We start from the raw sequence: 117,129 nt of genomic DNA on the forward strand, positions 1-117,129 counted from the left end.
TTCAACACAGTAATCTGTTACTCAAACTGGACTTTGTGCTTGTATTTGATTGTCTCAGTTGTGCATGCCTCTTGCGTTGTTCAAATACATGGGTGTTTTTAGTCTGAGTCTTGTTAAATGTACTGAAGCATAAATGTGACTTCAATACATTACACATGGCCATATGTTGATTCAAAAGTGGACTGGCATATCACTCGAACAATGTTTCTATTATTGGAGCTGTGCACATCTGAACAACGTTACAAAGGCCTAGCAGGAGGCCACAACTGAAACGGCTCTTTTACAAACCCGTCTTCCTTTGCATATTTAAGAATAGCTCTTTGTGTGCATGCAAGTATGTACTACATGGAAACTATGTGACTGGCCAACTTCCTTTGACAGCCTTGAAGTGTTGGATATAGAGGATATAGTGGCAAAGCCCTGCAGTGAATTCCTCTATAAGCTTGGATTAGATCCCAAACAACAGGTTTATTACCAGCCAGTCACATTAATTCACTGTCAGTCCGCCTAGAGCGCAGAGAGAGCCACATCGAGCGGAGAGGAAAACTGGTCAGCTGCAGGCCGAGATAATGAATAATTATTTCCACCTCTGGCCACGGCTGCCAGCAGCACCACTCCTAGCAACACCAAAAAATCCCTTTCTGTTTACACATGAGGCATAATGATGGGCTTTCTTTTACAGGGAACTGTAAAAGATGCTAAGTATATACCCCAGAATAAACACGAACAATGTTGCACTGTGTTTATGGCTTCCTTCGCAAAATTGCTGAATCTTGATCGGCGACGCTCGGTCGCTGAAACACTAGTTTCCATTTTGAGACGGAGAGCAAAGACACTGGAGCGGTTCAGCTTCCATTAGCTATACTTTTTTTATTCATGAATAAAACATGTGAAGAATGTAAAACAATTTATAACAATGGAACATTATGTCCAAAGGAGATGAAAGAGTTTTGCGGTTGCATGTCCAGGCTGACGTACGTCGTCCTTCTGAGGCTTAGAAAATGACTAGCAGCGATGATGTAAAATACTTGAACTGAAACGTGCTCACAACTTTTTACAGAACGTTGCGTTTCATATGACACACGACACTTTTCAGTAGCTCGTTTGGACGTCACTGAAATAAAAAGTTGAGCCGCCGAGGCAGGAAAATTGCAGCCAGCATGTTTTCAAAGATTACAGCTGTTTTTACAGAACAGCGTAGAATATTATGGGGCATAACCGAGGCCACTAACACTTACACAGTATCAAATTTGAGGCTGACACTAAAAACAGCCAGACTAGTGATTATGGTTTGATAAAGGCATCAGTCCCAGAGCAAGCTGGAGCCAGTTTGCTTGTCTCTCCTGCGCACACACGGATACACATGGACACACACACACACACACACACACACACACACACACACACACACACAGATAGATAGAGAGACAGCGATGCAGAGGAAATGAAAGAGCAGCTGTTGACTGTCGGAACAACAATGTCGTTGGTTTGCTGCCACATTCAGAATATGCAGCTTGTTCGGCCCCCAGCCTACCATTCATAACCCTGCCACCTCCCTTGACCTGGCCTCCAGGCCTGCATTGCCTCCAGAATTACAAAACAGACACTTTCCAAACACTTTGACAGATGGATTTTTAAGAAAAATAGACATGCAATGAAAAATGTGTCTGTGTAACAACTGGCTGAGCAAGAAAAACAAAAAAAACAAGAAAAGAAAACAACAAGAACTCAGATTTCTCTGCTGGCCTTTGACATCTTTGGTCTTAAATGACTGAACTTCATGTGACATCAGATCACACAGGGAGTTCATCATTAGCCTGACACACAAGGAAATTCTTCTTTTAAGTATAACATTAACAGCATGTCGACAGACTGAGGATTGACTACTGACTACTACTGATTGAATTCTCAGGTCAGCAGGTGAAAATGAGCCCAACTCATGAGCCCAACCACATGGAAAACCAAGATATCATTGAAGGTTTCCGTGGTCCTTCAAAAGTCTAAAATCCAATAGTCTGAATTGTAGGCCTTAAAAGTTCCTAAAATGTCTTAAATACAATTTTGACAGGTCTTAAGAATTTATTGGAATATGAAGGAAATGAAAAACGTTGCATTAATCTCCAGAAAGCGTTTTTTTGTTGCTAGGAAGTGAAATAGGTCTTAAATTGCGTTCACAATGGTCTTAAAAAGTCTTAAATGTTAAACCTGCATAAATCCTGATCAGACTGTAAAAACTAAACAAAAGCTACTGCAGATATTATATACAGCTTTACATAAATCACTGCATCTTCACTTCCTATAAGCCCTCACCCTCCAGTCCCCACTGACGTCCAGGCACCAGAACCCTGTTTAACGCCACACATGCTGCGAGTGGAAGCCTCAAAAAGCAGTGTAGGTGCTGCAGGGCTTTTCCGAGGAACCAATTTGGTTTACACATAAACAATTAAGGCCAACTTACAAGACTGCAATCGTAGCCTGTTTCAAAAACTTAACTGTTTCTGGTCAACAATGGACAAAGAGACTGGGAACACTTTTGATGAAGAAAAAATGATTCAGAACATTTCAGAACAGTAATAAACCTCTGAATTATTAATGTGGAAATAATTTGTTAGCAACGATACTTAACTGCTTGAAAATCCTTTCTGGATGTTAAACGTTTGCCCTGGACTGACCTACACATCTTTCACCAATTTGTTATAAATGAGGTGTCAACATATTTGGTACACATCTGCTGAACATTTGCACCAATAAAACAGCCAATCCAATAGTTGCAACTACATGTTGCACCAATAAGAGGGGTTTCTTATACATGTAAAAACTTTTGTCTTTATGATCTTTTTAAATCGACTGTAGTTGTGCATTTTACAAGTCAAGTCTGCAAATAACTCTAAACTGTACGTATTATAAACATCTCTAAACCATCTTAAATTTACATGTATTCATTACCTACCTGTTGTTTTAGTGCAACTGACAGTATGCTACATAGATCAGTGCATCTTTGGCAGTATAACAGGCAATGGTAGTACACTTTTGTGAAACTAACCAAGGTAGTTGCCTTTTCTGAACTTAACCAAAGTGCAACCGTTCAACAACATTAACCACATATGTTTATCACTGTTAACATAGCGGGAATGGTCACTTGACTATGACAATGATGGTCACGTGGCAAAAGTCATCTTACTTCGTCCTTTCCTGCACCTCCAAACCTCAAACATGAAAAGCTAAAAATGAGTAGACACGACACACGAAATATCCTTAAAAGTTGTGTGAGCTATTCATACGAAAACCCATGAGATCGCATTGGACCAGCATACTTACATTATGATCAAAGCATTTCATATTTTATGGGACCCATTGGAAGAAAAGTGCCTCCCAGTGAACAACTTCTCGGAAAAAGAAAGAAAAAGTTTCTTGTCTTCACGATTAAAGACTCATTTGTTTCAGTGCATCGACCCTCCCCGAGGATCTGGCCTAAAATCATGTAAGCTTGTCATCAATTCATTCTAGCAAACGTCTGTGAAGGTCTCATGATGATGCAGAACTAATGGCACAAACAGACTTCTAATGACTGATTCTGTTTTTTACGAAGAAAGAGGGGGGAGCATCGATTTTCTTTCTTTTTGCGCAAGGAAGGGGTCAATCAGTTCGTTCTGAAGCAAGCTATAACAGGAGGATAACCGATGGCAGGGAGAAATATCTGACTATGAAAACAGGCAATATTTCTGCCCTTACTCACCCTGCCTGTTTCTATCTCCCTCTGGCCGATAGCCACCCTCCTGGGAGTCAACCTGCCAATCAGATGCCAAATAAATCCACACTGCCCCTTCCCCTGTGAGCCTGCATGATATACATCCTTCTAGCCTAGCCCCTTTATAAAACAGCCACTCCTATCCTTGTATGCACTGTATAAACACACACACACACACATTCACATACACACACACAGTAATAGACATACTTTTCAGAATTGAGCTTGAACTATCCCACAGACATGAACTAAAAATACAAGCCCTCACTGGTATTCATGACTCCTGAGAACAAGTTGAAGTGAAACATCAAGCAGAAATGTTGGGGCAGGCTGTAAACCACAAGCAATTGTGCAGCCTTGGGAGCATGGCACTCTCAGAAGCCTGCGCATAATGACATAGGAACTGGCATTAATAACATGCCAACAAACAATCTTGTTTCCATTCATGCTTTTCCCACAGTGAAGTGCCGCCATGGGGTGAGAGGATACCACACGCACCGGGCTGTAGGGTGCACATACGCTTCGCGGAGAGAAGATGGGCAGGAAAAGTGTGCATTTAGAGTGAATGTGTCCGATGATGCAGACCAGAGCCATTAGACGCTGTCTCTCTCTTTCCTCCCTCTCATTAAGGTGGAGCCCGGAGGAGTGCGCTGGAGGAGTGTAATCGAGATAATAACACGGTTGCGCACACAGCTGCCGATGGGGACGGCAGAGCTGTGCCAGGTTGGAAGCGAAAAGTCAGAGTGCAGGTTTACTTGACAGCCACATTCTGAGGACAGGACCCAACAGGCCGGGAAGACAGGAGAGAGCAGATGGAAAGGTGAAAGGTGGATGAAGTGCTGCCTCTGGATCAATTTTTGTGCTTGTATGAAGGAATATTCCATGACAAACGCTAAAACACTCGCTGCCTGTTGGCTGACAAGTCTGAAGCTTTCGCCTCCACTGAGGACGGCACCTGTAGTAGACCTGGATTTGCAACAGTTACTGACCAAGAATCACAGGAAAAGCACATGTTAAAACTTCTCAAAGCTGCAGCATAATCCTCTTCTGCACCGTTCATCTATACCTGGTGCATGTTCTAAACACTCTGCATCACACTTTCCCTGCAGTACAACTAATTACAGCCTTGTGTCACGCTATCGCCTCCTCGTAGCACAGAAGTCGTGTACTGCTCATTTTATCGCCAATGCAAAGCCTTATTTGGAACACACAGCAGAGAAGTGGATTATGCTGCAGAGGAGTTTTAAGGGATAGTTCAGACTTTATGGAGTGGGGTTGCATGAGGTACTTATCCATAGTCAGTGTATCACACATGGGAAATGAGGGTCAGCACACGTCCAGTTAAGAGACGCAGCAGGAATACCGAGTTCAAGTTGAGGTTTAAACTATATTTCCACCGCTTTACCTTGCTGTCAGACAGTCCTTCCCTTTGAGTGGTGACCAAAACTGGCTCTATTTCACTGGAAAGCGTACCAATCTACAGACGAGCATAACAGGTATTTTAAGCCGAATCATGATTTTCCTAACCCCGACTAAGTGGTTTTTGGGGCTAAACTGAAGGAGAGCAGAAGCACAGCTCTTGTGACAAGAGAGAAACAGATAATTGAACTGAAACAAATGTAAAGAAATGTGAATGTTGAACTTATCTGTGGTTTTGCAGCAGGGGCGCAACTACCTACTTTCTGAGGGGTATGCAGACATATTATAGCCCCAACCACCACCACCACCCTTTTTTTCTATTTTCTTCAATGTTTCACACACTTTTATTTTTCATATTGCAGCAGGTGATCAGCAATAACAAAAAATAATTTAATAACATGTAGCAGTGGGTCTGTATTGCAAATATGACATTATGGCATCTAAACAACAGTTTTTATATTTTTCAGTGTTACCACTACATTGCTACATGGCGTGCCCTTGCACTCGCCCATTTATCAAGAATGGCATCAAATGAAATAGACCGTGCCACACTGTTTTCAATTGAGATCACTGCTAATTGGGTCAGGCGATCATTGCTCATACTCGAACGAAGGTATGTTTTGATAAGCTTCAGCTTACTCTTTTGAAAGGTAACACTCTGAAGTTTTTCCCCAAACTGAAATAATCACTGTAAGTGCTACTACCATTGAGTAATCTAAGTTGGAACACACTGAAGTAGAATGTTTTTATTCTCGCCTGAATTTTTTTTTTGCAATCAGATGCCTGCTCCTCCTCCTCTTCCTCCTCCTCCTTCCCATCATTATTCATACCTTTCATACATTTCCAAATGTTTTTAAATTAACTCAATAATATCTCATAAGAAACAAATCTCTATCTGTCGCTAAATGAAATCATATTCCTGGCATCTAAATACTAAGTGACGTTTTGAAAGAATAAAGAACGTGTTTCAGTATCAGATCCTTCCTCCTCTCCTGTCTCTGTGCTGCTGTCCTCCTGCTGTGAGCCTGCACGTTAGAGGGAGGGGCTGCTTGTCTCAGTCAGCAGCGGTATACGAGAGTTTGCAAGGTATTAGATTTGTGACAAACTATAGGATTAACGATTAGATGACACACAGACAGCTTTCTTTTTAGCTTGTTTAACGTTAGCTGCTCTGCCCCGTGCTGCGACTGTGAATGCGGAGACGGAGCAGATTAAAATATCGTGCTCTACATGTTCACGTTAATGCATGTTGAACAGGTGTACTGATAAAGTTTTGGTAAAGGTTTTATTACACTTTACTAAATAGGAGCATTGACAGGAGCATCACTACAAACATGTTCCTTTATTTTTCTTGACATGATCTGTAATCAGTACACAGTTGCAACAAGACAACAGTAACCTGTCGTTTTACTAGTAGTAGCTTTAGCTAACCTGAATATTTACAAGCCTCCTCTTGATACACTGACATAACTTACCCACTGTCTTTCAACCACTTAGAAAAACTTTTTTTCATTCCCTCAAAATCTTTATCCTTCTCCCTCTTTCTGTTTTGTGCCCCCGAGAGCTTTCTCTTCTGCCTCTCCATCTCTGCCCCCCGTCTGTCATGTAAACAACACGATTCAAAACGGGAAGAAAAAAAAAACGCGCTCCAGCGCGTGCTCGAGGGGGCGCGCACTGGAATGGCTATAGTGTGTTGTGTGTGGGAGGGGGCGTGAGGAGGGGAGGTGAGGGAGCGGAGGGGCGCCTAATGACATGCCTCTCTGTTACTGATCATATCATTGATTTACACATGCACAAACAGCTGTTAAATACAGAAAATGCCGACTCAAATTTTTTTCCCCCCCATCGCTTTGGCGCCCCCTCTAGCGCGGCGCCCCTATGCGCCGCATATAGTGCATACCCACTTTTTGCGCCACTGTTTTGCAGAAACACACTGGCGACTGGGTTGTTCTGCAAACCACAGATATTCTTTACGTTGCAACTTTCATAACATTTCTTTGGTTCAATTTTCAGTTTCATGATGTAAAAAATGGTCTGGTGAGGTTTAGGCACAAAAACACTTAGCTAGGGTTAGGAAAATATGATATTTTGGTTTAAACGGCCTGTTTTTGGCACCACAAACACGGCTGGAAGTTGTCCCGAGGTCTCTTTAAAAATATCCAGTGGTCCAGCAAGCGACAGCATTTCACGGCCACCTTTCAAACCTTCAGGCTGCCTCATTGATACTCAAAAAATGTACATAGAAATTCAGTTGAGTATTCCTTTAAATGTAAATTGGAAGGAGCGGGCACAGTATGTGACTGCTGCCTGCACACCAGCAACATAATAATTAGAGCAGTCCACACCCACATCAGTCGGTGCACACTGCTTACTTCTCTGCTTCTGAATCACTCGGACGTCCACTTCCTGTTTGCCCCCCCAGCCCAGAAGCTTAAGCCCCATGTAATCGTTCAACACCATTGCACTTCCTTTCCTCTGTCCCCCCCATCCTGCCGTCCCCCTCTGCTGGGAACTGTTGACTCATGGTTGACTAAATCAACAGTTTCGGGTTAGAGGCATCCATCTGGACTGTTGTAACCGCTGTGGCCTGCTGGTCATTTACCTCTTCACCGGAACAAACCCCTGCAGCTATAGTCAACACACACTGACACTTGTGATAACAAGCTGAGCTGCTTTTCATTGGAAAACAAGCACTTTGACACCATCGCACAGTCGGCGGAGCAAAAATTGGTGTCAAAAAGTGAATGAGCAGCTTGTAACTGTGCCAGAACAAGTTTGTCACAAGTTCTGTTTTCAGGACCCGAGGGCTTTTTGGGAAGCAGATATCCTATCATGCGCTGTTCTCAGATAACTTCTTCAGTGTGACCTTACATTCTCCAGACAGAAATAAAAGACAAGCGGGAAATTAATTTGGTCGCGAGCCACCGGCTGCGTGTCAGAGCGCAGGAGCTCTGAAAACTTGCATGTATCAGCATCTAGGGTTGATCTTCACTCCGTGAATTCACACCTTTCAGGCTGGCAGCTAAAGGACTTAATGATTTACTCCTGCCTGTGAGGAGCCGGAGCAAGAGCCGACATGCACGGGGCAAATCTTATCTTTTTGAGCACAGTCAACCCGTATCAAAGCACCCTCTTACCGTAAGATATCACTTCCTTCAGGGGCAGCTGAGAATTTTATGACTGTCATTCCAAATGTGGAGCTACTGAGTTCACGAACCGCTTGTTATTAACGTGTCTGTAGCACGGCGAGGTCAGACGGAGTGAGATGATATATTTTTCGGGGACATCCTGTGCAGAGACTCATCTTCAAGGCTCAAATTTGAAGCTCGGAGATTTACGAAATCTACAATTATGAAACCTCCGGGGGTTTAAAATCTCCGTAGACGCAGCACCGCGTGACGAGCCAAAAGAAATCCACCCTGACGATCTTTGCTTTTTCACAACCGTTATTTTTTGATAGAGGCTTCCCTTAAGCACACTGAATACATCATCACCTGAGCGTTCAGGGAGTGTAGTAAGTGCCTGCATGAGTATGTGTGCGTGTGCAACCATACTGTATGTGCGCTGCATTGCATTTGTCAGCTCTCCCGTGACAGGGGAATGCAAAAACATGACTCCCTCGGTGTGGAAACCATCTGCCTCACTTGTAATCAGCTTGTGCAGTGTCAGGGTGTTTACACTGAGGCTGCATGCTTGGAAGAAAACAAACGGGCAGGGCTTCATAAATCAGTTTCCTGTTCGAGCCCCCGGAGTTTATGCAGCCACCGCGTAGTGAGATGCTTATCACCTGATGAAGCCATCCGAAATATTTTGCCCGCATGCGAATGCTGCTCAGTTTATTGGGTCTTTTTATTTGCAGTTGTTTCTTCCAGATGTTTGTGGACAGAAATGAGGTGTTTAATGCTCCACGGCAGCTCATCCACATTCGCTCCGTGGACATCTCGTTTTTCGCTCCACTGGTTGAAAACCTAACAAACATCTCCGCCGAGAGAATGAAATTCCAGCGCTGCAGCTGCGGCGTCCGACTACAAAGCGAGCGGGGCAAGGCTGCGTGATTCCTCCCCAGACGGTCCACCTCTCTCACAGCACGAGGCCTCGACCCCGGCTCGCTTCCAGACCTCTCCTGGATCCAATCTGAGGAGCTGCGGCATTAGCTGTAACATGAGGATGAAGCCGGGGGTATAAACGGGAAATTAAACGGACTGGGTGAAATGTGCCTTCAGCGTCCAAGAATAATGACTATACCTTGAGCGTTCCTCTATATGAACTCCAAACCAAACAGCTTCCTCTGATTGGGTTTCTGCATCGAATGTTAATTTGCAAAGACCTCTCAATTTTCTTCACATTCTAGCTTCCAAATGTTCTCCTTATGGGCTCAACCATTTCCTACACAAACTTGAAAATCAAAACTCGCTCTTGGTCAGTACCGATGTGTATTTACAGCATTCTTAGCTCGAGCTGACTCATCGCTGAGTCATTTTCGGGCGTCCAGAAATAGAATCGACCTCTCTGTTCGGTTGGACAGTACAGTATAGGGGGTAGTGTTTAGCCCGGAGGCTCAGCGAGGCCAGACCTGCAATCTGGAGAGCTCCACTGCCGAGTTCACCCCAGGACATATGAGTGGGGAAAATAAACTATTACAGGCTCAAAAAGTATTCACTCGAAGCAAGAGGGCAGTTTCTGTGTGTGTGTGTGAGAGAGAGAGAGAGAGAGAGAGAGAGGGAGAGAGACGATGCATGAAAGTGTGTAGTGGGAACAATAAACACAGCTTGAAGCCTTGAACTCTAAACCGCAGGCTGTTATACATATTGGAGTATAAACACAGCTGACACCTTGTCATAGTTGAGAGATGTCTTACTAATTTGATGCTGATTGAGGGAGGCACAAGTTAAGAGGATAAGATACAATATTTACGCCTAAATGTGTACACCAGAAGAGAAACTGTTCATTCGATCTTCACGGAGAGGTTTGGGATCTTGCTGGTTCTGTAACTGAACCTCCACGACTCTCCCGGGACATAATCTCCCGTGTTCCCGTCTGCTGTCTGAAGCCCCGCTGCTCGTCCTGATGGTCCAGCCAGGTGTTTGGAATAAAGGCCTCTCTCAACCTGCAGCCGAGGTGGCGAGTGCGCAGACGATGGAGGGGAGCGATCGGCTGAAGCCTAATAAATAACAGTCAGGCCCTCTTGAAGCCTTATTTTACAGTACAGGAGGATCATTTACAACCAGAGAACTGCAGCAAAAATGTTATCCGGGCTTTGGTGCAAAGCTTTTTTACAGATGGAAGAGAAGTTACTGTTGCAGTCAAAACGGGGGTCCAGGTTTCATTATGACTGTGTGGAGAGACTTCAGAGATTTTCTGTTACTGTTTCATTTCTGCCTTCTAATTCTTCACCAAGGCCTTCGCCTTTGAATGCCTCATTACACCGAGGTTTTCAAAGTGCTTTATGTAAGACATAAAAAAGGCATTAAGGCAAGATATAAAAGAAACACAAGGCGGTAAAAAAGACGTACATTTGAAAAGAGCAAACTAGAATAAAAGATAGATTTAAGCTGGAACTGACTGCAACTGATTAAAGGTGTCTTTTTTTTTTTAGAAAGGGCCAGTATTCGAAGGTAGCACCAAAACTATACTAACTGTTGCTCACTGTAGTGGAATTGCTAGTCTTTGCTGTTGATATCTTTGGCTGTAGCGACTAGCTGACGTTAGCAAGTAGCTCAGTAAGCCGTGGAGCTAAGTGGGAGCCTGCCTGCGCCGCAACCTCAAGTGACGGGAGAGAATGGGGCTCATTCAATGGGCCTCCCAGGTGATTAACATCGACTCTGACCAGAACTATTACTCGAAAAAACTGCGTGTAAAGCTGCAATTTTTTCACACCTTACGCTGTGTCGCTGAAACTACGGACCGGTACTAAGTATTAGGAGACGGGATGGGCCAGGGCTAGCTGGTTAGCATGCTAGCTTCTATAAACATCCCTAAAACACAGTACACAGATGTCTTCGGCATAATGTAAACACGTTCATACCTTTGCACTCTTTTGATAATGTTAGTTCCTGTTGTATTGTTGTTGTCTACTGAATATAGCAATGCTAACCAGCTAGCCCTGTCTAGGTTCACGGTTTCTCCTGTGCTAGCGGCGTAAACATTAACACTCCCCCACTGCTCCGAGCTCCCAGTCCAGACTGCTAGCTGCACGGCTAACTGAGCTAACTGGCAAATATAGCAAGCAGCAATTAGAGGTAACTGGTGAATTGCTGCCCCCTATTGGTTTGGTGTATACGCTTACAAGGTGGCCAATTCTTACATGTTGACCTTTTAAGGTTTTAAGAAAATAGAAATTACACTGCGAACAGAAACATTTCTGCCCTAAAGTTTTCTGGGAGTTTGTTTCAGATGTGTTAATAGAAACTGAATGCTTTTCTACACCACACTACATCTGACCATACATTTGTTTTGGCCCTAAGCTATCCAGTGCTTTATAACACAACAGTGGTATTAAAACAGCCATTATATGACACAGAGAAAGCCAGTGTGAGGTTCATGAGCTTGACTGATGTGGTCCTCTTTCTTTCTTTCATAGCAAAGACTTCCTGAGTCCTTTAATTCTCTGCATATTCTTAAGATGATAGTAGACCTATTTTTTAATTGTCTTAATGTGTAGGTTTAGGTCTGACTACACCTACATTTCTAGCTTGTAAACAAAGTGAAGTGGAGCGCTGACTTTCTTATTTTGGTGTGTTTTCTGTTTAACTTGAGGACATTCTGGATATTCCTGATTTGTTTAATGCATTTATTCAGTAAAATTAAAGAGCCAGTAGTAACTTGGGTATTATCGGATTCAACATAAAACTGTTTGTGTGTAAATCAAACCCATAACAATGGGCACTGCGGAGTTTCAAGTGTTCCCAGTCAAACTGGCTCTTTTGGTATCTGAATTCAATTAACACAGGAAGAGATGTTATCTGTGTAATATTCAGGCCTCTGAAACGGGCTCCTTTATCCATGTTTTTTCAGTGTACTTCACACAGAACACTGTGCGTCACTTCCATAAAAAAATAAAATGATATAGCTCGGCTGCAGCAATTTTCAAATACATTGAGTTTCTCAGGGGAAATGATAGCCTGTCAGGGGTTTCAGCCACTGCTGCCTTTAAAGAGAGTGGTGTGCGAGAGGCAGAACCCATTCTTAAAACAGCATGAAAGAGCAGCGCCTCATTTTCTAAATCTAAACAGTGCCAATGTATACACACCCTGCGTGTGCTGCAATTCATGCTGTAATCTATTCCTGTCAAAATGTTAAATGGTTTTCAAACATTAGAAACAGTTGGCGCTTCTTATGAATGATACATGCGACGCAGCTTGATGCATGTAAGAGACGTGTTAACATAACTTTGATGTTAGCGAAGTTTGACAGGAAACACGTTTTATCACATCTTTAGATAGAGCAGCTGCAGAACACAAACAGAGCATAAACACCAGCAGTGGAAAGGAACTAAGTACATTTACTCAAGTACTGTACTTGAAACAGACGACTTTCCCAGTGGTATTATTTTTGGTGTCTCTGTCACAAAGATGACCGGATCGCTTTCTGTTTTTCTTCAAAGTAGCGACTACCACCAACAAAGTTTATTTACTCCTTTAGCCTGTAATAGGGACGTGGAAGCAGACAGAAATAGTGTCTGGCATTATTGTAGAGCTATTACATTCAACATTTACTTCATAATGATAAGTTCAAGCAAAAAAAAAACCTGTCTATCACCAGTTTGAGTATACGTTTGTGGTAGTTGGACTTCAATGAGGATTTCTATTTTCTGCTACTTTACAGCTCTACTTCACCAGCTGGAAATAATGTACTTCTTATGCTACAACATGTCGCTACTTTTATTTTTCTGATTCACATTTCACATAAAACATATATGATACGTTTATAAAGTACGACTTACTGTTAAGGATTAACAATCCAGTGTATGTCTCTGCAAATCACAGCTGTGTTGAAAATGTACGTAACTTTATATTGCAACTTTACGTTTCTTTAGGTTTAATTCGATATTTTATGTTATGTTGTGTTATGTTCAAAAACTGGTTGGTTAGGGTTAGGAAGAGACAATCTTTTGGCTTAAAAATACCTGTTTTGGTTGCTTTGTCAAGACTCTGTGGCGCAATGGTAGCGCGTCTGACTCCAGATCAGAAGGTTGCGTGTTCAAATCACGTCAGGGTCAACACCCAATATTTGCTTTCAAAGGCAATTAAGAAAATATATCAACCTATCTATGTGGCTTATTTCAATTTATCACCTAGAGTGGTGCGAGATACTGAACCCCAAACTGCTCCTGATGGGTACCTTGCATGGCAGCCACCGCCATCAGTGTATGAATGTATGTGTGAATTACTGCAAGTCGCTTTGGACAAAAGTGTCTGCTAAATGTCCTGAGGTTGCGTCAAAAACACCTGATTTTGTCACCACAAACATGGCTAGAAACTGTCCTGAGGTCTCCTTAAAAATTACCAATAGTGTTATGCTAACAAAGGTAGAAATGTAGTCCATGGTCAAAAAAATCCAGTGGTTTCACTCATAAATGTTAAAACACAAGCTCGGACTATCATCAATCTATACCGCAGATTGGCTGGACCTTGCTACCTGACTATATGTAACGTAGTCAAAACTAGCTCCACTTTGACCTGCTACAGCAGCAAAATGCTGCTTAAACATTGATGAATCTGTAATATGCCAGTCAGGGGTCTTTGTGCTAATGATGCTTTTGTACTTTTACTTATCTAAGATTTCAAATGCTGGAATTTAGTGCTATTTTTGATACTTTTACTTCAGTAAAGGATCTGAATACTTATTTCACCGTGATGAAAACACTGCTAACCGTTCGGAGCCTCAATGACCTGCCGTGATGGAGTCCAGACTGATCCTCAACTAACCAAACCTCCAAAATGGCTGCCAACAACCACACGACCAAAACCCCAAACAGTCTGCTGAGTAAGAACCACCAGGTAGCAGACAGTGCACCTCCAAACATAATCTGTGCTGACGACAGACCTCTGGAGACTTCAGTCCCGTTTCCTACATCCTACTGGTACTGCCCCACACAAGAAATATGGAAGTGATCCCAAACCAAACCCCTGAAGAATTCACATCTGGGCCACTATGAAACCAAAGTTTGGTCCAGACGTGTTTCTTCTCAGTGGGTGCCTGGCACCACTCGTGAAAACCTGGTTTGGTTTTGGTGAGTGGCACTCCACCCATGACACGGCCGCAGGAATTACACCCTATATGAATGTTTGTCACCCAGTGTCTACTATAAGAACCACTGTAGCACCCGCTGCACCCTGATGGAGCGAGAATAGACCTGAGCAGTCAGTCAAGCGTTGCACTGGGAAGCCTGTAATGACTACCTCCGACTCTATTTGGCTTTCTGTGGGAAGAGTGATGGCTCATAGAGAAACTGAAACAGCAGTGGGTAACAGAAAAGATCTTCAGGACTATCGTAGGTGGGGTTTTTGTTTTCCATTCTTGATTTTCACTTCTTTTTTTCTCTCGAGCAACCAAGTGAAAGAATGTGCGGTGCGGTTGTCAGCGCACATGGTCATCCGACAGCTGGAAATAAAAGTATGCATACCCAACAAAGGAGATGTATGACCTAAATCAAAGACTGACACACTTGCAAAGGTTGAATTGAAAGACTACAGTTTTATCTTCTTACAAACAGTTGTTATTTACACTTCCAGTTAATGACAATTCATGCCGTAGAGTTTAAAATGTTTGCATGCATTCATTTTTGTGTGATCATCGGGGAAATGCACTGCAGTGAAGTCAATCGTCGACAGTGTATATATACTGCATGTATTTTTGATATTTTGAATGGAAATGTAGTTGCAATTGCAGATTGCTTTCAAACACTTCAGGGCTGAAACGTTGAAAATCAAGTCATGACTCAAGAACTTTTCTCTGAACAGAGGCCGGTGTGGTCCCACATGGTAATTTCAAGATAATTTTCTGGATCCAGTTGCTTCAGGCAACCCGATGACCCACAAAAAGTAATGATGTAGTGGTAAAAAAGATTAAAAAAAAACCAACCTACTGAATTTACTTAACGTTTATTATGTTGTATTACTTATGATTTTAGCTTCTCATCGTAGGAGCAACAAACTGTTATTTCACCCTTTAAAAGTCACAGTCTAGCTTCAAGGTGTTATGGACATGTGGAGTTATTTTATGTAATATGGTGCAATCTTTGCTCATCTTTGAATTGCAGCAATTAAATCATAAAGTCCTTCTTTGTACAAACACGACTCTAAGTGGAAGAGACGCGCACGAACCCTCTCTCGCTTAACCCATCTGCCTCATCCTGTGCTTTGATGTGTGTCTCAGAGATTAGACCGAGCTCTGAAGTTCGACTCTTTGATTGGAGAAAATATTTACAGCACGCACACAGAGAAAGAGACGTGTCTCAGCCGCCCACACCAAAGCTCGCTTTTGAAGGGGGCAGCGAGAGGAAATCCAAGGGCTGTTTGCCACCGACAGATACAGGATGAAGGGGTGGAAGACTCTCGAGCAGAGGAGGAGGAGGAGGATGTGAGAGTCAGAATTTATTCAACATTTTGGTAAATCTTGTATCTTTACTGGCACGGTGATGTGCATAAAGCTCTGTGGTTTCTCAGCACAGTGCTGGTGGGCTTTATTTTCCTCCACATTCTCATTTGTCACGTAAAAATCGCTTGATTTCTGTAAATGATTCAGCTGTTGAACGCCCACACGACTGACGCCAAAACTCATGAGCCTCCTTCCGAATGTGTTTAGCTGACTAAACGTTGTGATACTGAAGTGAAAAGAGCAGTTCCTCACTTTTTTAAGGTGCTGAAATCAGTGGAGAAAAGTCAAAGTAGAAACTCTTGGGCAAAAGCGGACCTACTTTATTTCAGAGTAAAGGCTCCTCTGTGTTCTGGTCAACAGATGTCTGTGTCTAAATATGCCATTAATGTGAAAAAAAAGTGCAGTCAGCTGTTTTAAGACAAATTTTATTGTTCGCAGGAAAGGCCCCTAGAGATGTCTTTACTGGAAGGTCCCGACATGAAATTTCACAATTTATTCTGCGAGGCAGATGGTTCATGAACAAAGGGCATAATAAGGAACACATTATAATAACAAAATGATCGTGGCACTAAGATGTAGATATACCAAGACCAGCTGGGAGGCTGTACTGGCACAGAGCGGCTTTAAGCTAAATGCTGATGTCAGCAGAACTCTGAGAAGTACTCAGATCTTGTACTTACTTTTACTTTGGTAGAAATACTACTTAACAAAAAGCACAAACGTTTTAGGATCAAACGTCACCCAAAAGTACCAAAAGTAAAAGTACTCATTATGAAGAAAGGCCCGTTTAGAATAATGTATTATTTGATTTTAATTATTGATGCATTAATGTCACTTTAATGATGCAGCTGGTAAAGTACTTTATATTATTTATCTGCTGGAGAGCTTGTGACTTCCATCCTGGAGATCCATAAAGTTTTGCCTTCATCTATAATCAGTGCTGTAAAAAAGTCCCCAAAAGTCGCACTTGAGTAAAAGTAAAGAAAATATGAATTTGGCAAAAGTGAAAGTCACCCAGTAAAAAGTATCTGATATTAAATGAACTCAAGTATCAAAAGTAAAAGTAAAAGTCAATTATACATGTATTTACATCCTCTGCCTGCCTGATTATCAGATCCAATATTCAGCATTTTTCATAATTATCAGGAACAGAGTTTTTTTTTGTTTTTTTAAGTCAAAAATACATTTAAAATGTGCTACTTTGGCTTTGATGCATCCTGCAATCTTTAAAGTATCCAGTAACTAAAGTTATTTAATACATTTAGTGGAGTGAAAGGTACAATATTTGCCTCCAAAATGCGGTGAAGTGGAAGTAAATACAGTAGTAACAGAAAATGGAAAAACTCAAATAAAGTACAAGTACCTCGAAATTGTACTTAAGTTCATTACTTGAGTAAATGTACTTAGTTACATACCATCAATGTATGACATGACATGAAAATTTGAGGAATCGCAAAAGAAGCGTTATTACAATATATCAAAAAAGCAACATGGCTGTATATGTTATGTGTGTATAGTTCAGTCTGGACCAAAGTGTTGGACAAACCAACTGCAGGACTTCATTTCCATCACAAGAGCCACGCCAAAAAGTTAACACAAGCTGCGAGACAAACTTAATTTCAATGTGAAGAAAAAATGTAGAATAAGTGAGGTTATGGATTTTACATCTAACAGTAAATTATTCCAGTGAAACTAAACCTATATTTTTTCAATACGTTCTTCATGTCCATCCAAACCAAATAGAAACATCACTCTCAAACTTTTCTACACTTGCAGCAGCAGCAGCAGCTGCCATGTGCAGAGTACAGTGTCTGATTTAATAACGTGTCTCAAGTGTTTATGTCTCCGTGTCTGAGAGAGAATGTGATGTGGGCCCAAACATCATTAGACACACGGAGGTGCAGACAGTCTCGCCGAGTTTTTCCACAGCGCAGATTAGCAGAACTCCTGCAGCTTTCTCTCTGCTGACTGTGCTGAGTGGGCACAGCTGCGAGAGTCGTAATCACCACCGATGGACAAGCAGCTCGTTTCCCAAGCTACCCGCAACTGGTCAGTGTGGGATTGGCGTGACTGTTGCTGTATTTGGGGGTTGAGCGATTTTCTGCTCAGTATTTTTCATTTCAACAGAGATATCACGCTCTATGGCACAATCGAATTTTCCCACACGAAAGGCCTCAGAAGTCCGGACCTGATTCTGTCATTATTCATATTTGTAATGTGGATAAAACCAAACAGCTCCATCATTCACTCCATGAAAGACTTCATCTGTTATTCTCACTTGACTTGCATCGACTGAGTCTTGTTGTTTTTAATGTAAAAGAATACATTATCTCATCAGCCTAAATCAGAGGAGGCATATCCATTTCACGTGATGATGAGCCAGAGTTGTACTAATCACATTATGCTCTCTGGCAGCTTGCATTACAGGGAGTGACGTATCCAAGATTTTTAAACCATTATAACAGCAGCGAAACTGCTTGAGCAAATATTGTCTTTACAACCTCCACGTCTAATAGTTACAAAGAGAGGAAACTGAAGTGTGACACAAGGTTTATATTTGAATCGATGAAGCTCTTAAGAATTCAAACAAACTTTTGTCTGATGGGATTAATCCAACTGTACAAAAAGCTTTCAGGCAGACGTCAGTTCACATGTAGCAGGGGTGTGCTGTCACTACTCTGCCAGCCAAATAGGTGTTCAAGTGACAAAGGACCAAATGTGAAACACCAACTCAGCAACACTAGCTGACTAACCGCAAGGATCCTCAACATGTACCAATGCAGGGCCTTCTTCAGGCTGATTCAACAGACAACGGTTCACACACAGGTGGCAGCAATAAATGAGCTCTGAATTCATTAGCCAACGAGATGCATCTGGTGCAATGACGAACAACAAAATCGGGAGTCAGTGGGAACAAAGGAGCGTGATTGCATCCTCACATGCAGGAGAGAATCCGTACAGATCAGAATCACATGTAATTCTACATCTGAGCTTGTTTACGAGCGGTGAAAACACAAATGTGTGTGGCGAAAATGTGTTTTTCACACTAATGAGAGTTGAAGAAACTTCAACATGGAATATGTAGTTTCAAATTCATGGCTGCAGGTCGTCAGTGTGACCAGACGAACAGGAAACAGAGATAAGCCATTGCTTCAGGGAGAGGTCTGTGGCTTGATTGGGACTGCACTTAAATGATAAGGGGGCAGGAGACAGTCAGGAAAAAAGGGAGGGAACTGTCATTTTAATTTTGCCTGAGAGAAGCGTCTGTCTTTTTTGGGAGAGCAGAGGAAGTTCAATTTTTTTTTTTTTAATGTGTCTTATTTTATTACAGAGATAAATAAAGCAACAGGACAAGTTTGGTTCTTTCTCTGTATTGGGGATGTGTTATTGCATGGTGGCTCACATTAGAGTTTCCATCAGTATGGCCAGATGTGCAATAATTATTGTATTTGTGCAATAATTGATCAGTGATGCCAAAAAAAGGAATAATGTATGATAATTAAATGTATTTTTTTTTTACACTACACTCTTTTACACTTCAGTTTATTTCCTGACATGATCAGAATAGCAAAATAAGGATCTTACGTCTCATCTGACCTTTCCAGCCAATAAAGTGAAGTAAGTAGTTAGCATAGGAACAGGTATCCAGATGTGCTGTCTTAATTTTGTGTTAGTGGGCTGTTGTAAAAATGGTAAAACAGCCTCCCGTGCATCATAGCTGCCTTAGCCTGCTTTAAATAAACCAGATGTGGGTAGATCTGCAAAATTGTTTCACTATGCGTTCTGTAAAATTACTCGTTATGACTCGGGTTCCATCATTTTCCCCCAAATACGCTCGTCTTACTCCTCTGGTGCGATAGCTTAACGTTTTGAGGCTCCATTAAGATGACGAGCTTTAAATTAGGGCACTCGATAAAACATTTTCATACTATTTTGAAATGTTGGGGAGTTTTTTTATGTCAACAAGAGGGCTTAAAGAAACATTAATAACCAGTGGGAGAGCCTTGCTTGAGTGGATGGCTTTTTATTCAGAATACTTTATACACATGAAGTGTTTTGCTTATTTCTGATGATCAATTGTGAAATCTTTCTCTGTATGTCCTGACTTTAATGTTGGCTCCTGCAGCAGATGTTTTAACTGATTCAGTGCCCTTTTAATGCTGCCTCCTGTGTGTGGTCTGACATCAAGCATGCTGAGGAAGGGCTTGGTCTGAGACATCAGCGTACATTCGATCATTTGGGTCTGTTTTAGACCATCGTATCACACCTAAAAAGGAAAGACGAGAGCATCTATAAAAAAAAACAAATTTAGCTGCTGTATTTGAGGTCGGACTGAAGAAAATTCAAATTACAGTAGCTCCTTCCACAGCTCTGTGAGTCGTAACGGTGCCTGTTAAACGTCATTCCAGTAGGAACACTGTCGGTCCACACACGCACGTTTAAAACGCACAGATGCCTCCTTGTTCACCTTGTGGCCGGCTGTTCTCGTGGTGTTGACGGGAAGGACAAGGGCTCCCATTGACGGGGTCGCACTCCTCCCCGTAGGACCAGATGTTCAGAGTTAGCGGGCAGTTTGAAAATGACACACTCATTCTTGCGACATTTTGGATTTCCCTCTTTGCTCCTGATGGACGGGTTGAAGAGGTAGACGGAGAAAAGGGAATACAGTCCGATGTAAGTTTGCTCAGAATGTAGCAGAAGATGAAATAGTGTAAGATGGACATGGGAAAAACTCGCAAATGTTAATTTCTTTCTAATACTTGACCATCAGCTGGCCTGGATCTTCTCAGCGTCTTCCTCTTCAGATTTATGCAGAAGCATGCTATTTCTCAACACCAAATAAAGGCATGTGTAGGCAAAATATGCCTGGACGGAGCATTGCAACCCTCCTGCATCGCATCAAATGCAAACACGCCGAAGACTTATGACAGGATTCCTGAATGTCCCGAGATGTCACCTGAGAGAGACACGAAACAGAGGTGTTTCATTCTCTCCCAGAAACAGGACGAGGTCACTGAGAAACAGAGCAGCTGTAAACAATCTCCTGCTACACACTGATGGGTTTCAGATGATTATGAGTAAGAGGGGTTATTCCCCTGGTCTGCATGAGGCTGCAGTAAGAATACCTTCTGGAAAGGTTCATACCCACGTTATATATCAGACAGTTGATAATGAAAAGAGAATCATTTTCAGTCTGTACTCAGGAGCAGAGCAACAATGAAAAGTGCAATACATTTCAGGAAGTGAATAATTATGGAGTGTGTCACGTCAGCCTCTGAGCGGTGATTCCAAGTCGGAGAGATTGAGATATGGGAATTTCTGGCTCTCACTCGGTGAAAAGAGCTACAGAGGTGGCGGCAAACTGGTGGCAAAATTGTTGTAATTAGTAAAAAAATAAAAATTAGGGCTAAGTTCTGAGAGAAATAGCCAGTTAATTGCAGAAAAACAATTATTTATCTGTAGTCTATTAGATCCATTTTGTCCTGCGCAGTTTCTCTGATCGCATTGCTGGAGGCCTCGCCATGTGTGCAGCGCCACAACAAAGTCATTGCTTCTGCTGGCACCAGTTGTACAACCACATTCAAAGTCACTGTCTGATACCGAGTCAGGCTGCGCTCTTTAATGTGGGGACAATATGAGAAGCGGTGGTTTTGTTACCTCGTTTGTTTTATCCTCGTAAATGAAGGTATCCTGTTAGGTTTGCTGGTAAAGTGGAACATGAGCGCCGATTTCAAAGTCGCACAGTGTTAGTCAAAGAACACGACACCATGTGACTGTAATCAACTGAGCCGGGGAGTAAATAAAAACAAGGATAAAAGAAGGGTATCGGGACACTTCAGATGATTTATGTTTTAATGGTCGAACTAAGTGTTCAGTGTGTGGTTTATGACATTTTCAGATCTTCTGTTTTATCATCTGTTCTAAAATCACTCAAATATGAGAAGCAAGACCAAAGACGAAGTAACTTTCAATAAGTGAAAGACCTTTTAACAGATGTTTTCCCCCCATGCTGCTCACACGGGGACCATGTGCACCGTTCTGTTTTGAGGCCTGTTTTGTGGCCATGACGGCTTGCCAACAAAAATGAATGTAGTTCAGTGCAAATCATAATGCTGCTAATCTCATCTTTCCTTTTCCAGTCCAACACTCCACAGCAGGATATGTTGACAACCACTGGCAAGATTGAAAATGTCAGCGTAAAAAATGTATTCTGAGTATTCATGGTGCCCACGGGATAAATCTCAACATTTTTGCTGACACCCAAAACTTTTTCTGAAAGGCAGAAATGTCAAAATCTAAAGGATAGGTAGCTAATCGCTGTGTACATTCATGCTCCTCTGAGGTTGAACCCTTTCTTCTTTGAAAAACAGTTTCCCTCAAGAATTTTTCTCAGGCCAAAATGACAACTTTGCATTTATAGTAGACGTGTTTTTAGAATCAAACAGGGTTGCTGTCATGAAATTTGTGGAGGAAGTTCATGCTCTCTAGAGGACAAACTGTTTTCACATAGTGACTATTATAAAACATTAGCTGCATGTTTGGTAACGCTCTATAAAAAAGCAAATTTTGACTACCTTGTTTGGCACATCCAGCAGGATAATGATCAGGGGGTTGTTCAGTACTCCAAAGGTATGTTGACAACCACTGGCCAGGTTGACACAGAATTCATTCTGAATATTCATGGTCCCCACAGGATAAATCTGTACAATTTTGATGATGCACAAATATTTTCTGTGGCATCTCCATCAGGCCAAACTTCAAACTTTAAACAGAAGAAACATCAAATGCTATAGAATATATGGCTTTTCCCTTTGTCTATTAATGCTCCTCTGAGGTTGAACCCTTTCTGCTTTGAGAAACCGCTTTCCCTCGAGCACTTTCTTCAGGCAAAAATGTATGCTTTGTATTTTTGATGATGATGATTTGGACTGTGATCTGTGGATTGACCCACATGTTGTCTGTCTTATATGTACGCTGGCACTCAGTTTCCCCTATGGAGATTAAAAAAGGTATATCGTATTGTTTCTTTTTGTATCGTATTGTATTGTATCATATCATATAACTGTCATGAAATTTGTTGTGGGAATTTATGCTCTCTAGGGGACAAACTCTGGAGTATAAGACCTATTATAAAAACATTAGCTGCATGTTTGGTAAGGCTCTAGAAAAAAGCTAATTATCACTACTTTGTTTGGCACATCCAGCACTTTAATTTTGCAGAGTTTAATATTCACTGCAACCCCTCAGGGCATTTCCAAATAAAATTCTTTGGTCATTAACAACCGGCATTCCTCTTGCTTTTGCTTTTTTTTCCTAAAGCAACAATATGCAATGTTTTGGAAAGTTTGGGAAGAGAAAGATAGCTGATTGTTGAGTCTCATCCCCAGGTCATCAAATATGATGGTGTAAAAGTAGATATTGCTAATGGATAGGCACTGTATGATCATTATCCAGTGGAGGCTCATGGCCAGAGGGTGGACTTACAACAGATACTAACCACTCAACCGCATACAATCTGATGTTTAACCCTTTGAGGCTTAGATCATATGATTTCATGTGGCCTCATGGCCTTTTGTGGATGTGAGAACACAGTATCCGTCAGTCAGTGTTGTAAACAGTCACATGTTTTTTTGTCTTTTTTGTCCAATACAGTGTAAATTAGGTCTTGTGTCTTTGCTGGAGTATCTAGTCAGAAGTGGCCATAAAGCCTCGGCATGCTGGACACAGCTGGAGAAACACTCACAGGCTCTGACAGACATAAACACATAGAGTAATAATAACTACAAAGCAGAAGCAGCTGTGCACTTATATCAATTATATCCGATACATTTTGAACAATTAAATACACTGCTACCAGTAAAGTACACACACATAAAGCTATGACAATACCGCTACGTACACACATCTGGAAATGTGGATCTCTGTTGTTTATCCTTTGTCATCCATATCCAGCTGGATAAAGCCTGCTCTTCTCTGGTGAAACTGAATATGTAATGCTCTCCAAGGTAATTAAGCAAGAACATTGCAGATGTCTGACGTAGTCTTTAAGTGAACAATCGTTTGTTTGAGACATACATGAATCCAGGATGGACCTCCTCGAGGCCAGCTGGTTGCAGTTAATGGGGACAAAGCATCTGTGGAACTTTGACCCCTGAGACTTTTCCACCCAGCTTGACATGTTGGGAGAGGGGTGTAATGATCCAGAGGAGAGACCCGGTTGAGACAAAGTCTGCTGTAAGGAACCTCAGCAGGGTGGGGAAGGTTACTCTGAACTCTGTTCTTCTTTTTTAAAGTGAGTCAGCACAGCATTTTCCCCTTTGGTAACTACGTATTGACTGAAACTGATCTATAATGAGTAGGTCACAGGTCTGATCCCCTTATTTGTCTTTCGATACCACGCTGATTGTGGGCTTAAAGGATAAGTTCACCATCATTATCTGCTCACCCCAATGCTGATGGAAAGTCAGGTGAAGTCTTGTAGTCCACAAAACCTTTTTGGAGCTTCACAAAATAGCATTGTAGCATTTCCCCCAAAAAACTAAAGTAGAACAAGATAGCTTGTTCTGCTTAATACAAGTGTCCAGAGGCTCAGATGCATTTTAAAAGGCGTTATTTACACCCTTTTTAAAGCCAAAATATTCACTGAAGCTGCTAAGCTAAAAGCGTTAGCACACACCCCATCTGAAGTGAGTGCACAAGTTTAACCACACGTTGAGGGTGTAACTATGTTTAAAAGTCATTTTTGAATCTCTCTGGAGACTTAGATGACTCTGCATGGAACTAAAATGGCTCCATACAGCCCGTCTAGCGTATCGTTAAAGTCTCTTGAAGTCCCGAAATCCCAAATTGATGTGAAAATCAATTTTGGATTTCAGAGCTTCCAGGGATTTGGATTAGATGAGCTGTATGGAGCCATTTATTTTTGTTTCGGTTGAGCTTCTTCTTACATTTTAAAATAAGTCCCCATCTACTTCAGTTGTTTCGGAGAATGCTGTAACGCTATTTTGCTGTGAAGGTCAAGAAATGTTTCTTTGGCTTTCACCCAACTTTCCATCTGCATGAAGGTGAGTAGATAATGACTGAATTTTAATTTTTGGGTGAACTTATCCTTCAAGACTTAATTCCCTTCAGTGGGAGCCACTTTTGTGCTCTAAAAGTCATCAGTGAGGAATAAAAAAGGACCAAAAAGGTGTTCAGTGACTGTTCACGCAACATTTGCACATGCCATTATCACAGATTTAGTCCAGAGTGTCTCTCCGGGGTACATTATGATGAGATTTCCATGTGTATCTGTGTGTATTGTTTGGCAGGCATTACATGATTTCTAATGGATTTGTTCATGAGGGTGTGTGTGCTCAAAGTCCTGAGTTGAGGTGGGGGGGATTGGCAGAGCAGCCCAGAGGGTCCAGCGGTGCTGTCAGTCGACAGGAGGCTTCCTGTTTGAGCACGTCTACCTCGCTCTGGTCCAAAACCCCGACTTACCGCAAGACTGAGGTGGTGTAGAGGCACAGAGACTCAATTATTCTATGTTCTGTTCATTCTTCATACAGGTTTCACCCTCTGAGGTCTGAGACCACATCACGTAAAAGCACATACAGACAGCTGGCACTGTACGGCTGAACAGTTTCTGTAGATGGCATTGTCCACATCTGGTAGAGAAATATGTGGACGCCGAACAAAGAAGAACATTGAGTGTAATGTGCCAGCATTAAATCTACGGCTCCTGCTGCACGCTAGAGCTTCATTTTTTAAGAAAGTGCTCCACCTGCTGGCTGTAAAAGGGAATACAAAGACATGACAAAGTTGAATGTTTCCATATCAAAGTTTATTGCTGACATGCATGTAGAGATCTGATGAAGTAGAAAAATATGTTTTTTTATACAAACGTGTTTTTCATCTGTACAAGTACGCAGTTTTCTGTATCTAGATGCCCATGACCGACCAAGCAGCTTACAACACATTGTCCCATTGGGTTTAACCTACACCACGTTTCATATCCTACACCAAGTTTCCAGTTGAAACAGTCAGCAATATATTGGTCATATACTGAAGACTTCGGACTTTAGAAGCAGGGGGAAAAAAAATCCATTATAAAAATCAAACTGGGGAAAATAAATAAAATTTGTCTTCTCGTCTAATCAAGGGGTATTTCTATTTTGGTTAGTAGTTTCCTGTAGGACCCAAAGGAGTACATTATCTTCAAATTCTCTATCAGTTGGCACACTTTTCAAGTTTAAAATCATGCAACACTCACATGTTTTACACAGAGTTTAACCTCACACTATTTCCATGCTTTTCAGTCCACATCGCAGTCTACCAATACAACTCTGTCAAACAAACATTGAACGTGGTACAATCCACTAGCTAGAGAGTGAAACACTTTTTGATTATGGGGTGGGGTGGGGGGGGGACGAAAAAACATCTGGAATGTTGTGGAAGATGGCTTAAGACACTTCCCACAGACGATCATTTAATGTCAGCATTCAGCAATGGCTACGGTGTTCATGAAACACCCCGTTCTGATGGAACGATCTAGACTACTACAATACTGCTGTATACCCATGGAATTCACATTGAGGTGGGAGAAAGCAGACAGCTCTCAAGACATTAATTTCGCCTCCGGATGTGGTGGTTGATGGCCAACGTGGCCCATAATGCACGTCAATCGGCATGTGTTGAAACGGGGTTGGTATCTCGCTGAGTGGAACTACATACATTATGACTGGCGCAGTCACGATGGTACATATTTACATACTGACCAGAGAGTGCAGCCTTGTGTGGGGATTTCTGGGGGTTAATGATGGGAGAAAAAAAAACAAAACAACACTACAAAATCCCCTCCTGTAAATCAAGATAATGTGCGAGTATCATTTTCTGTAAAAAATAGAACTATGCAAAAGTCAGTCTCGTTATTAGTGTAGCTTAAGTTGACCACAGACTCTGTGGCAAAATGGCAAGAAAATGATTCAGGAAAAAAAAAGACACAAAAACAGATGCTACACTTTCATGAATGTGGCAGAAAAGGATCCAATGAGAATCACTGTGAGCTCACACTTCTTAAAGCTGAGAGAGCAGAGATTTGGGACCTGTGCACCTATTAGAAGATATCTCCATTTAAAATAACAGTTTAGACAGGCTATGATCAATGTCCGTGATGCAAGCCCCAGTGGTTTGGGGGGTGAAGGGGGGCCACACAAGTGAATAAATAAATCAACATGAAATTACAAGAAAAGAAAAAAAAAGAAGAAGTAAAGACAATTGAAAATATTCCAGAGCCTATGTTCATGCAATCAGTTTGAATATAAATAGGAAGAAGTCTAGAGAGCCTAAAGCAGGTACCAATACGCAAAGGCAAGTTGCAGTGTACAGATGCCTAACAGTCACTGGTTAGTAGCTTTGCCATGGTTTGATAAAAGAGAAGAATGCATTAATAGCCAAGAAGACCCAGCAACTAAGCTTAAAACCTGCGAGTCTGTATTTTCATTTCTCTACGAAATATTACAGTATCGATTACCAGCCACCAGCGAGCCTCTGTATAAAGAGCCGACGTGGTGAGATAATACAAGCATGTACAAGTTGAGCTAGAGAGAGGGCTTGAGAATGGCAATAGATATGTGAGATTTTCCAACCTTAAGAAAGCATTCACGGCAATCATGACAGTCGCAATAACATTCAGTCAAGCCCCGTCTTAGCAAAGCCCGCTCTGGTTTTCACAGTGTCTGCCACTGAGGCAGGCCAGATAACAGAACACAAATGATTGGAGGATAGCTTAAAGGGTCTGTGACTGTCAGAGGTTAACAGCTCGACAGCTCTGCAGACCCTCGTTTTGCCTGGCCCGAGAAACACACGCGTACACACTCATGGATAACTGCAGACGTATCAAAGCGTAGATGACAGTTCACATTCACACTGAAAAAAATCTTGTCCCATGATCTGTCTTGATAAAAGAGAAACAGGGAAGTTGGAATACCTGGAAGCCATTTGATTCTGAATGAGGCTGTGGGTACCAGTTTCCTTGGCTGTAGAGTAATTTTAAGACATGATTTTTGGCAATAGAAACATGACAGTGCCTGATCTTCACTATAATGGCACTGAGAAAGCGTTACCATCAATATGCCTTGGCAGGGAGGATCCAACAGTTTTTCCCATTCAGTTCTTGGCATTGTGACTTCCAGGTACCTCACACTAGCTGCCTAGATGCTAAAAATAGATTTCCACAGGGATGAGCAAAAGCAGGAGACAATGTATGCTGCAAATATCAAAGGATGCACGTACACATACTTTGATATTTACCATCTTCAATCAAAAGGTAGGGATAAAATGCTACTTATTAAGGTAAATATGATAAAAAGCTTATTCAGATTTTTCGAAACCACTGAAAAGGTTTCAAAGCATCATCACTCTGACAGAAAACATTAATGCTTTATGTCACTGGTGGCATCAAGACTCCATTGTTACAATCCCTTGTCTCAGAACAGTGAGCATGGTTTACCAACAGAGAAGAGAGACAGAGAGGTAGATTGATTTGAAGTCAACAGACAGGACCAGTCTGGATCATTATCGGTACAGGAAAACAGAGGAAGAGGAAGGAGTGGGAGGAGGGTGGAATGGAGGTATAGAGAAGTGACATCTGTGATCAGTTGATCTGACTTGAGGCAATACCATTAACCACTAGGGAAGAGAAGGGGTTGCTACATGATTCTGGTCCTGTATTGCTCAGGGGATCCAGAGTTGATGAGGAAAGTGTTACAGTAGGGAGATCTCTGAGGAGGAGGAGGAAGGGGTTAATCGTCTCTTCAACACTCCAGGCAGAGCCTTGTGTTAGCCCCCTGTGTGACTGTGCCATCAGCTTGGGTGCACAGTGAGATCTGACTGTGGGGGACCTGAGGGCTAGGAACCTTTGGTTCAGATCTTCCTCCGGGGCTTTCCGTGTTTCACTAGAGGATCCAGACATGAGGAGTGAAGTTCTAAATCGGCAGTTTGTTCTGGTGCCCTCCTCAAGCAGGCTCCACATAGCTTGCCCAAAGCCCACCTACGAATGGGTCTGTCTGTACCCTGGTTCAGGCTGGGCCTCCTATATGCGAGTTCAGTTTTAGGGCTTGTCCTCCTCAGTCCTTTCTGGACTCCGCAGGACTGTACACCCTGGAGAGGTCAGACAGGCTGAGATTGGTAGTTGGGGACTACTTCCGGAGGAAACGTTGTGCCAGGATGGCGGCATCTAGCGGGCTGACAGGCTGGGCGTCGTGGCCCAGACGCCTCACAGGTGGGATGCTGCCAAACTGACGCTTGGTGAGAAAGCTCTTGGCCTCGTGGATAGTGTTCTTCTCTTCAGCCAGCAGCAGCTGCTGGCGCATGTAGTTCTCAAACTCGTACTGTGAAGACTCTTCTATCACCTTGGCCTGAGGGAAGAAAATGTATTCTGTTCAATGTGCTGCGACATCTGAGGCGATTGAAATAAACATGTTCTCTGAGTGTATCTGAGAAGTAATAAAAAAAGTGGCAAAAAACACAGGAGAAAGATGAATTTGCATCACATGATTACATCTAGGTAACTCTCCATGTTAAATAGCTCTATTTTAGCTTCTCTGGATATATCCAACTGGCTCCATATTCAGATCTGTGATGTCATGCTTCTCTAATAATTTACCTCTTGCAGATTATCTGGGTGATTGACCTGATCGTCAATATCCGGGACCACCTGCAGGGGGCCACTCAACGATGAAACAGACTGCCTGTGATAACGGTAACAACAACAATGACGATTAATAACAGTGAGTATGCCAGTTTGAAATAACCTGTGTAGAATCACTTATGTAATTTTTCAAACATCCAGCAGGGGGGAGGCAGTTACCATGAGGCGATGATGACACCGAGAGACTCCAGCACCTCTCCTGCAGTAAGCCTCTGCTGAGGGTCCAGCACCAGCAGCTTTCGGATCAGGCACACTGTGTTCTCTGACACGCGACCGTCCCTGTGAGGAGGTGGACGAGAACAGAAGGGCCAGTTTAATTTGAAAGTCCACAGAGCAACTACTGAAAGACTATACTGCCAGTTCCTGGGTTCAAACTGAGTATGAACATGTGGTCATTTCTCAGGAAATGTTCTGCTTAAAAAAAACAAACATCTTTAATCCAGCTGAAGTATGCAAAAACATTTGGTCGAAATATATAAACAATGACTCATTTTGAGGGAGACATTTCTGTCACTTTAAAAACTGTAAATTGTATTCTGTATAGCAGAAAAATGAAATAATGACAGAATACAGAGTACAAGCGCTGTGCTTTTAATATGCTGTCACTGTTGTCAGCAGTTAGATACCATTGCTTTGAATCTCCACCAAATGTCACATGCACAGGACAAGTACTCACTCTGGGATGGAGTACTCAGCAGCCTTGATCTTGCGGAAGAGCTCTTGAGGTATGCTGTCATAAAAGGGGAACTGGCCATAGAGCATGGTGAAGAGGACCACGCCAAGAGCCCACATGTCACTGGGTTTACCACGGTACGGTCGACCTAGAGACAGGAAGGAGAGACCAAGATCAGTGAGATTGACAAATGTGGCGTTTGAAATGGTGACAGCAAAGTGCTTCAGCGTTTGTTTAGCGCAATGACAGTTTATGCCCTGAGTGACTCAGGGGTGATCAACCTTTTAACAAGTTCAATTCCTGTAGCATCGCCAGGTCTAATGATTAACGAGATGTGCAAACACAAACACATGCAATGACTCCTGATCCATTACATTTCCTAGAAATTTCCAGCACACTATGAAAATGGGAGAGCAGTTTTTTATAATTAACCCCCAGTCATTAAATCAGTCATGGATCTGTGATGAATAAACTGGAGCTGGTGAGGGTGGAGGATCACGACTGTGCACGACCATAGGCAGTGTTGTTACAGCCAGGCAGGCAGGAGCAACAGCAGCAGGCAATTATGTTAAAGCTTGTGACACACATACACACACACACAGGCGGGGGATGGGAGGGGAAGGGGGTAGATGGGAGTAGTTTCCCTCTAGTGAGTCATCAGTGTGTGAGTCACTGAAGCTCTGTTTAATTGTGTGCCTGTCACGTTATGCTGATATACACGCCCGGGTTATAGCTACAGTTTGAGTGGTTGGAGGTGAAAGATTTCTGTTTGAAATGATCCTTCTTAATCTTGTACACTGTCCAGGACGATGTTCTGGAAATCAGTGTATTAAATGGATGCAAGTGCATGATAAAGCTTCAACCTGATAGGTGTGTGGCACTCTGGTCTGCACATTTACTTTGAGAAATGAGCATTGTGAAGCCACACAATACAAAGAAATGGATTTCTGCTTTTGTCAGACAAAGGAAGTGTTTCACACGAAGAGGAAAGTAACTTCCTCTGCAGACACATACCATGAGAAAATGCAACATCACCGTGATTACAAAAACAACGACAGAAAAAAGAAGCTATTCCGAGCTTTTGTCAGTCCGAGATTGCAACATAACCTCTTCCTCGTTGCTTAATAACCGGAAAACCCAACACAAGAATGATTAATGTTGTGCAATGCTCTTTTAAAAGAATCCCAGGATCTTATCTGGACCCTGCTCAACAAAGGTCACTTTTCTAACCAGAATGATCTGGTACGGCATTTTGGGAAGTACATTAACAATTGTTTCATTTCCAGTTAAAGCACTTTAACCCTATTTCACATCTTACAGTGGACAGTGCTGAATCCAGGGCAGTGAGGAAGGTTTTTACACCTCTACACATGTCATCACACACTGCAAAAACAGGTGCCACTTTTGGCAGGTGAACATCATCCAGTTTTTCTCACTTTCAAAAATGGACATTCCCTGACCGACCGTCTCAAAAGTACCTTTTGATTGTCCTTTAAAATGAGCATGCATGTAACATATAGGTTTTTCACTCACTGCTTAATACATCAGGGCTAATGTAAGCCGGACTTCCTCTCTGGTCTTTCAGCAGGTCGTCCTCGCTCACCAGGTGCTTTCCCAGGCAGAAGTTGGTAATGGTAATTCGGTGAGTCCTGTAAGAAATAAAAACACATTTGATAAGTACCTTTTAAATTTAAATCAGAAATGAAACAAATATTCTCACTGCTTATGAACACACACCCCCACCCCCGAAGTCTCTTTAACTTGATCAAACCGTGGCGAACACTTAGCCAAACAGTGTTACTCATCCTGACAAAATGCAAGTTTAGAATGTGCAACACTGAACACTCACAGCATGAAGTAAACACAGGCTGATGGAGACACGGAGAACTTGTGAGCGTGTCTTGTTGTTTTAATATCTCAAGGTTCGCTGAGCCTAAAAAATATATCAGGATCTGAAGCCTGCCAGATGCAAAACAGAGTGTGCACACCCTTATTAGAAGAAAGTGTCCCGTCTAATGTTACACTTGCAGTTAAGACATATATTTTTGTCATTAAAAAAGGGCCCTGAAACTCTTGACCACCCTACATTAGGGTTTATTTTAGATAATTCTCATTTATCTATGTTCTTATCGCACCCGTGTGTTCTTGTTTTTGTACTTTCCCATTTATATAAACTCTAATGCTCTACACAAAGTAAGTTTATGACGTCGCTGTTTAGCCGATGGCCATCTTCCTACATCAGGCCCGAGACATTTCGAGAACAAGACCAGTCCAGACACAGTGGCGCTTCAAAGTCTGAGACGACCCACTGCTGTTACAAGCAATGTTTGATTAATTTGGTTTCTGTGGAAACAATGTGGCACTATAGGATTTTTCTCTGAGTCATCAAGGTAAATTTAGTTTGCTTGTGGTGGAGTGAAACCTAACATTATTAAAGCCGAGGGACTACGGACTGTTCTATATCTCTGTTCTTTCAGCAGAGAAAGAGAGAATGAAAAAAGCCGCACTTTGACAAACATATGAGTCAACCTGTGGCTTGGGATAATTGTCTCGATGACTAAGCCTGCATGGTGATGGGCTGGCAACGAATATATAAAGCTCGCGAAGATTTAAAATATGTACACAAACACGCAACTTCAAGGGCACCCACGCAATCACTCCCATGGTGAACACGCACACGTGAAAATGTACGCAAAAACACATGAGCATGCACAAAAGCTATGGTCTAGAGCCCGGGTCCTCTCAGGATCACGCTCTTCGCCCACATCCGCTTTCTAAAAAGCCTGAGGTCAACAACAGCTTCCCCTATTCTCTCTCACTTTCACACTCTGCTACATCACACACACACACACACACATACACTCATTGCTCCCATTACAGCATCTGGAGCCAATTTCTGTCAAACACTCAATTTTCAACCAAATGCTCCTATCCCAATCTTCCCCTCAGAACATTCAAATCACGTTATTTCCAGTGACTTATGTGATTCAACCCTTCAACAGCTTTGGTGATCCAAGTCTTTATAACCATACAGTGGCCTTGTGATCTGCACAAGGATGGACCAGAGGAACAGAGCGCAGTGCTTCAAGGACCCTCGACATAAAAGCTTCCTTTATGGAGGAGTCTGTCCTTTTGTCTGTGTGCATCACGACTCAGGGTTCTATTCTTGCACCGGAGATTGGGTAAATGAAATTGCATGTTTGCCTCGTGAGGCAAGGGTCCCTGAGGACTGAAGAGAGACCACACCGTCTCACGCTTCCTGGTCATGTGACCCCGGCTAAGTCAGGAAACCAGAAACCTAAACAGCCCTGACTTCTCTTTCCCCCCCGCAACATTTTGCTGAAAATACACCAGCTGACGAGAAAGGAGGTTAAGCGCAGGGCAACTTTTGCAGACAGCAGCAAATTTCATTTCTCAGAAATGTTAGCGCAAATGACTTGGAGGGTTATACTAGGAAGACCCAAGCTTTACTGAAACAAATATTTTACCCTAATTTCTAAAATGGATGGCATTATTGAATTATGGCTACCACTAGTCCAATATTGTTTTAAGCTTCAAAAACAGCAATTTCAAAGATAATTCAGCAAAGAACAAACAAAAGAATACAATCTAAAAACTCGCCATCCCTGAGATAATAAAATATTTACGTAATTTACGATATAAACTAACAGGAACTCTCTGGGAGAAATAAAAACAAAACATGAATGTCCCTTTCGAAATATAACAAAAATTTAGGAAGTCAAAACAGCTTAGACACGAATCGTCAATGTCCCTGCAGATTGATTTATGACATCCTGCTTTCATAACAGCTGGCTCTGCAAGAGGAAATCACATCATTCTTGCATAAACTGCTGAGCTTGTTGATGGCGGCTGTGCATTTCCCAGAGTGACGACAAGTGGCTGGAGAGGAGAGGGGATTTTGGGATCGGTCTGCATCTTAAATTGCCCGTGTCCTTCCCATACTGACTGTACATTCATACACATCCAGGGTGGAGTGACGGCGGAAATGTGCAAGCAGGCAAAGTGTGGTGCATAACGGAGACGGGAAAAGTGAAATGAAAAAAAAAAAAGGGATGTGACAAAGAGGATAAAACCGAAAGACAATGAAAGGAAAGGGGTTGGGGTGTATTAGAAAATAGAGAAAAAGCAGAGTAGAGGGTGATAAATGATGACTATGTGTGTGCATGTGTATGTGTGTGTGACATGCATTGCTGTGTGAGTCAGCTCTGAGCTATGGGGCCTTTGGCAGGCCTCTCCTTTGTCTCCAGCTGGGACGGAGTGTTCCGCTCGTCTGCTCTTCGCCCTGCCACCCTCCTCCCCTGGCCAAAATACTCTCCTGTTTCATCACCACCACCACTACCGCTGCTGCTGCTGCCGCCGATGGAGGTCTGAGATGCAGAGTGTATCTGGTAAAAAGATAAGCCGGCAGCCCAACATCTCAATGCACCTACTCAGACATGCATATTCATGCATGAGAAGTGACTGAGCAGAGTGTGAGACAACTCTGGGATTACACTCACTTGTGCGTGATGCAGGCGCACTCGATGTTTGGATGTGAAGGTGTGTTTAAGCAAGCGTAGGAACAGAGAGTGTGTGTGTGTGTGTTAGTCATGTCTTTCCAAATGAAAAGACTGACTCTGTGGGATGATTATCAGTCTCCAAGAATTTGCGTGCAGGCCTCTGCAACCTTCCATAGGTTCAATGCAAAATCTAGCTGAATCAACTCAACTTAAAAAAGCAGGTAGTAGCTAAAATACATACAGTGAGAGGGTGGCTTTTCACCACACACACCCACACACACACACACAGTATGTATGGTGTTGGGAGAAGACTTTACAGATGAGTAGTTTTCCATTCTGCAGGGCCTATCTGAACTGCAGCACACTGTGACCCGAGGTGCACTCACCAGGGTCCTGTGTGCTAGCCATCCCCAAATTCTCTCCCACGGAGAACAAAGCAGTGGCATATTCTCTACTCTGTTTTGCACCAGAGTCCAGTCCCCCCCGCGCTTCCCAAAAATCTGACGATGGGGAATGAATCAGCCTTTACTCAACACACAGACACGGACCGAGAGTCAGGCACAAGAGAGCAAAGCTTTAGGTCCCTACGACTGATCTCACTCCTAGTCTGAGAATGTGACCCCTGCTTGGGTTTACAGCCAAATGCACACTAGATACAGGCTGCTGGGGCCTCTCTCACACACGTGAGCTGAGGCAGAATGACTTACTGGCAGGCTAAAATGACTGACCCGGTATAATGAGAGAGGTTACTGGCCAGCAAACTGAGTGATGAGGTCGTATGAGTGAATGCATTTCTCTTACCGTTTGTTCAGCACCATGTTTCCCAGCTTGAGGTCTCTGTGCACAATGTTTTTCTGCACACAGGAAAGAAAGAGGAGAAAGGAAAAGAAATGTTTGGTCAAATCAAGATGAGGGAATCACTGGTATCAAAACAATCAGTGTTTTTGAGAGTGGCATGCACGCATGGGAGATGAGTAATCAGAAGAGAATGTAGAACTAGCTAACAATAACAAAGCAACTGCTCCTACAGTGGACAAAAACAATGTAGTATCCAAGATTTCTGCATTGATGAAAATAGAAAAAGGCGTGCCCATATTTTCTTTCCAGCACTCTGTTAGGTAGCAGGGCTGTAAGTAACGGTGATTTTCGTTGTTGATTAACTGAGAAAATAAAACAGATTAATCTTTGGGAGTGCATGTGTCAAAATTCAGGCAGCCTGTTGCTCCTGCTCATTCGCCTTCTTCTTTTACCATACTTGTCTAATCTACCAATTTCCCCTCTGGGATCAGAAGTCTATAAAATGTCAGAACATGGACAAAAATGTCTATCAGTGTTTCCCAAAGCCCAAGATGATGTCCTCAAATAACTTGTTTTGTCCATAAGCCAAAAGATATTCAGTTTACAGTCTAAGAGGAGTAATCAAACAAGAAATGATTCACTTTTAAAAAGCAAGATTCACTCTTTTTTTCTTTAAAAACATCACTTGATTATCAAGAATAGTTGGCAATTTATTTAATAGCTTTCAACTAATCACCTTATCTTTGCATCTTTATTGGGTAACAGAATCAGTATCACCTTTGTACACCTTTCTACACTCACCTTATGAAGGGCCTCCACCACACGCACCACGTCGTAGAAGATGACGATGGCCTCGCGCTCGCTCAGCCGTTTCTCCTTTATAACATAATGCTGGAGGTTTATTAGATCTGCAGTCTTGTCGCTGAAGTCGTGAGCACACAGGCAGTCGAGCACGAGGCAAATCCGCTTCTTCATCTTTCGCACTTTGTTGGCCTCCACGTCCTCCACTATTTCGTAGGCTCGATCCTGGGAAGCAACAACAAAGACTAAGTGTGAGCAGCTATCTTCAGTCAGGTGCTTACTTTGAAAGTGGACAGAGCTGTTGATGTATGATGGAGACACTTTCCAAAAGCATCCAATCAATATAAGTCGAGGCATCCATGGATGCATCAAACTGAATGGATTCTTGTGCCATACTGGCTGATCAAGCGGATTCATTCAGCTTAGAAAGACATTCAAGCAGGGCAGAGGCCATCAATCACCAGCCTGCATGCAGCCGATGCGAATAAGATACATCTACCCCTCCACAGCGGGTGGTGGAGGACGAATAACAAAAGGTCATTCCTCTTCTTCCAACTCCAGTCTTAGCAGAGTCACCACCTCTCATCGATTTCTGAATCAGGTTGTCAGTTTTTTTTTTAGATGCAGTCAGCACCTCTGAAAGCATACATTATTAACTGGTTCTCTCACAGTGGTGATGCACTATAATAATCCAATCAATATTGCAGGCCTAAATGAATCAGAGTGCATGGCTCAATGCTGCTATTCTGAGAACACCGGCAGAGTGGAACAGACAGGATGTGAAAGAGAGACAAAGGAGAAAAACACACACAGAGAGAGAGAGAGAGAGAGAGAGAGAGAGAGAGAGAGAGAGAGAGAGAGAGAGAGAGAGAGAGAAGATGGAACAATAACAAAGTTAAAGGAGGAGGCAGACGGGAAGACAGGTGAGGGAGGGGGCTCATTGTGAATGGATGGGGCTGTGAATCGAGAACGGCTGCAGATAAATATGGCTTATAATGGTGCTCCCACTTCTCTATTGAAACAACCCTGATAAGGAAAATGCAAGCAGCTGGCCGGACTAATGGCAAGCTCACCTCTGCCATTACCGAGCTGATAAGAGCATGCTGTTACTTGTACTTACATCGTGAACTGAGCGGAAAGTGACAAAAAAACTTCTCTGTGGTAATGTTGGCGTATTTATCATGTTCAACTATACAGAACACTCGCCCACACAGAGCTGAGTAATACACCACAGACTATAAGAAACTCTTCTTTTTTGCTCATGATATTAATTATCATCTGCCAACAGAAATGTAGCTTCATTGCCAAACGTGTGCCGGTCTCCGTCTACCTGGAATAGGCCGTGATGGTGGACGACCCCATCCTGGTTGTGCAGCAGAGAAAGGAGGGAGTACTCTGTGTGCAGCAGCATCTTCCCCTGCCTCTCCTCCTGAGTCTCTCCTGCAGAGTCCACCCGCTCCTCCAGCGTCAGGATCTGCCGTAACCACACAACACACACACACACACGACCAGAGCAAACATTAGAGGTCACGAGACAGGAGCTTGTACAGGATCAGACAACGGAAAGAGAGCTTTAACCGTTTAGTATGAAGCTAATCTTCAGCCCTGACACTAAAGCTTTTAAATGACTCAAGACATGACATTAAGCTACATCTGCTACGCATTTAACAACAAGGAGATAGTATAACATCACTGCAGTTTAAAACAGTGGCTCATATACTAATGTGAAGTAAACAAGCTGTGCAGCAGACACCAAGGCGCTGAAGTCATGGGTATGAGGGGAGGGTCCTGCACTGATTCACTACATGGTCGTGGGGGTTAAAAGTTGACATTCCAGGTGGGGTGCTACCTTCTTCCCTTCTTCTATAGCCCCCTCCCTTGTGTAACAGACACTGGATAGCCCCAATAAACAGATTGCCCGGCTGAGGTTTTGTTGTTTGCACGAGACTGAAACAGGCGGCCATAAAATGACCAGGACATCATAGCTTTGTGTTGAATGTCATGCCAGTTTTTAATTGATTTGTGTGCTTAACTCATTACGTTTGAGAAACAGGAAAACACATAAAACATGCCAGCCCCGACAGACTTACTTTGAGCTGATAGAAGTCATCGGTGCCGTCCTTTCTGGCCAGACACTGGACTATGCTGGGCACTGGTGAGTTGCCCAGGCGAGGCCCTGCAAGGACAAGAAAAGGAACAGCTGCATGACCAAAAGGCAGGCTGCATGCCGGAGTGTGTGCTCTCGCTGCAACTCATTAAAGGCTGCATGTGCACGTACCCATTAACACCCCAAGTGTAATGTTTTCCTTGGCACTCTGCATTGCAAATAGTTGGGGAAGTTGTGGAGTAGAAAACATCCAAGTTTGAGAGTATGGGATAGAAATAAATTTTCCAGAGGGAGGAAATAACCTGGCTCCAACACAGACTCGGACCTTTCTGGTCGATGTCATGGGGATCAGCAAAATTCTTCACATTCTTGTCTCAGGCGTGAGTGCACACAGAGACACCCCACGACTCTCTTCTGCAGTCACACACAAACGCACATATCTTTCCTTATTTCCTGCACATGCACACAGGTTACACATGCTCACAAAAAAATGACACACTACATGCAACCTCAGCCGCACATACACTTTCAGCTATTATTTCTATACTTTTGGGGCTTGTGTATACACTAGTAGCTTCCTCACCAAGGATGAAGGGCCCGGCTCTCTTGGCGTTGTTGCCGGATATCCCGGGACATTGCAGCTTGCTGGCCCTGCCTGATGTCTCTCCAGCCCCCTTCTCCGACGAGCGCCGCTTGGACATACTGGAGCTCTGCAGGGGAATATATCTGATTAGTACACGGGATAAAGATAGTCAAGTTAGAGGGTAAGTGCAAACATGTGACTGCAGGGACACAAACTGCTTAAGGAAAAATAACATCAGTAATCTGGAACCCAACCATGTTTTATAAATAATTAGTCAGTTTAAAAATAAAGACTATAGCCAGAGCTTTACCAGTGGTCCTGCAGGCTGGTTGAGAGTGCTCTGATTAGTGAACAGTAGTGAAAGGAGATAAACTTCAGGGCAGCTCCACCCAGCCTATTTTAAATATCCCTCCCACACATTTACCAACACCTCAGTGTGAATGTGAAGCCATTACGGCTCCATTCAGAGTGATGGCTGCTGGCGTCAAGGGCGACACCTCAGATTCAATCTCCCCAACAGGCAATGCGAATGAGCCACAATCTGCAATTTAAATTAAAAGTGCTTTCATGCAAATAAGATGAATTGCGCCAACACAAAATTCTTTAAACAGAAGCATCTTTTATTTATGTCTCAGCACTGAACCACATGTCCATCTTTAGCTTGTCCTGCTGCAGTGGACACGGGTTTAGAAAATCCTTCTGCTCTTAATCTGCGTGTTTTATCTCAAAATCTGTACAGCCGGCTTATCTGTGCAGACCTTCCCCTGCAAGGACATGCGTGTTCGAACAAGGCTGAAAACAAAAAGAAGATAACAAGCCCTTACACTACGATAAGGAACTATATTCACATGGCAGAAGAACCAGTGACACAATATGACACATCATCATTACACAAACTGCTTTAACTGCCGCAGCAGATCTCCCTCCCAGAATTCAGAGGTATGCTTTGTTTACTGATACTGAGTTCCAATGTGATGAAACCCCATCTGTTTCCTGTAACAGGGAAGTAGTGCCTTGAACCGAGAGGAATGACTCACCCTGCTGTCGTCCTGAGTTTCCATTGGACAAAAATGCTTAAATGTCTAGGTGATGACACCAATAAGAGCATGAAACGTGCCCCCAAGCCTCTGACATGTGCACTATATCAACTGAATTAAAAAAAACCTCATTGAAGTCCACGAGAAAGGCAACACAAAGTAACATATCTGAAGGAAAGAGATCGCTGCCTGACAGCGGTGGCGTGCATAGTTTAGTCAACTACTTGAGAGGTGATTCAGACTAGTAAAATTCAAAGCACCTCAAACTGCAAACTAGGCATTCAGCAGAGAGCTGACGAACACTAAAAAAACTTTAGAATATGTAACCAGTCCTGCAAGTGCAACAAACTGGAGGAAATGTATATTTTTAATGAATCAGGCCATCTTCCTGTTTCAAAACTAATCGTGCGCCACTCGCCAGTTGGCGTTTTTGGGCAGTGAGAGGAGGCAGGCCAGTTGGCAGTCGGTATGGGCTGATATGAATTCTCACTTCCATGAGGCTTTTTGTGATCCCAGACAGCAGACAGTGTCATCATCATGTCTCTCGCCCATCTGTCTCCATCTCCACTAGTCATCACCCACTGAGTCTGATGAGCTGAGGTTTTCTGACAGCATTTATGGCGCAAGCCAGAGTGACACCAAGTCACGCTGCCAATAGTAAGAGAACATCTTACTCTAGAGCGCACGAGGCAACGCAATGGATAATCCAGCAGCCAGAGCAGTTGGCAGAATCGATAAACTACACGCTGCTTCCAGCGCTGCCAGATAAATACATTTTAAATTGTTGGGTGAGTGCTAGATTGAATAAAATAAGCAGACAGTGTCAAAGCTAACGGGCATTTCATTTGGGGCCAATTCACACATTTTAAACAAGGTTATCTGCATGCATTTCCATTCTCTGCAGCTACATAGTCAGAGTTTAAAAAAACAACATACCAATCCATGCACCTTGGACTTATAACACTAAACTGACTCATGGACACAAACGGCTCCACAACACACACCAAACGGTCCCAAGGCTATTCATCTACCTACTAAACACCAGCTGTAGTGCTGTGGAGCCAACCCCTGACACATCTAAAAAGCAAAGGTCAATGCAACCAACTAATGCACTGACCTAAATGACATCAGCGCGATGACAGCACACAGCTATCCTTTTCTGACACTGCTGAGCCTCTCTGCACAGCCAGTGATCTGGCAAGCAAGACTGCCTCTGCCTCTGACTGTACCAGAGGGAGGACGAGAACAGATACAGCCTCTGAATCATATCACACAAAAGGAGGAGAGACACGCTGCCGGTGCCCACGAGAAATGTGGGCTCCTTAAATAGTATCAGAACAAAACAACCACGTAGGTGTCTCAAGATCCACCCACCCAGACTCCATGCCACTTGTCTGGCTCTGCAGGAACAGCTTGATTGCTAAATCAAGGTAGTGTCAAGATGGACAGAGAAAGCATGGGGGCACTTGGGCAGGTAGTAAACATGCAAGTGGATGAAGCTAGTTATAGACAGCAGGACCCAAGTCTATGATGCCACATATGGATCAAACACAAAGAGATAAAAGCAACTCGAAGGTCACACAGGCTTCAATGAAACGTCAATCAATCATGTCAGCGTACACACTATCTACAACTATCTCACTGCAGCTGGCTGTATTATTGCAACAACAAGTCTGTGTACACAACGTTTGAATCCACGGACGATAATAAATAAAAATGCAGTCAGTGTCACACGTTGTTTGGTGCCATTTTGCGACCACAAGGTCTGGACACAGTCGAGTCCTGGCAGCGGACAGCGTAAACGAGACGGGTCGCGGAGTGAAACGCTGACGTTATGCCTTACAACTTGTGCAAAACCACTCCACAGACAGCTCATGGCTCGAGAAGCCGGCTGCTAATGTGTTTAACCCACAACAATGACTATTTGACCACCCGGAGACGCTTTAAAACACACGCTGAGCCGCATTTTACACGGCGTGCGTTCGTGTAGACAACGTCTGACTGAGGTGAGCCGTTTAAATAAACAGAAACGTGACGCTACACGTTATTATTTCTTTTTTTTTTTTTTACAATGTATGGGTAGCTTAAAACAACGCTTAAGTGCATATATAAACTTAGCAGGACTAAAAAGCTCAGTGAATACCTCGGTTAAGGACGCTGCCACAGCTCCGGGCACACACCGGCCACACAAAGGGGCACACAACACAACAAGAGAGTTGAGCTTTCGGTGCAAACTACACCGAGCAGCCGCTAGCTTGGATAGCTTCTTTAGCATGTACTCTTATATAAGCCGGAGAGTTTTCAGCATGATTGCTGGCGAGCGGCGTTGGCGCACACCGAGCCGGAGGCTACAGAGCAGCCGGGAGGCCATTTAAACAAAGTAGGTAATATTACAGCTGGCTAGCGTTGCCAGAAAGCTAGATAGCAGTGTAGTCGCTACCTCGCTTACCTCGAGCCAAAACCGCCGAGTAAAGTCTGCGTTGTCTGCCTACAACGTCGACATCTCTCGGGCAAACGCTGTGGTGGATGCGCGGAGCTTCTCGCTTAAACAGGAGAGACCACAGAGGGTTGGTTTCGGGTTGTTTAGCCTCTGTTACCGAAATGAGCAATTAAGGAAAAGCCTCCGCTCTCCGCTGATCGCATCTTTCCACAGCGACAGCGCCACCTGACAACGGAAATGACGCACATACTTATTTGATTGACAGCCGCGCTGGACCAATGGCGGCAGCCGTGTGTGTTGTCTTTTTTTCTCGTAAATGGTGGCGCACCGTGGCCTGATGACGACATTTTTTGCATAATAAAAGTTGCAAAATGAAACACATTACGTCATAGTTGTCTGTGTGGGAAAAGTTTGGCACAGTCAAATTAATCTTAAAGAGAAACTGATTTTTATGCTTTAAATGAAACTGATCTGAACAAATATGTGCTAAAAGACCACTGCTCAAAACTTTCAAAACATGTCTATATGCACATCAAAGTAGAGATCGTTTGATCTGATTTTGTATCAGACCATCAGTGCTGCACGAAGTGCGGCACTTCAATAGTTGAAATGGGGATATTTTGGGCCCACAGGACAGACAGTAACACTCGAGCGATCAAAAGTTGTTGTATAATGTCTTCTGTAGTTTTAACAGGTGCTTTCAAAGGTCTGAGAAATGCATCAACAAACTAAATAAACAAACAAACTCTCTTTCTTTTCATGACTGAATAAACTGAATAAACAAACTGACCTTAAAGGACAACACAATTTCATACAGTTTTACTTTGTTTATATGTGGCGGACCCTGCCACCTTTCTAGATTCAAACAGGTTTCTGGGGAACTTATTTATCTCTGAGAACAGCTTGTTTATTCAGTTATGGAAAAAAAATTCCCCTCATTAATATTGTAAATATTGAAATTCTGAGTTTGAATTTGTTCTCCAACACTACATAGTGCCCCTTTAAGGAGTATGAAACACCACCATGTGCAAATGTCAATGTGGGTACACAATATTATAGGCACTTAAAATACCATTCTGGTGGTAAAACATTGAACAGACTGAACGTAATTTATTACAATGCCAACTAAGAACTTTTTATACTGTCCTAAACTCTACATGTATGTTTCTATAGCTGAAGGCAAGGCACCTGAATCCAACTGTGCACATAGAGGTGAGACTCTGACAAAATTTCACCAGCTCTATACTGTAGTTACTTTTTAATGAGACACATTCTGCACCTCATTCACCACATGACTCAGTAAAAATTGTGCATCATTGCATTTGATCAGCACTCATCTGATAAAGCATTTTATTTTCAGTATTTGAGACTCCTTGTCCAACCATAATATTTCGAGATCAAGGCCACGTGTTTGTGGAAATTGCACTTCGATAGGGCTTCAAAGCCAACACCACCAAGTTGTTACTCATCTACTCAGCAAGCATTTTTTTGAATGACATTTAGTAAAGCCCACCTATTTTATCAATTTGGACTCCCTGATTAATCTCAAATACCACCCACAGCTACTAGTTTCAGACCAGTGGGCAGGTGTGATAGAAATAGAGAGGGTACGCTAAATGGCAAAGGCTTACTTGAGTTTCTCTAGACTTCCTGTCTTGACTCAGTAGAGAGCATATGCCCCCGGCCACATGAAACATTTGTCAGCCTGCGGCTTTACAGTGTCCTACCCACAGCTTTTAAAGGGGAAACTGAATCGTATCAAATGCGGGGTCTATATATGAGAAACAGGGTTTATTTGTGTAATGTGAAGACAAATGGTTGCCAGGACTTTGTAGATTCAAATGTTTGTAATATAACTTGTGACCCTAATCGAACACGCAGTGCAAGTCCTCCCTTATTGCATTTTAAAAAGCATTTAAAAATGCTGTTTTTTGCCACTAAATAGTTGTTAAAATCGATTGGGCAATTATGCAGGGTTAATCATGTTATATTGTTTTACAGTGAGGTTAGCTGACTCCAGTCATACAGGATGACTGGCATGAGCTTCAGTTTCTGTTTGTTTTCCAGGTAGGTTATATCCTCAGGGCATGTAGTGTTTCTTGTCTCGCCTTTGCCAAGACTATTGGGAAGACCTCGCTAGAGAACTCCACCCCCAGATCAATTCAGAGAAATGTCTCAGCATGTTTTGCCTGTATGGTATGCAGCGTGTTCGTGTGTGTGTGTGTGTGTGTGTCTGAGTGTGGTTGACTGGGGGAGTACAGACTGAGACTGACTTTTGAGACCTGCTGTCTGCAGGCAGCCTGCACACAAATATCTTGGGCACATCGAGCAGTTCTAATTGTAGGTGTTAAATTGTGGATTGCATTCAAGCATATTGCTTTTAATGATCTGGTTAAATGAAGTATAAATAAATATAATCATTCACATATTTGTTGTTTGACATTTTAAGCGAATCCTACATTCACACTGATGAAATTAAAAAAAAAAAACTCGCTTTGAATACACCTATGACCTTTTGGTGCATTTTTTTCAAAGACAACCTGACTGAATAGTAAAACACACTAACAATGTGTGGTAGTCACTTTGAACAGACCACACACAGTACATGTTTATAAAGGCCAGACAGCTCCCCCTAATGTCACACCTTGTCAACTACAACAAGCTGTTACAAGGTTCATGCCATCATTAACACACTATTGCATCAGTACACAAGCCGATGATATGGCTCATACAATAATATGTGTAAAATCGTGTTTTTTTTCCCCCAGCTATTTATTAAAAATCCTACATTGGACATTCAACAATTTAACAACTGCAGCTATATGTACTTCTTTATACACAGAAAATGATACATTCATATAAATAAAGTATGCAATAAACATATTTACATATCAGACAATTCCTTATATTGCATTTCTCTATATCAAAATAATATACTGATCAGTGAGCACATTTCTGGGTCATAGCTCAAAATCTCACAGGGTTGTGGGAAATGTCTTACAAGTTGATGCTCACGTAAATCTTACCAAAATAAAGATTTCAGGGGATCTGAATCACATTAGAAAGAGCACTTGGGTTTCCTCCTATTCCCCCGCAACTTAATTTAATTACTTGTTCATTAGAATACAGAGGAAGTTAACAAACTCCCTCTTTACACTTTTAATAAAACATACATGGAATTATGGACTACATGCCAGAAAAGCATCCAAAACTGTGACGTATTCTTATCATTTAAGATACACGACATTGTGTGTAGTTAAAGGAATGTGTTTTGTGTGTACCGCAGTGCAGCATGAATTTAAAAACATCATGACATTAAAGAGATGTTTTGCCATTACCACATACACGTGATCAATACACTGATACATACCTACTGTATGTGTTGATGCACTGAAACTCTTTTCAGTTTGCAGCAAGCTATTACAGTGTACTGCAGCTTAAAGCTCGGCTCACCACATTCTTAATTATTTAACTATGCACATTTGCAGTTCATCATTTGACAACCAATGGAAACACCCACTCACATTTGCATTTTTAAGCAGCCAAACAAGAAGGTTTTCTGGCTGCATGTGAGGTCGCTGCAGTGTATTTGCCGGTACAGACAGCAGACTGGTCTACAGTAGAACAGGCTGGTGACGATGCATTTTTCCCCGACCATCGGGGGACTTCTGTCAGGATGTCACAGGCCGTCCATCATGGCCAGAAGGTCGTCTCCTTTGCTGCTGGCACTGGGAGATTGATCCCCAGACTCTGTGAACTCTCCCATGATCTTGGCCAGCTCTGCATTGGCCTGCTGGTCCTGGAAGACAATGTTATCCACCAATCACAGTGGTCATCACAGGGACTTATACCTCATTACAGTAAATCTTGTTAGTCTGCTAAAGCCAGTCTCTGATTATTGACTTTATAACCTTAAGCCTGTCATTAAGATCAGTAAAATTCGGGGTCCATTGATAAGGGGTTGCTTATCAAGTATAAAAGACAGCCATAGTTGTGAGAGGTTGGGGGAGTGCAGACTTCATCAAAAATTAGCTTAGGTAGACAGAGGTAGACAAGAAAAGTGGGGTAGAGAAGGGTATGATATGCAACAAAGGCTGGTAGATGGAACCGAAGTGGTGCTGTAACCATTCGGCTACCAAGGCGGTCGTAGTTCTAGAGGTTTCGAGACAAGTACTGACCACATTGAGAGCCGTCCCAGATGCTACGTTTTGATTCACGATTACCAAAAAACAAGATGCGCTTGTTGGGGCACCTTAGAGACTCCGAAAAAGCCAACAGTCAAAAACAGAGCAGACATCATGGCTACAAAGAGCTCCGAAGATAGAGTGGACGCTGACATCTTGCTTGTTTTTTGTCAACTATCATGAACATTAGCTCCTGTCACACATCTCTCCAACTGGAGTAATCTTGTAATCAATAAATCTCGCCTGAGATCAGTTGTGTAGTTTGTGCACCCTAACATCGACATGACAACAACCACAATGATGTCTTGTGGTTTGAGCAACACAGCAACTCTGACGTTTTCATTGTCTTGTAGTCTGCACCTGTCCTCAGATGACATATGCACGGTCAGACCATTTGTCACTAAATGTGCAGTTAATTTTTGTTTTCCATTACACAAATACTGGGACATCCAATTCCTACTGTGAGAAACACTTTGAGAAGACAGATAACAAAGATTTACCTTTGTTGCTTGGATTTTTATGACTCCATATGAAAGGTCATCAGGTCTTGATATGAGTGCCTCTCTGTGAGAAAGGAAAGTTGAAATGTTGGTTGTGAGTAATCACAACAACTTAAATGTTTCTTTACACCACAAAGGTAGCAGTTTCATTTGATCAAGTGCTGTGCAAACACAAATAAGGTGACTCACTCTTCTTCCTCATCGGTGGCAAAGAGGTTGACTCTGAAGCCGCTGTCTGCATTCCCTGGTTTCTGGACCTCTAGCCCTCCCATTAACTTGGCCAACAGATTCAGCTCCTCTTTAGCCAGAGGGTTAGGAGCAGTGTTGACCTGTTGACACACAATGGCTCATTTACATCTGGTCCAGGGTCACTCTGTCAGATTCCTGTGCATGTTATTTACTGTGGACACCGTACAGAGTCTTCAACATCTTACTTCAGCGCATGACATTTTCTGTGTTAGTAAAATCCTTAATATTTGCAGTGCTGACAGTGAAGCTGTTTCACCTTAGTGTGCTGAGCAGAATTCTTAGACGTTCCTGACATGTGGGTTTCCACAGGCCGGCTTACACTGTACCTGAATTAAGAGATAAAAATTAAAAAAGAGATAATAAACACTTACGACCATGCAACATAGTGCCAGAGATACCCTGCACAAGTCATTACAAATGTTTTATTTACAATTTACATGTATGGTTCTTTGCAATATGTCAGACATATTGACACACCATCATGGCATAAAGTACGATGACTAAATCCAAAGTTTATGGGCTTTCTGGTTCAGGCTGATGTTATACTTTTTTAGCAGAGTGTTTGTGATTGTGATTGTGTGACACATTGTGATTTAATGAAATCATTTGACATCAAAGAACTTAAGTTTAAATACCTATGATTCCCCAAAAGTGACTAGAACTCATCAGTCATCTTTCTAAACAGAATCTAAACATAAAGTTCAGTTGCCAGTGACTTAGTATTTATATACATTATATCTCACGATCATGATATTAGAAAATCATCAACAGCCCTCTTCAATTGCATAAATACAGTACCACCAAGTCACGTCATGTAATTTTTTTGTATGTTGCAGAGTCTTACATATTTGTGCCTAGTTTGGTGACCCTGTCTCCAAATATCTCAAAAGATCCCTCCCGCAGAGCAGCAGTGTAGTTTCCTCCATTAGTGAACTGCAGCCTGGTCGTCTCTTCACCTGTACAGCTAAACATCCTGGAATTACCAGATACAAAATACAAAATATTATTGACAAGCATGCTTCCAATACTCTTTGTTTCTATGCACAGCAACACCAGACTGTTGTTTTCTCCACAAAGCCTGATTTGGTCTGACTGAGACCTCTGTTGATTTGAATACACTCTTATAGCTCAGGTGTTCTACATGTGAGCTCTTGTTTCTTCGTATGTTTTCAATGTTTCACTGTGCACATACAATCCTTTAGTAATTTGATCCAAGCTAAACATGCCACTCATCTAAAATTAGCACGCAAATGCTTGTTCAACAAAACCTCTAATGCAATTAGCTGCCGATAGGCCTGCTTAACTTAAGATCACAGTGTCTGGGTAAGATCAGCAAACATATGAAAGACCAAAAGGTAAACATTACAAATCATCGGAAAAAGACCAAAAGGTGAATTTTTCTGTCAAAGCCAGTTGCTTACTGCCAGTTTCAGTTATCTCCATCATTCTTAAGAGTGAAGATTGTTTGGGTCTGAGTGAAAACAGCCGTACACTGTGGTACCTTATCAGGCCAGGGACTTGTGTTCCATAAGGCACCGGACCGCTGGTGGGAAGCACAAAGCGGCCATTGGAGTTCTGCACTTTGTCCTTAAGGAAAATGGACACCTGGCATAGAATAATACACAGAGACAGGCTTGTAAGGGAAATAGATAAAAGAAAGATAAAAGATAAAAAAGCTAAAAGATAATATGATTTTTTCCAGCCGATGAATACAAATTTGACAAAATAATAAACTTACTCTTATATGCATGTCTTGGAAGAAGATGAGGAGAGTTTGTCTGATCAGCTGGAAGTCCCCACTAGACAAGGGTGTATACATCTTAAAAATATAAAAAATAAAAAAACAAATAAAATGAATGAAAAATAACTTTGATAAAACCAGCCATGGAACAATATAACAACAAAGATAATAATAATAAAAAAACAGGAACGGGATTTTAATATAGCAACATACAGTAGATTATCACTGTTATCATTGTCAAGCTAACAACATCAGTCACTTCCGGGTAGACGATAGACAATTATAATCACAGAACAAGCAATAAAAAAACAAAACAAAACAGTAGCTGCGGACATAATGTGTGCAGTGACTGTGTAGATATTATATCTGTAACTGTAATGTCAACTGTTTGATTTTATCTCAGCATAATGTCTTCCTTGCATCATTGAATATATTAAACCAGAAGAGTCAATACAACAACACTAAAATTTACTTCAAACATTGTGTATCCATGTTTTAAATAAGCCACTGCTTAAATTGCTTCCATTAAAGGCTTCTATTGCAGTCAGTATGAAGTTGTATTGGCTGGTTTTTTCTTGCCTTGACCGGTCTGCTGTGTGAACCTTCATATTATATTGCTCATAAGACTATGACACCTTTAACACAGACTGATGCGTTTCCTCTTCTTGGTCATACAAGATGTACTACATGGCAGTTTTTTAAACCGTGTTTGAGGAACAACAATGACTCACATGTATCATCAGTTGTGATCGTGGGAAGTCAGGTCTATACTCTACAGCTGGCTATGTATGACTTAACAAAAGGAAGATGTTTACATCTGAGGTTGTGTCCCTTTTCTCTTTTGTCTTGGTGTACTTAGCCATGCTTTTAATCAGACTTAGTTAAAATACCACCAAAAGCTCAAAGATCTTGCAGCACACTTCAGGAAAACCCGACAACTCACGTGTAACTTCGCTACCCATTCCTGTGCATATGTGAGGTGAGTGAAGGAATGCATCATACCTCTATGAGCTGTTGGTACGTCTCATCAACCTGGCTGAGAATGCTGGGAGTGTCTTTCACAAAGTCTTTGATCGCATCCATGTGGTTGAAAGAGACTAGCAGGATGTCCTTGGGTCGGGGACAGAGAAGCACTTGGTACTTGAAAGCCATGGTCATCAAGTCATAGAGCTGTGAAGAGGGACACGTGCATGACTCCAAGGACTCATATGAATAAAATGAATGCTATTGTTATATAATAAACAGCAGAGGGAGCCATATACAGCAGTATGCAGCGTATAAGATAATGTGTGAAAAGCTTTGAGTACTAAAGTGAAAATCAAAATTACACAATTAAGAAAAAAAAAAGAGACTTGCAGGATACAACACAGTTTACAGCTGTACAGGACGGCTACGTCTGTATACATGACGACTTACCTTGTCCATGCTAGCTTGATTGAGTCTCATTATAGAGGCATGGGCCAGTCTGTCAAACACAGTCCTCAAGGCCTTTTTGGAGTAAAGCTCCTGCGGCTTGAAAAGCTCTTCAAGGAACTTTTTGTTGAACATGGTGGTGATGATGTCATTCATAACTAATCAGGCAAACAGTACAACAGAAAAAGTGCACAGATAGTTAGATGAGGTTAGACAAAAAGTACTCTCCACACTGTAGACTCAGAAGCAGGCAGATGAGCATTCTATACTATATGTCGGGCAAAACCATCTCATCCAAAGCCTAACCCAAAAGCCCTAATAAAGCAGCAGCGTTGAAAGCCATCAAGTAGTAGAGTAGCATCTAAATAGCTAGGTAGGACATTTTTCGTGTTTCAACTTAACCCAGATTTTTTTTTTTATCTGCTTTGATTAGTTCTACCAATCACTTTTGCAATTGGCAAAAGTGATTTTAGGCAATGTTTTGACTTTTAGAAGTCAAAGCTATCAGATAACTTCACCTTCTTCCCCAACATTTTGCAAGCTTTTTACTGGCTCAAGGGTGAGGCAAATAAAGTTTCTTAACACTGTGAGACTATGTGGTATTTTCTGGTACTTACCCACAAGGAAGCCACAGTTCAACAACAAAAAAAGGAACTGTGAAAAATTAGACACTGCTCACAGCAAAGGCATAAAGTGTGGTGACCACAGATAAGATTATGCAGAAAAACAAATGCAATGCACTTGTCATTTGAGTAAACTAGGGGATGCTGTGTCATATGTGGCATACGGGCCTATTTGGCAGCTTGAAATGCTCTTTAATTTGATTAATAGAATCAAGTTTTTCAAACTTCTCCCTCCATTTTTTGGGGGCCATTATACAAATGAATGTCCTTATAAATGTTAAAGTGTGTGGCCACTGGCCAGGGCATGAGCATTTGAGTAACCTAAACACATACGTGATGTACCTGGGTGCAGAGACAACATCAGAACACGTGTTGCTTAGTTGTTAAAGCTACTTCAAGGAACTTTCTTGTTTTTTGCTGAGTCTGGAAAAGGATGATGATTATGACACAAGTCAAACTTTCTTTTGGTGCTGTACTGTACCGCCAGACTACACAGCAGCTTCTTTACTAAGGTTGTGAGACCCCTCAGCACATCCACAGCACTGTGCCATAAAAATAGTTTTAACTTTATGACTTATACTGGTGACAGGCATTAGAAACAACTACAATAATGTTACAGAAATAACCAATCTTCTGGCTGATGGTCATTCATAACTGGAAAGTTGAAACTGAAAGTTCCTTGCAGTACCCTTTAAATGTGTGCACATGAAGTCTCATCTGTCTATGTATCAAGTCCTATTGTTTATTTAAGCATGTTGCTCCAGTCTAGGCCAAAGCAGAGCAAGGAGCTACTAATGCATCAGTGAAAAACTCTGCAGTGATACCTCTCCTTCTGTCATCGTCTATCCAGCCAGCTATGGTGCAAACATTATGAATTGAAAAGGAGATATGTAAATGATATAATGTTACCATAGCCATATTGTTAGATTAAAAAAAAGAGACATGACCAGTAAAAACAAATCTCCCTCTCCCTTCCTCTATATATACAATGTGGGTGTGCATTATCTAAAGTCATTTTGTGGTAGTCAGGCTTGAGATTATAGTCAGGCTATCTTTTATACCATGTTTAAGAGCAGTTGTCCATTTATTGACAGTGGACCATTGGTGATTCCGAATTGAAAACTGTAACTAGAAACTGTTGGTGACTTATGATTTAAAAACAGCCAAATGACCAATACATGTTACCTCTGTGCATAGACTTTGTATGACTCACGGACAATTATATATAAATGATTAGTTTATAATACAGTAACGGACAAACCGACCGAGCTGAGAGTGCATTCATCGCAGTGTACGTTAACACGAACGTTTTACTGCAGGGTGACATTTGTGTTGTTATCTGGATAGCTGCTAAGCTAAGCTAGCTACCTTTCTTAGCTTTGTCAGCGGGGATATTCTGGGCTCGAAGCCGCTGGTCCAGGATGTAAAGCATCTCTCCGCCGAGGTTGATGAACAGCAGAGGCAGAGTTCTTGAAGACATGACGGGTTTTGGACGGCTGAATCCCTCCAGGAAACGTAGGTAGCTAGCGAATTTAGCTAGCTTAGAGTGCTTGCCGACAGGGGGGTCTGACTGTTTGGTAAAGCCTCTTGTGGTTGCCAGGCCACGAAACGAACAGCCAATCAGAGGGCAGTACGTTATGACGTACAGGAAAGAGGAGGGATCGAGAAGTGAAGATGTGATACTTTCAATTTAAAGGTGCAATATGTGGTTTTGGGGAAGACATTTTATTAAAAGAAGAAATATCTTAATTTATGGACCCTGCCACTTTTCTAGCTTCAAACAGTGTTCTGGGGACCTTATTTCAGTCTAAGAACTACCATATTCGGATATGAAAAAAAACATATATCTGAGTTTGTATAATTACCTCATTAATATTGTAAATATCAAAATTCTAGTTTCAATTTCTTCTCCAAAACTATAAAGCGCCCCTTTAACCACAGTGTGAAGAGGTTGCTTTCTTTCTTCAGGCATCTAAAAACATGCCTCCAAAGATAAAATAGGAAACGGAAATTTCTCTTTGGTTTACTAAAAGGTTTAAGAAATAGTTTATATCAACTAAAATACACACAGGATACATAAAACAGTTTTATTTAAATGATGTACAAAATAGTTCATGCTTATTTGAATGATAGTAAAATGCAATTTATTTACAAAAATGCAGATAAGTGTAAACAGTTACATGGGTACATATAAGGCTACATGCAAAATCACATTTGATACAATGAATTGCATAATTCACTAGCTATTCCTTCTTTGTTGTCTGCATAAAAGGTGGGCCTGCTACAGGAATAAACAAATGACTTCCAGGCATCATCAACACAAGGAAAATACTGTATAGGCCAGAATTCTTCATGTCTCGTTACTGTGAAATTTCCCCATTCCTGACACGGACTTCTCGGGCCATCCTGCATGTCTCACAAATCCCGCAGCAAAAGGTCATCAAGGCGTCATTTATTATTGTTCCCTATGGTTAAAAGATTGCAACAAAATCAGAACATTGAACCTCGATGAGGAAATGTGTTGCAGTCAGGGTTTCTCAACAACAGCAACACCCAACACTTCCTATGTTCATGAAATCTATCTTTCATAAGAGCCAAGTTGTGGGAAAACATGTCAGTCTTCCTGTAGGAGACTTAATGGACTTTGGATATTGCATCCAAAAAGAATGAGTAAAAGTACTCCAAAGAGTTTAGGAATATGCAATTAGGAGATGAGCAGCTTACCTGAATACCATACGTCAGTCTCATATGAGTCCTTATGGCTGTCATGCCTCCTGGCAAACAACCCAAACAGCAGTTTTCTCCATATTTACTTGCTGTGTAGCAGCTCAATGCAAGCGGACAGAAAAAACCAAGAGCACCTGCACAACAGAAGAGTATTATTTCACTGTGAACTTTTGAAACAGAAAAAAAAAAAAGTGAAAATGTGCCTGTCTTTGTCAAAAACTTATAATGTCAAATTAAAGCATTATAAACGGTACTCACAGACAAAGATATCACTGCAGCAGGAGCACAGGCCGGTGCTCCACTCTCCTGTTTGGACATTTGTCCCATAGCCGCCTGCACCTGGTTGATGGGTGACCACCGGGTTCGACATTTTGGATTACTGGATCTGCTTGTTTTTAATTTAGCCTCCTTGTTGAAGGACACGTCCAGCTGTTAGCACTGGAACAGAGCAAAATGTGGAAAAGAGAAATGAATTAATCTTTCTGCCACACGTTTTCACATTTGTCACATGTACTTAAATGTGATGCTTTTGATTTCCTGAGTAGGAAATGTCACAGTTTGACTTTCCATAGAGTCATTCAGAGGTCGGCCTATAACTAAAATATTCCAGTGCTCTCCATTGGAGAATCTCTCTAAAACATAACAAAGTGTTCTTCATACAGCTCAATTATTATTCATGAATCTCCCTGCAATGCATGTTATGTGACCGACTTCACGTGGACTTATTCATTGACAAAGAAGAAGACATAAAAACAAGACTCGTTTTTGAGCTTTGAGAGATTTTGTGATCTAATTAACTGATAACTGTTTCACACGGTTCTTAATTGGAAATAATCTTGTATTTTGAGAAAATCCCTTCCCAACACGATCGGTGTAACAATTCAGCCTCCATCTATCATTGTCGCTCAGAAAATACCAAAATACCTTTTGTCCAGGTGCATGTGTTTGAAACTTGACAAACTAGACTTAAAAAACAGCATTTTGGAATTTTTTCTTTTAGGTATTTTTGTCTGTAGTCTACAGTCATTTAGGACAACACTAGACCATAAGACCAGTATATAAAAGTAAGTTATTGTGGCTGAATGGTCACCATAGTCACGTATGAATGGTCAGACCATGAACAAAGTAAGCTTTTGTAAACGTTTTTATATGCAATATGTAAACTTTTACATACAAAGACTTTGAGGTATTACTTCACCTGAAGTACAAAAGAGCATATGAAGTTATCTTGTATCAGTGCTGTCAAAACGAGTTTGTTGTGAATGCACAACGTTTAAAAACACAAAATATGAACCTTTTGCAAATATGTTTTAAGAGCAATATCAGAGAAACTATTTTGTTAGTGAATTTTCAAGTTGAGCTTCTGTGAGAGGGAAAAAAAAAGCTGTCACACTTACCAGAAGAGTCTGTCAGTGTGCTCTCCTCCTGATCAGAGCGACAAGCTGCACACCACACAGGAAGCTGTGACGAGCATGAGCTGTTCAATACTGGTTTGCCAACAGACTGCTGTTTCTGAGGATGACAAAGATCTGTGATGATTCACTGACAACTTTCAGACCATTAACGAGAACCGTAACCTTGCTTTGATGCTGATAGTGGGTATGATCTCTGACAGCTGTAGATCCCTGCATACATATATCTGTTTCAGAGGCGAAGGCTTCCTTTTTAAATAGTTTTCCTATCTCGCTTGAGATCAGCACAGTTAAAGGAACTCACGCAACAGTTGTCAGAATCATTTGGACGATGCTTTCATAGAACACCCACAAGTCTCTTTTGTCACATAGCCTGACACAGTTTTTAATCAACCAACATGTAACCACTGTTTGTAAAATAAAGGATGGATGTACACAAGAGTTGAACATATGCAGAACTACATGTAGCAGCAGACTTGTTATCTGATTGAGGGAAACAAAGTGTTCATATGAATGTTCCCGGGCTGTATTTGTTAGTTTTCAGAGAATCAGGTGATAAATAACCTAATATATTCATGTAAATCAATTAGATGAGATATGGATTTATTAATTTATGGTTCATTACAGGTTGTGGTGGTGCTTTACTGGATCACAAATCAGTAAGAACACAATTTTTTCACATTGCAATATAATGATTGATTCAATTATATTGATTGACTGATTTATAAACACCTCTCCGGCAGTCCAAAAAAATATGAACAATGAGAAGAACTCCCACTCAGTGTCTCGCTTATTCATTTGAGCCCAACCTTTGGGCCTGTCCAACGTCCAACGTTGTAATCAAATGAATATTTCAGCAGTAAGTGAGACAGTGCGCAGGAGTTCTTCTCATTGTTTCCAAATTGCACCTTCCTCCAACACACCTGTCGCATATTCATTTTTTTCCAAGAAGTCATGAAAAAAAACATCATAAGATTCTCAAATGGACTATTTATTGAGACAGTTTTGCAGTGGATTCATCAGATTGTGCAGATGTTCATGTTGTTTCTTTTTCTCCACAAACACTTGAGCCTCAGGCCGATCCAAGATAATGAAGAGCGTTGGTATAATGTGAATTTCTGCACAAAAAAGCCAAAACAGCACAGAAACAGTCTATTCTTGATATTGTTACTGCTTAAAATGTAATATTATGCAATCACTCGTTGCGACCATTTGATGAGATTGATACATGATAAAACACCACAAAATGTGCCTCCCACGGCTGATGGAAAATACGACTTCTGACATCATGGCCAGATATGCAACATCGTGGACATGCTAAGCCCACAGAGAGCAGTGCAGCAGCGGTTTCCTGCCGCAAGAGTCACTGCTAAATCTTAAACTGCAGCCCATCATGGACAACTCAGCCATTTGACTGTTCTGTGTCCTAATCTGGTAATCTGAGGTTTCTTTTTTCAGTTAATACCTTGGACAAATGATATCAATGGTCACCTCGGACGTTCTGTGCAGATAAATCTTAAACACATCTAAGTAAGTCTTATATTTCAGCACAAATAATATTCCAAGTCCATTTGAATACAACTTTCTGACACATTTTATTTCCATTAACTTCTGACATCAACTTGAAAGCAAAAGCAAACAAAGTTGTATGATGGCAACACATGAAAAAGGGGAAAATAGCAGTTTGTCCACATCAAATCAACTGAAGGTGTAACAGTGAAGATGTCAGTTAAGACAGGCATCTGGGATCACTTGCTGTAATGTAATGTACAGTTTACTGTCTTTTAATTTGTCTCAACAGCTTTTGTCTCGGCTGCCTCTGCTAAACTTTGCTTCATCTTCATCTTCAGCCTCTGCTCTGCTTTCTGCTTCTGCACTTCTTTGAAGACCTGTGAAAACACAGAAGTCACCACGTGTCAGTGGAGGCACAGAAATCACACCTTGAATATGTTAGTCAGTTAGTCACTTTAACCTACTGCAAGCCTGAGAAATGATCTCAGACACTGTAGGAACTATTGCTTCACTAGTGTGGAATCACTGTCTTGTAAAAGGTCTTTAGATATGAATCTCAAAAACAGTGTAAATGTATTATACAGACAAATATGGATGTTAACAGTATAATGTGGTCATTTGTTTGCTACCTTAATACAGAAGGCCTTCTTGGCCAGCCAGCGACGAGTGGCCCGTCTGTAGTACTCTGGAGGGAAGGTGTAGGTGATGCCCAGCTGCTCGCACACCTTTTCAAAGGCGTCATAGCGAACCAACCTCAGGTTTTTCAAAAGCTTTTTCCTTCGGTCAATGGCCATGAGCATACGCCTCTTGTTAGCTTTGTCCTGACATGAAATAACACATAACAGAAAGGAGTTGGACTACAGATGTGTCAAATTGGAGGAAGAGAAGACAGCCATTAAAGCCCAGTTCATAATTGAGTCAGGCTTATGAGAGAAAACTTAAACAGTTGCAACCTGTACTCCATATCTGTGTCAATTTTAGCAAAAATGTTCGAAGTATGATGTAACATGGAAAATTCCGACCATGTCTGTGACTACGCATGTTCTCATTTCATGTGGGGGAGTAACACAGGATATCCTGTAGCACACGCATACCTCACACCAGAGGAAGGCAGAAAGGAAATGCGGGGAGACGTAATCATACATGAAATTTCGAGTGGTGCAAGTCGACTGGCCTATGACATGATACGTCATCTAAGATTATTATAAAAAACCTGTCTAAAGAAGTACGAGCCTTCTAAGCTGGCAAGGGAGAAAGGTTATGCTGATACTACTCGCTTCAGTCACCTTGTGATGATGTTGCAAGTGCTCCTGATAGTTGCGGATTCTTGCAGTCAATGCGGCCACTGAAAAGAAAAAGACAACGTTAAAATAGGTCGTCTCTTATCTTTGTACGACAGTGAAAACGTTATGTGCAACATTAAAAAAAAGCAGCTCACCCCGGACTTCCACTGAGCTGTGGTCGTTCTCGTCCCTCTGGACTTTAGCAATCAGCTGTTCCTTTTTCAGCAGTAGCTTTTCAGTCTGAAGACATGAACAGAGAGTATTAAATAACAATACCTGTTATGACTCACTTCTCTGAAATTGGCACGACAGTGTACATTTCAACAACCGCAATCATTATCATCAGAAGTATTGGTAAAAAAGAAAGCAGACACAACAAGGTGATCGGTGGAGACACGAGAACTCACATGACTCGCCAACTCCAACGAAAGAAGTCTTTTGACAACATCGTCTGTCCTATCAACACAAAATACACTTGTGTTAGATGAATCAATATATGAATGCAGGCTGATTCTTTTTTTTTACTCATTTCCTGTACAGGACTGTATGTATGTATGTTTACGTTTGAGCGAGGGGTACAGCTGTGTAATCCATCTTGAGCGCTGTTGGAGGAAGGTCACTGAGCTGGCTCACGGCGCCTGGAAGAAACACAATGTTTGCACGAAGAGCACAATTAAAAAAACTAAAAAATCACAGAATATGTTTTGGTGACAACGCAGCTTCATCACACACCTGGCTTCCTAATCTTGGCACCCCGAGCATAATGTCTCACTGGTGGTGGAACAGCAAAACTTCCAGCAACTGAGGAGAGAGAGGAAAAATATCTTGACATGTGTCGTGAATGGACACAAAAAAAAACCCCCAAAACAGCGGTGATCTAATGTTGATGACAAAGCAAAACATGACATTTGTTCAACACACAACAAACTGGCTCAGCAAAGGATAAGTGGTTGCAGTGAAGTATATGGAAACTTCACATAAGTCACTATAGGACTGATCAAGAAATCTGTCACAGTTTTTGAGAAATGCATGTGGTGACCTTCTCAAAGATGGTTTGTATGTCAAGATGTCCGCAGGGAAATCTCTTGCCCACAAATGACACCATAACGTTTCTAAACAATATAGCTTTGATTTCAGAGAAAACCAAAGAAAGTGGATGATTAAGTGGTGAATCTGTAATGATACCGACTCCCATCTCATTTAGAGCTGCAATAATTAGTCTATGAATTGATTCGTCTATCGAAGGAACATTTTTTGCTGCTTTTCTTTGCCATTTATGTCAGTAAATAAAAAGTCTTTGGGTTTTGGACTGTTGATTTGACAAAAGAAGCAATCTGAGGATGTCACTTCAGACTCCAGATAATTCTCACTGCAGTCTTGAGAAGGAAGGTCCTGCACACTGCTGTAGCTCAGCGTCACAATTTATTAATTCCACTGACATTTTGTAACATATCTATTCTGTTCTGTGAGAAGAAACGATGCAACGAAAGTTTAAGCTGCATGATTTGATGAGCACAACCAAGATAATCTGTGTGACATAGCTGTCCCAGATATAACATGGATGGCTCAGATTGTGAGACGAATGTGGTTTTCAGTATCAGCATCATCAAAACAACAAATGATGTTGTTTCCTTAAAAGCTACTTGTTACTTCTTGTATTTCCTGTGATTTGATATCCATTAGGTAGTACTGTTTATTCATTTTAATTTCCTAGCAAGTTTAGTCTGTAGTCCCAACAGACATCGGGCTGAAAACTATTTAATCACCAATTAAATGTGATTCATGATTTCCAAGCATTTCTCACATAGTTGAGGAGAGAAGTGGTCGGCAAAACGAAGTCAACTTATTTGAAGGCGGGCCTGTTAATAAAGAGGTGATGTGTTTGCGGTTGTCAGTGAGCTGAGAAAGGATGCAGCAGTGTGAAAACAAGTTATCACCTAAACTGAAAGCAGAGCTGCTCTAGATGCTCCTGATACGAGATGAGATGTTGCATCAGATTGAACAGAAGAAGATATTCTCATAAACAACTAGTCTATTTTAAACAAATAAGCAACCCACCTTCAGAGATGGGTTATATTGGGCTAAGATTATTTATCTACCTGATTTTGTGAATCTTTGTTAATATGTTGCATGCACTTTGTAACTCTGTTTTTAAAGGTGCTATATACACAACTCAAAATCAGTTAGGGAGATTGAGGTATGGGTACATATATGCATGTGCATGGATGAAGCAATAAAAGTCAGATGAAATGTGTCACATTATTTTTGGGGACCAAAGATATCCACAAAACACAAAATAAAAATTCCGATATGTCACAGAATAAACAATGAAGTGAAACACTCAAATATCCCAATATCCCTAACTAATTTTGAGTAGTGTAAATAATATTATTATAATTATTATTATTATTATTATAACAATGACCTTGTTGATGTAATGTTTATGATAGTTGTTTAACTGTTGATTTTTTTTTTAACCTTACTTTTTCTGTGATCAGTGTAGTGCTAACCAAGCTAGCCATCATACTAGCCATCTGCTGTCAATGCTTTTGATTTACTGTGAGGCTAACGTATCAGACTCTTTCTCCTGTGTATGTTTACTTGATTGATTAGTTGTTTTTTCGGGACTCCACCTTCCTTGTTACTGTACTAGTTCATATCCACAGTAACTTTGGTCTTACTATTGTTTAAGGAATCTTTCTCTGTCTGATTTGCAATCACTACCATTGAGTTTGCCGTCAAATTATGTTGTCACAGTTGCTTTCAGTGTACACCTCAGCTCCTTGTCTTCAGCCTTTACTGGAAGGGTGTTTAGCTCCCGCTGCAAAGCCACAGTGAAGGCAGATGATGAGAGGTCTCCATTCACATTTATAATAATTTTGGAAGAAATTAGTTTGCAGTCTGTGCTGCTGTTGAATTGTACTGCATGAAACATAGTCTTACTTTTTCTTTTTCTTACTTTGTCAACCCTCGCTGATATAAATTAACTTGGACAAAATATTACAACTCCCTTTGGCTTTATGGATATTAACTGGCAACTAAGTGCAAATGTAAGTACTCCAACTATTAGAGCGTGACCAATATTACTTTTTTGGGGCCGATATCATTATTAGGGGATATTCTGATATTGTTATATTGGCAGATATGCACTTTTTGCAATGATCCCTCAGTAGTGGTTGTCAAACACTTGTGGCAAAGACATGTAACGAAGACAGGATATTTCAGTGTATTTTCTAAAATGACATTAGGGCACTGAAACAGTAATCTTCCCTGAGAATTTCAAATTCATAAATAATCCCAAGCCTTTTCATATTGGCTCATATCAGACAACATATAGACCGATACCAATATCTGACATGCCAACCGATATATCGATCAGGCTCTACCAATTATAGGTGATAATCCTCAGTCTTTTCAGAGGATTACAAGCAGTACTGTGATGCCATTTTGTAGACTATCTTGTAAAGACTATGGTTAATACTCTTATCCAGTGAGATGTTATAATGATGTTGGAGGTCTGTATCAGAGTCACTAGCTGTAATTGTGTATGTGCCACATTTTTCTAACGTTACAAGATCAAGTTAGGTAAAGAAAATTGGCTTTCTGGAGCGGAAATGACTCATTATCAACAGTTATTGTGCATTTGTCAAATGATATTCAGACACTATTCTGTGTTTAGTGTTAGCTAGCGTGCAGCTCTCTGTCAACACTGTTGGTGTTAGCTAGCTAACGATGCTCTAGCTAGCTGTTGACAGACGGGCTTTGTTGGGTACTGTTATCAGCCTGGTATAATAAATACGTTAGCCAGCTATTTTCTAAACACGTCTGCCCAGCTTCCTTGGGTTCATCCAGTCGCGTACACTTACCACAGCTAACTCTCGGTCCTGCTAGTACAGCCGAGCTACATGTCCAGGGTTTCGCCGACAGAGCGGAGCACAGACCGCCGCTTTCCCGCAAAACACCAGCCGACGACTTCAGGACAGCTCGCAGAGCTATGTTTGCCAACATGGCTGTCAGGAGAGCCACCAAGGGGGAAAATGAACTACCTAAAAGTGATGAAAATGTGACAGTTAATCACACTCGACCCCTACATGAGGCTCGCCATTTTGACTAGACCAAACTAGCTGAGAGAAGATCGGGGAGTAGTTGCTTTTTCCTAGGCTGTGCTAACGATCCCAGAGCACATCGATAGGATAAACTGAGAGGGGACGAGAAGCAATAGTAAAGCTGGTTTGGGGTTGTTTGTGCTACAACTGCTTTCTTTTGGTAACTAAATAATAATATTTACTGTAATTGAGAGTGTTTTTGCAAAATTGTGGCTTAGACAACAAGCTTCAGGTTGGGTGGGATGTGTCTGAGTGTATGAAAAAAAATCAACTCATAGCAATAAGTCAATAAATCAAAAATCTGGTCCCAGGGCAGAGGCCATTGACCAGGAGAGATTCACCTGTCCTCAGACAACTTCTGCCCTGAGACCAGAGAAGACAGTTGACTCCCTTTTGTCCAACTACGTTGCCCTGAGAACAGAAAAATACGACTTCTGCCCTGAGACCAGGAGAGGTTCACCTGCCCTCAGACAAAATTGTGGGAAACAATGGTCTCTGCCCCGGGACCAGATGAGACTAAACAGCCATGAGGAAAATCCTATAAAACAACTTCTGCCCTGAGACCAGAGGAGACAGTTGACTCCCTTTTGTCCAACTACGTTGCCTTAAAACAGAAAAATACGACTTCTGCCCTGAGACCAGGAGAGATTCACCTGCCCTCAGACAACTTCTGCCCTGAGACCAGGAGAGGTTCACCTGCCCTCAGACAACTTCTGCCCTGAGACCAGAGGAGACAGTTGACTCCCTTTTGTCCAACTACGTTGCCCTGAGAACAGAGAAATACGACTTCTGCCCTGAGACCAGGAGAGATTCACCTGCCCTCAGACAACGTCTGCCCTGAGACCAGGAGGGATCACCTGCCCTCAGACAACTTCTGCCCTAAGACCAGGAGGGATCACCTGCCCTCAGACAAAATTGTGGGAAACAATGGTCTCTGCCCTGGGACCAGATGAGACTTAAAAGCCTTGAGTAAAATCCTACAAAACAACTTCTGCCCTGAGACCAGAGGAGACAGTTGACTCCCACTTTCCAACTACGTTGCCTTAAAACAGAAAAATACGACTTCTGCCCTGAGACCAGGAGAGATTCACCTGCCTTCAGACAACTTCGGCCTGAGACCAGAGGTGACAGTTGACTCCCTTTTGTCCAACTACGTTGCCTTAAAACAGAAAAATACGACTTCTGCCCTGAGACCAGGAGAGATTCACCTGCCCTCAGACAAAATTGTGGGAAACAATGGTCTCTAAAGATTAAGGTCTTTTAATCAAACAAAACTCCCTGAATTCAGTATATTAGGCACTTAAGAGATTATTATCTACTTCCTACTACATCATAAATAAATAGATGGAAATAACAGAGAACAACTTTTTTTGACAAGCAAAAAAGTTAAATACCAAATGTAGAGGCTGTGGGAGATGACTGATATTTGTTTGTCAAAGAAACAGCTTTGTCTGTGTCCCCTTGACATAAAAAATGAGTATTTTTGAGAAAGTTCACAAATAATCTTCAACAATATCATAATTTTTTCCTCAGTTAAAAAGTTTATTTTCTATGTATCTACAAAGTGTGGTACAGATAAAGCACGGGCATCATCATAGAGTATACCAGAGTGATTTTAGGATTGAATCTAGCAGGTTTTTACAGCTGTTTGCTATGCAGGATCAACTTCTCACAATTGGATCATTACAAAAAAACCCCTCAGATCTACACAAACATCTTTCAAAGCGTTTACTCTTAAAATCAGCAAAGTACTTTTAGTCTTTTTCATCATTCATGGCTAATGCTCGTAGGAAAGGAAAGTCATCCCACAGAATGTCTGGATCTGCCGCTTCTTCTGGTACACAATCATGGCACGGCCCAAAAAAACATTGCTCCTTTGTCATCCCATCAGTTGCCATATTCTGGTAGCACTTTGGAGTGAAGGATTCTTCAGTCTCCAAGAGGGGCTGCGTGGACTCAGAGCGCAGGTAGACATGAGGTGTTTTAGCCGTAGGGCTGCTGCACGGACCGGTGAAGATCACAGTGGCGTAAGGGACAGTGTCGCTGTTTGAACCAGAGTAGCCAGGGATGAAGGGTGAACCACAAATGGACTCTCCCAGGTCGCTCGTGTCCTCTGCATCGCTCAGCCATGGGTCATCGTCCCCTTTACTTGGTTTCACAGGCAGATCCAGGAAGCTGAGGTGGGACAGGTACATTGGATTGGGCTCCTCACTGTCTGAGGCAAGATGGGTATCCTGCGAAAGGAAAATAAATTAGACATCAATGTCGTAAATTCGTAAATGACAATGCAGGGATTGACTAATATTGATTATTAGTAAACAAGGAGACCAATAACTGATATTTTGAAATTTTGATTTTTTTTATATATAATATAAACTGAACAACCTTTGGTTCAGCAAATATAATTATTTATTTAAGGATAAGTTCACCCAATAATTAAAATCTAACAAATATGTCATTATCTACTGACCCCTATGCTGATGGAAAGTCAGGTGAAGCTTCGTAGTCCACAAACATTTCTGGAGCTTCACAGCAAAACAACACAGCAGCATTCTCCTAAACAACTAAAGTAGATTGTGACTTGCTCTAAAACTATAAAATGGGTTAGGGTTAGTTCAGTTGTTTAATTATTTTTTAAAACAAGTCCCCATCGACCTCAGTTGCTTAGGAGAATGCTGGAACGCCATTTTATGCTGTGAAGCTCAAGAAATGTTTTGTGGGCTATGAAACTTAGATAATACACAGATAATGACTAACTTTTCATTTGTGGGTGAACCTAACCTTTAACTACGTAGCAAAGCAGGGTTAATATGCACATCCAGCATCAACACAAGACAAGTCTAGCTTTCAGGTAGGAACGCTGGTCGCTTCTGCCCTCTGGTGGTCAGTAGTATTAGTAACTCCTGTCAATACAGTGAAAATAGGGACAATAACAGATAAATATGGACAGTTGTCTCACACTGTGCCACAACAACAAATAATATTGTAATGTGTACATTTATAAGACAATTGATATTTTAAAGTAATGCAAATTCAATTACTTTTGAGAGAAGTAACGAGTAACTGATTACTAATTTTTACTTGCATAACACTGGTCATTTGACCCTCTGTAGATATACAAATGCTGATTAATGCAGCTGTGACTTAAAGGGGGTCATTGCATAAAAGCATTCTGTCTTGCACAGGTTGATTTTCCACACCTGTGTTGAGTCTGATGTCCATCTCTTGATGCTGCTATTAGCTGGATCTGGAACAGCTGGCCAGAAACGCCCCTTCAGCCTGCGAAAGAAAGACAAATGTATTAAGAAAAAAATACATCACAGTGTGGAGAGACAATGTGGCGATGATCTTACCTTCTTTGGTTTGAGAAACAAGTCAAGACTGTTATGATAATTAACAATGACAGTGCAACACCAGAGGCTGTCACAATCATCACAACTGAAACCGCATCTAAGAAGAGAGAAAAACACATTCTGAATAAATCATCTCCGGTGGGAAAACACACTTTCTTCATCTCTCTGTCTTACTTACAAGAAAGCTAAATGATGGTACCAACCTAAAGGCTCGATTCCAAAATGAATTGTTGACCCGTTCAGGCTCCCACCAGATGTGCTAACCATCATAAAAACTTCATACAGAGACTCAGTGCTGAGGTCTTTCAGGACCACCCTCCTCTCCTCTGGGTCGGCATTCACGACTGAAGGAAAAGTCAGACATCAGATAGCATCAAGTGCACGACAAATACGTTTAAGAACAGTCAAATTACGGCCTTTAACCTACCGTTAACGGGTCCGTTTTCGCTCCAGTAGAAGACTTTGTAGCTCTGAACGATCCCATTCCTTTGGTCTAGCGGCAGTTCATCCCAGGTGAGCTCAATGTGTGACCGCCAGGTGTTTTTAACTCGTATTTTTGGAACCTTGGATGGCGCTTTAAAAGGAAATGCCATCATGAGTGATTAATGCAACCATAGGGGGCTATTAAGCTCACAAATCGAGGGTCTAAAAATAGAGGTTGTTGTATGCTGTACAGACCATAAAGCCTCCTGAGGCATATTTGTGCCTTGTGATATTGAGCTATAATAATAAAAGTGACTTGACATGATGTGAGACCTTTAAGCCAGCAAATATAATTTGTCATGTCTATCCACAAGAGGGCATTATTCCACCATGGATCAGCTGTTTCTGATAGATTGCACAATACATTTTTTACTCATGTGGCAAACTCTTTTCCCACTTCTTCAAAGTTAAGTCTCGACTCTCACACCTCTGCCTGCTCTTTGTGTGATCCTCTTTATGTCTATGGTGACTTACCCTTTTGTCTCGAGTAGGCATTAACAGTCTGAGGAAGGCCTATCCCATCCTTAAACCTTGGATACACAGAGATCCCATAGGGCTTGTAGGGCTCAAAGCTGCCTATTGATGAGAGTGAAGAGGTTAGAATGTATCAGTGCCCGTAAGCTCCTAACAGTGTGTACAGGCAGGTCGTGAGCAGGAATAAAGAGGACGTTGCATAAGAGTGAATTATCGTGGTAAAAGATGAACATCAGATCAGGAAAAACCAAACAAAAGGTGAGTCAAATAAGAAGGACACGGAGCTGAAAACCTGCTCTACAAATACTATAAAACATACCTGTTATAACAAGGCCCGTCTGGTTTCTGGCAGTTAGTTCAAACTGTGTGAGAGAGAGGTCTCTGTGTAACAGAGGTGTCCATTCCACCACGAAACCAGTGAGACCGGAAGAGTCCAGAGGACTGCTCCACTGGACCAGTAGGGATCTGTCATCATGAGGAATGGCTGAGACGTCTGATATCACCGCACGAGCTACAGACACAAGGCACAACAACAGGTTTGTAAGACGTAACCCCCACAGACCTGTCAGATGATCTCAGGTACCCCTTCATCAACACACACACATGTTCCAAATGTGTTTATTTGAATTAATTTCAAACTAGATGTTATGTAAACGTGCTATAAGGAACTTTTTACAGGTTATAACACATTCCCAATTTAAGACCAAGACCATTAGCGAGATGACTAGTCATTATAGGCAAGAAGCATGTTACTAGGTTGGATTCTGACATATTCTGATTGAATAAGGCATTCAATTAAAACAGTGGATTGCTGCGGATGAGGATGAAAGACACTGATCTATAGTCTGATGCGTGGCAAACAAACAAAGTTTACTTTTACTACAGGAGGCGGTGGTTGTTCTGTTTTTGTCCACAGGGGCCGCCAGAATCAACAAAATGAAAGTTCCTTGTTGCAGCTTTAAGTGTTAATCATGTAAAAGTGGATTTAAATTGTATCCATTACTTTTATTGTTCTATTTCCACACTTTTAACTTTTACTTTTTACTAATTATTTCAGTTAATCATCCGTTACTTTCAGCTAACTATTTAACCTCCTCTGTTCTCTTGCTTTCTCTAGCTGTCAAACACTTATTATTACAATTAAGAGCTAGTTAAAGTAAAGTATCTCCTGGAGTACATGTACCCCTGGTTGGGAATCACTGTGTTAAAGGTCCAGTTTGTAGGATTTCAACTGATTTATGATGTATAATTAGTAATTACTGAAGTATAATCTCCCATAATCTTCCACAGAGTCTGTCATACATGCTGTATATGTTTCTACAGTTGCCCAGAAGGGACAAACCAAACACTGGCGCTCGTGTTTTTCTAGGTTTTTGGTGGTTATCACAAGGGAGGGTGAGGTGAGGAGTACTTAGCTGGTTGATATCTGCAACCTCACCAGTAGATGCTGCTGAATCCTACAAATTGGACCTTTAAACTAGGGATGCATGATATGGATTTTTCTTCAGCCCATACCAATAACCAATAATTACACGTTTTTGAATTTTAAAAAGAAGTTTCTAACTATTACCTTTAGGTATGAGAATCCGAACTTCAGTGGGGGTGGATCTCCCTGCTGCATTCACAGCACTCAAATACACTTTATTTGCTCTCCTGGGAGCCTGGAAAGTACAGTAATTCTCCGTCGTAGAGCACACCTTTCCCCTTTCACCTGGCAGTTTTTGTGCCGAGACAACATACGACACATTTTGGCTGTTGGCACGGAATTGTTTTGATGGCTAAAAAAAAAGAAGTGAGAAGATATTTTAACCTCACACGCTCTCAACCAGAGTTATATAAGAAGATACATCAATCCATGACAGGTGTCAAACAACATGCGTGATGTGTGTACCTTCCAAAACAAGTGTATGTTGAGTTGTTTTTGCATGTGATCCCCTGATACCTTCATCCACCAGTCGAGACGTCCAGTGGGAGCTGAAAAGAAAGAGACAGCTGTCAGGTTAGCGGCTCGTCAGCGGCCTGCACTTTTCTTCTCACTCTTTAAAAAATACAACTTTTCTATACGAGACAGGTCTATGGATTCACTGTCAGAGTTTGCGGCAGAACTCAATACATCAATTCAGCCTGTGCTATAGAGCAAAGCAATGGGAGATGTAGAACATGACATTAGCATATATTGAAAAGACCAGGAAATGGAAGAAAAGGCAATAGATTGGAAAATGTTAGAGTGACTGATTGTGTCACTCTGAATTGATCTCAGCCCCACCGCTCTCCAAGGTGACTCCAGGCTGGCTGCTGCTCCATTCACTCCAGGGGCTCTGATGGTATCTGACTCTAATCTGGGCCAGATACGGAGTCCCATGGAGGAGACGACACTGGTCCACAGGTCTGCTTGGTCTTATCCAGCTCACCAGGATCTAACACAGACCACACAGATATGACTCCAGGCACGCAGACTACGATCTTCAAGCAGGTCATAATACTGTACGGTTGCTTATAGCTGGAATGACGTGTACTCACTGGTTGGTCGCTCCATTTGCTGCTGTCAGCAGTCTTAAAACGGACTTCCAGGTTTACACGGCAGCTACGCATCCAGGCCTGGTGCTGAGATAAGCGCCAACTCAGTTTGAGGCAGCCGTTCTTTTTAGGCACCGCTTCGACCTTCACAATCGTTGGTGGGTCGAATTTAGCTGGAATAAAATAGCAGTGTTGTAACTTGGATGTCATTTTTTATTTATTTAGGTTTTTTTAATATGTGCAGAAAAAGTTCACCCAAGATTGAACTCAAGTCTGTGTTTCTCATGAATTGCCAATCCAGCAGCAGGTTTTCAGAAAAATAAATACTCAGGGATCTTTGAAACATTCAAAGGGTGATTTAAGTACACTTTAAGCTGGTCGGCTACAAAATGAAACAGATTTTTACGCCATTTTGCATGTTGCACCACCATTTCCAAATCCAAACAGACATGGTGGATATAAGTCCTCATTCGAGTGAAACAAAATGAAAGTTTTATCATTTAAGGTCGTTATATTTGTCCATATTGCTGTTGCATTGTATTATCTTATATTTTCGTTCATAATAACACTTGACATTTTTCTGTGCATTGTTGTAAAAAAGGGTCAAAATATATGTTGCAAATTGGTAAAATGGACTAAAAAATCTATCTATCCTGCTGTGTATGCAGTTTTTTTCATCCAGGTGGTTGGAAAGAAGGATGAGAATTCTGGAGATACCTTGAACACAACAGTAAGGTTTGTCGGAAAGATCTTCTGTTGGAAAGAATGTGTTGAAAAGACTTATTCTGAGCTTTTTAAATCAAATGTGATGGTACTGCGTGACAGGGACACACTTTGGCCCTGTGCATTATAAAAGAATAATAGAAGATTGGACTAAAAAGAGACTGCACTACTGCTACCAATTTACCATTGCGCTCCTGTAACATTGTTGGACTCACCATGATTTTAAAAAAGATCTCCTTTTGTGCACACGTTATTACATGCCGACATTACCCATCACGACCTCTGACCTCTGTCAAAGATTATGTTGTGTTATGATAGTGGTGGCCAATGTAGCTTTGAGATACTAGCCTTGAGCAGAGATGAGGAGCCGGCTACAGATAGTAACCTCAGCTACAACCAAAGCTGACTCAAGGGACATCAGATGAGGCAATTTATATGACTTCAAGGAGCTAACCAGTAATACTCCCCAAGACCAGTAAACTGTTCCTTGTTAGGTTCAGGGCATTACAAAATTCTTATTATATACAGGAAAATGGCTTTTTCAATTACATTTTAATGGGGGTTACAATTTTCTGTATTTCTCACCTGCACTGATGGGTTCCATGATGATGGGTACTGAGGCTGCTTCTCCAAGTTCATTCACCGCCTTCACGCATATTTTCATTTCTGAGAACAGGACGAAGTCAGTGCGGGGGATGGTATAGCGATGGACTCCCGGTAGCAGCTTGTAGCTGTTGTTCTTGTTTAAATCCCTGAAATGATGAAATCATAGTGTGGGAAACACGGTTGTGTAACCTCATAGACATGTTTTGTAAACGACACTTGACCCTGGCTTTCTGGTAAGTATTTCAGTGTTTTCGTGGTAGAGGGAATTCAAAGGCAGAGGATTACCATATCTCGGTGTGGAGCGTATACTTTGTGAATAGGTGGGTCTCCTGCTGCCCCGGGTCCCAGCTACAGGTCAGGGTGCTGGGGTAGGCGAGGTTTGTCTGACAGCTGAGGTTTTGTGGTGCTTCTGGTGGATCTATAGATGAAAGAAAGAAGGTGAAGAGCGTTCTTCATGGAGTTGTTGAAAGTTGAAAGTGCTCTTTATTCACTTTTTACACCCATCGGAGTGTGTCACAAGTTACACTGGACCAGTGTGTATGCATCATATGGAAATTAGATTTTGAAAAAAATATTTATATTAAAGGGGCACTACGTAGTTTTGGAGAAAAAATTCAAACTCAGATTTTTACTATTTACAATATTAAGGAGGCAATAATACAAACTCAGAAATATATATAATAACTGAATAAACAAGCTGTTCTCACAGGAAAATAAGGTCCACAGAACACTGTTTGAAGCTAGAGGTGGCAGGGTCCGCCAAATATGAACAAAGTAAAACAAAAATAGTGAAAATAGTTTCCTCAATTAAACATCAGCAAAGAAAATCTGGAAACCAAAAAGTGCAGCTTCCTTCTCGATGTGATGTTTTAATCTTCTGAAACAATCTTTACTACTTTGAAAACACGTATCCATCTACGGTATATAAACATTAAAATAAGCCAGATGTCTTAGATGGATGGACAAAAAAAAATTACCAGCACCTTTTAAGTTAATCAAAATGCTCAGTAGGAGTTTTATTTCCACTTTTTGTTACGTGGAGCTCAACCCAGCACATTAAAAGTTCCTCTTTTCTCAAACATTTCATTGTTTTCTGTTTTGGTTTTAACATACAAGCAGTAAAGACAACCTAATTTGATTAAAACATGCACAAGAAGTTGAAATCTTTTCTCACATCCGGCTCTGATCTCCACTCCTGCTAGGACTTGAGCAGGAGAGGCCTGGACCCAGCAGGTGAGGAACGCTCTGGTGTGATTGAAGCTCGGTATGACGACCTTGGACACCCTGCTGCTCTCACTGGCCGCGGGGCTGCTGGGGAGGAGGCGATCCTCGAGACGCCACTCGATATGAACGTCTTGTCCGATGAAAGGAGGGCAGTCCTGTCTGATGACGCAGGTGGCTGTCACAGGTGACCCCAGAGGCACCACTGAGCTGGATGCTTGGACCTTTGCGCACGGCTGTATGTCATCCTCTAACAATGAGAAAATTGATTTGAATGTGACATCTAAACAATACATTTCCAGTCATTTATGAATTATTACTAATGTAAAAAGCCTCATATTCTGTTTGGACAGAATCTCCAAGGCAAAGGAAGAAAATGTGTAATAACAATTGTCTTGCTATTTCCACTCACCATTTCTGGCTCCATTCACGAACGCCACCAGCATGACAATCACTGACACCCATGTGGATATCATGATGATAAAACCTGTTAGGCAGCCAAAATGAAATGCATTATTTTTAAATTACAAACTTTCATGGCCTATCAAAACAATATTTGAATTGCCGTTCCTTCCCCAGCGACACGCTTCATTGTGTGAGGTGAGCTGTTGACAGTGATAACGCCTGTCGCTTCAAAATACATCATCATCTCCCCGTTTCAAGTGTTCGGGACGGCCGCCTGATGTGAGCAAGAATGCGATCTCCATAATACATAATATTTCAATATAAACAGACAGCTGGAGAATGCATCCACGGCTCACCGACACAATAGTGGAGAGAAAGTCTGCCGTGTTGTCTGTGTAGAGCATATGCAGAACAAACCGCCAAACACTGACACATGACACACTGAATACATAAATCCGTGCCAGCTTGGGTCCACATTTACGCAACATGACTACACAGGATGTGACATTTAAAGCTCTGCTAGCTGTTGCAAAATTCAATTTCAATTCTCTGTAGATGAAGTAAATATGTCCCCTCGTATATCATTCTATTAGGGGGATACAACTCCTCCGAACAGACAGGACATTTGTAATTGCCAGTCCTCCAATAGCTGATTGTTCATGTACACTGAGCAGAAGAGCCTGCAAGTTAAGCAGATGGGAGCACTTCTCCGGCATATTGTACTTCTGATATTAAGTCAACAACCTGCCTCTTAAATTCCAGACTCATTTGGGACCCCGCACCACAAGCGCAGGTGTTATGGAAATGAATTTTCGAGGGCTGTGTTTTTCTAATACTCACCATTACACGACCACCAGAGGTTAAGATTCAGTCCTGGCTCACGAAGCAGCGACAAGAAGGCACAGGCATGCCTTCACAGCATCTCTGTGCTGTATGGGAGGAAAGACAAAGCAGTTATTAGTCTGGAATCATGCTGGAAAAACTGAACAGTTACACAGTTGAATTGACAGGATTATTAGAACGTGAATATATTGTATTTTTATTATTTACTATGTGTTGAACATGTGGAAAACTTCTAGGCACAAGTCATTTTCCTGTTGTCACCTCAACATGTCATGTTGTAGACAGGAAGCAGCATTTCATCTGACACATGTGGTTTATCATTTCATGTGAGAAACCACAGATACGCAGGTGTGTTTTTTTTTTAGAAATTTCACAACAAACTTCTTTCTTTCTTATGATCAATACATTGATTCAGTGATTTTTCTTCTGGTTCCTGTTTCTAAAAGGTGATGATTTACAAATATTTGTAAATTTACCACATTTGGGATGTTTGTTTAAACCAATTTAAAGATAAGATAACTAAAGATAAATACAAATTAAGAATTTATCATAAACAACTATTAAAAAAACAATCATCACATAATTGATTGTGAAAATAATCTTGAGTTGCAGCTGATTAAAGGCATAACAAGCAAGGATAACAGGTAAAATGTGTTAATTCCAACATTTGAAGTGCAATTACATATATGGAATAAGCTCACATTAATTAATTAAACAAATAATAATAATTATAATTAAAACTTTGATTTTTCATAGCCCCTTTCATACAGCTGGTTTAGCTCAAAGTGCTTTACAATAAAGCGATGAAACAATAAAAAAATGGAAAAGGTAAGAATAAACTGAAGGAAGACTGACAATTAAAGACAATGCTGAAAAAAAAATGTTCAAAGAGCTTGTATCACCTTAAATCTTGGGTAGGGAGTCCCATAGTTTTGGTGCGTATCTAGATTAGGCTGAATCAGCAATTCGTTATAAGGTGGTACTAATACTTCCAACTAATAGGAGTTAATAAATGCTGCTAAGAAGTCAGCAGGGAGGAAAGCTCTCATGTGTTATCTGACAGTGTGGCGGATGACTCTTAATGATTTCTCCACCAGAGATGAATTTCACACACGCGCACACACACACGTACATGTGAGCACACAAACACACGTAAAGCACATAACAACGCCAGTAACTGAGACCGCAGCATTGAGAAACTTTCCTGTGGTCTCGTGACACTCGCTCTCGGTCTCCCTCACTGAATCTGGTGAGAAACTGAAAAAATCTGAAGCCTATATTTTGCCTCAGGCCCAAAACAAGTTGGCAACATCTACGTGTTTTTGTCAACAGGCTTTCTCGACGTATTTTTCAAATGTGAAAGGAACAAATTGAGATGATTTGTTCTGAAATTTCCATTAACTCTGCTTCCAAGTATTTTCTGGTCTAGAACAACTCTACCTTTGGGCAGAAATTTATGTCTGGCCTGTCAAATTGCAAGCGACCTCATCAGACGAGGAGGTGTTACTTTAATAAATTGTAACTATCACTCAAACTCAGTCAGATCGCCGCATTCAGTCGGCAGTAACCTGCAATTTGGAGAAAGCCTGTGTGGAAGCAATGCGAGAGAAATGGGATTCCTCACTGTTTCTTATCAGCTGTTTGCATAAAGACCTCCATTTTCCTCCTCTGCTTTCCTTTTGAGAATTTCTGCTTACTACTAAAAGGTAATTTCCTGCGGCTCTGAATAAAGGCAATGGAGAGAAAGAGAGGGAGAGAGAAGGCGAGATATGCTATAAAATTTGGAGTGTATTTTGTCAACAAACACAATTTGATACAGTATAAATAAAACTGTCGGTTTTCAGTGTTTTGCCCAATTATGTTCCTAATGACTGGATTCATTTGTGTGTCTCAGTGAGTCTCAGTGGCATTTTGCTATGGCCACCGTATGTTTCCTTTCCCGTTGCTGTTGGAGGTTGCCAAACGCCCACTTTCATGATTTGGCAATATCCTCGGCACAAAGCGCATTGGCAAACATGCCACCATTTCCCCTTTTTGGTCCCACTTCTAACACAAAGAGCTCTGCCTTAAATAAGGAATTTAAAAAGTCTTTAAGAACGTAGATTTCTTTGAATTTGGATACTTAGACATCATACAAGAGTTCCTTCCAGCTCAGACCCAGTGACCCTGTGTGTCAGCAGTTGTAAAGGTCCAAAAAACTCAAAAGGAGGAATGACATCTGTTTCACATCCTCTTTTTTTGAGGATGACCAGAACGAAAACATGTTTTCCATAGTTTAACACACTAAAATCACGTCCATAGTGACAGTGTCACCATTTGGAAGAATGTCACAATGACAAAACAGCTGACAAATCTCACAAAATTCAGATTTTTTCATATGAATAAAGCTAAAAACAGTGCCATGTGTTTTCTAAACTTTCCTATTAAACCTCTTTGGTAAATTCTAATTTGACACAGTTCGAGCTTTAAACTTCAAGTATCTTTACTATTAAAACAGGGACGATCATCTTATCCTCCTCTTCAAACACATTTAAAGATCCTCTACATCTGTAGTATTTTCATGTCCTCTACATCTGTAGTATTTTCATGTACTGGCATTAATAGACAGGAAACTACAAAGGACGATGAGTGACACAAGTACAATACAGAGCAGCCCAAAAAAAAGAAAGAAAAAAATTTGATTAAGCAAGTGTTTTAAAATAAAATTAAGTGGAGCGGTCCGTGAGTTGGATCAGGATGCATCTCTCCAGCCTGAACCTGTGTCATCCAGGTACGAGTTTTGTGAAGTTTCCCTTTTCAATCTGGCACAAGTATCAAAATGAAAGGACCAGCAAATCTCTTGATGTGAAGATAAAGGAGCGCCATCAGAGGGGCTTGCCACTCACCACACAGCAGCTGCAGCGGACCCAGAAAGACGAGAGGCTCTCATCAGCCCTGATAGCACTAGATGAAACAGTGTGGCTCAAAGCAGCTCAGATTGGAGGACATATGTGTGTGTAAGCCAAGCAGCCACGGCAGCAGCAGCAGCAGAAGCAGCAGCAGCAGCAGCAGCAGTGGCAGCAACGTCCTTGTTTTGAATTTGTGAAACTTCACTATTTTCCAGGAAGAAACGCATGACTGATGGGGCCCAGTTCTGGGAAGAAAAGTGGGGTGTTAGTTTTCTTGACAGAAAGAAGGGTGAATAGTTCAGTTAAAAATAATCAAATGTGGTAGTAATGCAATAATCCTACATTTCTTTATAGTCACAGCACCTTTGTGATAGCTGTTGGACTAATAAAAGTCATCATGAGGGCTGTGCGATATGACCAAAATATCCCAATATAGGATATACATCCAGAAAACGATACATATTACAATATAGCACAGCTTCTGTGACTCAATGAATAAATAGTTTTTATAAAATGACCATATAGGTAGGCCTAATTCATGAGATTTTTAATTATATATAAGTGACAAATAAAAAGTACTCATACTCAGTACACATATTTGATTATTTTCCTTAAATATTCAATTAAGCATGTAACAAATATTAATGAATAAAATATAAAAAGGTGAGGTAAAAATGGCTTTCAGTCCCCTCTTTTAGGTAAGAGCCCGTTTTTTGTCTCGACTGTTCAGAGTCATTCTCCTATAATAATAAACACAAATGGGACACTTTCACTTGACCTAGTGGGTTTTCTGACTTTTTGTTTTATGCTTTAAATGATAAAATGTGTACATATGTACATGTTGTGGAAATGTGAGTTACGTGTGAGATATCTGAAATAAACTTGCAAGAAATATCAGTTGTCTTTTAAGGATTTTATTCTTTATAAAGAAGGTTCAACGGTCAAACAGAGTGACGTGCAGTCTGCAGAAAGAAGAGCAATGAGAGACAGCTGAGAGCCCTTTTTGATAGGGAGAAAGGAATGCCCTGTGTCCTTCTCATGCCTGTGACACGTTCCGTTATCTGTGGCTAGACAACAAGAAGGCCAGAGACGAGAGTCTTCAACCTTCTGGCATTCCCTACATAGAAATAACATTCTCTCAATATGCAGATAGTACAAATACAACATTCAAGGATGTTGGAAGAACAGATGATCTAAGAGTCTAATCATTTCTCAAACAAGAATCTAGTAATATAATCTTCCATTACATACACAAACAGAAACATATTCAGTCAGAGATTTCAAGAAAAAAGGTCCATAAGGTTTCAAAAGCTTATTACTTTTTTGTTGTTTGAACTGAGAGGTTGAAGTAGAGAATCAGTTAGAGGGGAAGATGTCAGATCTTAGGGAAGTTGCATATATAATAATTAAATTAGTCATATATTAAAGATTGATATCATGTAGATTTTTTTTTTCGGGCTTCATTTAACCAAACTGTGGGTAATTCCCTCATGCAACTTCTGTAGAAATGTTGACTAATTGAAAGTGCGCATGAAGGGCTCAAAATGTCTGCCAGGGAGCCCTCATGTACATGACGATATGACAGCCCTAAACACATCGTGCACTTCCTGGGAATACACCTCAAAGTCTGAGTCTGTTCATGTGGTCACTGGGATCGGGCCAAAGCGTCATCCAAGGACAGTTATCTAACATCGGCGTAAGCGATAAATATCATCATCGCACTGCCCTAGTCATTACACCTCGAATTAAGTGTTAATCTCTGAGCGTGTGAAGTGTCAGGCCTTAGTTTGAACGACAGGATGAAGGTATTTCAACTTTATTTGATGGTCTCTTCCTACAAGGTGTTAACATGGCGGCTGTCAAATGCCCTACAATACGACTCCAGGGAGCCGTCATGAAGAATGCAATAAGTCTGGCTCAGACTGACCCCTCTGTGTCGAGTGTGACCTTTGCAGTAGCACATCTGCTAGTATCACCGAGTCTGCCCCAAATCGCAGTCATCTCCCGCTCTGGGCCTGTCCAAGCCTTTTGTCGGCATGGTAATAGAACAAGCTCTTAAATGGGATTGTAAACTGTGCCTTGACCCCCCAAGGGCACTTGAAACTACTTGCCATATCACGTTTATTAGCTTATTAAATTGTAAAATGATTCTCTGGCTGAGGCCTCGTTTTCAAATGGCGTGCGCGAGGCGAGCCAGTGAGCTCACCCACTCAACTTTTAATCTAACAGCTGCATCCCCGCTCGGTCACTCCGCCGCCCTCAAAAAACATAATGGAAGCTAACTGTTAATCAAGAGGCCGCTGGAGGAGGAATTAAACGTACACAGTGGTAGGTTTTTGAATAGGAATCAACAGGAGGAAAGGGAAGCAGGCTCTAATTAAAAATACATTAACTGGTTATCATGCGTTGACATATTTTGCTTGATCTTTTTTCCTAATCAGCAGTAATGAACGAAGTGTTCTCCATCCACTGGGTATTACATGCTACGTTTCAGTGAGCAGTAAAATTAGCTGAGGGCCCCCGAAGCCAAGTCGAACTGATGAAGCTTTGCTAGGTTTGATTACGGCTCTTGTACTGTACTTAATAGAACGCTGTCTTCTCTTTAGATTCTTATTCACATTAGAGATGTGACTAACCCCACATTAGTCACTGCTGGAAATATCCTCTCATATCTATCTGCTATTATACAGAGAATTACTGTAGTTAACTGCAATCACTACTGCTGTAATCACAGCTTCTCCTAATCATGGATGCTTCCATTCAAATCTAAAAATATTTTAGGCCCAGTGCCTTCTGTTGAAACAATGCCATCCTACGCCGCCACTCAACCCAACAAGTCCAAGTCAATATACTGTAAACAGGGTGTAACTGTAAAATAAATTACATTTGCAGCTATAGTAGTTTTTGTTTTCCTAAGTGGCCCTGAAAGTGTTTTTAAATACATTAAATACAACCAATAATCTCAGAACAATGAGCATGAGGTATTATGTGCGATTAAATATTCAATACCCGCCTCACAGCTGTAATTATAATTGCCAGACCTGCTAGTTCGAAGGTAGCGTAATTAGTATTTCTTAGGGGTGTTACAATTCTGCAAAACCAGGATTTGTTTTGACATTTTGATTTTGAGGTTGCAAGTTGTTTAAATTTTAGATTTACATTTTTTTTTTTGCAGATCATTGCTTCCATGCCCCGACAACTGTCATTCGCATTTAAAAAAAAAGACAGCCTCCAAGGCATCAAGTGTGATATCACCGCCTTATTTTCTTTGGGATGGTACTACACCAAGGGCATATGGTAACAATTGTAATTATTTATTTATAATGTGAGGACAATATTTCACCAGTCCATTGGGAACAAAGATGGCCAAAGGTAGATTTTATTTAGTTGGTTCACTGTGGCTGTTTTTTTAAAATGTTTATTCTTTTTGTAATATTTTTATGTTAATATGTATTTCTTCCTCTACTGCACTAATCATAATGACAGTAAAGGCTTGTATTTCTATTCTATGGGGAGGCAGTGGCTATGTTGGGGTTAAAATATGAAATATTGAAGATCATATTATCTTAGTTATTATACTTACATTATAAAATGGCTTTTTTGTATTTTATCAGTCAATAATCAAATTATCAGACGCGGCCTGAATGTATACAAAATTGAGTGTGAGAGTGCACTCTTGATTCTGGAAACTTTGACAGAAAGAAGCTTTTCTGGAATTGAAAATCCAGAATCCATCAACAGCAGCTGTAATAATTGTCTGAAGAAAACAAAACTGTAGACTGCATGGTGGCACTAGAGGGAAAATCAGGTGACATACTTCCCTCTGGATGAAAATTGAAACTGACTTCTGAAGCCGCGTGTGGTTTGCAGTGACAGTTCAGATGTGCGCTGAGCGAGCTGCCCACGTTATCAAAACTCCCAGATGGAGGGACCATATGCCCTGAAGAGTGGCGATGTAGAAGGTGCGTGTGCTTTACTTTCCGTCACTATCATCACTGCCACAATCATAGCACGTGAACGGATGCCGCTTGCACATCACATCCTGCCATATGCACTTAATTCACACGCATGTAATCTGTCTGCATCAGTTAAAACAGTCCTTGCGGTACTGTGGCATATGTGCAATATTGATTCTGATTCATCTGTAATCACAGTAATCTGTCATGTTCAACATTCACACTAGATGATGCTTAATGTGATTATATACAGCACTGAGTTGGTGCACACAGGAGCGTGGAGTCTCGCACTCTTGCTGTTGCCACCATGAGGCTTGGTCGAGCGAGCGAGAGAGAGAAAGAGAGAGAGAGAGAGAGAGAGAGAGGGTCAGACAAGCTCTGACTCACGCTCCTGCTCCTTACATGCACCCAATCCACTCCTATCTAGTACCTGTCACACGCTGGCTGCAAAATGGAATTGACTATTGATTTCCTCCTTACTACAGGTCAGTTGTGGTGGCAGGCTATAGTGGGCTCACTGAGAGCCCCGTGTGGGACAACAAGAGGAGAGGAGAGGAGCATGGGGAGGAAACACACACATGGCAAACACACCAGCACAAATGCACGTTCGTATTAACTACCATTCGGTGGGATTGTGCAAAGGGAGACAATGGAGGTCGCTTTAAAAGAGGTTTGTGTAACGACACGTGCAGTGTAACACACTCCGGACATGGTGGAGCTTCGATGAAACTGTGGTTGGGTTTGTTTTGCGAGGCAGGAAAAGTCGAATAAGCCTATGTGTGAAAGGTAAGCAAGGTTAGATTTTGCAACTCTGATGCAGAGCAGTGATTCACAACTTTTATGGCGTCTGACCTTTTAGAATAATATCTGTATATGACACATTTTGAGTGATTCACTTGAATGATCTTTAGTGGTCTGGAGAAGAGAGAGTATGCAGTATTTCACAAGTAGAAAGCAAAGATTAAAGATAAGAAAAGTCAACCAAATTGTGTGTAAAACAATTAATTTTCATCATGAAGTGATCTGTCAGATTTATCTCTGGAGTCATTAGAGGGTCACAACCTCAAGACGAGGAGCTACTGAAATACAAGAATACAAAATTAAGCAGGTTTATAATTATCCGGTATTTATTCAGCCTCTACTTTGTTGCTGATTCCAGGGGTCTCTAGGTTGTTTTTTTAATATCAGAAAACTGAAGGAAGCAGGCTTCACCACATTGTGGCAGCTTAGTTTACTTCTGATACACACTGATATGTTTTGCCATCAGCAGATGGAGAAAATTACCATTGTTATTTGTCAGATCACACAATAGATTTTCAAAGTGACAAAAGCACTTTCCCACCTCTCAGAACAAATTACTCAGTCGTTTTGGGCCTGAACCCGAGGGTACTTGTTGGCAAACAGCAATTCCAGCAGCTCGGGGTGGTTATCCTTGAAGAATAGAGCTGTACAATTACAACTTACACCTACAAGATCACCCCTGTAGTGTTGGAACTAGAGTTTCTGACTCGTACTTGCCAAGAATACCAACATGGATACCTGTTCTTTCAGGTTTTGTGATGCTAGGTTTATCATCCTACTTAAAATTTATATGTAATTTGTCATCATTTATTTATATTTTTTGGAAGTTTGATTTTAGTGATGAGGTGTTGATTATTTATAGAAGTATTCATTGTGTTGGTTTGTTGGCAGTGCCCTGGACTACTTTATATCAAGGATCAAGATGAAAAATGGTCTTGGAATTTATTACAACAACCTTGGCGCGTTTGTTCAAAGTTAAACCCTCCAACTTCCGCTTTAAATCTTCAAGTTGGACATTGCTGTCGTCGCCATCTTGGTTTTTTGGAGCCAGAAGTGACCATTCTTGGATGAAAAGGTGGAGTTGAGGAGGATATTCTAAATGGATCGGACTGATTACCTGAGGAAAAGCTGTGGTAGTGACTTGTCAGTCACAAGGTAGCCACGCCCTAAAGCCCTGCTTTATTGTCTAGTTTACTCTAAATGGGACCATTATTTACAATAAAAGCCATCATGTTGTATTAAAGAGGACTTGAAACTAAAAATTGAGACCATAATCTCATAAGGAAACGGTTCACAGAGGTAATAAATCAAGTGAGAAGAACAATTTCTTCTCATAAGATTTCATACAACCAGACTTCTTTTATAAACCAGTGGAAACTGCCTCTGCTGGCCATTAGAAGGAATGCTGCAGGCACTTCCACAGTGGCTTCTTCATATAGCCAATATAGACAGTTTGTGATTTCACATGTTCAATCTTATAATCTCATTATGTCAAATAAATTTAACTAAAACTTCCTACAAACACCTGACCGCACCGCAGGTTTACGAAGTGTCTGTTCTGAGTTATGATGCCTTGATAAGAAATGCATGTGTTGTCTCCCTGTGCATGGGTACTTCATAGTATCTTATCCAAATGTTAGACCTTTTAAAGGAAGCTGATTTCCGATTAAACACTTGCAAAACTTTGTCGCCTGAAGCCATCAGAACGAGCACCACAAGCGCCACTAAATACCAAGTTGAGCGGCACGACTTTCCCTGCAGGCTCTATAAACTTTTACTGAGTGTTTGTCTGTGGACAATGATCCGACTGACACCAAAACTAAACTGGTCCGTGGACCGTTTTGTTGAATTCTGTTGGCGGAAATGCCAGCACACAGGGAGTGCCAGACACCAGACAACTTAAAACTTTATTCAGTGATAAAAATGAAACAACCACCATGAACCAGAAGGCTGTGACTGATGGTGTGGCCCTGTGTTTGTGTGGTCCGCAGTGTGATTCATTATTTTCTGCTGCTCGTTTCTAAATGTTCCCGGTATAGCTGCTAACTTGGCTACAGAGCTATTCTGGCACTGTACATTGTTTCATTGCCTTTTTTAAACGGCACAAACGTATTGTTCCGGGTTGTGAAGGAATGAGCGGCGCCTCAGTGTTTTCACATTTTCTCAGGAAGCATAAATGCTTTCAGGAGGCAGACATGATAAAGAGCAAAGACTCACAGCCAGGTACACACACACACACACTCGCTTCACAAGCTTTGCAGGAAAAACCTCATGCACAATCTATAGTGGCGCAGGCAGTGAGGAACAGACTCTGTGAGCACAATAGCTGAGCAACAAATGATACCTTTTCAATTTTCGCTCACCGTCAAGGAGCTGTGGATTTGAGTCTGTTGTAGAGCCTCACCACCTCACACTATAATGGCAAACGAACAGTAACATTTTGTTATTTTGTCCTACAGGTGGATGAAATAGTAGTTTATGTTGGTGGTTTACTGAAATAAGAAACAGAATGATACAAAGCCTCGGAAATTACCATAAAGTCAAACTAAAACCCCTTAATGCCTGAACAAAAAGCCCTCCTTGTGTTTGCCACGATACAGCAGTCCTGCAAACACTTGATGAATTGCAAGACAATCATCTAAAAATACATAAAAGCAGGAATTATCATTTCACTGCATTGCGGCGTCAGTTTCACAGAATTTGATATGAAATGAAACAATGTCCAAAAAAGTGCACGTAGTCTTAGCCTAGTGTCTGAAACACACACACACACACACACTGACTTCCAACTTGTGCATGTCCATGTCTGCCATTAATCTGATGCAAAATAGCCATAAACTGGCAAAAGCCCAAATTGCCAGAAAGCAGAACTGTTCTGGAGTTAAAATGTTGAAAGGAAGAATACAATTATGCCTCGCTAAAATCTGAATAAATTCAATCAGTGTATATCCAGAAGTTCACACCACGAGGAGTCATGAAGAAGTGACTGGTAAAGTCAAACTGGAAGAGGAAACTCTTTTGAGCGCCTGCATGTTTTTTTTAATGAAAATTATCGATATTTGGCACCAGTGGCCGTCTGACACATCGCTTTGAGTGGTTTGTGATTTGGATTGCATTATATTTTACTCTTCTGTGCACCCTGTGGAGATAATTAGTCCCTCGTGGTTACACTTTTAATCCCTCTCTTCGTGTAAATGAATCCTATCTGTTAAGTGCTCCCATGACATTTGGAGACAAAATGATCTCACTGTGTAAAAGTTGAGTTGAACTGTGCTGAATGGGAGAAGTTCTGATACAAACACATGTCAGACTTATTTGTAGCCACTCAATGCTAATAAACCTTCCCACTTGCACCTTGTGGCATCAAACCAGCGCACTGCTGATGATACATATACTCCAGGTTCATCTGAGGTCGCCACAGCCCACATGTTGTTTACACACAGTTGTTCTGTACCTGCCCTGACTTTCGCTGTCCTTACTCAAACTGTACAAGGGGTCATTAAGTCATTGATCGAGGGTTAGGAGGCGAACAACTGCAGGGCGTCGTGGCAGAATCAATCTTAAATGCCAAGTGCAATACATCAGAGGCAATACATCCTCTGCGTATGAGGAAACTTTGTTGAGTACATATGCAAACTGCCTCCGCTCACGTTATGATTATAACAGTGATTATACATACACATGCACCTTAAATCTTGACACTTTTCAGGACATGCGGTCCTTCCACAAAGTCTTTGTAGCAATCAGTGACAGCATGGACTCACTTTGTGGTTCATGTGATACTCTGAAATCAAGCTAATTTATGCAAGACATGCTCTGCCTCTTGTTTTTGATATAATCTCACATCACCAAATGTGCGGTCTGCACTTTGGCTTCAAACTGGCTGCCTGCCGCTGCCGAACGTCCTCTTTTTCAGCCTGACATCCTGCATGATGTACGGCCACTCTTGACTGCCTTCCTTTCCCGCTCCCCATAAACAGTTGATTGCTTTACTTTGTTCTGTCGCTCATTTTCCTATTCACGTTCCGGATGAGCGCTCATAACCTACTCTCTTTCTGGCTCCTGATTGATTGATTTATGGGTCAATCATTGGATAACCTTACCCGCCTACCGGTCCACACAGTCAAATCTCTTTCAGTGGGGAATCAAAGCCATGCACAGGTTGATATAAAGCTTTTCTTCATTTAATATTGCTTAGAGAGTCCACCGTTCCTACTCTCCTTTGGAAAAAAAGGCAGTGTGCTGGGATAAATATTCAATATTTGCTCACACTTCCCTGCATTTAAAATCTAAAGCTGCCTCTTAACACCTCATTTTCTCTATCACAACTGCCAGACCACCAGTGAAAGACCAAGGTTATTTGGAGGAATTAGCATAACCAGTAGTAGTACTTGCAAACAACAGATTGTAAACAGATTATGGGATTTGTCAAAGGCTGACCTTCTGTTAAGCAGCACCTGTGTACAACAATGTGAGCCAAAAGGATATGTACCCATTACAGCCAACAGATGGCACTATGGTAACATCCAGACCTCGGTGAGATATTTATGATGGAGGGGGGAAATAAAAGGCAGAGAAAGGCACTGAGACCATTTGTAATTTTGTGTTTATTGTATGATGCAACTTGTTTCAGAGCTACAGGTGAGAGAGCAACGACGCAGCAGCTTGAACACAGATAAGTTGGACGTGTCTTCTTTCGGTAAACGTTAGAGCAAATCAGACAAATAGATTGTGAAATCACTTTGTTTTTCCCCGTCACGAAATGCTTGCCTGTTAACTTTAAGAAGCCCTCACAGGGACACTGTTTGACAAGACAGCCAAGCTATGTGTCAGAGCCCTTTAGCTCACTGACTTATTCTAACTGGACCTGATTTTAGTTTTGTCATACGTCTAAGAACAGGGTTACCTTGAACAAACTGTCTGACATTCAGGCGCCTGTGCAGGGGCTGAACAAGATGGACAGGGAACCTAATCCTTTTCAGTCCACTGACAGCAGGGTCTCGGCCAGTCATCGCTCCGACATGGTCTTTGTTGGTGAAGCCGGATGAACCGAGGACAGGAACTTGTCTGCCCGGGCGGTACCCCGCTAGACCCCTCCGGTAAGTGCCATGACCCCGGCTTTGGGGCAGGGGGAGCCCTCTTAGAGACACGCCACGTCTATTTGGGACAGACTCGTCAACAACAAGGTCATGATGATTGTAGACAAATGAGAGCGGTTTGGTGCGACCTTGAGGATCCCATTTCACAAGGTCAGGCTGGCCCCGGGCGTCAGCCAGAGTTGGAGGGGCAACATGGTTGACCTCCTCAAAATCGGACTTGCGGTTAATAACTGACTGTCCTCTGGGAGATCTGGGCACTTGGTCAGTTGTGTATTCACTTTGAACTGGATTGTTATGGCTCAGTAGAAATGTAGATTCAGAACTCCTTGGTCGGACATCCAGGGATCTCACTTCTGGTTGATTTTGTCCGTAGGAGGCCATGTAAGGTTCAGTCTCAGCCAATTCAGGGTGAGTCCCGAGTGGGCTGGTATGCATCCCATTGTGAGCTGGCTCATAGAGATCAGGTGCTCCATGGACTCCAGGATAATCCAAACCCAAGGCAGCTGCACGGGCTACAGCAGAACAACACGCAGAAGTATTAACAAACTGTATTTATTCTCCGTGTGCCATTTCATTCGTCTGGAAATGTCAAATACACCCGCTAATTGGTAATTATAAGAAGGTAGTGACATCAATCAAAGCACACTACATACCTCTCGCTGTTTTAGCACAATACACACCTCCAGCTGACACAGAGCGAAGCACAACAGAGCTGCAGAGGAAACAAACACTGAAAGCCAAACAGCACAGCACTGAACCGCTATGATCGTCTTTTTAACCACAGGAAACATTCCGGCTGCAAATACCTGAGAAACACCACCAGAGGTACACACATCCCTGCAGTTAAGTGAGCAGAAACTTCACGGCCAGCACAATTACTGAAAACACTTGCCACTCTTGACTTCTTTTGCAGCCACTCTGACTGCCCAAAAACCTCACCCTGGCTTGATTTACTAATTACAGACAGCTGGTTGTCATAGAGACCAAAACTCAACCACTGAATCCAGTCAGCCACCGGCAAATTGCTTCATTACAGGCAATTAGTTAAAATGCTCGCTAGCAGCAGAACCCGACAAAACAAGACATTTTTTTCCCTATTTTTCATTTTTAGTGAAGGAAAACACATTTAAAACATGGCAGCGTGAGCCGTGGGGATAAAGAATCAAGCAAATATTTATGGCTCCTTTCAGTTCAGATTTATTCTGTAATCTCTTATTTATACACAGCAGCAAAATAAAAGTTTGTTTAGGCTTGGTTACAAAAATCTGAGGAGAATCCTTTGGTATCATTTGAATATGAACTATTATGCAGTCATCAAAATTAAAGGATGGCTTCACCAATTTTACACATTAAAGTGTGTGGAGTGCTGCTGCATATGTGAAAAACATGGTATCAAGCCTGTTTGTGGCTCCAGAGGAAGGCACATGTAATCTGATAAACTGCCTCCAGTGATGTCACTCAGTTGGGCAGTTGCATTGTGGGTAATGTGGGCACCAGCTTTTGAAAAGGAGGAGTAATGGGTGGCATAAATCTCTGGTTCTGCTGTATCGATTTTGATCATTTGTTTTGAGTCCAGCAGGACTGCTTTTCAAAACCTGCTACCTACATTACCCACAATGCAGCATAGCCACTGAGTGACATCACTGGAGGTAGTTAGATTACATGCAGCTTTATCTGGACCCACAAAGGCTGAATACTACTTTTTTAGTAGTAGTACTCTCCAAGACCTGTAAACACACTTAAGTGTGTAAAATTAGAGGAGTTACCCTTTAAAAACTATCACTCTAGAACTTTAAATTACCTGTGCAGGTAGCTTATTAAAACTTCTAATTCGCTAGACCTCAAACACATGATAATGATATACAATTGATTACCATAACCACCACAATTTAAAATGATCTCATTAAGCTTGACTTCTTTTATTATACGGTTCAAAGAACACAGAAAACATTTGGAAGCATACGCCCCAATGACAGCGGGTCATTTCTCTTTTGTTTATCATAAACACGCTGAGTTTCAACACTTCATTGAAAAAAAACACAATTAGCCGCTCTACTTTAAAAGCAGGAGAAAAGGAGCTCGGATTCTTGCGGCTGGGCAAGTCTGAGCCGACAATGAAGCGGCTGAGAGCACTGGAAGCATTTAATAATTCACTCAAATTATTTCTGTCAGGACTGACAAGCTAAACGGGAGCTTGATTTAATTCTGTAATTGCACGTTCACCTTTACCCTGAACCCATACTTTGGTAATTAATAGGCCCGAGCTTTATTTGAAGTGTGGCAAGGCAAGTAATGGAATTTAAATTGCAGGTGATGTGAAACCAAAGATGGGAATGCCTGCATGGCCAAGAAGCTCAAGTTATTCTGAGCGAAGCCAAAAAGTAGCATCAACCCTCAATCAACCCTGCAGACCTAATCCTCTGCTCCTGCACATCGTGGACCATCTGTTCATTGTTAAATATGGACTGTGCTTGACTCGAACTTTGCTATTTTGACTTTACAAAGCACGGTCTTGACAAACATCCCGACTCACACATTCAAATCGCCTAATACACACTGGTGGTCCATGAGCAAGGTGTCTGCGCTTTGCTTTGTCCGGGCTGACATTTCCTGGCACTCTAAAGCAGACCTCTATCCCTCGTGGATGAGGTCGAATCGCTTGACACACACCCTCTGGAGGCAGGTTACGGTATTTGAGGTCAGCAACAGAGGATCAGTGCTCCACCTCTCAACCTCAGGGTGACGGTGAGTCCCCTCGCTCAGCTCCCATCATCCCCTCTGGGCCTCATTTGTGATGAACGGGAGGTCCGCGGTGTCATTTCCACAAGATGTTGACACAGACAGAGCAGCCTCACCGGACTGCCAAATGACCAGTGAACTCTGACACCGCAGCGACACGGTGCTCCGGTAATGGCGAGCAAAAGGTGGCGTGTAATGCGGCGCTATTAGCCTCATGATGAAACCCCTCGCATTTGTTTTGGACTAATTTTCCAAACTCGTGTAAATATGTATCAGAATCAATTAGGCCTAATAATATACAGTCCTTAGAGGATTCACATCAAAGCACATAAGCACACAATCCAATTAAGAGTGTTTACTGTTTAGATTGAAATGCTCAGCGTTCCGGTCTTAAACCCAATCCGCATATCAGTAAACAGTATTTGCCAGAGTGTCTTTTCCAGTGGTTGTGTGTGGGCGTATGTGTGTGTGTGTGAGCGCGCGTTCGTTTGCATGTACGAGTTGAGAGAGAGATAAAGAGCGAGAGTACATGCAGCTTTGCAATCTTTGATATGTTGTTGTGCATTTGTTTGTGTATCTCCGAGACTCCATCCCCAATACCTCAGCTGCAGATGACAAGAGGAATGGAATTACAGATATGGTATTTGCTGTTAATAGCCCCGAAGAGAATTTTGGTGTAGATAAAAACAGCTGAAGGCAATGTTCAAACATTAGTACCAAAAAGTACAACAAAAACAAAAAGTCTATCCAAGAAAATTAATAAATCTTCATTCATCTGTTAAATTATATTATGTTACTATGGTACTTTATTATTACTTCTGTGTTTTATTTGTTCTTGTAAAATATCTTGGAAGTTAAAAAGGTCAAAGTCTGCACCAACAGAAGCTGCTCTCTCCCACAGAAAACACCGCTCCTGAAACGCCTCGCCAGTAGTCCCGCCTACCGTGACTTTGTGACATCACACTATGTCACCATGTCGCACATTTACATAATTAATGCCTAGCAGCTAATTTAGCGTGTAAACACTGATTTAGCACAGCTGCTCTGGTGTTGTTAGTGGTGCTGGCTCAGGCATGTGCGAGCTGACAAATCAGAGGAGAGGGAGGCCTTAAAGAGACAGGAGCTTAAACAGATGTTTTTTTTGAGCACTAAAGCATGAAAACCTACTCTAGTAAGTAACCTGAAAATGAGCATGTCTCCTTTAGTGTATAAAATATGATTGCAGGTGGGTACCCACAGTGCACTGGTCCCATGTACAATTATGGAGCTTTAACTGTATGATCTCAAGAGCCAGAACAGAGACAGAGCAGAGGCTTTAGCCTGGAAACCACACACAAAACCAGTGACACATACAGCAATAATGTTTGCAAAAAATTATACAGTAAGTTTGTTTGTAATGAATATTCACAGTGAGACTGGCAGCTTACAAAACAGTGATATCAAAGTAGTTGTTTTTCTCTCGTTTCCTCTGGCAACCTCATGTTTCAGATGGATAAGAGCGCAGGACTCTGGCAACCTTTATTCTCCTGGAAATGATCGATAATTAGATGAACACACTGGCATTTAGTGACTGTTGTACTGAATTTCTGGCTCCTCTTCCTCCACATTTTTTACTCCTCTACCGCTGCTTCCTCATTCTCCCTCTCACCACTGTAGACGAGATACTGAACTCTTTGAGCTCTAGGGCTCAGGCTGCCTCCAAAGCACGAATAGCAATCAGCAGAGGGAGCGAGGGAGAGAAGAGGAGGAACAGAGACAGGCACACACACAAAGAGCAACAGTTTCTGTGGGAAAGAAATGGTCAAAATACACACTGAGTGAGATATCTACAGAAAAAAAGAGAAATGACAGAGAACGAGTGCAAGAGGAAGCAAGCCATTTGTTTCCACACTACCGGATTAGAAAGCCCTCCAATTCATCTCCTGTTCATACAACTTTCATCACGGAGGCCTGCGTGCATCGGGCATGCTGAGCATTAATTTTGGCTCTGCCTCCTCATCTTTTAACTAACTGAACATACACTGGTGCTCGCAATCTGTCCCTCTCTCCAGGCCTTCCATAACAAAAGGGGAAAAAAAAGCCACAACAAGACGCTGCCCGGCCTAAAGTATAATTAACAATGACACCATCGGGATGGTTCCTTTAAATTCCATACCAATTAGGAAAAGGAGAACTCAGCAAATAGTGATAGTGATAGCCTAAACAAATGCCCCTTGTGGCTGGTTCCAGCATGCACACAGTGGCTCGCATTGGGGACACAGTCACCTGTCAGGCCTCATTTGGATGTGGCGGATCCCACTTTGCACGGTGCTGTCCCAAACCATCTCCCCGCGCTCGGCTCAGCGTCAGGGATTAATTAAGCTATGTCTGGTTCTACAGAGGCCGGGAAGCGAGCTAGTCGAGAGAAAGTAATGATGAATCAACAATGGTGTCTTCCTCGCATTGTTTTTGCTATCCAAGCAGAGGCATCACCCTAATTCCCGTGATGCTCAGCAGCAGATTCTGACAACGTGCACCGAATAAATCCACACGCAACGAGTGTATGGTTTAAGTGAGGTGAGTTAATTATGCAAGTCAATTTATAGTTTCACAAAGTCGCCAGCGTAAAACTTTCTTCAAATAAAATGATTAGTGTATTTTGCCAAGGCTTATTACCTGTACATACGGACTGTTTGTCTGACTTTCTTCCTACATATACACAAACTGTATGTATCCATCAGGAGGCACTAATTACTTTTCCTTGAAGACAGCATCCTTCTAAGCCAGCTTCCAGCGTCTGAGCCTCATGTTGTTTCACAAATAGCAGCTCTCTCATTATTTTCACAATATTAATGATGATAACAGCAATTAGAACAAATATGGGAGTAATCGTAGAAGCAGCGAGGTAGTTTCCGTTCCCCTATCTCAAAGGCTCTCTTAGTTTTACTTTTTCTACAGTAGTTCAGGATTTCATTTTATTTTCCTTTTCACTTTTTAGTTTTATGAGCCACTGTATACTGGAGTATCGAGGTTATCATTTGAGAATCTGCCTGTTCATAATTTATGAACACATCGAGGCAGTTGCTGTGAATTCCGATAAGAACCCAAGTACTTAACTTGTTTTTTTTCAAGTTTATACTCAAAATTATCAGCAAAAATAAAGCTTTAAAATCTGCAAATGGCCAAACATAACCAAACACAGAACGGTTACACTCTTATGCAATGCCAACTACTCTGATTTGTTGTGTTGCCGCCACTTTATGGTATGAATCTGGTAGAAGATAGTGGGAATGGGGGGGAAAGGAATAGTGTAATGCATGTCAACAGTCAAAGTTGCAATCACAGACTTTGTAATATGTAAGATTTTTTGTTGAAAACATTAAAGAATTAACTGAAAAAATATATAAGTTAGCAAGACAACCAGCTAGCTCCGGCCCATCCAGGTGCAAAGCTCCTATGCTAGGGTTTTAAATACTAACACTCCCCCAGTGCTCTGACATCCCAGTCCAGGCCGCTAGCTTCACGGCTAACTGAGCTAACTAGCTAACAGCATCTACTGTACAGTAAGTGGCAGTTAGCGGTTACTCTGGTCATATGCTGTCCAACTGAAATCACATTAAGTCATCTCTGTTTGCAGTCAAAAGTAATATCAGCATGTGTTAGTTTGAGGCAATTGGAAAAACATCATAAATGCTCTTTTTCAATTCACTAAACAAACTTCTGCTGTAGCCTACATGTCATGGTCAGACAGCATGCTGTTAGTGGAATTAAAGAGTAAAAAGTGACATTCGCAGCCATCTAAAGTGCTGCAGCTAAGCAGCTAATTAGCTATTTAGCCCGTAAAGTGACGTGAGTTGTGCACTTTTTCCTGGTGAATGTTTGTTTGGTTCAACAAGTTAAGGTGCAGGACAGGATGTGCGTTCATATTTGTAAGTAAGATAAGAAGGAGGCTTTACCAAGAAAGCTAATGTGGGTTTGTTTTTTTCAAAGACGGCAGCTGTTGAGTTGTGTAGCAGGCTGCTGTCTGGCTCAGTGCAACCGTCAACTCAGATACCTGTGCAGTTTGGACCTGTACTGTTTCCCAGGATGTTTCAACTTTTTCAACTCGCCTTTGCAGCTCACTGTGACCATGGCAACCACAGAAACCACAGTGAGCTGCAAGTTCAAAAAGTCAAACCATCACCTACTCAGACATCAGCAGCAAATAGCGAGAGCGGTAGCCCCCCTTCCTGTTCTTGCTGTCGTTTTAACATAAAAAACAACAAAGGCGGCAGTGGCTCTGACTGAAAGCACCTTAATACTAGCACATTAGGTTAGAGGGTGCATTAACTGGAAATAAAGATGGACGAAAGGAAATCTTCCCGAAAGTTAAGCCAAAAAATCTTGATCACCCATGGAGGGGGGCTGTAGTAAAGGTCATAAACCTCTGCCCCTCCTTAGATAGGACATGAGTCAAAGTAAAAACTCAAAGTACATGTCAAATACAAAGATTTTTGTCATTTTACGTAGCTCTTATCACATTGATGCACATTAAAGTGTTCATTAGTTTGACATGGTTGGTTTTAATGAGTTATTTGATGCTCTAAAGAAGGGGCATGACATCATGATTGACAGCTGAGCCCTGCTTTGGCAGGTGTATGGGCTAGACCTTGAGACAAGAAGAGGCAAGATGGCAGCGTCTGAATCCAGGATATTTTGGCTTCATTTTTATACAGTCAGAGGAAGTGGAGACGCGTCGACCATCTTATTTCACAGTCTGTGGTGAGTGCACATGTACACGCGTTGAATGACTTCTCGGTGCTTGTTGAACTGACACAGCCCTCAGGCCTCATATGAGGGAACCTGCATGGGTCTGCATGGCCCAGCTCTTTAAACTATACCGTTTCCATGTTCTCCGTGCACCCACCCTCAGCTGTTTGAGCCGAGGGGAATGACAGATGGTGACAGGCGTTTCACGACACCACTAATGAATACTGTTAAGTGGTCATAGTGGTGTCATGTCTTGGCACTGAATTCACCAACTGCTATCAAACAAACACTATCATGATTTTATAACGCACCATCTGTAAAACTCAAGGGATGAGAGGGTTTTTGTTTTTGCAGAAGAGGTGATGGACTCCTGCGAGTGAGTCAGCAGGGTGGAAGTTACGTGGTCCTCAATTAGCTTTGAATGCGCCATAACTGGGAAGCCGGGAGCATGAATCTGCTGGCTGTGACAGCCTTTTGAATCAGCTAAATGTCTGTGGGTGTAGAGCCTGCTGGTGACGCCGGTCTGATCCACCGCACATCTGGACATGCCCTGTAGTCATTGCCATGCTGCTGGTGTGGTAGGTGGTAGAGTGTTGGATGCTTTTACAACGGAGCTGCACCAAGTGGCACAGTGAGGAAAGGGGAGCGCAGAGGAGGGAGAAATTGAAGCCTACAAAGGATAAAAATGGCTAGAAAGGAAGCGAGAACACTGGAATAGAGAGCTATTAGGCTGAGATGGCTGATGCTGGGGATCGCTGCCATGCCTTGATTCCTCCATCATCTCTATCTCTCTGAAAACCTGACAAATATTTCTTTGTGCGAGCAAAGAAAGCCTGGAATTTTCTTTCCTTTTTTTGTCGAAGTGTGTCTTGACAAAAAGTAAAGTGGTGGAAAGTCGAGGTCAAGTCCTCCTTACATTATCTTCTTTCTGGCCTGCAGGCGAGAACAGTTCCTTTAATGAAGGCGTGAGATTTTCGGGTTGGTGATTGGCCTCTGCCTCATTAATGAGTGGTGTACAGCAGTTGTAGAAGACAACACATCGACTGCATTGATCGTATCAAGAGAAGTAAATAACAGCGCTTAGTTTGCTTTTCTGAATTCCTCTATACCCTCTGTCTTCACAAGAAGGCAGTATTCAGGTATCACCTCTTTGATACTGCAGGGAGATAATGTTATTGCCTGACAAGCTTCACCGATTCTCTTATTATACAGAATTAGAACAGAGGGACGCTCAGTGTGAATCGAGATACGGTTTAGCATGTCTTCTGAGAATGCGTAACATGGCTGCCATTGTTACAGAAATAGATATTCAAATCCTCCGCTTGCTATCACGGCTTCAGTGCCTGTTTTTTCACAGAGCTGCTGTGTGGCAGGAGAAGAGGATGAGATGATGGCGGGTGGAGAAGGGCGGAGGGATTTTTCAGCTGTACTCCATATGTTGTGTCATTTGGGGCCTCGCTGGTGTCTGTGTATGCTTGGCAGGTCTTGGCTCCTTCCCTCTGTTCATGGTGTCTGTGCACCCATCTCTGTCAGCACCCACCTGCCCTTCTGCCTCCAGACCTGGCACCGCACGGCGTTTTACTGCTCAGACACCATGACAGTATAATGAACTTGAAAACAGAATTTACCAATAAAATCAGAGATGGGGTAGACTTTTATAGTTCTTGGTCATGTCGAAATTCTTTCGGTTCACTTCACTGATTTAGCACCGCGCGCTTACAACACTGGCGGACTCGTAATGGACATGGATAACTCAACGCAGCAGAAGCAGAGACATTTATGCCACAAGTTCCGATTCCTTGTCAACACACTGGCACTTACTTTACTCAAAATGCGACTAAACCATCATCATTTCGGTTGGATATCAGGGGTGTAATGCTAGAAGCGTCTAATGTTGCCTCAAGCTGCTAGCCTCAGGCACAGATGAGCCTGCCTGTGCAGTGGTGCAGGTTGAGTTGCTGAAGTGCTGCCGCTCACACGCATGTGTTTGTCCACACAGCGTTGATACTGCAGTGCTGTAGATGCCAGCCCTGCCTTTCTACAGTTCGCCTGTGATAATGATCAATTAAGATGATGACTGGATTTTCCTTTGAGACAGAGAGAGAGAGTGATAAAGAAAAAGAGACAAATGGAAAATACTGCCCTTCACCTCTGTTCGTGTCTATTCTTGTCATATCTGTGACATATTCAAGAAATAGAATATGATGTCGATATGACGATCCAGGGATCATTTTCAGGTCTATTTTCTCCGAGAACTGTGGGCGTGAAGCGAAAAAATAGGTGCGATTCCGGATCTATACATGATGCTGCCGCCTCAAATGATATGTGCTGCTCACGCAGGCGTGAGAACCGGCCGTAACTCACACCACCAGATTATTTTCTATTTTTAAAGTTGTAGTTTGCAGCCCAAATGGATGCTGCCTCTTGTGACATCAGTTAAGGCATTTTTAAATCAGATTTTATGCAACTCCCCCTTTATACAGCCTTTTTCATATATTCAGTAGTACTAATAAATATCACCGTTCAACTTCCCCGGATGATTTCTTACATTAAGACGATTCATTTTTGCATAATTAAATATGTGCTGATTTGGATACATTTCTAATACAGAAAACTAAACATTGGATGAAGCCAGGTTTATAATGTGTATTTCATTTTGTTGGCATATTATAGTCAAAGGTTTTTTACAGAGGGAACTTCTCGTTTTATAGACTCATATAAATCCAAAAATAAATAAGGCCATGAAATCCTTTTTTAACCAGGTTTTTAGGAATAAAATCATGAGGATAAATCAGGCTATTAACAGGCCCCTCTGTGAAAAACCTTCAGACTACAGAATAAAACTGGAACCTTTGGTGTATTTTATTGCTACAGAAGTGAAAATATCAGCCATTTAGGATATGTATTGTGAAATTCCATGCAAAAAAAAGACACTACAGCCAATTCTTCAACAAGGCTCTTTTAAGATCAAAAATCTATAAAACATTGACCAAATGTTAATCATGTATTTCAAAGAATATGATCTAGTCAGTCAGGGTTTCCTTAAAAATAGCTCCACAGTGACGCTGAGTAAATGTTGCGACTCGTGTAATTTTGTTGCAGCAGTAGTCACTTCCTTCCCTGCAGTGCATTAAACAGATCTGTCGACCATCTGGAGGCTAACCCCTAAACTTTACAGAGGAAGTTCAGTCCTCCACACTGTAGGCTTCTGCACAGCAGTCAACAGTCATTTGGTTTTGCTGAACAACACAGATTTCGAGTTTTTAATTGGCCAGCATCCTTGTGGTGAAAGGAGACAGTACTGCAAATACAGCGGAAATCTACTCCAGGAACAACACGGCTTCATGGAGCAACGTCTGATCAGTGATGACAGGAAATGTCAATGCCGCTGAAAGACCTGCACTAAAAGGTTCTCTGATGGACAGATGTTCTTAATAATAGCAAAAATAACACGACAAACTAAACACAGACCAAATGTGTATTTGTTAGTTATAATGTTGGTGTATGAAGAATTCAAAGGTCCATCTGCCCGTCTGGTCACAGCGTGAAGCGACAATGCCTCATGCTGAGAGGTTGGAAGGACTGTGCATTACAAATGGGTGTATATTTGACTTTTTTCCACCTCTGACATGCAGCATAACAGAGTTCGGCTTCACTCCCACCTTTGTGTAATGTCTACTGGCCAGGGGATAGAGAGATCCCCTCCAGGTGAGACAGCAGGTGCAAGGTCAAATAAAATATGTGGTACATGGCCTGCACAGGAAAGCTGGCCAAAACCCTGAGGTAATCTAAATGCAGAACGATCTAATTCCCTGTTGGCTAAGAGACTTAAGGGCCTTGTACACTGATAAACTCCAACCCTCCCCTTACTGTATCCAGATATATCCAAACTGGGCTTTTTCAAGAGAAGACGCTCACTATCTTTAGAGCGCTGTGTTAATTTCCTGCTGATGCAAACCAAACATTTTGACAGCGGGTCAGTCTGAAATATGTCAGGGAAGAGTCTCAAAGGCCTACAGTCTGAGGGAGTGATGAAAGAGAAGGAGCTGTATGATGAAGAGCTGCAGGCTACAGGCTGCACACCTTCAACTTCTCAGTGAAGTAACTAACTCATTATTAGGTTCCCTATTAGCATTGGGATTAAAAACAAATTATTATAATACATTTTTGCTTTATGCTGTGACATCAAGTCCTCTGTCATTGTCCTGTAGGTCAACTCTGTTCTGACTCGTCAGACCGCTGTTACTCTGTGCTGCAACTTTGCTGCTGGCGCTGCAGAGTTGCTTAATCGTCCAATTAAGTTTGATTTTAAAACAAGCAAAATGGCAATGGTGGAAATGGGCAAGTAATGTAATCGCTGTATGCCCGACCACCGTGTAGCATCGGGATCACAGACAACAGTGGCACGCATATTCCAGATTGATTTTGGGAAGTCTTGACAGCAAAAACACACATGAAATGTGAGTTTTGCAAATCGTATTCAACCCACGTTTGCATGTGGTCTGAAATGCATTTTGAATCCTTTTTTCTACAAAGGCGAGGTCTCAGTCCAGACGCTCTGGCTGCTCATATCGGATTTCAAAGGGTGTTTTGTGTCACTCGCAGCGCGACACACAACGACGACGCCAAGACCAGAGAGACGGAAGTGCATCAGAGAGGCTGAGCAGAAATCAAGCTGCTACCAGCAGAGCAGTCTGGAAGACAATGCAGAGAACAACAGTGGACAGTCATGCTGAAGTAAACTGTCTGCTCCCCGACTCTGACAGTGTGATTGTTTCGGGGGGAAGATGATGGATCTGCAGCCGCTTCACTAGTGCAGGCAGTGACTGACGGCAACGTCGTTCCCAAAGCAACCCATGCAGGTAGGTTGGTGTTGTTTTGACTCAAAAATTCGATCTGATCACTTCAGAATAAAAGTGCAGACGCTCCGTCTTTCAGATCTGATGTGAGAAACGAATCTGATCCGTCTGCTGTCTGAGACTGTGCTCACAGGACTTTTGTTACAATGCATTGCCTTTGGCCTCCTTTCATATGCTTACAATTTTAAAACCAACATCATACTTGTTTAATGAAGCGTTTAATTGCCTCAGCTGAGTAAAGGTGCAGAGAGGAAGGAATGCGATCTGAAAGAGAGAAATGGCACTAATACAAGTAGTCACACCTTTTGATACCAACAATAAAGATGAATAGATGGAGAATGTGCACGGCCACAGTCGCCCAATCAAACTACCGTCGACAACGTAACGACATTAATTAAAATTTAAATGGCCAAAACAAGGAACTCTACTACAATACTCCCACACGCCTCTCATTTGTAATCAGGTGTTTGTTGTGGTAAATTGTTTCAGCCTTAAAAAAAAAAAAAAAACCACAAAACCCCTTGACAGAAAAAAGCATTTCAAATCAGCACTTCAACACGGCAACTTGTTCACCGCAAGCTTGTATTTGTAGAAACAAACAAAAGCAGCTATAAGAAAAAAAAAAAGAACGCAAAAGACAAAGACGGAGCCGACCTTGATTGCTGAGCGAACACCGTATGTACGATTCCTTAAAGTGGAGCTCAATCACAGCTGTCACTTTGGCAGTCGCTGTCAAAAAAAAAAGACAGATGTCAATTGCTTTTCATCATTCAACCGTATTGCAAAACTTTTCATTCAGCAAAGAAAAAACGATCCTGTGCAGTTTGAATGGACTGATGTGCTGAATGAAAAGTGATTCCCGATGACAGGACTGACTTCAGGAAGATACAAAATGTAAAAATGTGGTTTTAGTTTGAGGAGGTTTTGCTTTCCCGTCTCAGCAACCTCAAACAATACTTTAATGATGAAACATTGACTTTCTTAATGGGATAATTTTTGTTTTCTCACGCTATGGCGTCATGAGAAACCAACATCAGAAATAGTGGCACAAACTACTTAAACAAAGCCGAGGATGTAAAAATAAAACATCTTTGGAGCACTTCGAACCTCCCTAAAACTTGGTTCAGGAGCTAAAAAGTTGGTTACCAGCTGGAACCAAGTGTCATGTTCTACAGGCTGGAAATAAAGGAGGGAGTAGACAACAGCTACGTCTTCTTATCCTTAATAGCTAGCCCATGCTTGTTTTTGGACAGAAAACAAATATCTGTAAAAACAGAACAAAAGATTGCAGGTAATCAATGATTACGTGACCTCAACCACAACTGGTAGCTACAGCTTTGGTTTAGATTTGTCAGCCAGCGAGAGAAGCGACTGCTCATTTTAAAACAACAGTGGCAACTCCTCAAGATGGTACGAGCATGAGTGATATCAGAACTGGAGAGTATATTTGATTGAAAAGCAAAAAATGGCACTGAAGGCTTTTCTTGATGGAAAAGATCTTTTTTCTCTGAACTAGCTTCGGTAAGGGTTTCATTCACCATCTGGCCTCTGCCGGTGGTAGCTATCTCTTCCTGTTGATCAAAGTACAGCTGAGGAGGTTTTTGCAGGTATGTGGTCATAAACTAAAGTATTGGCCAAGTTGAATTTTTTATCCTGGTTGGATGAAAAGTGAAAGATGTTTCAGATGATTGTACCATACAGTATTTCATGGCTGGACCAAAACAGTGACATTGCAGTCCTCAGAGACACTCTACACGCTGCTGTGGCTAAAAACTGACTTTTAAATCCCTGCTAAAAATCATTCAGCGTGCCACTTTGTGTGGAGAAGTTCAATCCACCTCCCTCTTCATAGTCATAAGATGTCATGGGAGAGTTTGCGAGTTCTGATGTTCCTATTCTGGGTTAGACCGAGCACGACAGCACGCCACACTTCACTTCAAGATGCTCTGTGCATTTGTGTTTCATTAACAAGTGAATAACAAGCTCCAAACAAACAATTCAAACAACTGTGGATCTGTGCGCCGGGAGATTTCATCAGACAAACGATGGAAAGGTGTTTAGCACACAGGCATTAGTATGCAAACCCAGTAAGTGTATGTGTGTGTGTGTGTGTGTGTGTGTGCTACCAGCCAGCTGGAGAACGGAGAACCAATGACATTGGCTTCAAGTGGACTTAATGTCGAATATTTTCAGCTAGTCTTTTTTACTCAGAGGAGCGGGGTTCCCTGGAGACTGCCGTTGATGTGCTCTGATTCAGAATGGCTATACCTGCACTTTCACATCAAGGTAAGTATGGGAAGCATTGATCTGAGAAAGAATCAATCTCACTCATAAAGTCCGTTTGTGTATTATTCATCAATTCATCTGTCAGTCTGTTTATCCAGCCATATATCCGGTTATCAAAGGGCTTTCCCTGTCACTAATTGAAATCATCTTGAATTTTTAATTTGCCGTCGCCTTTCTTTTCCGGTGACCCCACCGATCAAGCAGGTGGAACGCATTGGATACGATAACCTTTGCTGAGGGTCTCGTTTTCTCATTGTTAGGCCAAGCTGCAACCTTCCTGAGCTCACCATGTGGAAAAAGTCATTATGATGGTTTTTTGAGATAATGATAAAAAAAAAATGAAAAATGAATTTTAGGCAGAAGGGATCATAAACATACACTGACTTTACCTGTAGGTTTCTGGGTCCAAACTGGAACATAATCCATCCTGCAGATCTGGCTCGACTGATTTGATTGATGACTGATCCCTTCATATGAGCAAAGAGGGATAAAAACGAACATATTAGACAACACATTTTCACCTAAATTCACCTTCTTCGTTCTGCATGACAGACAAATGGACGTTGGCATGCAAGCAAAACAGTTCGTGTCCTACATTTTCTCACAATGCTGCAGTCGTATTTGAAAGTTAATTTATTCTTTCCCCTACTGCCAACTTATCAGACACTAAAAAAACTGTTCTGATTCAGTAAACCCCAATCATCTGTTACTACAAGCAGGCTCAAACCTCCAAAACACTAATAATATGCAAATGCAGTTTGACCCGGTTGTAATTAACATGCCACGCTGCATGCATATTCATACAGTCCTCCTTGCTTAAAGGGGCAATAACTAAGATATTTATTGTCTGATAGAATTAAATGACCACAGTATATCTGCAGGGCTGGTTCTGTGCCAGCTGGTGATGTCTCGCTCTCAAACCTTATTTGTTTTAGAAACAAAAACACCACTTCACATCCTAATCCGCTCCACCATGCTACAAGTAAATGACCTGCATAGCCAACCGTGCTCTCAAATCACAAATAAGAACGTCTTATTATTCATTTAAAGGCATTATTATTCTTAAAATATATTTCATTGTGCAGCGTTATCTCATTACTCTCTTTGGTCTTGAATTTGAATCATAATTAGCTATATTTCACTTGTCTCTCAAGAAAATTAAATCAATAGAATTATAATCTCTTAATCACTATCACAAAAGGAAGACAAAGAGGAGCCAGTTCTTTGCAGCACTTGATGATAAACTCGAACAAATGTGTGCCACAATGCGCCGGGGTTTGAGGCGCGTCCATTGTCCGTCAAACACACCTTTCGAGAGAGGAATAAACGAGCTCCGACTCAATAGAGGATTGTTATTTGGTAATGTATCCTATTGTCACCTGCTGCAAACGACGCCTCGCAAGAGCAGCGACTCTTTCGTGTGAGTGAATGCAAAGTAAAGCGTTGATTAGAAGCCAAGGCAGTTAGCAATCAGAAAGGAAATTACTTTTCCTATGAATGAATAGCATATCAGGATCAATTAATGCAGTGCTGTCTTAATTAACTCACAACAGATGAGGAATGAATAAACGTGGTGGAGGGGAAAGTTGATGCACAAAGGCTGGAGCTTTATTTGGCACTGGTGGAGAAGTGATGCAGTATACAATGGGTAAAGTTTAATGACAAACATATATCCCTTTTGTCTTAATCATAGCGGTTTCCAAACGAGTACATTCGAGGATTTGACTTGATGAATGTTGCAGGGTAAACCGTGTCATTTTCAAGTGACAGTTTGAACAATAATATTCAGTTTTGACCATTTTTCATTGAAGACTATACACATTTCTAAAGAATGGATGAACAAAACTTTTCCTGTTGCAAGGAAATGCCACAGTTTAGAGTAAACGCTGTGAGACAAGTAAAATCAGCAGAAGAACGTGGAGAGAAAATGTGAATGAGCTGCTGATTATGTAACTGTTTAAGTTTAAAAAACAATGGATGCTTGAGGTTATGTTTTCTGTGTCCGTTTGTTTGTTGGTTTGTGAGCAGGATTACACAAAAACTACTGAACGGATTTCCACGAAACTTGGATGGAGGATGGGTCTTGGCCTAGAATAGACCCCACTAACTTTTGGGGGGGATCGGGATAAAGGTATGGATCCAGTAATTTAACATTGCGAGACAGGCCATTTTTCAACATTTTTGTTAATCTGATGATCTTGATGAAAAAAACAGGCGTATTAGGTGGCCGGTATCTATGAGTACATGAATACAATTTGATGCAGATCCAAATAAAAATCTGGATCTAGAGGATTTAAATATATTTCAATATATTGGATTAGGCTTGATTGTCGGGGAGGTATGGTAATGTGTGCATCAAGTCTAGTCAAACAGTTTTATTCTGGCTCGTCTCCATGTCTGATTCACAGAGAAACAAAATTCCACGTCAGTTTTAATTTACAACAACTGGCTTCAGTTTGTCAGGTGAGAGCTCTGCCATATGGTGTACATTTTAATTGAGACTGACTGTAAAAAACTTTAACTTGTGCTATAATCTGATCCATCCTATTGGATACGATCAAAATAAAAACAAGCTCTTACACACTGTGAAATCACACCTTAAAGTGTTGACACACAAGCTGACTGCAAGTGATCAGTGCGGCACAGCGGAGGTAGTTCTCCGTGTTTTCGCTCTCTCGATTCTGCCTCTGTGACACCAGGCAGTTACCCAGTGAGAGTGGTACCACGTCCAGGGCTCGTGTTGCTGAGCTGATGCTCCCTCTGCCCACCTGCTCGCAGTGTGTTCTCCAGAGGAAGGCCTCCCATTGACACTGTGCACGCACCTCCATGATTTATGAGCCATCTGTCGCGTCTGATGTTCCTGTCGCCTAAGACAGGATGTTCCCGGCTGGCATTCAGCACAGCTCTGCGTGGGCACTGCCTGGGTATGCCAAGGTCCACTGTAATTAAATTACACCAAGTGGGAACAGAGTGGTCCCCATAATGCGCAAAACCTTCAACACAAAACACAGAAGAATCAAAGAATACCTCTGTTTTATCTTAGTTTTCCATGTCCAGAGCCGCACTGTACAATGGAGGGGTTAAATAAGGATGATCAAAACATGTTTTCATTCAGAGATTTGAATTCATCATGAAATGGCCACACAAAATGACAATTTCATTATCTTCACTTCTGTTGCAGCAGAACTAGCTTTTTGCAGTTTTACTGCTGAGGAACCAGGTGTTTCCTCCTACAGGAGGCAGAGAGACGCATCAGCATGCACAACATGACAGCTAAAGAAACAGATTGGAGAACACAAATCCCAGAGAAAAACAAATGCTGATACACATTGCACTGGAAGTGCAGCACTGCCAGCTCCCCATCTTAAACTGTTGTTTTACCTGCCATGGCACTATATATCTGGACAACTACCGCCAACACAACTATTAGTGAAATTAGTGTTCATCTTGAGAGATGCACTAAACAGGGGAAACTAGGGTGGCTGTTAAGCTGAGGTAGCAACAACTGACAGTGTCCACAGTCAGCAACCACAATAAAAATGTGCAATGGTCTGTTGTGTCCCAGTCCTGTCATGTGACATCCCTGCGTGCCCCGTCCCAACCTGCTCGGTGATGCAGTGTGTTTTGACCTGTTGTGTGCATGACTTGCCGTGTCTTGTCTTGTCATGTCCTGTCCTGTGCCTTCCTGCCACGTGTGGAATTGACCTGGACCTGATCGCTAACATCAGTGTTACTTTACCCGCAAGGCTCATGTATCACATGTATTTCAAATATCCGCTTAGAATAAATAAATAAAAGATTAAAAAAAATGTTTTGGGACACAACAAATGAATTGACTTTTGGAAGTGAAGGTTGAAATAAATACATGTGACAAAAAAAAACCCCAATCAAATCTAAAGCCATCTAAGACAGTAAAATGTTGAGTTTTGAGACTTGTGTCAGGACTATTTGATTTTTCTCATAAAGTGAAACAAAAAAAAACTAAATAAAAAAGCTAAGTTGTGGATTAGGGTGGCTAACATCTGGCAGCCATGCAAACAGGCAGTAGATTGATAGCTCCACCTGTGCACAGTCAAACATAATTCTCTAAGGAAAACTGTAGTTAGACTTCAACAGCTTTTCCTGTGAAACTAGCTCGCATGGCTGTGGCTGTTGTGTTGTTTTTCCCGTCAAAATACCTTGTGGCTACATTTGTGTATCCATCCAAAACATGTTTAAGTGAACATCCATGCCGCCTTAGCTGTTAATTAACCTGCATGATAGTTTTATCATCTCTGTTTTGAAGCAGTCAGAGGTGATTCAACAATATCTTTTGTGGTTAAGAAGAGGAATCATTTGATATCCTGGATTATTGTGGGCTAAGGAAACAATCAGTTATTTAATTTGGCCTTAGGGAAAAAAAAAACAACGACTGAGGTACGTCACTCTTCAAGATTTTAGTTGAATTTAGCTGGAGCAAACTTTATCTCCACGACACTCTGAGATCTTTTTTTCATAATTGAAGACTGAAAATTGATACAAGATATTTGCAGCGGTACATTAAGTGCGCCTTGGCAACAGAGGTTAAACATTTTTCTACAAGAGCGCAGGAGCTCATGAAAGGCTCCTTCACAGAGCTGTGCAAAGGAGCGCAAAGATAGGTTAAGCTTTAGAAAGTGATTGAGGCTGAGAGCAACGGCCTTCACCGGCAGCTGCTGCACCTGGCATCAGATCCACCCTCTCTGCCCTGCTTATTCCCTGCATGACACCCCATTCATCAAAGATCACGGAGGCTTCAGTTGGAGTTGCTTCATTCTCCTCACCCAAAACACCAGACAGGCTCTCTATTGATGCTATATTTATAAGGAGGTAGATGTGGAGTGAAAAGGGATGATGTGCCTCCGGTCTCCTTACCTGCACTGTGTCAACCCACTAGCTCCCCAAAGCGCAAGAACTCGAGTTCTCTGATGTGAATTGCTGCTTTGATTCACGCTGGTGTGTCTCATGTTGTAGTATGTGTGTGACGAGTGTGATTATGTGTCCGTGTGGGCGTAAATGGTGCACATACTGACGAGAAAAGAGGTGAAGAGGAGCACATTGCTCTGGCCTGGTCAATATGTCGTTGTTGTCTGTTGGTTAAACTCAGCTTCGTGTCAACTATTGTTGCAGACATATCAGGAAAAACTTCACAAGTTGAAGGAAAGGTACGAGCCTCAGCAGACCGTCCATCCATCCATCCATTCATCCATCCATCCGTCCATCCATCCATGCCAACCAACTACACATTGGAGCTATTGTTGCATGATGATCACAGATTGCAACTTGCAGTAGCCATATGGTGCACTTGGTCCTCTCTATGTAGAAAGTTTGTATGCTTGTTGCTGATTATATGATTTCTTTAAAAAGTTGACGCATTTTGCAATGTAAAAGGTTCAAGATGCTCAAACAAACAATGAATAAAGTTCTGTGTGAGCTAGGGGTAGACCGATTATCATTCTGGACGATTATCGGGCGGATACTCAGCATTTATTACGATTATCAGTGATGTTTTTTTGTGCACAATTTTGGATAAAAGCATTATTTGGCAGTAGTAGTAGTAGCAGTATTTGGATTTATATTTTTCCTGTAAATGTATATCAGCTCCAATTATCAGTCTCCTGGATTACTAATAATCGGTATCTGTTTCGGCCCTGAGAAAGCCATGTTGGTCGACCCCTGGTGTGAACACAAGCCGCAACGAGTAGTCGATTATCGACAAGTTAATCTAAAAGAACAAAATCTGTTTTGAAGCAGTCAGAGGTGATTCAACAAAAGACAAGGAATCATTTAATATCCTGGATTATTGTGGGCTAAGGAAACAATCAGTTATTTAATTTGGCCTAAGGGAAAAAAAAACAACAACTGAGGTATGTCGCTCTTCAAAATTTTAGTTGAATTTTGGCTGAGGCTACCGATAAGTTAATCTAAAAGAAAATGTAGTGTCAATTATTTACAAAATATTTGTTGCAGTGATTTTTCAAGAAAATTGTCAAATATTTGCTGGTTCCGTCTTCTTAAATGTGAGGATTTGCTGCTTATCTGTGTCATTCATGACAGTAAATGAGGAGTCTTTGGGTTTTATTTGGACTGTTGGTTGGATAAAATAAGCAATTTGAAGAAGTCACTTTGGGCTCTGGGAAATTGTGATGGGCACTTTTCACAGTTAATGGAATTATTGTTGGGTTGAGTGAGTACTTGGTACTGGTATCATCCAAGTAAAATGTCCATGTCAAACAAAAACATGGATTCGAAGCTCAATTCTGAATTAAAAATATAGCAACTTCTGATCAATCCATGTAAATTTCAGCCTTAAATTAACAACTGCTGATTAACCCAGCCCACTTCTGTGTTAAGAAAAAAACACTTCTGGGTTAAGCCCTGCCTATTCCGAGTAAGGATAAGGATACAAATGATTTAGCAGGTTTACCTACAGATACAGTTTACGGTGTACTTGCTCATCCCTACCTAATTGTAAAACGAATAATCAAAGATGGAAATAATTATTGGTTGCAGCCTTTGGCAAAAATTCAAGTGAACATTTACTGCAGTCTTTTGGATGGTCTCTCCTCAAAGGCATTCATGGTGTTGCACTTGGTGTCAGACATGAAATACCTGGTGAATAGTGAAGAGTAAAGTTTTGTGCAGAATAAAAAAGAAAGCTTGAGAGAGAACTTTCTCACCACTGCACAAAACATACTGATGCCTCGCTACGGTACATTACACTGGACTTCTTTTGGTATAAAAACCAACTCATTTAAGTATGTAAAGTATGGATGCTTTCTGCTGATACTACAATTGTTTAAGTCAACACCAGGGAAGTCAACACTTACAACTTTCCATTTTCAGTCGGTTGACAAGGTGTTTTCTTCCAAATAATTTATATGTTGAAGGCATTTCAACAATAACAACAACAACAACACTGGAAGTTAGTATGCTGAGGAAGAGGAGACAATATTATGATTCAATGAACTTCTCTGCCTCACTTTGTTGTCTCGCCTGGGGCAATATGAGAAGCTCCTGAGGAAACATCTGGCATATCAAGGAGATAGTTTTCTCCGTCTCACTTTTCCACGTATCCAAAACAAATCCATGAACACTGAGTGTTGATGTCGGCCCGTAGTGCCTCCTCTCTGCAACACAGCTTGCACCAAAAATAGCCCAAGTTAGATGGTAGCGATCAGCCCTTTAATCCTGGGGTTTCTCAACTGTCACTGTTGTCTAAAAGAAGAAGGTATGAAGAATATTCAGAGGTATTTATTTATTACTTTTTTACTTTTAGGCTTTAAAATCTATGTAACTCATTCCAACATGACCAAATTAAGTTGTCCTTTTTAATTTTAGATGAATAAAAATACAAAAATTGCTGTCACTTCTTTTTGTTTTACCTGACAGTGGTACAGTAACGTGCAGCAGGAACATCTGCGAGCCTGCGATCTGTTAGAGGGGGAAGTTTTCGCATGAGGGATTTGCAAGATGGATCGATGTGCTTCCTGCATGCTGAGATAGTGACACGGTAGACAAAGAACAAGGCTTCTCCCTTAAGGGATTGCCTGGAGCATGCTGTGAATGAACTTCAATAATGTTTCAGATGAAACACCTACATATAATTGACTCACAGTATCAATGCAAACATCATATGCATGGAGCTGCATACACAGCAGAAATGAAGACATCCAGAGAAAGCCCTTGAGAAGCTGAGACACTGGACCCAATCACCCATCCATGACCTGAAGGTTTGAACTATTTTTGCCCCTTTCAGAAAATGGTAGTCAATGGTGGTTAATTATTTGGATGCCGAAAGCATCTGTAATTTTATTTTTGTTATGATGTTTCACTCTTAATATAATCTTTATTTTGGGTGAATTTGGAATGAAATGGAATCTTTAAAGAGGTCATGTTATGCTTTTTGGGTTTTTGCTTTTCCTTCATTGGGTTATGTAGCATTTCCACACCAAGGGAGTTACCTTCTCCCACAGAAAACACTGCTGCTGCACCGCCTGAAATGTTTAGAGACAAACCTTTACATTTAGCCTTTTATGTAACTTATGTGCGTCACTATGTAACAAGCGTTATATAAATACGTATTTTTATATATTTATTATAAAATATATACACTCCATTCAGTCAGCAGACGTACAGTTGCTACTGCTGTAGCTGCGTTATTTTAGATCACACTACCTTGCATGGCATGACCCGCCCTACTCTGCCTCTGATTGGCTACATCCTGCCCATTAAGTAATGTGCAACTCTCATCAAAGATTAAACAGAGGCGAGATGTCTCACTCTGTAACTAAAATTGAGTGTTGAAGACACAGTGTGTGAAGGGATGCTGCAGCAATGCACCATATTAGAAAAATAATGTGTTTTTTGAAAATCTAAGTATGTAAACCTATTCTACTAGGACCCCCAAATAAAAGTAGGAACCTGAAAATGAGCATAATATGACCTCTTTAAATCAAAGTAAATGATTTAAAGAGGTCCTAGAATGTAGGAAATACATTTTTGGCACATTTGACTCTCCTGCAATGGATTTCTTCCTGTATTTCTCACTGTGGTGCGTAAGTCTTTCTGATCTGTAAAGTTTGGCCAGTTTTGCAGGATTACGAATGAAATACACCAAATAACAAAACAATGGACCTTGAAGCCTACAGTCTCTATTATGCCTCTGATGTTGAAATATTTCAGTCATGCCCATCTGACAAGGTCACCTGTCCAGGCAGTTAACCCACAAAGTTATCCAAGCTGTGCTATCCAAGAAGAACGATGTCCAGTCCTCTCTAGCTGTGGACAGCAGATGGATCTATCACATGCTGTTTACTGTTTCATCAACTGTCAAGCAACATAATGTGAACACAAACGCACGTAGACCATAAAACCACTGAACCAGCAGCAGCGGTATTAACATCAAAACTAAATGCCCGCCTTAACTTCACATCTAATTACTCCAATCAGTCTGAGGTGCCATTTAAATCTTTCCTCCTAAATGGCATACAAATGAGACAAAGTGAATTTTTCCTGCAACCGCAAGACAAAGCACCAGTCCTAGCCTAATACACACACTGTACTGGTGTGTCTACCTGTGATGACAAACATAAAAATACACAAGGCCTTAGAACCAGGTAACAAATGTTACGGTCTGCAGTCATGATAGAGGCTCTGTGAGTGCATATCAGCACACTGACGAGCTCACAATGAAAAAAGGCTAATGCTAAGCACATATTTACCATTTCCCTATCTTAGTTTAGTGCGTTGGTATGCTGGTCCCAAATTACCTGGGCAGCCCACCCAAATTGAGCCTATGTATGGGAAACAGTGGATTTACTGACAGACTAAATATCCTAAAAAATACTGACCTTCACATTCTGTCTTATCAAACAAGATGTGATTTATAACACATGTGTGACTGCTAACACTGCTGTGACATAAAAGTGTCCATTGTGAGAAAGATCTATTGCTTTTTATGCAATTTTTAGCTTTGTTTTGGCAAAATCCTTGTTTTAAATGGTGACACTACTCTATTAACACTGGATACAGTTCAGAAATATTAACGATTCACTTAATTATATTGATATTTCACAGATAAGGAAATAATTAAACAATACAAAGGTTTAAGCCCTCCAAACACTTTTACATGCACATATAATTATTTCAAAAACAGATGTAAAGGTCCAAATTTAGAATATTTTTACTCTGACATTGGTAAAAGTCACAAAAAGCCCTGAAGGAACACATTTTTTCGCTGGGAATGAGGACAAGAGCTCCCAGAGCTTCAGTAACCTCTGTAATCATCAGGTGGCGAAATTGAGGTTACATTTGCTTTAGGTGTTAGCAATTAATTCAGACTGGGGCCAACTCTACACTTTTGTCCCCATTTTCCCTCTTGAATATGTTGCTCCTCACCTCACCTCAGCCACCACCCACCCACTCGCTCGGCTTCCACACAAATACAATACATGCTCACAAACAATTGCATGAAAACAAAATCAATTGCTCGCACTCGAACACTTTGTGGACATTTATCTATCTTTTTCTCTCCTTTTCAGAAACCACAAACACAGTATATGATTGCACAGAATGAAAGGATGTCTGCTGCGTGCAGGGTATCACAAAGCAGGATTATAATTCTTGGACTTTATCATTATTATAGTTATTTGCATAATTGTCTCAGAGCAGTCAGTCCATTCTGCAAATTTGATGATGTTCTTGGTTTTATTCAGAAAAGCTACCAAGAAAACCTGCGAGGGATGCACCAGTGCATCAGCTGAAACACTGTTACCAGCCGATATTCACCTCGACCGCTATCGGCAAATAAGATGACAGTCACCGATGGCAGTGACCGATGTTTATCTGATGTGTCACATCAATTGTGTGCTGGCACATACATGAGCTACTGGCTCATGAAATCCTTGCCATCAGTTTGTAAGGCTGTGTAAGTACTGAAAACATCTTATCCTTGAGTAGGTAGTTGTGTAGCGTGCTAAAAAGGCTTTGGAAGCAGTTACTTTACAAAAAAACAATCTTTTTCGTGTGAAATGAGGTCATAGTCAAGGTTGTTTCAGATATTTTACGATCAAATTTGTGCTGTTTTAAAGAGTGATAAAGGGCTGAATGAATCAAAAATGTGAAAATTAAGATTTTTATGTTTCCATGGCACAAAAGGGGGAATTAACAACAATAACTACATCAGCGAGCGCTGGTTTCAGCATCCACCCGGAAATTCATCATCGGTGTTAAAGACCTGCTCAAGGTCTGAGGTGAAAGCTTCCCCCGCTGATATAACTAGCTTTCATTTCTTTGTCAGTGCTGCCCATGTACCACTCAACTCAGTCAGCAAAGAAAACAAATCTTCCTCTAAAACAAACAAACAAACAAATCCAAGGTTAATGCAATATTTATTTATATTCAGTAGCATGAATTCTTGATCGCTAATGGTTTGTTTATCTACTCAACACATTCATTTCATGACAAATACCACCTCTTATTCTTTTTCTCAAGCAGGTGCATTTTTACAAGAAGCGAACTGACTTTTGAGTATTTTCTCACATCTGCCCGTACTGTGAGCAGCTCCAGTGTACTGTATGTCTTCATATATATGGTCAAGTGAATTTACAAATTTTAACCGAGAGACAACATGAGAACAGCAAGGTTTGACTTTTCTGACAAGGGTGTAGTGAACACGAACAATGCGCGCTCAGTGGGCAGGAAAATTGATGACAGCGTATATATCTGGAGGCTGTATACCTGCAGTGTTAAAGATGTCACACTGCTACTGGGGACAGTTGAGCGCTGGTGATTAAAACAGAAAAGGACAAAGCATTGCTACTCAACAGAGGGCACTTTCAAATATATTTTCGACAGCTCCACAGCCTCGACACATTTCACGGTGCTCCTTATCTTTCGGTTTTTGCTCTCTTTGCTTTGTAACAGGCTGGGTCTGCCCCTGTAAAGACACCCTGGCTCCAGTTTTGGTTGCATCACATTTTTTTTCCTCCCAAATAGGATCAGTAAGGGATTAGGTATGTGGGGAGAACAGAATCAGCAATCACAGTGACACGTTCCCTCCTTTTCACCTGGAGAGGATCAGAGCGTGTGCATGTGTTCGAGACAGATATCACCTCTCACCATCTGATACCCAGAATGCACACCTGCAGAAATGTGGGTGACACCTGCACGGGACTCAACTTTGGGCTGTTTTCCCCTTCAGTTTTGTTCTCTCTCCACTGTTGCCTGAGGCTCCTCTAGATGGCACTGCGCAGCTGTTTGTAAAACGTTGCTGGGAACACTGATGCCCGCGCTTGTGTCTTTGTGGCTTCTGGATCCACTGCTGTGTTCTGAGGGGCATCTGAATGCCTCATTTCACTCTCATGCTATCCCTCTTTTTTGGTTATTTTTGTTTTTCACAGCCAATTGTGCTCAGATAAGATGCCACTTCGGTCAGTCAGTAGGTCAATAACAGATAAGGCATGGCTCAGAGGGAATTTTCAGCCTGATCAACTGGGTCTCTCAATAGTTTGCCCTGAATATTTTGGTAATAATGACTGAAGCTCGACTCGATTTTCAACACAACACTTCGCAAAAAACTGACAGAGACACTGAAAAGCTTAAGCCAAATATCATTGGTGCAACCTCTGGCAAAATTCCCAAAGCTGAGCTTTAAGTCTGGTCAAGGTCACTATACTTACACAGGGGGTGGGATACCGCTCCTGATCTGTTTCCACTTTCAAAAATGTATCCCATTCTGCTTATTATACAGCCAGCTAGATATGACCCACCTGGATACATTAGTCACCTCTGCAGCCCCTCTTTCCTGCTCTGTATGTCACATAGAGGACAAAAAAGGAGCCATGCAAGCAGAGCGAGGGGAAGCCTGAGCCACTGTATAGTGAAATTAATCATTTAATATCTCTGGTGCTTGTTAAGATTTTAGGGTATGTGTGAGAATGTCTATTAAATGTATGGCATTTCTTTATAGCCCAGTATAAAAACAATGAAGCAGAGTTTTATTAACAAACTCGACAGGAGTGGGTATATTGTGTATTTTTTAAATGTTGACAGTACAGTTTTGTTGCCTCGAAGGAGCACAGAGACAAACAGCTTATTCCTCTGATACACACTTACTGCCAATCATGTTATTGTCTTGTTATCAGAGCTGATTTTTAAGTAGAATTATACACAGGGTTTTAAAACTGGCAGTGGAAGGTAAGGTAAGTACATTCATTCAACCGTTGTACTTTAGTGCAGTTTCAAGATACTTTTACGTGCTTGAGTACTTCAATTTAATGCTACGTTATACTCCTACACCATAATGTTTCAGAGTCAGAGTTAGACTCGGCTTCTTCCCTGTAGCCGTGCTTATCTGACGGCTATAGGGAGAAGTTACTTTGCAGATTAGGATTTTGCATGTCCAAACTTTTGATGACAGTTTATGAAATGCGATGCATTGTTGCAGATGAAAGTATCCAATGTGTTGAATTGACTTCCTTCCATCCACAAACAAAATGCTGTTAATGTGCGCTGGATGATGCAATAAATAAATAAGATTACAATTATTTCAACTCATATGGCGATTATGATATGAGTCAGTTTTAGTGGGAGTGGTAATTTTTGAATATCACTTTCACTGAAAAAAAAAGAAAAAAGTGATGATGTGATTTTTGATGATGTTCCCATCTCTGTGCATGACCAAACACTCTATAACAGTGATTACTGTTTGAATATAGAGCTGTTTAACACTTGATTTAATAAAAATATATAACTTACAGTGGCTTTATTGTTTAGCCCGAGCATAAATCCAAGGTCAAGAATCAACTTTAAGCCTACGTGGACAAGAAAGAATGAACATCTATAATTCTTTTTGCTCATGAGGATCATTTGATGTGGCTCAAAAGCTCCAACGACTATGAAATGAATGTTGGGATGGGTCTGTTTGGTCAAGAATGATCTCTGAACCTCAAATATTATAATATTTGATACACAAAACTCTGCAGCACCATCACTGCATTTACTTTTGATACTTCATATACCTTTTAAGTACTTTTTTCTGCTTCTAAAACTCTTACTTTGTGATTTTGCAGGGCTTTTACTTGTCAAAGAGTAGTTCAGAATTATTGGCACTATAGTGTGGATCAGTGTGACCAAACATGTTCCCCTGGGAGGACCAAAACTGAATGGCCAAAAGCAAACACCTGCTGTTATTGTATTGTGCAGTATTGTGTTGTTGAGATGCAAAATTGCACTAGGATCCCAAGTTCATTTAATTGGTTGCACCAATGTGCAAAGTGTCACCGTACCTCACAAAAATTAAACAGCAAAAATACATTTTTATTTGTATATTTTATTGTTTTTCCACAACAAACATCTGGCAGGCCAAACTGAACCTTTCTGCAGCCAAGACCTTTTTGGGCCGCCCTGTTCTGGATGTTCCAAGTCTTGTTTTTGAAGTCAGTGTTTTCCAAAAACTGTTGTGTTGTCACATTTAGGGGTGGACTGATAATCGGCCCTGGCCCATTATCGTGGCCCATTATCGGTATCAGGGATTTTCTGACAGATTGCCAGTAAAACAAACAAATTAAAAATGTGCTACTCTGGCTCTGATGCAACATCCTCTCGCTCAATGTCCTGCCTACAACAATTTCTGATTGCTAACACATCACAATTAATAGCCTGTAAACACTGAATAATCTCAATAAAGTAACTAGTAATTAAATGAATCAAATACATGTAGTGGAGAGGAAGCATTAAGTAGCAGAAAAAAGGAAATACTCAAGTAAAGTACCTAAAAACTGTACTGTATTCAGGTTTATTTTATCATTGGTTGTTCAAAGATGCATTTTTAAATGCACATGAATATTGGTCCCATATATCGGTGTCAGTCTCCTTGATTTCTAGTAATTGGTATCAGACCTAAAAAACGCCATATTGGGTGACTCCTAGTCATATTTTTCAATTTTGTCTATGGAATTCTCATATTAGCTGCACGTGTCCCCTGCTGGATCAGCACTACACTGACTTGTTCACATTATCATCTGAATGCACATTTCAGTGCCAGATATGAGAATAATCAACACGCTGTGAAATGTCTGACTGTACAGATATTTATCAATGTGCAACCCACTCCTGGCAAAATAACTTCACCTTTCCCTCCACTCAGCCGCCTCTACTTCTTTGCTTACATTAGAATTGCTACAAAAGCCAGTATGGAGACTAATGGAAGTATATAAAATGCCCTTCCAGTGAGTCCATGTCAATAACACCCGCAAAGTTGAGTAAATGTATTTGAGTTTCCTGGAATTCTCTCTGACTAAATGAAGGAAGATAGTGTTTAATACTGGGACTTGGCAACGGCTTTCATACTTTAAGATCCCACAAATCCATCTGCAGAAAAAGCAAGAGCAGAAAAAAAAAAAAATTTCGGTTGTTATTGTCAATTCCCACTGGAGCTGTGGCAGTACTAAGACTGCAGAGGATACTGATAAGACAGCAAAAGAGACTCTACACCTTATCTCGCTCACACAGTCCTTGTTCGCTCAGATTCCTTCCTTGCTGTACGTGAAAAAAAAAGACCCAAACAAAACAAAACACATTTTTATTTTTTTTAATTAATATAACAATTTCTTATTGTACGAATCCAGACAATCCAGGCAATCCAGTTAATAGTGAAAAAGAGAACACTTTGTTTGACAATGATGATTAATAAACGGCGGAAAAGATTTCCTCGTTTACATTTTGAATATTTTTTAATGATGTCTCTCAGTGTGTTTCCCCCACGCGTCTTTTGAAGGGGTACACTCATTGGCGAAATCAATTATCGGAGATCATAACCGAGTGTTTCTGCTGCTGCTGATAAGACAATCTGCATCAGGCTGGGAAAAATGGCAGAAACGACGCCATATTTAGAAAACACATTGTGACATCTTGGTGAAACAATCTGACTTTATTAAGGAAGACTAATAATGGTGTCCTTTGGAATTTACAGGCGTGCGTTGCGGGTCATTAAGCCCACCAGGGTAAGACGCCGTGCTCGTGAGGAACAGCACAGATGGGACGGTGACAATGACGAAGTCGGCGGTTGTTAACATAAGTAAGGGTCTCTTTCTACCATCTGATCTGAGTAGTTAATGAGGTTTGTACACGATCCCCGCACACATGACAAGTCACCTTGCTGGAGATCTGCCCGGCTCGGTGATGCAGTTACACGTGTGACACTGCACGGACCTGTACTGTAGCTCCGTAGTAGACAAAGGCAGTTTAAACGAGGTGACATACTCTTATCTGCTACCAGCCTTCAACATGAGCGACTTTGTCCGTCCAAACCCTCTATAGCTCACTGACTATATTATAGCTCACACATTCTCTGGGTCCGCTCGTTGCTAATAATGCATGCGCTGGCGGTAATGTAAGTCACTTTGGTAAAAAGCATTCGCAAAATGGCGTGTATCATATTTCACTTAGTATCTACTTAATACCCTGCCGCATAGAGAAGAAGGTTCAGAATCGGTTTCCACCAGCAACAGCGTATCATTTCACTCCCCCTCAACATGCCGAAGATAAGAGCAAACAAGTGGGTCAAGCTGAGAAGAGATGACATTTTTGGGAGGCAGCCATCTTTCTGTCAGGATCAAAGTGAAGTGGCTGCGTCTCCTGCCCCCCGGGCTTTCCATCAACAACTCTTTAAGTCTCAAAGGGGATAATCCAAGGGGAAGGTATTATTACAAGGTGGGTATTATGTACGCGAAGCCAGATAATTTCTATGAAAACATTGTGAAGAGGCCACACGTGAACCTCATCATCAAAGATCTCAGCATAAACATTGCATGTTGAGCAACAGTGCTCCATAGTAACCTATATATTTTTCAGCAGGCGTGCTTTCATGATGTGGTGCCATTTATTTCCGTCTACAGAGAGTCTATCCATGTTGAGGATTTATAACATCAGCAGCATCCTCCCCTTCTAGCAAACACACAGCTGTGGCACATGGAACAGCACCGTGTTGGATGGTTGTTTGAAAGCGCCTCACCACGCTGCAGGCTTAATGAACTAAACAAAGCGATTACTTCATGACGAACTTACAGCTTACACTGCAGGCAGTGCTGAGACTCTTATCTACTCATTAATAGATAAACAGATCTGAAACGTGATTGGCTGCTGCTTCCTGCAGGGATGTGTTTGCGACATTCATTAGTTTCTCCCTATCTTTATCATTAAAGTGGGGTATTGGAAGTTTATGAAAAACAGTTTTCAGGTGTATGCCTGTTGAACTCCGTGAATAATCGTAATTGGATGGCAAATAGCTACCTGCTGCTCCATTTCCCTTCATGGATAAGGACAATCTTTAAAAGGCGGAGGGTGCAAATGTGTCTCTGCTGTGCATGTCATTCACCACCCCTCTCTCTTTGCATCCTGACTTCTAAACAATTATGCTGAGACAACAGCTATTACTGCCTGTTATTCTTTATGATTGGT

At 41.5% G+C, this 117,129-nt stretch overlaps 6 protein-coding genes across 10 annotated transcripts; all 6 read right to left on the bottom strand.

Moving 5' to 3' along the window:
• Positions 1–25,570: 25,570 nt before the first annotated feature.
• On the bottom strand, positions 25,571–42,633 carry stk40 (serine/threonine kinase 40). Of its 3 annotated transcripts, none has more exons than XM_084357932.1 (11): positions 42,428–42,633; positions 38,942–39,068; positions 38,342–38,427; positions 37,582–37,725; positions 36,252–36,476; positions 35,454–35,506; positions 31,666–31,781; positions 30,136–30,280; positions 29,619–29,738; positions 29,415–29,499; positions 25,571–29,166 (listed from the first exon to the last, which is right to left on the bottom strand). In XM_084357932.1, exons 2-11 carry the CDS (start codon positions 39,057–39,059, stop codon positions 28,948–28,950), a joined length of 1,311 nt encoding a protein of 436 aa, XP_084214058.1. In that variant the 5' UTR covers positions 39,060–39,068; positions 42,428–42,633; the 3' UTR covers positions 25,571–28,947. The 3 variants fall into 3 exon arrangements, with proteins under 3 accessions (XP_084214058.1, XP_084214059.1, XP_084214057.1); XM_084357933.1 differs by having other exon boundaries at positions 42,419–42,633; XM_084357931.1 differs by lacking the exons at positions 38,942–39,068; positions 42,428–42,633 and adding an exon at positions 38,530–38,696.
• A 2,600-nt stretch (positions 42,634–45,233) lies between these two features.
• Positions 45,234–52,724, bottom strand: oscp1b (organic solute carrier partner 1b). The gene is made up of 10 exons (XM_084357954.1): positions 52,497–52,724; positions 50,509–50,663; positions 50,095–50,262; positions 49,090–49,170; positions 48,853–48,956; positions 48,196–48,324; positions 47,608–47,677; positions 47,292–47,431; positions 47,103–47,166; positions 45,234–46,217 (listed from the first exon to the last, which is right to left on the bottom strand). Exons 1-10 carry the CDS (start codon positions 52,606–52,608, stop codon positions 46,098–46,100), a joined length of 1,143 nt encoding a protein of 380 aa, XP_084214080.1. The 5' UTR covers positions 52,609–52,724; the 3' UTR covers positions 45,234–46,097.
• A 729-nt stretch (positions 52,725–53,453) lies between these two features.
• On the bottom strand, positions 53,454–55,448 carry LOC311259691 (cornifelin-like). Its single transcript, XM_084356978.1, has 4 exons — positions 55,253–55,448; positions 54,114–54,293; positions 53,853–53,989; positions 53,454–53,593 (listed from the first exon to the last, which is right to left on the bottom strand). Exons 2-4 carry the CDS (start codon positions 54,223–54,225, stop codon positions 53,489–53,491), a joined length of 354 nt encoding a protein of 117 aa, XP_084213104.1. The 5' UTR covers positions 54,226–54,293; positions 55,253–55,448; the 3' UTR covers positions 53,454–53,488.
• A 1,395-nt stretch (positions 55,449–56,843) lies between these two features.
• Positions 56,844–62,201, bottom strand: mrps15 (mitochondrial ribosomal protein S15). Its single transcript, XM_084357158.1, has 8 exons — positions 61,929–62,201; positions 58,795–58,863; positions 58,625–58,700; positions 58,470–58,518; positions 58,218–58,302; positions 58,066–58,124; positions 57,409–57,600; positions 56,844–57,156 (listed from the first exon to the last, which is right to left on the bottom strand). Exons 1-8 carry the CDS (start codon positions 62,068–62,070, stop codon positions 57,052–57,054), a joined length of 777 nt encoding a protein of 258 aa, XP_084213284.1. The 5' UTR covers positions 62,071–62,201; the 3' UTR covers positions 56,844–57,051.
• A 1,496-nt stretch (positions 62,202–63,697) lies between these two features.
• Positions 63,698–75,837, bottom strand: csf3r (colony stimulating factor 3 receptor). 2 transcript variants are annotated; one of them, XM_084357556.1, is made up of 17 exons: positions 75,679–75,837; positions 72,791–72,879; positions 71,958–72,032; positions 71,499–71,795; positions 70,610–70,742; positions 70,304–70,470; positions 68,999–69,168; positions 68,745–68,895; positions 68,370–68,452; positions 68,049–68,256; positions 66,798–66,989; positions 66,479–66,580; positions 65,949–66,095; positions 65,725–65,865; positions 65,522–65,618; positions 65,369–65,447; positions 63,698–64,402 (listed from the first exon to the last, which is right to left on the bottom strand). In XM_084357556.1, exons 3-17 carry the CDS (start codon positions 72,019–72,021, stop codon positions 63,923–63,925), a joined length of 2,511 nt encoding a protein of 836 aa, XP_084213682.1. In that variant the 5' UTR covers positions 72,022–72,032; positions 72,791–72,879; positions 75,679–75,837; the 3' UTR covers positions 63,698–63,922. The 2 variants fall into 2 exon arrangements, with proteins under 2 accessions (XP_084213682.1, XP_084213683.1); XM_084357557.1 differs by lacking the exon at positions 75,679–75,837 and adding an exon at positions 73,696–73,734.
• Positions 75,838–85,025: 9,188 nt separating this feature from the next.
• LOC311259814 (uncharacterized protein) lies at positions 85,026–86,485 on the bottom strand. Of its 2 annotated transcripts, none has more exons than XR_014622944.1 (3): positions 86,344–86,485; positions 86,191–86,267; positions 85,026–86,049 (listed from the first exon to the last, which is right to left on the bottom strand). XR_014622944.1 is itself a non-coding variant. In XM_084357147.1 (3 exons), exons 1-3 carry the CDS (start codon positions 86,370–86,372, stop codon positions 85,283–85,285), a joined length of 855 nt encoding a protein of 284 aa, XP_084213273.1. In that variant the 5' UTR covers positions 86,373–86,474; the 3' UTR covers positions 85,026–85,282. The 2 variants fall into 2 exon arrangements, 1 of the variants encoding a protein (XP_084213273.1); XM_084357147.1 differs by having other exon boundaries at positions 86,191–86,249; positions 86,344–86,474.
• Positions 86,486–117,129: the final 30,644 nt, after the last annotated feature.

The sequence above is a fragment of the Pagrus pagrus genome, assembly GCF_965226575.1.
Source record: "Pagrus pagrus genome assembly, chromosome: 7".
Taxonomy (NCBI): Eukaryota; Metazoa; Chordata; class Actinopteri; order Spariformes; family Sparidae; genus Pagrus; species Pagrus pagrus.

Bases quoted from the DNA above. Each gene is read 5' to 3' on its own strand.
- stk40 (XM_084357932.1), bottom strand. From the start codon at position 39,059: ATGTCCAAGCGGCGCTCGTCGGAGAAGGGGGCTGGAGAGACATCAGGC. The intron at 35,507-36,251 runs GTGAGTGTAGAA...TCCTGTGTGCAG, and splicing joins TGGTGGAGGCCCTTCATAAG to AAAAACATTGTGCACAGAGA. The intron at 29,500-29,618 runs GTAACTGCCTCC...CCGTTATCACAG, and splicing joins GGTGTCATCATCGCCTCATG to GCAGTCTGTTTCATCGTTGA.
- oscp1b (XM_084357954.1), bottom strand. From the start codon at position 52,608: ATGTCTTCAAGAACTCTGCCTCTGCTGTTCATCAACCTCGGCGGAGAG. The intron at 50,664-52,496 runs GTAGCTAGCTTA...TTGCCTGATTAG, and splicing joins CGCTGACAAAGCTAAGAAAG to TTATGAATGACATCATCACC. The intron at 50,263-50,508 runs GTAAGTCGTCAT...CCCTCTTCACAG, and splicing joins ATCAAGCTAGCATGGACAAG to CTCTATGACTTGATGACCAT.
- LOC311259691 (XM_084356978.1), bottom strand. From the start codon at position 54,225: ATGTCGAACCCGGTGGTCACCCATCAACCAGGTGCAGGCGGCTATGGG. The intron at 53,990-54,113 runs GTGAGTACCGTT...TCTGTTGTGCAG, and splicing joins CTGCAGTGATATCTTTGTCT to GTGCTCTTGGTTTTTTCTGT. The intron at 53,594-53,852 runs GTAAGCTGCTCA...TTTTAACCATAG, and splicing joins GACTGACGTATGGTATTCAG to GGAACAATAATAAATGACGC.
- mrps15 (XM_084357158.1), bottom strand. From the start codon at position 62,070: ATGTTGGCAAACATAGCTCTGCGAGCTGTCCTGAAGTCGTCGGCTGGT. The intron at 58,519-58,624 runs GTAAACATACAT...TTGTGTTGATAG, and splicing joins GCTGTACCCCTCGCTCAAAC to GACAGACGATGTTGTCAAAA. The intron at 57,601-58,065 runs GTGACTGAAGCG...ATTTCATGTCAG, and splicing joins ACTTGCAACATCATCACAAG to GACAAAGCTAACAAGAGGCG.
- csf3r (XM_084357556.1), bottom strand. From the start codon at position 72,021: ATGATATCCACATGGGTGTCAGTGATTGTCATGCTGGTGGCGTTCGTG. The intron at 68,896-68,998 runs GTGAGTACACGT...GGTCTGTGTTAG, and splicing joins GCAAATGGAGCGACCAACCA to ATCCTGGTGAGCTGGATAAG. The intron at 68,257-68,369 runs GTACACACATCA...CTTTTTTTTTAG, and splicing joins ACATACACTTGTTTTGGAAG to CCATCAAAACAATTCCGTGC.
- LOC311259814 (XM_084357147.1), bottom strand. From the start codon at position 86,372: ATGTGTGTACCTCTGGTGGTGTTTCTCAG. The intron at 86,250-86,343 runs GTATTTGCAGCC...TTTCCTCTGCAG, and splicing joins CCTCTGGTGGTGTTTCTCAG to CTCTGTTGTGCTTCGCTCTG. The intron at 86,050-86,190 runs GTATGTAGTGTG...GTTCTGCTGTAG, and splicing joins TTGTGCTAAAACAGCGAGAG to CCCGTGCAGCTGCCTTGGGT.